The sequence below is a fragment of the Beta vulgaris genome, chromosome 1 (genome assembly GCF_026745355.1).
Source record: "Beta vulgaris subsp. vulgaris cultivar EL10 chromosome 1, EL10.2, whole genome shotgun sequence".
NCBI lineage: Eukaryota > Viridiplantae > Streptophyta > Magnoliopsida > Caryophyllales > Amaranthaceae > Beta > Beta vulgaris.
The window spans coordinates 59,051,944-59,171,274 of record NC_079202.1 but is presented as its reverse complement, the minus strand read 5'-3'; the positions used below and the strand labels follow the sequence as shown (position 1 = coordinate 59,171,274).

Genomic DNA, 119,331 nt, shown 5'->3' with positions numbered 1-119,331 from the left:
ATTTGCAAAATATTATACCTTAGTAATAGGGATCTTCTTTACATCATTAATTGAGAATATTTATAGTACACGTGGGTGTACCATGCTCATGGTACAGGTACACCTAAGGCTGTTTTCTCCAAATGAACAAAATGAGTGAATGAGCAAATGAGCAAAATGAACAAATGAGCAAACATTTCTATTCATTTAAGAAAATAAGCAAACACTTTTATTACAGAAGGAGCAAAATGAGCAAATGAGTAAATGAGCACAATGCCCAAATGAGCAAATTTGGTGTCAAATGAGCACCTGAAGTTCTAATTTATTACAAAAATACCCCTGGGTGTACCATGCTCATGGTACACCCGGGTGTACCATGAGTGAACTCTCATTAATTAATCAAAGTAGACCCATGGTACACTCATGGTACACCCGGGTGTACCATGAGTGAACTCTCATTAATCAATCAAAGTAGAACTTATTAGCCTTTTTTTTTAAAGGAAGTAAAACTTATTCAGCAGCTGGTCTTATAATAGACAGCACACTTTTAATTTATAATTAGGCACGGCTCAAGTTTAATATTAAGAAGAACATGCCACATTTTTAAAAATATTGTGACTAGTTTAATCTATTTCGTAGCCAGTTTAATCTATTCAGTAATAATATTCTTTAACTCATTCAATGACTAGTTTAATCCATTTAGTGACTAGTTTAATTCATTCCGGAAGACTACCGAGTTATTTTTTGAAATTGTTCGTTGTAGTTCGGGAATCAAGAAAACAAAGAAAGGAAAAGAGAAGGAATGACTGGAATAGTGTTGGGATAGAGTAAAATGGAATGTGTTAGAAAAATTCAGTATTGAACTCCTCTAATTTTATGTTAAACTTAGATCGCGTATTCTAATAATTTGTGAAACTTATTAACCTTGAGCTTGACTAATATGAAATTTAATAGTTGAACTTTTTATCCCGATGGTCTAAACTTATTTTTCGTTGAACATGTGAGAATACAATGTGAAACTAAAGCTCCGTTTGGTAAGGCGTAAAACGTTTTCCTGGAAAACTATTTTCCTCTATTTTCAGTTTTACATTGTTTGTGTCAGACCATGATAATCTCCCTTGGGAGGCTCATTCTATTCATTAACAATATATATCAAGTACAAGCTAGGGTTTACAAGGGATATTTAAGGAAATAAATATACATAGAGAATATTTACATATTTACATTCTAACACACCCCCGCAGTTGGAGCGGGAGGAGGACGAACGCTCAAACTGGAGCGAAACTCATAAAATAAGGTCTTAGGAAGACCTTTGGTGAAGATATCGGCATACTGGTAGGCCGATGGAACATGAAGAACACGAATGTGACCAAGAGCAACCTTCTCGCGGACGAAGTGAATATCCATCTCGACATGTTTAGTGCGTTGATGCTGGACTGGATTATGGGACATGTAAACAGTACTAACATTGTCACGGTATACCACGGTGGCTTTGGCAAGTGGGCAGTGGAGCTCAAGGAGAAGGTTGCGGATCCAACATGACTCAGCAACAACATTTGCAACGCCGCGGTATTCGGCCTCAGCACTGGAGCGAGAGAGTGTAGCTTGCCGTTTCGAGGACCATGAAATCAAATTATCACCAAGAAAGATACAATACCCGGATCTGCATCAGTGTAAGAGATAAGCCCCGTAGCAGGAGTAGAAGAATAATGCATGCCAAGATCTAGAGTGCCCTTAAGGTATCGTAGGATACGTTTGAGGGCATGAAAATGTGGCTCACGGGGGTCATGCATAAATAAGCAAATCTGCTGGACGGCATAAGAGATATCAGGGCGAGTGAAGGTGAGGTACTGGAGAGCCCCGGCAAGCTGACGATATAGTGTGGGATCCTGCATAGGGGGGCCGCTGGAGGCGCTGAGTTTGGCCTTAGTGTCAACTGGTGTAGTACACGGGTTGCAGGAGGACATATTAGCTCGGGCAAGAATTTCCTCGGCATATTTCTTCTGAGATAAAAACATGTGCTGAGAGGTACGCTGAACCGAAATGCCAAGAACATAAGAGAGAGGGCCCAAGTCAGTCATAGCAAATTCGGACCGAAGTAGATCAATGATGCGGGTCCGTAAGGAGTCAGATGAAGTAGCCAAGACAATATCATCCACATATAATAAGAGGTAAGCCATGTCACGTCCACGGCGAAAAATAAAGAGTGACGGGTCACACTTGCTGCTGACAAAACCAATGGACAAGAGATAAGTGGCAAACCGTTGATACCATGCCCGGGGTGCCTGTTTCAGACCATATAAAGATTTTTGCAATAGACACACATGTTTGGGATGAGTAGAATCCTGAAAACCTGGAGGCTGAAACATGTAAACAGTTTCCTGCAAATGAGCATGTAAGAAAGCATTTTTCACATCAAGTTGGTGGATGGACCACCGGCGGGAAACAGCTAGGCTGAGAACAGTGCGGATAGTGTTAGGACGGACTACTGGGCTAAAAGTCTCATCACAATCAATGCCCAATTCCTGATTCTTACCATTAACAACCAAACGCGCCTTATAGCGCTCAAGAGAACCATCAGACCTGAATTTATGTTTAAACAACCACATGCAACGAATGACATTTGCCTCAGAAGGGCGCTCAACCAAAGTCCAAGTATTATTTTTAATTAGCGCATTATATTCATCACACATGGCGGCTTTCCAGTTAGGATCCTGCAGGGCTTGAAGATGGGAGCGGGGTATGGGGGAGAGGGATGTATGTGTTTGGACAGTGAAGAAACGGTGACCAAGGTAAGGGTTGGGCTTGTAAATGCCGTGTTGGCTGCGGGTGGTGGGTGGGCTAGGCGCGCGGGGAGGCTGACGGGGCGGGCTGTTTGTGGGAGACAGTGGGCGGTTTGTGGAAGGGGGGCTGATTGTGGGAGAGGGGCTGGGTCGCGGACTGGGCTGGTAGGCGGGGTAGACGCAGGAGTATGGTGGGGCGAGGCTGCGGGTGAGGGATGTGAGGGCTGGGCGGGGGAGGTGGAGGGGGAAGTAGAGGTACGGGGGGGCTGGGCAGGTTGCGGAAGAGAGATAGTGAGAGGGAGAGGTGGGCTGGGCTCGTCGTCAGTAGAGGATGAGGACGGGTTTTGAGGGAGAGAGGTGAGGGTGGCCCGTGAAGGAGAGGGCGAGGACGATTTTTGAGGGGGACGGAGGAAGTCATAATCCGTAGCAATAGGGGAGTGGAGTGATGAAAAAGGGAAGGAAGATTCGTCAAATGTAACATGACGAGAAATGATAATTTTCTTTGACGAGAGGTCAAGGCAACGATAGCCTCGATGATTGGGAGGATACCCAAGGAAGAGGCAAGGAGTAGACCGGGGGCTAAGTTTATGAGGCATGGTGGCACTTATGTTAGGATAGCACAAGCAGCCGAAAGTGCGAAGATGAGTATAGGAGGGGGAGCGATTATAGAGGCGGTGAACAAGAGTGAGGAAATTGAGTATTTTTGTGGGACGGATATTAAGTAGGTAAGTAGCCATGTGAAGGGCCTCTACCCAAAAGGAGGTAGGGAGAGAGGCATGGAAAAGTAACGAACGAGCAACGTCATTGGTAGTACGTATCATGCGTTCGACTTTCCCGTTTTGGGAAGAAGTGTAGGGGCAAGAATGACGAAAAACGATGCCATGTTGAGCACAATAGGATTTGAAAATATTTTTAACATATTCAGTGCCATTATCACATTGGATCGTTTTTATGGTAGAGTTGAATTGATTTTTAATGTGAGCGAGAAATAGAAGAAAGGTGGAGAAGACTTGAGATTTTTATTTGAGGGGGAAAACCCAAAGATAGTGAGAATAGTCATCTAAGCAGAGCAGATAATAACGATAACCAGAAGGACTAGTAATAGGAGAAGTCCATAAATCAGTGTGAATAATAGAAAACGGTGCAAAAGTAGTATTATTAGATGGAGAAAACGGGAGACGATAATGTTTTCCTAATTGACAACCATGACAAATGGGGGAAGGGGAGTCCTTATTACATTGAATGCATTTTTGAACTCTAAGAAAATCTAAAACAGCAGTGCCGGGATGACCAAGCCGGTTGTGCCAAGTGGAAGAAGGAAGGACAGCAAAGGTAGATGGTGGTGAAGCTTTTGTGGTGGAAAGTGGATAGAGATCCCCAGAACTAGTACACCTCGTCAAGATGGTCCCCGTCCTCAAATCCTTCACAGAAAAACCAAAAGGGTCAAATTCGACAGAGACATTATTATCAGTAGTAAAACGACGGACATATATAAGGTTTTTGACAATGGCAGGGGAATATTGTATGTTGCTAAGGGTTAGGGGAGGATGAGGAGAGGGTAAGGTGGAGGTGCCGGTTCCTTTAACTGGAATTAATGTACCATCACCAACCATAATATGAGAATTACAAGTACGCCAATTAAAAATAGAGGAGAGAATACCTGGATCATTCATGAGATGGGTTGACGCGCCTGTGTCAAAGTACCAATTTTCATCAGGAACTTGAAGTGTCATGGCGTTGAACAACTGTGGCAGCTCAGTGGGAGTCGGGGCCTCGGCAGTGGAGGGGGCGATAAACGCCTGCTGAGGAGGCGGGGTCGGGGCAGGGTGCGGCGAACCAGGGGCAGAGCCGAGGAGTCCAGTACCGCGGCCTCGCTGGTGATACGGTGGGCGCGGGCCCAAGGTGGGGTATGGGCTGGGTGGAAAAGCCCAGTAGGGCTGCCAGTTAGCATAGGGTGCATAAGGGGGATACCCGTACCCGAAGTATGGAGCAGGAGGGTGAGCAGGCTGAGACAGGTGGCCACGCCCGCGGCCGTGAGTTCTGCCGCCACGCCCGCGGCCGGTTTTGCTGCCATGACGACCACCACGGTGGCCGGAAAAATGATGAGATGAAGTAGGGGGCTCGGAGGGAAGAGCAGGTTCAGCAGCAACGAGCACAGCACTCGAGGGAGACCCGGTTTTTTTAGAAGAGGTCCGGCGAGTTTCCTCTAACGCCACCATGGACCGAGCATGTTGGAACGAAGGTAAAGGCTGGGATTGCTGGATGAAGGTCGCGACGGTGTCATACTCCTCCGTAAGACCCGCCACGAGTTGTAAAACCAACCGTTCCTCAGAGACAGGATGGCCGAGACATGAAAGTTGGTCGGCGACGGATTTCAAGGACTGGCAGAAAGCAGTAGAAGAAGAAAAATCCTGCATTTTAATTGTCCCGAATTGATTTTCTAGATGAACAATTCGAGTACCTTTGTTATCTTGGAAAAGGTCACGTAATTTTGCCCAAGCCACCATAGCAGTAGCCTTTTCATCAAGAATAGCAAGAATGAGGTCCTCGTGAATGGTGCCATAGATCCAGGTAAGGACGATGGAGTCAAGTCGGCTCCATAAATCGTCAGTAACATCAGGAGGGCGGGTGATTGTGGAATCGATGTGATCCAAGACTTGATACACCCGGGCCGTGTTGCGAAAAAGAGTGGCCCAAGTATTATACTGGGGTTTTTCCATGGTGAGAGTGATAGGTATAGCCTTTTGGTAGGAGACATGGATGGCAGGATGATAGGTAGAAGAGGAGGAGGGGGTAGCAGCGTCCGTGCCGCCGTCGGTAGGCATGGAGGACGAGTGACAGAAAGGGGACGAGAGAGAGAGAGAAGGAAAAAAAAAAAATAGGGTGGCTAGGGTTAGGCTCTGATTACCATGTCAGACCATGATAATCTCCCTTGGGAAGCTCATTCTATTCATTAACAATATATATCAAGTACAAGCTAGGGTTTACAAGGGATATTTAAGGAAATAAATATACATAGAGAATATTTACATATTTACATTCTAACAGTTTGGTTGGCAAAAGAGTGTGAAACTATTTTTCCTTGGGGTAAAATTACTCTCCCAATGATGGAAAACCATTATCCTTTCAAAATGAAAGGAAAACTGCTTTCCTTATCTCTCTTGTATACTTTTCTCTCTACCTCCTTACTCTCCCGTTTATTTTCCTTGCATGAAACCAAACAACGGAAAACTAATTTTGGAATTGTGTTTTCCATTGTAAATTGTTTTCCATGAAAATTATTTACACTGAAAATATTTTACGCCCTACCAAACGCAGCCTAAGCTGCAAAAGTGATACAATCATAGCGAGTTATTTTGCATCATCTCATATTATTTAGCTTGATATCATGTAGGATTTTACTAGAATTATATCTATATATTTTTTCAATACATGATCAACCTTCATAATTTCATTAATGTATAGTAAAGATACTTATGGTAAAAAAATATGTGACAATATTTTGAAAGCTGCAAAAGTCATATGAAAAAATAAAAAGATAAATGGACCATGAGCTAAGGATTATGTCATGATTCATGGTAAAGTTAGAATGATATGATATAATGATATCAATGTTGATTATTGTTAGGATTCTAGATTGGACATATATTAAGTATAGGATTGTTATTTGAAATCTATAATGAAATACGATTTTGTTTTAGGTTGTGTAAATATATTCTATGGATGAATGAGGAGGGTGACGGAAATTGATACAAATTTAACAATTATGCATGTTTTTCCCTCCAAAAACTATATTAATATATATAAAAAATATAATACCCATAACCCATGTATATCATGGGCCATCCATCGATTCGATAATAAAGAAAAACTCATTAGAAGAAGAGGTCGTGAGGAAGACGTGCATCCCATGAATTAGTGCAGTTTTTGTGTACTCCATTGTGTGATAATAGACACAACATGATTCTTTGTATTACTCTTTAATTATAGTAAATAATGTTGACCTCAAGGATACAGTTATTTTATTATAGAAAAACGACTTTATTGTTTATTAGGAGTTGGAAGATACTAGGTAGAGGTGATCATGGGCCGGGCCGGGTTCAGACCGGGCTTTAAAAATTGCCCGTTAGTCGGCCGGATCGAATTTTGTATCCAAAGCCCGTTATTTCGGGCCAAAATGAGTGGGGTTTTCGGGTCTAAAAAATAGACTAAAAAGTCATTTTTGGCTTGCCCAAAACCCGACACAAAGCAAAAAAAGGGATCGGCCCGATCGTGGGCCAAAAAATTCTGCCCAAAACCCGCCCAAAATTCGGGCCGGGCTTAGTTGATCAGCTCTAAATTACAAAGGTTGGAGCTCGCCTAAATTTTCAATCAAAGGCAAATATGTAAGTGAGTATCAGACTCGACTATCTGGTAGCCTATCTAGGCAGTTCAACGCTTCATACACTAGCAATATGTCGTGGCACTTGTATTTGAGGGTCTCGACTGTCTAGAGTATAGGCACAGTATCAATCCTAACGACAAGTATTGCCATACACTGATACTACACATCCATGTTTTGCTGTTGGAATTTGAAGAAGCTAGCAAGATTGAAATGCACACTTTTTATTTATAATCTGCAAGACTGCAACTGTTGTATAGGAAAAATAGTCTATTTCTTAAGAAAACCAGAAATATGGATCACAATCCTTTCCAGTCTTACTAATACAATAGATATTTTTTGTTCCTCCTCTTGCAATCCAGTGACGGGAGAAAATCCCTTTCTCCGAAAAATAATGCATTCGGATCGAATGAGATGCATATGTTCTTGCCATCTCCTACATGCCTAAATTTTCTACTAGTAGCTTGAGCCTTTGTTAGCTTCAGTACTTGTCTCATGTCTGGCTTCAATATTGGCCATATGGAAAAACTATTCTCCACCACGAAATTCGCAAAATTCTGAACAAACTCTTGTAAAAATGATGCCCTGCTTCCATAACCTGCACAGCCTCTTCTTTAGTCTCTTTGTGGCCATCTTTCTGCATGCAAGCAATCCTTGATCAACAAAGGATGATTGACAAAGTGCTAAACTTGAGAAAATCAAATTGAAAAACAAAGGCGGAAATTTAAGTTCCGTGTAGAAAAAAGCTAAATGGAGAACATGTTCACTTGTGAACAATCGAGAGAATCGATATGGGGCCCACACCAGTGATTTACTAGATTGCCCCCCTCACATGTTCACTAGTGAAATTTTCTCCATTTACTACCACTCTTTTGTGAGAATTCCTTACATTAACTCTAAAATTTAGCCCAATCTTAATTTCGCCTTTGTATGTGGTATCCTCAAGCACCACATTATATGGAGTAGGATGTATTTCGATGTGTCCTCTATCATTCCCTTCTGCAATAATCCCACCAAGAAAAATCCTGCAGCATAGGAAAGAAACTGAAAACATAAGATTTTAACACACAAATGAACTTGATTGTTTAAGATTTGACATTACATAGCACGCCCAACAAATTCTGCATCTTCAAAAGATTCATGGTCCATTATACTGATTTCAAGATGGGTCAGATTCTTCAATTCAGAAGATGGGAGCTCAAACTCAAACTTCTGGTTCCAAAATGCTTTATGGTGATAGCCTGCAGTTTTCAGCCTTGAGTTACCACAAATCCACAATAATCAACAATGATCGAGTAATGGCTCGAATAATTTTAATAAGCACCTTTAGTAGTTTTGCTCCTCCTGACTTCGGTGCCACATTGTACCAGCACATAGTAGGCTGATTTACCTAAGAGCAGACAATCATCATATCACAACAATTAAACAAGTATCCAAATAAGATCACCATACTTCTCGAAAGTTGAAGATAACTTTTATTCAACCATAAAGATTCATAGTATAAATTTCATGCTTGTAACACCCCCCCTCCCCCCAAAAAAATAGAGAGAGAAGTCTAACCAAAGAAATTTTTTCGTCTGATGCCTTGCGCATTTACAACAAGTACTTCAAGAATACCACCAGTTTCCATTGTGACAAAAAATCTGGGCAGCAAAAGAGTTGGAGACTTTGCTAGAAAACATCTTAAGAAAATTTATGATCTTCATAACTTCAGAAGGAAACCTAAAGAAAGAGAATTAATTGAGCAATAAAACTCTAATTTAGTATCAATTTAGTCGAAACATAACAAACTTGATAATTAACATGTTATTTACTGAGGGTAATAAGTAACTTGATAAAGGATTGGAGATTTTTGCTAGAATATATCCTAAGAAAATTTATGATCTTCATAAATTCAGAAAGAAACCTAAAGAAAGAGAATTTATTGAGCAATAAAACTCTAATTTAGTAACAATTGAGTTGAAAGTTTGATACTTGAAACATAACAAACTTGATAATTAACATAATATTTACTAAGGGTTATAAGTAACATTAACAGTTATACTACTTATTATACTAGATGAAAAAACAAAGAGGAAAACATGATGCATGAAAACAATAATGAATTCTCCTCCTTTGCCACATCTTAAGAATGACAAGATTGCAGAACAAGGTAAAAAATTCTTTCCCTGTCAAAAAAGGTAAAATGGTCCTTTCAAAAGATAGAATTGTCAAAGATTTGTAATACTAGAAAGCACTTGCCAAAGCTTCACCATACAAAGGAACTTGTACAGAGTGATTTAAAGGTTCAGATTATAGTCAGCAATTCATGTTGCAAAGTAAACCTACTATTATGAGGAATGTAAGTATATGATCTTTCTCATCATTGCAGAATGCAGTCTTTTCCAGAACAGGCTGTATGCTTTTCAAAGGTCAAGGCTAAGATTTTTTATCGAAAATAACCTCGATATGGCTTTGGGGGTTTGTCATAGTAGTAAAGTAGAGTCTTAACAAACTATGATTCATGTAGAGTAAGGCCATGACATGGACAAAGGCGATTCAAACAACTTCTTGGCAAACCCTTGTATGCAATCCAAGATCAATTCCTATTTCCACAGCATCATCTTAGTCCCAAACTCCAATACACAAAAGGACATACAAATGAAGGGGGAGGGGATAAGGATGTCGGTCATCCTTCATACTTATCAACATTGCCAATACTGACCCACCAATCAGGGTCTTCATCCCAATAAGACGGGGTAGCGTAGCTACATAAGTCAAGTCTGTCTCCAATGGTCATCTACATAGATTCTCTGCCTCCAAAAACATCAAAATAAAGCATAATAACCATTTCGGGGCTATATGAAGACATCTTCAAATTAGTAGATGACAATTGTCATCAGTACGCATCATACTAACGTCAGCAAAAGCACAAGGCACAATCCAAAATGCATAGGCTATATGACTACATGAGCAATGGGCCAATTGTATAGAGAATACATACATCTTTAATTTCGTCAAGTACTGGAGGCTCAGCAGGATTTATATCTTTACAAACTGTGAGTCTGTCATCTTCTTTCTTGAAAGTACAAAACTAACAGCACTAATCAACAGGCAGAATAGTTGTTCAAGAGAGTTGCTAAGAAAAGGAAAGAAAATTTAATGTCTTCCATCAATCATGACCCAGAAAGAAAAGTATATATATTTTTTTTTTGACAATGGGTAAAACAATATTAAAGCTACGTGGAGGAGGTTTTCCCTATTCTTGCCTTCTTGGCTAGATTATGGGCTAATATAACTTCCTCTCTTTTGACTTTGATACAGGAAAAAAACTGAAAACTGTTAGCTGTTTGTTTTATTTCTAGGATGATAGAGGTAATGCTTTTGTCTATCATGTCTCCTTGCTGGAGTGCTCTGACGACTTCCAGGTTGTCTGTTTTTATGATAATGGAAAGAAAAGTATATTAATGCTTCTAGTTCCACAATATGAGTAAGTGGATTTACCTCCTCTGAAACACATCCAGTAGCATGTGAATGACATTCAGAAAGTGCTATATCCTGTCATTTTTGCGATTCCTTTCTCATCTATCAATTTTCTTACCTTCTCAACATCATTCCATCTACCTTCTTCTGCATACATGTTTGACAAAACTACATAATAGCTCGTATTTTTTGGATCTAACCTAATAAGTTGTTGAACAACAAGCTCTGCTACATCAATTGATCCATGAGTTGATTTACATCCAGCAAGAAGAGATCCCCAAATCCTCTTATCAGGTTCCACTTGCATATTGTAGACAAAATCAACAGCTTCTTCGACATTTCCTTGACGGCTAAGCAAGTCAACCATGCAAGCATAATGTGCAATCTTTGGCACAATTCCATACTTGTCTTGCATGCAATTGAACCAGTACCATCCTTCATCTTCTAACCCACAATGGCTGCAGGATGACAGGACTGATACAAAAACCACATCATTGGGCTTTACTCCAGAAGCCAACATGTTCAAGAAAATTTCTAAAGCCTCGTTTGCAAAACCATTTAATCCATACCCATTAATCATTGAACTCCAAATAATCAGATCTTTGATATGATGTTCATCGAATAGAGCTCTTCCTTGCTTTATTCTTCCAAACTTACAATATAAATCAATTAAAGCTGAAATTAAGAATGAGTTAGGCAAGTAACCAGCTTTAGTTACATACCCATGAATGCTTTCACCAAACTCTTGAGTGCCTGATGAAGAACAAGCTTGTAACAAACTGACAAATGTTATCTCATTAGGCTTCTCGCTTGTTAATTGCATATGCTTAAATGTATCTAGAGCCTCGCTGGTGTACCCACTTTGAGCATATGCAGATATCATTGCAGTCCAAGCAATAAGATCCTTTGGATGAAGCTGATCAAACAAAAGCTGAGATGGGTGCACTTCACCAAATTTTGCATACATTTGCAAAAGAGCTGTTCCAACAGAAACAGATTCTGCCAATCCAGATTTTAAACTATAGCAATGCAACCCGAGTCCAAATGCGAACTCTTCTGAATCTGATGTTGCCCCAATCACATCACAGAGAATGCCACAATCAATCTCAGAGCAAGACTGGTGCATTCCAGCAAAGATAACTAATGCTTTTCCTGGGTTTCCGGTCTCAATACATCCACGAATCATTGTCTTCCAAGTGACTACATCCTTCCTTGCAACTCGAGCAAAAACTCTAGCAGCATACATAAAACCCCCACATTTTGCATACATGTCTATGAGTGAATTTTGGATGTAAATAACATAATGAAACGACGTTTTTAGAGCAAACCCATGCACTTGTTTTCCCAAGGCCAGAGAATCAAGCTTAGCACAAGCTGGCAAAACATTCACAATGCTCACAAAATTAGGTACTATGCCTTCACATATCATGTTCCTGAACACCTCAATAGCCCCCATAAATTCACCACTTTTAACACATATTGAAACCATGGCACTCCACATAACCAAATCCTTCATGGGCATATCAGAGAAAAGCTTCCATGCAAAGGGTAAATGCATATTACCATAAACACCAATCAAAGCAGTCAAAACTCGAATTTCTGATCCAAATCCCATCTTAATCATTAATCCATGAACAACGAACGCGGGGGTTTTAAATCTTAATGCACTAATAGACCTTAAAACAGTTACTAATGTGACATGATTGGGTCTTTGTTCACTCAAAAGCATCAGTTTGAACTTAGCAATGGCATCTTTAGGGCGGTTTTGTTTCACTAAACCAGAAATTATTGAGGTCCAATACACCACTTCTTTGTATTCACCATAATTTTCAATTGGGTCTTTTAAAAAAGAATTCGTGTGGTATACTTTACTGCAGCAAAAGCTACATAGTGGAGTTTGGATGAAAATTCTTCTGTTGGTAATTTGGTCGAACAGGTTGTGTGCATTCCTAGAAATAAAACTGAAATACATGAGATGTCGCATTGCAGTAATTTGTAGATGATTGGGATTTAAAAGCAGGGAATTTGTGGAAAGATAGAGGATATGAAGGGAGACTGAGGAAGATTCATTTGAAGGGGAAAAAAGGCGGCAACTCTTAACTGCAAATTGTTGCACTTCGACCTATTTTTTACTTGAACAGATCCAAAACTGGTGAAGATTTAGTGCCATGGAATGGGTTGACTGACTAACCATGTAAATTTTGATACTTGAGGTTAGTACTGTCAGTTTGGTTGAAAATCGATGTTAACTTGCAAATTATTAATCAATTGAATTGATTCATAATTAAAAAGTTAATTCGAATTAGGATTTCCGTATTCTTCCCTTATTCTCGAGCACCTAACTTTTAAAAAAATGTGTTATAGGCAAATTTGTTAAAAAGAACCTTTTAAAAGTAATTTTTGCAAAAAAAAACCTTTTAAAACATTTTTTGCAGCAAAAAACCACAAATTCAATTTTTTTGCAAGATGAAACCTATTTGCATTTTGCGATGTGGTTTTTGAGATACATATAGATGGTGCAGTTAATAGAAATATGTTAAAGGAAGATAAAAAGGTCACCCCTATGCATCTCAAAAACCATATCGGAAAATGGAATAGGTTTCATCGTGCAAGAAAAATTAAATTTGTGATTTTTTTTTTGTACAATAAATGTTTTAAAATGTTTTTTTTTTCCACAAAATTGAACTTTTAAAAGTTTTTTTGGCAAAATTTCCTTTGTTATATCTGAGTTCCTCTGGTTTTTTTTTTTCATTGCAACATTTGCACTTTTATATAACTTTGACCAATTTTAACTTCGGTTATGTATTTGTAAAAAATATGCAAACGATATTTCGGTTATGTATTGGTAAAATATATGCAAACGATATTTCGATTATGTATTTGTAAAAATTATGCAGAGATATTAAAAAACTATATATTGAGACGTATAAAATAATATCTCATATGACTATGTATTATCCTTGTATATAGATCATCGTAGACAGTCAAAGTATGAAACTAACATAACGAAAAAAATCCAACTATGGTAAACCCAAAAGTACAATTTTTTTTAGGGTGATGTTATATGTGGCCCTTAGGGCTACATATAAGTATTAAATACATTTCTTTAAATGGAAACAGTTTAAGAATTAAAGACACAATTTCACATCAACTGAGGTAATAAATGCTTGATTCAATATTTTATATCCATTTTAAGCACCTTATACATAGCCCTAAGGAATATGTATATCATTTTCCAATTTTTTAACCTAAATATTCAATAACAATTATAAATAACATAAATAATAAAATAATAAAATTACCGGAAAAAATAGAATATAACTCATCTTTTTAAAATTTTGATTTCATAATTGTCGTAGTCATGATGTTATTTGAGCGAAACAATTAACCCGATAAGAAAAAGTAAGCATAGACCAAAATCTCTTACCTTCATTTTCAATCCTAAGTTTTGTAAAAATTAAATTGTTAGTACGACATACATATTTATTTTTTACATTAATAAATACTTTATACAAATTCGAATATTAGTATTAATATTAATATGTAGTCGCACGCATACGAGCTAGTTTTTACATAAACATAGACGGTTTATATTAATAATTTGTAATCATTTTTATTTATGATACAAAATATTACGTAAATGACAAGCACCAAAAGTAAAAGTAGCAAAACATTGAAAATGTCATTTGGCCTCAAATACATATTACTAAAGTCTTAACCATTAGACTAAGTATATATAGTATTATTATCATAAAGTATTATATTAATAAATAAAAATTTTTCTTACTCGGGCCTAATCCGGACCTAATAAATAGTTTTAATTTAATTCAACCACAAGAGTTTAGAGTTTTAGACGTTTCCTTGCTTTTGTTCAAGATGCGACATAAACGTTAGATAATTTAGATTGATAGCGAAATATGGAGGAAATCGATTTCTACCGCCATTTCTGCAAGGTAATCGTGATCGCACGAGTGCCTTTGAAAGTTGGGGTGAAAATGACGTCTATATTCTTTTTCTGTCTATTTTTTCTTATTAGATATTGATATTAATTTTATCGTAAATTCAAAATTTTAACTTTTTTAGTTGATGGTGAAAATCATGCACCTTTGTTTGTTACTGAATTTTAGGGCATTAATTTGTGGACTGTTTATGAATAATTGTAAACTTGATTACTGTTTGGTTCGTATGTTCTGCTTCAATTTGCAACCTTGATTGAACAAAAATTGTGTTTTGAAGTTGATGTTTATGGAGTAAAACACCCTTCTAAAGATGGAAAATTTAATAGTAGTTTTTTAGTTTCTAGATCATCACCTTGTAATTGTTTTTATAATATAGTTGGTGAATTATTTTAATCTGCTTGGTAAGCCAATTTGGCTGTTCTAGCATATTTGGTGGCCTTTACATTATTTATGTCCAATTGATTTGAGTGGATATTGGGTCATATGACTTTTTTTTAGATCGGTAAGGAGAAGTGCCATACGGGACAAGAACCTCTTGGAGATTAATCCGGCCTAGCTACACATAGGCAAGGTTCCTTGGGAGTGGAGGGAAGGATAAGGGAATCCCACCCCTAAAGTGTCTCTAGCGGGGTTTGATCCACGACCTCAAGGTTGTGAGATACAAACTTTACCACTAAACCTAGTATTATTTGGTTTAGAGGTGGTGACTTGGGCACTAGAATCGAATATGGTACAACCGTACATATCGTATAGTGAGTTTTGGCAATTTCCCAAATGCTCATATATTTTTGACCCAAGTCGAAATGTTCAATTTTCAGTTTCATTGTTGGAGTGTCGAGTAACTGACATGAGCAAAAATAAAAATGAAGAGTCCGTTTGATATAGCTTCTGAAGCATTAGGGTTTGGGTATATGATGTGCTCTGTTTGGGACAGACTGATAGGCAAGAAATGCAATTAGAATGACTGATGATGTTTCCATGCAATTTTTAAGTTGTTGAAAACATTCCCTTTAGCCGAACCATTCTGTTGGGATTGAGGCTTGAGCTTTAATGTTATTGATAATCTGCTAAAATGCTTACTCTGATGTGAATATGAAAATTTAACTTTATGACCTTGCTCTATGCTACTATTGTCAATTACAAATTTACAATGCCTTGGTAGTGCAAAATGCTGTCATTTTTTGCGACCACCAACACATCTTGCACCTGAATAAACGTTTTGTGTCTTTCAGGTTGCTGCAGTGAATAGTTCATGAGATGGGACTCGGAAGCCTAGACAACTACTTGATTGTGATGAAATGACAATATTGTAAGTTGTGACTCTGCTCTTAGCTTTATGACATAATTATGATTAGAGATTGGATATTCATACTTCTATAGTCATGGTAGATTAACTTTATTATCAGACTATGTACTTCTACAATCATAGATGTATGCAGCGACATATATTTTTGTGGATTAAGCAGTTCCTTTCACATGCTTAAGAATAACTTTAAATACGTTTATACATGATTCTGAAGTAAATGATTGTTGATATTAGGATGACAGAGCTTAGAGATGGCCCTATAAAAATAGGATGTGGTTTCCATACGACGCTACCTATTGGGAGTCTAGAGGACTGGATTATGTCTATTTGGTGAGGAAAAATACTCTTATTCTACAAAATGAAGTTCCCCTTCTTGGGTAATCAACGACTTCTCCTGCTTACAACCGGCATAATTTATGGCAAGTCATGAGAATCCCAAATTCCAATCGATTAATTATAAGTCACCACAGTATATTCATAGCTACAACAGTTAAGAGTTTTACCATGCTTCTTAATTTAGTAAGCTGCTATGAGTTTGTCTGAATATCAGTGAGGTGCTCTTAGTTTATTTTTAAAATTGAGAAGGATATACTGAGTGGGTTGAAGATTTGAATCAGATAATGAATTGATAAGGTCTATGACAGATTGTTTTTCAGTTATAAGATTTATCCAAAATCTATGACTAATCTAGGCAAGTACTACAGAATATTATAAACACGGAATCGTTTTCTTTTACACCAATGTGATACAAGTGAGAACGTTATTCTGTTCAGTGGGATTCGAGGAAGCTAAGTTAGATATTACTAACAATTTTATGTCTTTTTCCATGGCTTGACTCAGTTCTTATGTGCCGGCATTAGAAATATTCAATTAAAGAGAAGATAATGTCATAATGACCTTTGTAAGCTTTGAGACAACTGGACAAAGCTGTGTATGGGGATAGATTTGAAGATTAGATACGAGTTAGTTTTAAGATGTTGAACCTTTATAATTCACTTAATTTGAGCAGAGATTAAGATACAACATATGTATAAATGAAGGTGGACACTCATGTCCCTTTGTAAATCACCCGTCTCCACAATCTTAAAAGTCGCCTCATATCCTCTCAATATTCACCCATCTACATAAAGATCACTCTTCAGAGTTACCTCATATCCTCTCAATATTCTCCCGTCTTAGTTTTAAATTATGGCTTAGTTCATGATGACTTGTATTAAATGAACCTTTAGTATTATATTATATGACTGAGGATCTCCTAGGATTACTTTCCTACACATTTTATTACAATTTATTTCTGTCAAGCCATGCTGAGGTCATAATAGATACACATAGACTTTGGAAAAATCTGATATGATAGGATGAAATCTGATATGTCCACCAGGCATCAGGGGAGTTTGTATATATGGAAAATGAACTTATGAAGCCAAAATATAGATCATTGTGATTTAGAAAATATTAATGATGAATTAATTATAGATGGGATGATATAAATTGATAGAACATAGTCTTCTACTCCCTTCGTCCCTATCTGTATTCACCATTTCCTTTTAAGGGATCTTCCTCTATGTGTGCTCCTAACGAATTTGGCTACATGGTCTACCCATTTTACTATCTCATCTACTACATATTGTCCTACGACTGTACTTTTTCATCAACTCCATTGAACCAAATACTAAAACCCATGTAAACTCCTATGGGGTATACAAGTAAGGACATAGGGATTACTCTTTATCATTAGCCTTTTCCCGGTTTTACATTTTACCTTCACAATACGACAAAGCTGACATAGTGCTGCTATTCTGTTGCTTCACTAGCAAGTCGTACAATTTTTTTATTTTCTTATGACTATGTCCTATAACAAAGGAAACTTTTCTTTAACTATGGAGTCAAACATACAATAACATTTAAGTGACTAAATGAAAGTAAGTCGGAAGACTTTTTAAGGTTTTATTTTAATTGAAGTTGCTGCATAAGATGATATAATGACCTAGTCCTAATAGTCAATTTTCAATCATCCTATGGAGCTGCATAGAATACTAATCATCAAGAAGCTCATATGTGAATGGGAATTGATCACTGCTCATAAGCCGAAAAAGACTATAATATATACTATATATAGACATTCTTTCTGCCTTGTAATCTAACCTTCCAACTGTATCTCTGAAGAGAAGACATAATTAGTTGGCAGCCAAGCCTTTTGTCTTCAATTTCCCATAATAGAATGTCCCAATCCCAGAGTTCTTTAAAGCTTTCAATCTTGGACCTCTCCAAGACACCAAATCCATCTTCTTTGTCCTCTCTTTTGGAAGCCTGCAAAGAATGGGGATTCTTTCAGATTATAAATCATGGAATATCAGAAGAACTTTACAGCAACTTATGCTCGTTTTCGAGACAAATTTTCAGCCTTCCCTCTGATACAAAACTCAAGCTCGGTCCTACATCGTCTGTTAAGAGTTATACTCCTCGGTTTATAGCTTCTCCGTACTATGAGGGTCTTCGAGTTTTAGGACCAGATTTCTTTTCCTCTGCTGAATGCTCTGGGAAAATTCTTTTTAACCAGAAAAGTAATGAATTCAGGTAATCGTTTTCATATATAATATACAGCTCCATAGTTTCATTTTGTTTCCTTTATTTTTTCACATGTATATCATAAGTTTATTATGACAGTGAGGTGGTTCAAGAGTATGGAGTCATAATGACAAATTTATCCAGGAGGATTATAGAGGTTATATTGATGAGCTTGGGGGATGGATTTGAGAAGAAATTCTATGAAACGGAATTCAGGAAATGTTATGGCTATTTAAGGATTATAAATTACACCCAACCAGGACCAACTCAGGAAGAAGTTGAAGGACTCGGGAAGCACACTGATATGTGCTGTATGACGATCTTGTATCCTGACGATGTCAGCAGTCTTCAGGTAAGATCTAAGGAGGGAAAGTGGATGGATATAGAACCTGTCAAGGGTAGTATTGTGTTGAACATAGGTGACATGTTGGAAGCTTGGAGTAATGGAATCCTGAGGTCATCTGAGCATAGAGTCATGTTAAGGAAACCAAGAGATCGTCTTTCGATGGCTTTCTTTTGGACCTTTGAAGATGACAAGGTGATCTTTGCACCCAAAGAGTTGGTGGGGGGAGGACCTCAAAAGAAAAGAGTTTTCAAGCCATTTGTCTGCTCGGACTACGTCCGTTTCAGGGAGTTTGATGACAAAGAGAAGTATGACAAAGTGGGGAATTCTGTTAGAGATTTCGCAGGGATAGGAGCTGAAATGTAAATGATCATATGAACAAACCACAACCATTAAAACTTTTTTATAGTAAGATCAGAAAGAAGATGTTTCCTCGTCTAATGTATATTGTATAGTTAGTAGTACTACCGTTATATGTATCATGACTAATTGTTGGTATCTTTTGGATATTTGATATAGTGGATCCCATGTGACTTAGACTTGGGTGTTATGTCGGATATGGGTACGTATCGAACCAGACTCGGCTATTTAATGAAATCTTTCTGTGATTTTGGCCCAAAATGAAACGTCCAAGTGTCCATACCTATGTCGGAGTGTGAGGACGCTACATGGGTTGTTAAGATAATATGAAGAGTGCGAGTAACATAGGTGTGTTCTAACTGCGATCCATGATTGCTTGCAAATAATTATTCAACTACCTTTTGTTTTCTTTTTTGGTTCTTCTGTTGTAGAAGAGAAAGACAGATCACGACAAAGTAAGGTTTAGTTAATGGGCAACTTGGAAGTCTTTGACTTTGTTGCTTCTTTTAAAGGGAATACTTATGCCGTTATGCGTTGTAGTTCCTTTCACAATGAAATAAATATAAAAGTACTATTTGGTTTTTGTGCATGATTATTTTGTGCAAATGCTAATTGTTAATTCTGGTCTTACATATATGCTTACATCAACATGAAATGTTACAGCCCTGACTGCAACTCTGCAAGTCACACGAAGACATGAATTATAAAACCTGAGCAAGTTGTTCAAATTACAATGTTTGTCATTCTGCTACATGCTCACTTATGCATAAGTTACTCATTTTATTCTTTTTGGTCCATCCCATTTCATTTGCTCTTCATATCTCATACTGTAATTTTATCCTTTTTTTTTTTAATGGTAGGATTATGGCGCACCTGATCCACCCACCTTTTCTTTCTAATTTTTTTTACATTTTGTAAAAAACCGTTGACCTTGTCTGGTAAGTTTTTGTGAGTTGACTGTTAGCCGGTTTACTTGGCTGGTTTGACCTGGATGGTACTAAAGGGAGTTTGAGTCAGTGGTTAGCATTAGCTTATTAAAAGATGTTTGGTAAATACGTACTAGCTGTTAGCTATTTATATGTTAAATAAATAAACAACTTGAAAGAAAAAGGGACAGAGGGAGTATAAATGTTGCTTCTATTACATTATGGAAGCCCAGAAAAACAATTCACCTACTTGGAATGCTCTTTTGCAAAATTATGTTAAAATAAGTCCTCAAGTTATTTTTGACCAGAAGGTGTATATAAGGCTAGACAATTACTGTGGCTGTGACCCGTAATTTAAGGAGCATAATTTCAGAAACAGTTTGCCTTGTCTAAACTCCTCGCGGCAGAATTTATAATAGTATAGATATAGTGTGCACTGAAGTTGCTACCACACCAAAACATGTGATAATAAAGTAATAAACTATAAAACTTACCTGGCCGCAATTAGTTAGTTAATTTTTCCCCAGTTGCTTACTAGGCTTGGCTTGTAAGTACAAGCTATGTTTGTCTAGGGTTAATTAAGGGCTTCGTTGACTTAACATGCTCATGTATTTGAATCTTTATTGTTGCTTATAAGGTTAGTTTTTTTTTCCCCTCATCGTTCTACGCTCTCGTATGGATCGACATGGAATCTGTTATTCATAGAAATTGTTTATATGTATAAACAGTTAGATTAATACTATATGCTCGAAGCTAAGCTATGAAGTTCTAGATTAAACTATAGTTGTAGCATTAGTCAAAAGAAGCAATGGTTCCACTTTTAAATTCCTTAGACATATAGGATACAGCTGGGCTATGACTTATCTGAAAGATTTAAAACTATCCTCTATTCCTCCTTTCTCTTTCTTGAAGAGCATATAAGATTGTTGCTTGAGTAAACTTAAGGCCAATTAGAAGTTTCTTCCTCCTTGATTGGTTCCTTGTGCTGAAATCTTATAGTTATATACACCTAGTGTGTAGCATTTTTTTCAACAGTCAACAGACTAACCTTAATGCGCCAAATTGAAACGCAATAAAAATGTTAGAAATGTCGCCTTTGAGTAGTTTGTTCCTTTAGAATTTGAAATTGATTGGAACGACACAAGTCTGTCTCATCATTAGCCCATAATATATAACCAGGCTTATAATTTAGATGAGACATTAAGACAAAAGGTTAGACTTGTTTGATCTTTTTCGTTCACAACTTTTTCTATAGGGGAAGTCGACTGACCATCTTTTTTCGCAAAATCCAGGAAGAGGACAATGGCATTTGATTACTCCTTCCGTTCAAAAATAAGAGTCACATAAACTATTTTGGGACCTCTTATGAAAAATGTCACTTTCAAAAGGTATGTTATAATAAATTTCCTGAAATTCACATTCTTAAATTGAGTGACGGAGATTGGACAACTATGATAAAGGATTTATTGGTAAAATCATGTTAAATCCTTAATTTTATGAATGCGGAACAATGTGACTATAGGGATTAGTTCATAGTAAACTATGTATTTCGACTTTGCTGAAAACAGACAACATTATGTTCATGAATTTACTCATGATCAATTTTGCTCTAGTATGACTCAACTAGCTTACAATTTTGTACTGTATAAATTCTGTTTTTTCCTCTATTAAAAAGCTGTAGGCATTTTCTGCTTTTGTTAGAATGTTAGCTAATAGATATACAGCTCATTTGAGTTGTTTTGGGAGAGTCAACATAGCTGAGTTCATGAATCAATGCTTTGACCATTGATATTTTGTGACTTTTCTTAGGCTGGAAGTAGATTTTGAGTAAGAAGCATACATCATCTATATTTCAGCAAATTATATGAGTATATGATGCAAGGATCTTAAGATAGGTGAAAAGATACCATATTGATGAAAAACCTCTTTCAGGTAGGATTCTTCAGCAGATATAGGGACTTGTAAAAACTATTATCTTTAATAAATTGATGTCCTATTAAAATTTCTTGTTAATTGTTGCTATTCAAGTTTGAACAACATTCTACTCTTAAGTATGTAGAACTATATTATATAGAGGTGTAACAAGATATGTAGGTTCCACAGTATTTCTTTAGAGTGAGTTTGAACTTGAAAGTTTTACCCCAAGCCTGTCTGATAACTTGCTGTTTCATTAAGTTATTTTCAATTATTAAGCTGCTTCAGCTGATTTTTCGACAGTTTAACCTTAAAACCAGCTGCTTGTCTCCTTATGCTTCAATAACTTTAAGCCCTTGTTATATGCTGCCTTTTTCTCTTTTGTTTGGTTGCAATTTATTGCTAGGTGGACTATTGGAGTAATTTAAGCAACTTAAATTATTACTCCCTTTGTTCTTCTTAGCACCACCTAATTACTGTAGTATACAAGTGTCAGAAAGGGATAGATGTCCAAGTCTTGTGTAGTATACAAATTTCAAAAGGATAGTACAATTATATTGGTGTGAAATGGAGTTTTGAGATCGAGTGGCAGAACATGGATACATTCAAAGTTATCAAGTTTCATTTCAAAACATGCCGATAGTTCCTTTAAGGGCTTGTTTGATCATTCCCTCTGATGTAAATGCTGCTCTCTGAAACTGTAATCAAGGAAACAACTTCAGCATTCATGAAATCCCCAAACGTTTATCTAAAGTATGATATGCATGAATATGTCAGCATGTCACGTATTTATTTAGGTAATTGACACAAACCTTAGATTTGAGGAACACGGAGAGAGTACCATCAAGTGTTGATGACTGAATTGTGTGTGTATCCAAGTTAAGTTTGCTCAGTGTTTCCATAATATCAATCAACAGAAATTCTCTCCAAGGACAACTGAGTGTGATAAGAACCTCATGCTCTACTATGCTTACTTCCATATCTACATCTAATGGCTGCAGAATCTCCATTTGATTAGCCTTATGTAAATCTGGGTCTGTTTCATTGTTCTCAGAAGCCTTGCTCTTGTTATAGCTGTCAGATGTCTGTTCTAACATATTCAAGTTTTTTGCTACATTTGTTCTTTTCAAGTCTAGGCTACTTTCTAGCTCATCAACTCCAGCCAGATATTCTACTGTATGATCAGTTAGGATTATTGCTTCATCTGTCTGAAATATCATTCATAATGGATCAGTTTGTAAGTAAACATAATTCAAAAAAATTGAGAAGAATAATAATTCATGTTTGTTTGTCCATTTTTCTATTTTTGGCCAAAAACAGACCCTTTTTTTTTTGGCTATTTCCAATAGCTACCCGTAGTTGAAGTCTTATATTTAACCAACCACTCATTACGTTCCGCTAGGGATCTACCACAGTACCACCTTGTTTTCACTTTCCCATTAATAAAATGACGAGCAATGAGGGAATTAAACTTTTCTGAACTTATTTTTCCTTATATAAATGAAAATAAGGTGAGGGGAACAGATCCTAAGTATCCCTTGGCCACTTCCTGTTGTTTGTTGGCGATTCTATAAGATATAGATGCAAAAAGTGGTGAATTACCTCAGTGATTGAAGGAATCGTTGACTCATGAACTGTATACAGTTGATTCTCTCTTTTTTCATCCCATTCAGAGAGCGGTATATTGGCTGTGGCTTCCTGAGAAGCAAAATCCTGCATATATACATCATAAGCTTCTGAACTCAAAGGATAATCTTTGTTTCCATCATCCTTGACACTACTTGAGGTGCTGCTATAAGCATCCGTTAAAGGTGCTCTAAATAAAACCTTCTTTAGAACACTCTGTGATTCCTGCATTGTGCAATCATCAACTGTAAGTTCTTTCATCCATGGCACAAAGCTGGATGTGCAACCATAAACAGGTGCCTCTTCATGGTGGCACGAGTCATTTGAGCAATCATCTGGAGAATCTATGTTGAAATCTTCAAGAATGCTTAGGTATAAATTATTTTCAATTTCCTGATCAAACTTCATTTGTTCTGCAGAATGAGGAAGAGTTGACAAAGGTGATACATCCACCACCGTGCTCTCATTCTTATTGATATTAGCATCTCTACTGTCCTTGTCAGAATCTGCAGTGTGTGGAACAGATGACGCTTTTGGGGAGCAAACGGACTTTCTGAGTTCTGGTAAGGTAGTCTTGATCTGTTGAATGAGATTTATGTCCTCAATTACCTTGCATGAAAAGCAATAGTGAAGGAAAAGATTTCAGAAATTAGTGATGGTGGCTGTGTAGAATTTTTTAACTTGGATATTGTTAACAGTAGCTCCACAGAATCACTACAGAGTTTACCAGGTCTGTCATCCCTAGCTCCATCACACCTCCCAAGTGTGGAAAACATATTACTGTCTGCAAACAAATAAGAGAGTTATTTTTAGATTTTTAGTAATTCAAGCTATAGTGTCACGGCTGTTAAGACAAAAGCCAGCTAAGGCAAATGATACCTTATATGGAATGCTAAAAAAGTTAAAATAGAAGCATGTAGACAAAGTTAAAGTGTGCAACATATGGTTTTTGTCCATGACGTGTCTTGAATCATGTCTGACAGAATTTCATGTTTGTTGTTTCAACAACTTTTACGTGAAAATTTATATGTCCACAGTTCTCTGAGAAAGGCATGGATATCGATAGCTAATCACAGCATGATCTTAACTCTTAAGGTAGGGAATATTCCGCTGTTTTTCAACAAATATTTGTAACTTACTCAAAATTATGTGTAAATGTATAAGATATTGACACAGCGTCACATGAGGGGAAAAAAAATTATTTCAGGGGGCTGGGGGAATTGCCTCACGTAATGCTGTGTCAATATCTTTTACACGAGGCAATTGAGCAATGCTGCAAATGACTATTAAATCTGCATAAAAGGAAATCCGTTTTGTTTCCTGATCCTTGATAGTGATGGTGAAACCTGATAAGGTTACTGAGTAGTATATATGTCTCTGGTAAAGATTAAAGTTTGCTGATACAATTGATATTTTGAAAGAGATTACATGTTGAAAGAGATATTTTGAAAGAGATTGCTTAAATTTATGAATGCTGCATGTTGTTTGAACTATATCAGAAAAGTAAGGGTAGGAGATGGACATACATGAGGAGTTTCATCTTATTTTGTGGATCTAATTAGAATTTAAGTGTAATGTATTTGAGTGTCTGATATCACATTGGGTACTTCAAATTGAAATGATATTCCGGATAACATATACTATGAGTCTATGAGAACAGAAATTGAAACTCTAAAGATCTGTTTGGTATGAATGGCAGTTGTTCAGTATTTGGTTTTAAGATATTTGTAGAAGGCATATGATATAGAAGAACGTCCCAGTTTCTGTCCGTTATAAACTTTTAGTGTTTATATGCCAACACCACTATGCTACCACATACTGCTCCTATATGCCCGTATATGCAAAAACCAAAGTAGTATGTATACAAAGAAAGAAGAATATGCATTATGCAAGGACTAAGATAGTAGAGTTGAGGTGGTGGAGTAGTGGCATCACTTCCACCTTGTATCTCTGAGGTCAATTTCCATTATCCCCCTTAAGTGATCCCCCTTCTTCTTACCTTTCAAAAAAAAAAAAGACTAAAATAGTGTATGGAAATAATATGCTTTCCTAACATGATTTGTTTTATTTACACTATGCCACTGTTATTAATAAACCAGGCAAAACCCTATGGTGTAGATTCTATATAATTAGTTATACACTTACTAATCATGTTTGTTATAAATCTTGACAACATAATATTTTCTATTTTTCAGGAAAACTGAAATTCGAAAACAAAAAATGCTAAACAAGCCTGAATGTGATTGATCTATATAAGCTAGGAGAAAAGACCATACCTGAATAGATGCGCTCTTTAGGGAGCCAAATTCATTTTAGATGGACCAAAAATGGAGATGAGTGAAACAAGTTAGATTCCTTTAGTAGTTTGGTATAAAATTTATGCACATGAAATAGATTCTTAATGTCCCCTGATCCAACCTTTGCCAGCAAAGAGCGAGAAAACACTTTGCTATCAGCAGACTGAGCGTCATATAGCCAGATATGTTGCCCGGTCTCCAATGCTTGTCCCGGCAAACTGATCAACAGTTTATAGTTTTGAGTTGTGACTTTATATTTTATAATTGTGAACATAATAATAAATATACAATTTTGTAGGTAGGATATAACTGATACCTTTGACCAACTTTGAATTTGAAGGACATGCTAACCAAGTAATACCATTCTAGATCAGATAGATCTTCCAGAGATAGTGTAACTGAGAGTTTCTTGGTCCCTTGCTCGAATTCGCCTTCTAAAAGAGCCTCGTAAAGCTTTCTCAACTGCTCACTTCTCTCTGAACCTAGTTTTTCGGTGTCAACATCAGTAGTTTGAACGGCTCTTCTCGTCTTAATGTGTCCATTATAGTAGCCTTCACTCCATTCCAGTACCCTGCAAAGGAAAAATAAAATTTCTCATGCAGCAGTTGAGACAATCCTAGGCCATTAGGGTTGTGGAAGAGGTTAAAATGAACTTTAGTGTTACTAGATGATTACTACTATGTAGTTGTTTGGCGGAAGTAGAATACTTGGAGTTTGGTATACTTCAACTATGTTGCTCGGACTCTTCATTTTACCTCAAGTACCCGTGTCGGATCCTCGACACTCGAACATGGGTGGGACACTTGGACACTTTGTTTTGGGCTAAAAAATAGAAAAAATTCCAAAAAATAGCCGAGTCGGACACTTGGACACGTACCCGTGTCGGACATGGGTACCCGAGTCTGAGCAACATAGTACCTCAACATAGGAAGATCGCATTTGTCAACAACAGTTTTTTACACTTCGTAGAATGTGTAAACATCTTAAAATTGCAAATTTGAAGGAAATGTAATACGTTGAACACGAATAACCACTACATAAAAAAATTTATTTAAAATTCTGTACATGAATGAATGTACTTTTTGTATCCTTTGCTAGTGTATTAAGTCATGAGAAAATAGTGCTTGAAGATAAATACTTCCTCCATTTTCTTTCTAGATGCAATGTAAGAGGGATACCCAAATATTTTAGGAGACTTATGTGATAGAAAAGAGTTGAATAAGGTTAATCTATGACGAGAGGAGGAGAGAAGTCTGTATAGCAAAAAGGTATATTGTTGCAACTAATTTAAACCATCTAAATAAGAAAGTGTTTACAACTATATAAAATCTGGAGAAAGTATATATGTTACACTTCCAAACCTTAAAGATTAATCTAGTTCATTGTTGTTTTGATTAGTTTATTTAATGAAGAATCTGATCTTGTAAGAACTTGCTAGTTTCTGTTTTCCATTTCTACACTAATATTAGACGTTAAATGTACTCTTTGCGCATCTCATCTCACAAGCCAGATTCCCTTGCCTTTATTCTTTTACATTTTGGAGGGCAAGGGCGATTCTAAGAAAGGTTATATATGTGTACCCTTGTTCTGCAGTTGACAATGACCAGAAGACTCCATAGCTCCACCCGATGCTTCTAACTGCAAGAGCTAGCTGCTGCTTCATCGAATTCTCTGGTTGTATTTCTTCATCTTGGGTGGTCATCTTCTTTTATATTCCCCTTTATATTTAGCTATTTCCGAATATAAGTTTTAACTGCAAAATCCAAACTTTCATCACAGTATATGAAGGAATGAAAAAACTCGAGAAAGATTTCGAAAAAAGTAACATACAATAATCTATCTAGTTTATGTTTTTTTTTTTTATAGGGAAGAAACTTTCTTTTGTATGCGATATTATGTACAAGGAAAGAAGACGGAGAAAGTCGAGAGAAAGAAACCGTGTTGTTGGTGTACTTTCTGTTGTTAGGATGCTCATGAAGCTTACTATTTATAGTGAAAGAACCCGAAATCTTTCACCTTGTGCTTATTTGTGGCTTCTTATATACTCTCAATAGTCTCTTGAGACTGAAGAGATGCAATTTTCACACTGTGCTTGTGCTTTTGGCCTTTGCTCCTTTGCGTGATATTTGACTTCTACAAATGTAGTGGGAAAAGTTTTCTACTTGAAGAAACGGCAACAAGACTTCCGCCAAGAATCGGGAAATAGGTTCGATCTCGGTACCTGTTGAATAGAATGTACAACTGCTTGTCTGCTTATATATAGTGCACTCAAAAGCACATTGCAGGGACATTGGTACATGCATCTTCAAGAATAAGAAGAGAAATTGCCTACAAGTTCACAATGTTAGAAACAATCATTTCAAGGGTCAAAAATTTCAGTTATCAACGACGTCAACTTACCTTGAGATCAAATTTTCTTATTGAAAGTTTTAATGTACAGCAAGTTCATTGATGTAACTTGCAAGGTCATGCACACATTTCAACTTCAGTAAGAGGTCCATTAGTGAATGTAAAATGAGTTTCATAGTCAATAGTTTTGAACTCATAAATGAGTGGAGAATGAATTAATAATAGTATTAAAGGTGCATGGATGAGTTTCAGAAAAAATGTGTCTATTTTCAGTTATAATAGATACTTGTTTATGTAGCTCAATCAGTCATTGAAGTTAAGTAGTGGCGATATAAATAGGAGTAACTCTTTAAGCTTATGAAATCTTCTTCAATGGAACTACTCAAGTGAGGTTGTGCATGTAATCTCAATACTCTTCCTTATACGTGAATTGACTATGATCTGCGAGCTTTATTTCAAGTTTGATTTCATAAATCTTTAAACGAGTTTTACCTATCAAGTGATAAGAGTTTGTACATCTTAATACATAAATTCAAATGCGATCTTGTTATAACATCAATGGACAATATTAGGGGTATTAACTTTTTTAGGAGTGTATTCATCATATATTCAAGTGTATCATGTGCATGGTACACTTTAAGGCTAGTTTTGCTCATTTGCTTATTTAGAGCTTTACCTATTATTTCTTCCATCTCATAATATAGTGCTTGTTTCTTTTTTACACGATCTTCAAGATGTAACTTTGACCTTTAATATCTTCATTTCTGTATTAATGAAAAAATATAAAAATTTGATATTATGAAACTACACATCAAGACGAATCTAACAAGATCTCACATGAATATTTTTTTTATATATACCAATGAGAATATTCGGTCAAAGATTTTAAACTTTGACCCACCAAAAATGAAGTAGGCACTATATTATGGGGCGGAAGGAGTACTCCCTCCGTCCCAAATTAGTTGCTACATTTGTTTTTTCACAGTTTACGAGATGCAACTTCAAACACCAATATTCTGAATTACATATATGAAAAAATTATAAAAATTATATATTTGAAAAATACAAATTGGGACGAATCAAATAAGATCCAACATGACTATGTTTTTTCTTATGTATATGGAGTAAAAGATAGTCAAAGTTATGACGTGAATAGTGCCTACGGTCAAAATGTAGCAACTAATTTGGGACGGAGGGAGTATGTGATAATACTCGTTTGGAGGTTTCAAATGAGCAATGAGTAAAAAAAATAGTCTTAGGTGTACCATGAGCATGGTATACTCGGTTTAGAGGTGATCAACATGGGTTCGATTCGAAACTGTAGTCGGGTCCCGACCTGACCTAATTTTTTGGGCAAAAATCTGGACCACGGGTAACATAAAATATTAAAAACTAGACTAATTTTTGGTTCGGTTCGAAAACCCCCATGATCCGCCCCGAATTAGCAAATTTTGGTGCGAGAATTTCGATCCAGGACTTGGTTCGAAACGGGCCACTTTTTTTGGCCAAAGCCCGGCCCGGTGCATGATCACCTCTAAACTGGGTGTATGATAAAATTCCCCCTTTTTTTAGCTTATTAAGTGATTTCGTTCTCTCATTTCCCACAATGTAAAACAACTCACATTATCAGGATCATTTATGAGATCTCAGTATTTCTTATATCTATCTTTTTGCATATTGAAGTCAGCTTTTTTGTTTTTCAACTAAGATTAGGAGTTCAACTTGATTAAGTAAGATCAATAATTTATCTTTATAAGGATTATATTAATAACTTTAGGATCTCTAATTTGGTCAAAGGTTTACATCTCTATCACCATTCTACTTTGAGGCATCTTCAATAAGAAAGGGAAAACGTGAACTGTAATATGATGAACTAACTTTCTCATCATTGTTAGTGTCGTTGTGAGTATCACCTAGCAATATTGATGATGTTCCTTGGTATCTTGGATAATTTGTTATTATAGCTTCCAATCTTTGACTTTTAAGCACAAGAAAATAGTCAATTTATCTTCGGGTCATTTTCACACTAAAGGCTATAGAAATAAGTCATATTCACAAAGTTGTTAGGTGAAGTTGCATGCATGCAAAACCCTTCCAATTAAAGTAAGAGACTTTCTCTCATCAGTTTTTACATACAATGTTCACAACTTGTTTTCTAATGAGCTATGCATGATTTTATACCTAAATCAGTACATATATACGTCCGTAAGATAATAATCATATGCGCGATGAACATAAATGACTAGATTATAAACATAAAGACCAATACCAATGAACATATATCAACAGAGATGTACATGTGTTCATTTGGCTTGTTAGTCATGTACATTTGTCTTGTTAATGTTAGCCATGTACATTTCACATTTGTCTTGTTAGCTATGTACATATGCATACCATATTTTTATTACATACAAACGTGTCCATCATTTAAGCTTTGAATTTTATGACAAAGTTGTCTTTCATTCGTGGAAGAATTTATAATACATGGTCATCGACTTACCATAAGTAACTACCAATTGAAATTGTTGCAGATCCACTCAGAATCCTTTTGATGTTATGGGAACATCAACCCCTCTCATACAACATACGAAATGGATTTAGAGGAATCAAGTGGAAAGCGATTGTAAAGAAATTATTGTATGGTGATAATTATATTACTTAGTGTAAATTCACAATGTTCCAAGTTTTGGTGCACATGCATTCACAATTTCACATGAATCTCTCTTTTCGTATTTAGTCTCAAACTTATGTTATATATATTCTTTATGTTTTTCTAAAATAGTTATACTTTGAATTTTGTATATTCACATGCTTAACTTTGATCATCACATTCGTAATTTATACATCGGAATCATGTGTAATTTTGTCAAAATTCGTTTCATTATGTATTTTTCAAATTTCAACTCGGTGTAATTATGTATTTTCCAAATATCAACACCGTGCAATTATGTATTTTCCAAACATTAAAAACATATGTCCACGCATAAGGGAGATTTCGTAATAAGGAAAAAATATAGGGTATATAAACGAAAATGCATAGCTAGGGAAAATAGTATGTATATAATTATCTGAGTAAAGAACAAATTGATTCACTACAAGCTCATCAATAACAACTAAAAAGGTTATCGTTGAAATAGAGTCATTACACATAAGCTCAAAAGACTTTTTAAAAAGGATTTATAATCTAACCCTCCATTCATTTGTTGTTAGTTGTTCCATTTTAACTTATAATAAGTGTGTTGGTCTGAGCGTTACCTTTTTTCTTCTTCATAATTGATATATATTTATCCACTCTTTTAAAAATTAATTTTACAAAAATCTAACATTTAATTTACTTTATGTTTGCAATGAATATATAACATTATGGAGATTTATGAAACACTAAAAACAGTTGGTTGAGATGTTAAGGACAAACTTCTCTTTGCAAAAGGTTGCATGTTCAAATCTAGTGACAACAATATTTATTTTGTAAAATGAAATAACGATCTAGATGGTACATAAGATCATGTGGCCAAGGTACGTGATGCATATATAGTGAATAGTGTTACGTGGCACCATTCCTTTGAAGGAACGCCTTTTAATATATTAGCATAGATACTATTTACATATTTTACTTTGATAATTTTTTTTTACTAATATATAGTAGCAGTAGTATATATAATGACCATGAAATATGTTTAGTATCTGTTTTATCTCAATATGACCATTATGTTCTTAAAATAATATTAACTATTTCAACTATTATTGGAAGACAATATAAAGTATAGATAAATAAAAATGATTTAGAAGGTAAAGCAAGAAGGCGCATCTAGTGTAGTGGTATCATAGTACCCTCCCACGGTACTGACCGGGGTTCGATTCCCCGGATGCGCAAAGCCGTCTTAGCTCAGTGGTAGAGCGCGTGGCTTTTAACCACGTGGTCGTGGGTTCGATCCCCACAGACGGCGCTTTTTTTTTGTTACTTTTTTAATACTCAAAACACTTTTTCGATTTTCCAGAAATATCTAAATCAACGGTGTACATCAAGCCACGTGTCACTTTCATTGGATTGCTCAACACCCCGCCAAATTTCTTCACTGCCACTTTCTCTCTCCTCCACTCAGAACTGAGAAGAAGATGGCTACGATGTCGTTTCACACTACACTCCTACTGAGTAAAGTTGCACCGAGTTCACTCAGTTTGACTCGTCGGAGAACAATACTTTCTTGCACAGTTTCTTCTCAAAATGGTCCGATTCAACTCAGTAAAAGTTGTGGGTCACTGAGTTACAAGACTCGGAGATCGGCTATGGTTGAAGATAGAGGAGAGAGATTGGAAACTATTTCTGAGTCTGATGTTAAATATGATGATGTTGATGATGATTCTGTTGATTCTTTGGAAAATGAAGAGGTGATTTTTTTTTTTTTAATTTTTTTTCAATTTAATACTCTGAATTTGCATAATTGTATGATTTTAGTTTTGGTTTTGTAGTTAGATAAAGATGAAGCAGGTGCAACAATTTTGTTACTCAATTTTTCATTTTTATGTTATGTAGTAATGCCACCATTGATGTTTCAATGATGTTCTGTTTGTGAAGTGGAAAATTCTTCTGTTTTCATCTGTTATGTATTGATGAAATTTGAGGGTATGTTTTAGATTAGCATTTGACTTCGTATTCGAATTAAGGGTCCGTTTGGTTTGATGAATAACGTTTTCTATAGATAATGGTTTTTCATGGAAAATATTTTTTGGTGGAAAAAAAAAATTAATACTTGTATTAGTTTTATTATGTTTGGTGTGATGCAAAACTATTAAGCTAAGAAGGGGGAAATGGAGATGTTGGGAATGAGAGAGTGGAAGAAAATGGTTTTTCTTCGAATTTTGGAGGAATAATGATTACAAGGGGATGAAAAACTCGTTGCCACAATTCCACCTTGGTTTTTCTTTTTAAATCCCTTATCCAACCAAACAATACAAAATGGGGAAAATCGTTTTCCTCGAAAATATTTTCCTCCAAAACAAATGGAGCCTATCTTTATAATCTTAAAATTGGAGGAATTTTAATTAACTGATATGTAAGGTTGGGAAGCTGGTTTGAGATTATTTATGATTTTTGTCTTTCAAAACCTTCAATTAATTAATCAAAGAAACAATGATTGATGGGGTTCAATAGAAAGCGGTTTGTCGTTTTTTTTACTCAAGGATTTAGATGTGGGAGATGTCATAAGTTTTTGGTTTAAGGTTGAGTGTTGTGTCCCAGTTAAGTACTGGGTATCTGAATTTAGAAGGTTGATGTGATGAAGACTTCTAGACTTCTGGTAATATGATTTGGATAATGCAGTAAAATGACAATCATTTAGAACATACTGGTAGTCCAAAGAGCAAAGATTTTAGGTTTTTCTTTCTTTTCGCACCTTTTTTCGATGCGTGTGCTTCTGTGGTGGATAAGTGTTTGTGTGTGCAACCGATGTAAATAGAAACTTACATAGCAGAAAGGTGTTCTAAGCATTTTTAATTAATAGCAAAGCATTGGACTTGTCATGTTCTGAGAACTGAGAAGATATCAGTAGTAACTAGTAAGCACTAATACCATGCTATTCTTTTTGATGTTTATCATGTGACATTGTGTTGAATCTCAGATGCAGTTGCTTACCATCTTTGGATTCATTTTGTTGAAAGTCCAGTTATTTAATGTGTCGTTAGAGTGAAGTGATGGCATTAATAGCTTACCTACTTTCAGATCGTACAGACAATTCCCAAGCTGCCAGAACGGGATTTTGCTGGAACACCTTATGTCCCTGTTTATGTGATGTTGCCAGTAAGTTTGGCTTCTGTTGTTTTCTTTACTTTCTGCTTCTTCTCATTGCATTGTGCAAATTAATTTGCTATTGACCTTCAGCAATGGTTATTATTTTCACTGTTTTCCTCCTCCATCAAACTTTACAGTTAGCTCTCGTTAACATGAACTGTGAGCTGGTGGATCCGCATAACCTCATGAAGCAACTAAAAGTTTTGAAGTCAATAAATGTTGATGGTGTTATGGTTGATTGCTGGTGGGGCATAGTAGAGGCACTTGCACCACAGCAATATAATTGGACTGGTTACAGGAAACTATTTCAAGTCGTACGTGATGTTGGACTTAAGTTGCAGGTATTCTTTGTTCCCATGCTCTTGTCTTGGTATGTACTATGTAGGACATGTAGCTCGTAATTCAAGCTTCATGTCTGATTTCATGTTTTTGCTGCTCAAATTTTTGAAGGTTAGTGGGATTCTAATCGTTTGACATGGCTGGCTGGCTGGCTGGCTGAGCTATGTATGCCTTTAGAAATGTATCACGAGTAAGATTTATGTAACTAATGTAACTAACACTGTTGAGATCATATGTGAGCTTGATTTGGTGAGTTTGTGACCAAAAGGTAGCCATGTGAAGTGAATATGAATATATGATGGTCATTCATAGCTTTATTTCAAATGTGGAGATGCCTATCTCCAGGAAAGTAGAGTGACACATGAGAATTTTGGAGTTGGTTAACTCTTAGTTGCTAAGAGCCTACGACAGAACAGCTTGTTTGGGAGTTTGGTACTACTTCTTGGGTCAGTAATGGACTCAGGACACTTGCTGTACTGTCGTACGATACTAGTATGCAACCAGCCTCCTGAAATAATAAAAAGAGCACTTCTAGAAGACCCACATTGAGAAATGTTAGCCAATCAGTATAGATTTAATATTTTCCTAAAGGCACTTATTCAGATATTTTTCACCTTTAGTGAATATAACTTGCAAACTCTCAACTGTTTGTTCTGTCACAGGTTGTTATGTCTTTCCATGGATGTGGAGGTAATGTTGGGGATGATGTGAATATCCCACTCCCACATTGGATCACAGAAATCGGTCAAAGTAATCCAGATATATACTTCACGGATCGAGAAGGTAAACGCAACACTGAATGCCTCTCATGGGGAATAGACAAAGAACGTGTATTAAGAGGCCGTACTGCAGCTGAGGTATCCTATATTTTTGCAAGTTGCTTCTAACTCCTGTTTGTCGCTAAGCAGTACTAGTAACTAGTAAGTAATTGTAATATATGGGCGCTTAGAATTCCCTTCTTTATGGGTTCCGTTGGGTATAGGAAAAATAAATGGTAGCATGTCACGAGGTAGTTATCTATGTCACAGAAGAGTAATATTTAATGAAATTACCCAGGTTGTTGCTGTCAGTTACCTAGTCTAGTAGTCTACTGTCAACCTCCTAGTCTAATAGGTTTGTATATCATACTTCTGAAACTTATCCTGGTGACAAGACAGGTTTACTTTGACTATATGAGAAGCTTCCGTGTGGAATTTAATGAGTTCTTTGAGGGTGGAACCATCTCTGAGATTGAGGTTGGGCTAGGTGCATGCGGGGAGCTCCGTTATCCATCCTATCCCGCAAACCATGGTTGGAAGTATCCAGGCATTGGTGAGTTCCAGGTAAAAACAACAACTGCTCTTGGTAAAAGTTTCCTCATAGTTATCCATCCTGACATTGCTGGATGCTTTCAACTCCTTGCCAAAAAAACTGAAAAAGAAAGAATGTTGTGTTCTTGAATTAAGTATTTCTGACTGGTTATCTCCTTTCCTAATTGCCTCTTATAACACACTTCATGGTATATACATTACCTTTTTTGCAGTGCTATGACAAGTATCTAATGAAGAGTCTGCAGAAGGCAGCTGAAGTGAGGGGACATCTATCTTGGGCTAGAGCACCTGACAATGCAGGTTCTTATAATTCTTGGCCAGACAAGACAGATTTTTTCCGTGACGGTGGCGATTATGACAGCTATTATGGTAGATTCTTCCTGAATTGGTACTCAAAGGTTCTGATTGATCATGGAGATCGTGTACTTGCCCTGGCTAACCTAGCCTTTGAAGGGTTCAGCATTGCTGCAAAGGTGAGCAAGCAATTTTTCAGACCCAGATTTACAGAAGTTTGTGATTTTCAAGTGCGACCAATTCAAGGTTGCAAGTATGAGTTTCTATTTCAGTACTAAAGGCAAGCCTTCATTGGTTTGCAGCTGTCAGGCATTCATTGGTGGTACAAGACAGCCAGTCATGCTGCTGAGCTGACTGCTGGGTTTTACAATCCCTGCAATCGTGATGGCTATGCTCCAATTGCAGAAATGTTGAAGAAACATGAAGCTGCTCTGAACTTTACGTGTGTGGAATTACGCACCTTGAACCAACACGAGGAGTACCCGGAGGCCCTAGCAGACCCTGAGGGGTTGGTTTGGCAGGTAAGCTCCTCACTCCTGAACCCATTTTGTGCTAAAATCATATTGTGGATGGCTTTGCTTTTTATCCCTTTTTAAAAAAAAATCTGATGATTTCCTACTAGCTTTTCTTTTCTTTCACAATGAATTTTTTTTGTCTTTGGACATTTGTGAAGCTTTTCATCCCTAACATTCTGCTGTTTAATTTTAGGTCCTGAATGCTGCATGGGATGTTTGCATACCAGTTGCTAGTGAGAATGCTCTTTGTTGTTATGACAGAGAGGGTTATAACAAAATATTGGAAAATGCTAAACCTCGAAACGATCCTGACGGAAAGCATCTATCAGCTTTCACTTATCTCAGGCTCAATCCTGATTTAATGGAAGAATCCAACTTCATGGAGTTTGAAAGATTTGTCAAGAGAATGCATGGTACAATCACTAATTCCTCCATTTGCACTTTCATTGATTGATTCATGTTTACGCGTATTAACAAATAACGATTCGAGCTTGGGGTTGCTCAACTCACGGGTCATAACACTTGCAATCGAGCTCGAGTTGAGTTTCAATTCAAGCTTTTCCAAGCTAAGATTTTCACGTTTAACTCATCTCAAACTCCACTTAAGTCCGAACAACCCCCCCAAATTTATTGTTAATAACTGTTTTTTACTTTTTTAAAAGGTGTTCGTAACTATTTTTTGCTATTTCTTTTGAGATTTCTATCTGGGTGCAAATCTTTACTATTAAATTTGAGTGAAATTTCACTGTATATAAAATAAATCAGTCAAAACTTATTCGAATCAACTGTTCTCAGCTCATAACTTTTTTGAGCTCAGTTCAAACAGTTCACAAGCCAGCTAGGTCCATTAGGATCTATTTCATGTCCATATGCACTGACCTGAGTGATGTTGCTGTTTTCTTATGATGTAAAGATCAAACTATGATCTCCAACAAAAGGAGTCTAATGTTTCGAAATTGTTTCTCAGGCGAGTCAGTCCCAGATCTTGATTGCCTGGTAAATACATCGTTGCATGAAAGTCAGGAGCCGGATTTCGGACTTCCATCTGAAGCTACTACGCTGCAGGAGACTAAGAGCCTACTATGAAGAATAGAAAATCAACTCCAGGTTTCATACAGTTCCACTTGCTAATCCTATCCTAGGCCTCAGTTTTGAAGTATGAATTACACTACAAATTATAGGACTTGGTTAATGTGCCAAACTTGTAAATTGACATGTCATACAGACTACAGTCAATTTTGTATCATTATCTCATAGTCTTGAGGTGTATGTCAGTATGTGAAATGTGACAAATTTATATTCTTATACAAGATAACCCAATAAAGTCTCATTTCCTTATTCCAATTGGTTGTTCAATTTCAGTAAGAACCAAAGTGATCCAACAAAATTACATGAGATTGTATTACTATACACTTCAGTATTACTTTTGTAACACAGAAAAAAATCTTGGATCATGGATATATAGTTTTCAAAGTGTACTTATACCTAAAAGTTACTTGAAAAGCATCCGAGTATGTGAACTAGTAGTTCTATAGAGCGAAAACCACAACTTCAAGTCTCGTTCGATATATCTCCCAACTTCTATTTGTTGATTTAAAATTCACATGACATAGGTTTACTATAGAATGAAATAAAAATTAGTCATAATTACACACCGATGACGTTTATATTGAAAATCGATCACGAAAAACTGAAACTCATTCATTCAGTATCATTGTCAATTGTTTGTTTTGTTTTATAAATTCTAGAATCATATATAATAAAGTTTACTTACGAGTTTAAAATTCGTCATAGTTAAAGTAATCATGTTCTGTCTTTACCGCAAATTTAAAACCCGAAAAAAAATCGTTGATTTTGTTGTTGACATGGCACGTTTGATATGGTCCGTTGGTTGTATGGGGCACGGGTGTGGCCCTTCCCATGTGCGAAAGAAAAGCCACCCGTGATAATATTCCTCCTTAACACGCCTCACACTCTCACACGCGTGCAAACCCTTTCCTCCTTCACATGCTCGCACGTTTCACTCTACAACTACTTTTTTCTCTCTCATCTCGCCGGAATTTCGCCGGAATATTCCCAAAATTCCCAAATTATTCTCTCCGACGATTCTTCTTACATCGTTCATGTCATAAAACGACGTCGATTCACCGGTTTGTCCTTCTCTCTCTTCAATTTTCCCTTTTTCTGCTATTTTTTTTAGGGTTCTGAATTGAATTTGTGCTTATAGTATAATTGATTGTGAAATTCTATATGAATTTGGCGAGAAAATTACTTGCTGATATTTAATTATCCCCCCCCAAAAAAAAAAAAAAAAAAAATCAACCTTTGGTTCAAAATAATTAGCTGTATATATTAACATTTATGATTAAAGATTTTCAACTTTTTTTAACTGTTTAATTTTTAAACTGTGTATGGAGTTATAATGTGATAAATTATTGCAAAATTTTAACTTTTAACTATGATATACCTAGATTTTTCAGAAAAGATAATAAAATAGTAGTGGAGCTGAATTTAGCTTGACAAACTGATTGCTATCAGAACAAACTACTCTGGTGTTGATGGGAGGAAACTTGGATGTGGTGCATGAGTTTAACAGAGAGGAAGTACATTTCTTCGGATTCGCTAACAGGGGTGAAGCTACAAGGGGGCTGGCAGGTGCCTGTAGCTTCTTGAGATACAATTTATTAAATTGGCTATTATATATAAATACTCTAATTTGAGTAGTAGAGTGGGAATTGTAAAGGTAATTTTTTATTATAAATTTGTTAAAAATATTCTTGACCCCGTTAACTTTTGATTCCTGGCTTCTCCCGTGTTCGCTAATATTGGGCTAAATTGAGCTCGGCAAACTAATTAGGCTCCGTTCTTTTGGACCGAGAGAAACTGAACTGAAAGAAACTGAAATGCAGAGAGTAAGTGAACTGAAAATAAGTCCAAAAGAACAGGACGTTACTCTCAAAATATACTAGTTAATTTGAGGAAACTTTGATGTGGTACATTCCTTTGAATGTTCAGTATGGTTGGATGTCTTAAAACATCTATTAGGTTTGTTGACAAGACATAACGAATACTTCATTAATATGAACTGGTTATGTAATGTTTGTTGTCACTATTGTCACTCTGTTATATCTATTGTTAATTTGAGCTAAATCATTATTGAGTAATTTGGGTTCACTAAACATTGCAGTTACAAGTTTCTGTAAATTTTGGGTGGCATTATATACATAATAATCATAATAGTTATTTAAAGCTCAGCCCCAAGAAAATAAAAGGTCCCATTTTTTTGAATTTTGCGGCAACTCTTTGAAGTACGGGCTGCTCTGTTTGCTTCGTTGGTAACTTGCATAGAAGGCGGGACTTTCTCTTCTCGGAGCCTTGAGCGAGTGCAGTGCAAGAAGTTATAGCTCTGTATGTTTAATTTGTAGGTTGCATTGGAAAGTGGACCTTTTTCTATCAAGATCCTTGAGCCGGTGCTATTCAAACTCACATTGCAATGCTGGGTTTAAATAGAAATCGACATTTTATTAGCATGGCTGGCTGTTTCATGCAAGTATTCATTGAAAAGGAAACACTCTCTACTTACTTTTGTAGTATTTAGTTATTAAAAAATGAATGTGGCAACGAGTATGCATACTACTGGAACTAGCGAAGATGATGAAGAGGAAGAGATGGACATGGATGCAAAGGAAGAAGATGATGACGATGAAGGTAGAAACATGGCAGCTTCCATGATGGTCAATATGGTTGGAGGAATTTCTACGAGCAACAACAACAATCAATTTCAGTATCACACCGAAATTCAAGAACAGACAACCAGTCAGGGAGGAGCTGCTAGAAGGTCGAGGCCATTAGAGGAGAAGGAGAGAACAAAGCTACGGGAACGGCATAGGAGAGCCATCACTGCAAGGATTTTGGCTGGGCTTCGACGCCATGGAAAATACAATCTCAGGGTCAGAGCTGATATAAATGATGTAATTGCAGCTTTAGCAAGAGAAGCTGGCTGGGTCGTGCTTCCAGATGGTACTACATTTCCTTCAAGATCTCAGGTACCTGCTAGTTTTGTTATAAATTTACTTTTTGAAGATCTTTTTATACATGTTGTACATAGATGCATAGTTCTTAATATTGACTTGTTCTTAGTTTGTGCCTTTGTGGCAATTTAGCATATTTCATATGGATGTATTGTGCCTGACCTGTTGTGAGTCATAGGAGAGTAATGATCACTACACATTTGAGTTTCCGGATTTTAAGTAGTATACTAGTATCTGAATTGTTTTCACAAAGCACTGGCAAACAATGTATGAAGTTGGAGACTTCATTTGCAGGTTTTTAGAATTAGAATTACTTTGCTTAACGGATGGAGATAATTGAAAGCAGGAGAAAAGAAAGAAAGCTATGATATTTTTTTGATGAATGCAGTTTGGTGCCGAAAATCATTGCAACTTAGTTGTTGGTGTATTCTGCTCTTTTCTCTTCACCTAAACTTATCTGAATTTATCAGACATGATCAACCCTGATTTTAAGGTAAAGAGTACGCTCCCTGCAAGAGATGTGGGACAACCTCTACAAGGAAAATATGAGGAGAAGTGCTGAAGATGCTTCATACATATAGGTGAAGGCTTCCTAAGGATTTGAACCCTTGCGATTGTGATGAGATGTGTAAAATAAGAGTAATAGAGGAAGGAAGAGTAAAACTTGGATGAAAACTTGATGTCTCTAGAGCTATGGATTGCCGTCACCCAATTTGGCTGCTAGAGATATGTCTGCATAGCTGTTTCTTTGTGGGAAAAAGCTCAATCAAACTATTGTCTAATAATATACATTAACAGCAGATTTAAGCTTCTCTTTTTTCTAGGGATAAGTGATGTTATTAAGCTATAACCAAGCAATACCACTTAAAATAAGAAGCTTAACAGACATGAAGTTAAGGTTCTCTTTTTCAATTATTATTTTAAGATGGCTTGATATGATGCTTTCTTATTCGATTATACCAAGGTAGATTGGAGCTTCATAATCCAAATTGTATTATATTGTCTTTATAAATTTACTAGAGTATTCTGATTTGAAAAAAAAAATTGTCTGAAGCACATGATCTGATACTTCGACACTTTATTGATTTACATGGTTGGTGATCCCTTGTTTTTATAGCAATTGTGCAAACAGAGGAGCCATCACATAGGTGCAGTCTTGATTTGATGACTGTAGGCACACTTGCCCTTGAAATTTGAATAAGCAGCCTCCTTTAGGCTCTCTTTGTGCCAATGTTACTGAGTCATAGGTTACACTTGGCTTTCCTGTCCCAAAGGACATGGAATATGTGATTACTATGACCTTCTCTGGTCCTGTTAATGCCATGTTATAAAAGCTGAAGGGTCTGAAGAATCTAAAAGTGGTGCAACTTTTTGTTTGGCTTTCCTCATTTTATCCCTTTTACTTTGTCCTCCGCAAAGTTAAGTTAGTCTTCTCTGAAACATTCTATTTACACCTTTCTTTGTCGTCTTGCTGTTGTATGTTGTTAGATTAGGCCCTTCAATGTGCCTAAGATTATATAGCCTTAAAGGGAAAGTGACGATGATTATCGGACAAAACGTCTGGTTTTTTTAGGACTTGGCATGGTGTTGTCTTTCTTATAGGAATGAGATTTATACTTGTAGTTGTTACATGCACGTCTTAGGTGTCTTCCCGTAGTGATTATTCAGTAATGTTTCCAAATTATTCATGGATTGGCTGTATCTTTTTTTTCCGGTTAACTTTTGGCTGTGTAGCCTTTTTTTTAATTCATATTTATTGACCAAGTGCTCTCCTATATTTTCTTTCTTTCTTGTGTATATTAGAAAGAAATGATACTTTTTTCTAATTTTACTAGGGTTCAAGGCCTTCTGGTAATCCTTCAGTGCCAGCGGCCATGTCCTCTCCAGCTTCTTCGCAAATGGTGCCCCAACAGACTCAGTCTGCTACCTTCAAAGGCGTATGCCCTGGCTATCAAAACTCAGTGGAATATAATACATGTCAAATAAAAGGTGTTTTTGTGCCCACTGCATCCCCTTATGATGTATCTTCCAGTTCGCATTCCCATGCGTCCTCTACAGTAGGTAGTAGGGGAGAAGGAACAGATAATCATCCTCTTATTGGTAGCTCCGTGGATGCCATGGGTAACAAACAGGTGCATAATCCCATTCTTTTGAATTCCCCAATCCCCTTTTATTAAAAAGAAAAAAGAAAAGCATGATTCCATCCACTTTTTCATCCATACCTCTTTCTAATGCCTGGTTATGAGCAATTGCTTGCTTAATGGATAACAGAGGTCTCTTTCTGTCTCTTTTATGATGGTTTAACTAAATTGAGCATACTAAATACTGGTCACTTTAGATGTATATTATTATAATAATGTGGGTATATGAAGATAATATATTCAGCACTTCTTTGAGTATAGTTTGTGGTTTCAAGAAAGCAATTTGCTGTTTTACTTGGAAATTCATACAAAGCTAGCTGATATATTTGATCTACTAGGCACTAGCACAAGTTCTTATTGATTAACATGGCTGATCTACTTGGCACTAGATGTTTATTAGTTTATTCATTAACAATGCTGGCTAATATACTTGTTTATGTCAACTTTCTTGCTTTGTACTGCATATAATGATGATCCTCTTGTCCTCTGTATAAACAATAGGTCGTTGCACTCCCCTCAAGGCTTCATGAGCATGACTTTGCTGGCACTCCATATATTCCAGTTTATGTGATGCTACCAGTAAGTTAGTAGCCTTTCTTTTTGTTTCTTTTGAAACCAGGTTCCTGGTGGGTGGTATCTTCAAATTTGGCAAACTTTTGCCCTAGATTTTACTCAACTGTTGACTGGTGACCCTCAGGTTAATGAGCAAGCTCTAGTTTATGAGACTTTGAGTTCTCTTAGATGCTTATGTTCCTAAGTGGTGTCTTTGATAATTGGTTGCAGTTGGGAGTCATCAATATGAAATGTGAGCTTACTAACCCTGCTGGGCTGTTGAAGCAGCTGAGGATCTTGAAATCAATTAATGTAGACGGTGTTATGGTTGACTGTTGGTGGGGGATAGTGGAAGCTCATGCTCCGCAGGAGTATAATTGGATTGGTTACAAAAGACTCTTCCAAATTGTAAGAGATCTTAAACTTAAGTTGCAGGTAAGTTTAGGCTGATAGCCTAAAAGGTTGTGTACTTGCATATGTTTCTGTTTTACTGTTTTTCATTGATTCACTTGCATGTCTTGGGAATTTGAGACTTATATGCTAGAGAAATATTTAGTTACTGTTCTTCAATTTTTTTTTTTTTTTGTGTGTGTGTGTAAAACTTTATCATATGGAACGGACAAGTTGATAGGTTCATGCTCGAATCCTTGGACTGAATTGTGAGCATCTGTTCACTGCTAGACCATAGATGAGTCAAACAAATGGCTCTTCATGTTTTAAGAAGACACTCTGATTTGCAATGTTTTCATTCTTGTCAATATATGTCTGACTCGTAAACCATCCGTGACGTCTTGTGGGATATGTTGATGGTACACTTCGTTTTAACTCAAGTATCCATGTTAGATGCTTACACTTCAAGTGGCTATAGACATTTAAACACTTAAGTATATCAAATAGGGAAAAATCTCTACTTCCCTAATTTATACTTTTAAAATATAGAAAAATTACAATGTGTTTATGTTTCCATATTATAACTCTAGAACTCGTACCATATTCTAGCATCTTTAAATTAAGAATTTTCAAGTCATACTCTTGGATCCATAGATGGGTGTGACACTTGTATCCGACTCTGAGCATTATAGCTTCTAGGAATTTAGTTTGAACTTCAAATTTACTACTTTTTCCTTTCTCTCGAGTTCTACCCAATTTCTGTTCATTTGTTCTTTCAAGTTTTACCAACTGGTCTCACTTTCTTTTTGTTCTTTTTAAGATAAAGTTATTTTCCTTTTATGCCCTTCCTTAGCCAAGGGGGTACATTTTAAGTTTCAACCCATCAATTTGTTTACCTATTTCTTAGACAATTCACTCTTTCTCCTCCGAAAATTGGAAATGCGCCACATGGGTGGTCCCTCATTCATCTTATCCGTGGGTTTTGTACCTACAGTGATTTGGTGGAACTCAAGAGAATGGATGGAGTACTTTTAATCCTGCCTTTCTGGCATCCTGATCTATTTATTTTCCTAATTTCCTGTGTCTTATGAGAGGAGTTTGTAAATGGGGAGGTATACCTTTAGGCCTTCAGCCTAGAGTATAAGGTTTCTAGCCATCGAAGATATTTACTTCTGACATTTCCGTTTTTCTGAGACCTTACCCTTAAATTAAGATAAGCTGCTGTAGGAAAACCACTACCATGTTTCCGGGTAGGGTTGACCTAGACGACTGGCTGAATCATAGTGATCAGTGTCTAGGAATAGCTTTTGAGCTTGTGACAGAGCACACCTTCTGCTGTGACATGATGTTCTTGATGAATATGTTGATGGAGCTGATTATAAGCCCTGGATAGTGGTAGCACTGATAGAACTATGAAGGTGATTGGTGAAAAACTATATAGATATTGTCAAGTAGTTAACATGTTCTATCGAAGTCCAATAACATACAATTAACCAGAAACATGTTCTGCGCATGAATTATGAATAAATCTGTGAATAGTCAATGAAATTGGTTTCTGTAGATGCCTGCTGGCTAGCTATAATATGACGGCTATGACCTATTGAGATTGGAAATGTGTTTTGACTTGCACAGGTTATGATGTCATTTCATGAATGTGGAGGCAACTTTTGCGATGACGTCTGTATACCTTTGCCCCTCTGGGTGGCAGAGATCGGTCGTAGTAACCCTGATATATATTTCACAGACAAAGAGGGACGACGAAATCCTGAATGCCTTTCATGGGGAATCGATAAGGAGCGAGTGCTAAAAGGTCGAACTGCTTATGAGGTATAATATTTTGATTCAACTACCTGGGTTCTATTTCGTACGCTAGCTTACTTTTCTGACTTTCTCTGTTTGCAAGCTTGGGAACCTCTTAATGAGCTATCATGTTGATTTTCTGATATGATGCTTTTTATATCTCCCCTCTCTATGGACTCTTCAGTCTTCTCCACTCACAACCCCCCTCTGTGTGTCCTGTTTGCCAAAAGATAAAATTTAGAACTGGTTCACTATGTTATGCCACCTTCTTGACAAAATCCAAACAACTGTGTCGAATAATGTAGCCATAAAGACATGATGTAATATAGGTACAAGTCATACTTCATCTCTTAAAATGATTCAGGTATATTTTGATTTCATGCGAAGCTTCCGGATAGAGTTTGGTGAGTTCTTTGAAGATGGTATTATTTCCATGGTTGAAGTTGGACTTGGTCCATGTGGCGATTTGAGGTACCCTTCTTTCCCAGTTAAGCATGGTTGGAGATACCCCGGCCTCGGAGAATTTCAGGTTATTCTCAAATAACTCTTTTAATCTTCTAAATGTCTTGCTAAGTTTTGTTCTTAGGTGCATAATTATACTTATGCTTATATTTTCTGAGACAATATGTTTCATGGATTATTGTTTATTTTAAAAGTTCTTGTCAAACAACTTTTCAATCTTGTGGACTATCTTCCCAGTTTTGTTCTTGCGTGCATATTAATTCTTGTGTCTATTTGCTTGTGCATTCCATGTTTCATGGATTGTAGTCTTTTATCTTTACTGTAGGAGTTACAATTTATAAATTGCTAACTCAAAAAATTATAAGAATCATATTAAGGAGAAACTGATATGGGTTACAACCCAAGAATATACTTCTCTTGTATATATCTTTCAAATATAAAACTTCTTCCACTTATATCTCTCTTTTCTTTCTTTCTCTCTTATTTTTTCTTTTCTTCTACCTCCTTATTACAATGAAGTAATAATTCTACATATATATAACTTATGGTTTACTAAACAAATAAAGGATTAAACTAATTCTCATTTTAAACCATTATCTAATTTAAACAAAAGTTATTAAAAGTAAATTAGTTATAGTAATGCTAAATTAAAATTTGATTTTCAACGACTCCCTCAAACTTTAATTGTCATTCCAAGCATTTCCTTTAATATTCTGAAAGTATCATGACACAATGGCTTCGTAAAAATATTCGCAATTTGCTCTTTGGTATTACAATACTCGAGGACGATCATGCCTTGCTTTACTTGGTAACCTCGTATCTATATGCTTGCTTCTTCCATGTACAGGATTTTTAGCAAGTTTTATAGTTGACACGTTATCGACATATATTTTAATCGGTCCATCTTGAATATGATCAAGTTCCTGCAAGAGATTTCTTAACCATATTGCTTCACATATAGCAGATGAAGCTGCTATGTACTCTGCTTCACAACTTGACAATCCTACAACGGATTGTTTTTTAGAACACCACATAAAAGCAGTTGAACCTAAGATGACAAAGGTTGGAGAAGGGAAATTGATTGATCCAACTTTGTACAAGAGTTTAGTCGGAAGTCTAAGATATTTAACCATAATCAGACCGACATTATATATGGAGTTGGGCTTGTGAGCACATATATGGAGAACCCTAAAGAATCTCATTGGTAAACTGCGAAAAAAATAATGAGGTATATTAAAGGTACATTAGATTTTGGAATAATTTATCATTATGGAGATGAAGCAAAACTGTTCGGATATTCTGATAGTGATTGGTCTGGAGACCAAGATGAGAGGAGCAGCACAACAGGATATGCATTTTATTCAGGTTTAACTGCTTTTACGTGGTGTTCTAAAAAAACAATCCGTTGTAGCATTGTCTAGTTGTGAAGCAGAATACATAGCAGCTTCATCTGCTGTATGTGAAGCAATATGGTTAAGAAATCTCTTGCAGGAACTTGATCATATTCAAGATGGGCCGATTAAAATATATGTCGATAACGTATCAACTATAAAACTTGCTAAAAATCCGGTACAACATGGAAGAAGCAGGCATATAGATACGAGGTTTCATTTTATTCGAGACCAAGTAAAGCAAGCCATGATTGTTCTCGAGTATTGTAATACCAAAGAGCAAATTGTGGATATGTTTACGAAGCCATTGTCTTATGATACTTTCAGAAGATTAAGGGAAATGCTTGGAATGATAATTAAAGTTTGGGGGAGTGTGATGAAAATCAAGCTTTAATTTAGCATTACTGTAATTAGTTTACTTTTAATAACTTTTGTTTAAATTAGATAATGGTTTAAAATGAGAATTAGTTTAATCTTTTATTTGTTTAGTAAACCATAAGTTATATATATGTAGAATTATTATTTCATTATAATAATGAGGTAGAAAGAAAGGATAGGTATAAGTGGAAGAAGTTTTATATTTGAAAGATATATATATAATAGAAGTATATTATTGGGTTGTAGCCCATGTCAGTTTCTCCTTAATATAATTCTTATAATTATTTGAGATAGCAATTTATAAATTGTTACCTCCACCGTCCCAAAATACTCTTGACACTTATCAAGTCACGTAGTTTTATATGATAAGTTGTTTTGGTTATCAATTGTTATCTTACTGAAAAGTAGGTGTGATAGGAGTTAGTAAAAGTAGTATTATTTTAAGGAGAGAGAATGTGAGCCAAGGTTAGAGTTGATAGGTAATAAGAGTTGTATTATTTTATTTGGAGGAGAGAGAGTGTAGGCCAATACTTAAAAGATAGAATGATTAAAGTAATAGTGGGTCATATCCCAAAATAGAAGTGTAAAAAATATTCTGGAAAAGATAAACAAGCAAAGTGTAAAGAGTATTCTGGGACGGAGGGAGTAACTCCTACATTTGGTATCAGAGTTATTGCTTGCTGCTATATCGATATAATCCATTGCCAATACAACCCCTAGACATTGTGTATAGCATCATGTCTTGTGGATGCATACAATTTCATCGTTTTCTCCTGTTTGGCAGTGTTATGATCAGTATATGTTGAAAAGCTTACGGAAGGCTGCTGAAGCAAGAGGACATGCTTTTTGGGCTAAAGGGCCTAATAATGCAGGTTTCTACAACTCGCAGCCCCATGAGACTGGATTTTTTTGTGATGGAGGTGAATATGATGGCTATTATGGCAGGTTTTTTCTTAACTGGTATTCGCAAGTCTTAGTTGACCATGGTGACCGAATACTTTCTTTGGCCAAGTTAGTTTTTGAGGGAACCTGCATTGCTGCAAAGGTGGGTTGACCTTGCCAATTGCATCATTATCATCTGCATTTTCTGTAATTGTGGTCGGACCATTTGTGGGCCTCTTCAGTTTTTCTCTTGGTTTGAACCCCTCCCCACCCCCCTCCCCCTCTTCCCTCTCCACATCCTAAAAGCTATGGAGTTTATTACTACCCACCATGCATCTAATGAGGAGAAGAGGATTCTTGTCAAATAACTTTCCTATGCCTCTCATTTTGCTTAAGACTGTTACTGTGCTTACACGTTATGCCATAGGTGTTGCGCTTGAAAGAGCAACCTACCACTATGACTTCCCATTAAGTTTTTCTGGGTTTGTTTCCTTAGCCTACCACAATGTATTTGGACAATTCCTTCAATCAATTTGGTGATGGTGTGGGCTCATTGAATACAGACCTAGAATAAGATGGATAGGTGAAGGCTTGACAATACATTCTTCCCTACCCTTATAAAAAAGAAGCCTTTTATAACAATTGAGTTTGAGATCTTAATCATGGAGATACTGCTGTTTCCTAACCATCTCATACCATGCAAAGATTATTTTTCAAAATTATTAATCATTAATCTGTCTTTGCTGGTTGAGACGACGTGGTATGAGATTAATAATCGTCTTTGCTGGTTGTAGTTAGAGGGTTTGATTTCAGACGTTGATGATTAAGTTATGAAAAAGGGGGACAACAGATTTTGATGCAGAGTCAGGAAACATTTGCTTGAATAATGACTCTGATCTTAATTTAGAATGTCCCCTCCAGAACGTTTTGTTATATATACTGATGTTTGAACTCAAATTAATCTCTAAGCAGCTATCAGGAGTACATTGGTGGTATAAGACTGCTAGTCATGCAGCTGAAATAACGGCTGGGTTCTGCAACCCATGCAATCGTGATGGTTATGCTGTGGTGATGTCCATGTTAAAGAAGAATGGAGCTGCTTTGAACTTCACAACTGCAGAAGTGGGCATGTTGGATCAGCTTGAGGTTTCTCCTGAAGCACTAGCAGATCCTGAAGGACTGGCTTGGCAAGTAAGCACCAGATAGTATCATCTTTGCAGTGTTCTTTCCCGGACCAACAAATTCAAACATCTGTTTTCTGTAAAAAGAAGGCTTTCACTTGTATCCGCAAGACAAACTAAAGTTTTTTTCTTCTCTTTGGCAGGTGCTGAATGCTGCATGGGATGTTTGCATTCCAGTTGCCAGTGAAAACTCTGTTCCTTGCCATAGTAGAGAAGTATATAACAAAATACTTGAAAATGCAAAGCCCTTTAATGATCCCGATGGACGACACTTGCTATCATTTACATACCATAGGCTTAGTCTCCAACTCATGGAAAGACACAATCTTGTGGAATTTGAAAGATTTGTCAAGAAGATGCATGGTGAGAGTATGAGACTACTGTTTGCGTGCTTCTCTCTTTCTCTCCTGTCATTGATATCTCAACATGTTTAGGTGCTAATTTTAAGTTTTTTATAATGCATGGTCGTCAATATAGCCATTTCTATCTATTCGAAAATTACTATGTTCCGACGCATTTTCGTTTTGGAAAAACAAAAGAAATTGTGTGGTTGGCTTTCACAAAAAATAACCAAATGAAGCTTTATATGGAATATACTTCCTCTGTTTGTTCTGAATACTTGCAACACTACCTTTTTCCGGATGTTTGAAAGTAGGTGCAACATTACTTGTTTCACCCTTTTGTTTCTTTCTTTCTCTCTCCTTGCCACTTGCGCCCAACTAATTTATCTTCCACTTATAACATGGGTTTTCTGAATTCATGGGCATTCCTCCATGTTGCAGCTCTTAAATTACAGATATAATTTGTTATCATCTTCTTTAATCAATGCCAAAATCTAATATTGTGTAACATGAACTTGTTGCAGGAGAAGCAGTTCTTGACCCCCAGTCCCAGATGTAATTGAAGTTAATTATCCATTTCTTCTGCAGATGGCTGGCGAGCAAGTCCATGCAGTTTTGGTACAGTACAAATTGGATTAGGTTGATCCCCTTAGTGTATATGTCAATCAAGCTTCATGTACATGTTTTTTTCATTAGTGTAAAATCTGGTTGATAAGTTAGCTTATTAGGGATTTTGCTTTGCAGCTTGACAATTAGGAGTTCTACAAATTAATCATATATATTGGTTGGTGTCAAGGTGCTTATGTATATGTTAAAACCTGTTGCTTTTATAAACATAATTTCTTCTTCGTCAACTTATTTCTCCTGTGCAAGATGAAATCAGTAGAACCATCTTATACACTTTGAATTACTACAGCATGACCAACAATGATACTTGTGAGAACTGAACATGACCTCTGAGGAAACCTAAAAGGCTAAAACTGGTGAGACAACTTCATCAAGAATTAAAATTTTTGCTTATCCATTATTGCAATGATAACCTTTTTAACAAGTAAACATCAATGATATAACAGCTCAAGCTTCGGAGAACTGAAGTGTGTTTCTTTGAACTTTTCTCATTTTTTCTGAACTTTTCTCATTTTTTCTAAACTTTTCTCATTATTTCTCAACTTTTCCTATTTTTTTTTAACTTTTTTGAACTACTTCTTACTAATTTTCTGAACTTCGCAAAGTTTTGTTTTTCATTTCTGAACTTTTTGTATTATTTCTGAACTTTACATTTTTTCTGAAAATAAGCAAAAAGGTGAAGATCACATCCCAAAAATCTCAATCTCACTGATAAAACCTGATTGTTGCTTATTAGAACTGCGTTTACTAATCAAAATTGCTTTACAAAGTAGAGCCTAACATGTTGGCTTCATGACACTTAACGCGATAATGTGGATAAGTGAGATTACTAACAAAACAGGTGAAAGAATGATCCCTTTTTTAACTAATATAGGACAAAAATTTCTAATGTACAAGGTAATGGGCTATGTATCAAAGAATGTGAATAACCATTAGCAATACGCATAATGCAATTTATTGCTTTAGTACCATATGGCCAGTCTCATCAGTGTCAAAAAGTCGCCCAACAAAATCACCCCAGCTCTCCCTCCTCTTGGATGATGACAATGATCCGTCAACACTCGACACTTTCGATCCTTCAACACTCGACACTTTCGATCCTTCAACACTCGACACTTTCGATCCTTCCCCTGACTCGGGGTCATTGAAGGTTCCATACGGGGAAGGTGGCGGGTAAGAGTCTGGAACATCCAAGGCGACAGCCCGTTGAAGGGCTTGCCTATACTCTTGTGTATGTTCTCTTGCAAGTTTCTCTTGCCGTTCCATTCTTTGGTTTGGTGGAATTTCCATGACACGATCATTCTCCATCATCAACTATGATCATAAGAAACGAGATATGGTTACTGGTTAGCTATTCACATGAAAATGGAAGTTGTTAGCTTTTATGATGCCACTGATAATAAATAAAAAAAAAGGCACTCAAATATTCTGCTTGAGAAATTCAATTAGAGATGTTTGCAACTCATTTTGAGACATTAAAGAGAGTGTTTGGTTGGAAACAAGACATTTTCCTTTGGTTTGTAAAGGTGGAAATATAGATTTGAATTTTCCTCCTCTCCACTTTCTTTGTAAGGACAAAAAAAGGAAAGCTAAATTACAAGTGTTCCCCCTTGGAACATGTTTTTCTTGGAAATCATTTTCCATCGACTATGTTTTCCATCCAACCAAACACAAACCAAATCAATTCATACCAGGATTTCAGAAGTCAAACAGTTTGTCTTTCTTCAAAACTTAACCAACCACGCAAATATGTTAAGATTCCAAATCTAGTTGCAACATACAAGCATATTCAAAGCAAGTTAGTTTGTTTCATGTTGCACAATTCCAGGATATTCCTGCTTGTGATAATTCTGACAGCAAGCTAATTAAATAAAGAATTGAGGAACTTACATCAAGAGCGATTTGGGATTCTCTTTCAATCCAAATAATTCCATGGTCAGAAATAGTATTACAGGATAGGATGATATGCTCAAATCTTTCATCGACGGGAACTGCTGTTCTCACAACTGGAGGAAATCTTTGAAGTCTGCAACCCAAAAACAAAAGATTCCAGAAATCAGGTATACATGGAGCTTTTACTTCTTTTTTCCTTTTTTTCCGGGGTGGGAGGGGGTGAGGGCCTGAGGGGTGGGGAGGGGAAGCAAATATACGAGAGGATCAATATAATCATCTCACAACACAGTTGGTAAAGGGACACATCTCCATGTCTTTCACTGAACAGTCAGCCAAACAAATCAGCTTTTTACAGTGTCAGTGACTAGTTAAGGCAGTTCTGTTCTTCCCGTCGGCCGTCACTACTTACGTCGATCTACTTTTGAAGGCACCGTCATAACTTTCCATACAACCAACCATGAAAGTCCAGAAAAAATAGATCATATGCCCTATTTAAAAATTACATGTATGTATACCAGTTTACTGCATAAATGATGTTAGCAGCTGACGAAACAATATATCCCCCCAAACGGAAATATGACCACATTTCTGCAGAAGGGTGAAACTATAGGGGCATCTTTCAGGGTTGCCATCATACTAACTGTAAATATACTTACAAAAAGAAGCAAGTTGCAACAGTAGGGGAACTCTGTCAGGGGAGACATAAAGATTGCAAAAAAATCTCGTTAGATAATTGTCGTCACATTTTGGGCTTGGTGGGACTTGATTTCAGTTCTCTTTGAACAAGAGAACAAAGCTTTTGAACTTAGCTATTTCTACTTACTATAAGTTCAAGAAAACAAATCCTTAAGTTCCCTTGAATCACTTATGATAGATAATATTAGTAAATAAACCAAAAAACTTGCATATATTGCAGATTCTCTAATCTCTATCAACTTGCATAGTTGCATGATATAACTTAAAAGAATTTGATTTGAGGTTCGGGAGAACTAGATTCTCTAAAACATGGCCAAGAGATGTCCCCATTGCCCTTAAGCTTCTTTGAGATAAATATTCAGGATGTGCCCATATATTATGGACACTGAAGGAATTTCTGGTTTTCACATATCCTTCAAGAACAAATATCACACAGCCAAAGTTTGCAACCTTACCTACGTGAACTCAAGGACATGGGCTGTGACAATCCCCAAAACTGTTATGGGCATAGGCGTCCCCTTGATCCCTTTGTAAAGACAAAAAAAAATTAGATAAGCTTTGGTCAACTCAAGATCCTACTCTGATCTACCAGATCTTCCCATGATATCCATGAGTATCTTTAGAACCTACTCATAGCAAGTTTGGGAGCTGGAGCCATAAGACCAAAGAAAAAACAAGTGTTCTTGGCATATCATCCACTAACTAGTAACTACCATGGCCTGACTTACAAGATATGACCTCTTGTACCTGAGAATGTAGCTCCGATCTGTTCCAAAGATCGGGTGTAGCTATCTCACACACGTTATTTACTTCGGCAACCTAGCCTGTGAAGCCTATGTAAAAGAACAGTTCCTTGCCAATAGAATGATTCATAGCCTTTGATTTGGGGCTCTGAATGTCTCCCCTCACATTTTCCTTAAGCTGCCACAGAACTTACACTTTGTTTGGACAGGAGGAAATGGAGAGAAGAGAGAAAGGGAGGGGAACAAGTTCCCATTTTCAAGCATATTCATTAAACAAAAAAATGAATTTAGGCTTAATAAGTGATCAAGTAGAACATAGAAGCTAGAGTTTGGCTCAGTTATCCTTGAAGCCTGCTCTCCGTGTAATTAATCAGTCAAAATCTGTGTATCTGACATGTCAAACTACATTTTGAATATCTAAACATACATGCTCCCACATATTTGCCGTTATTTATCAGAAGTTTCTGCTGAATAAATTGTATTTCATGATTAGTTAAAGCTTATGAACAAGCTCAGCACATTTTGATTACAATTAAACAGGGAACGGAGAAAGTTAGAGCACTGCTAATGTTTGGATTGCTCCAACTTGCCTTTTAATTTAATGAACAAATAAGAAATTCCCAATGCTCAGCGCAACTTGATCCTTTTGCATCCCTACAAACTGTAGCCAGTCCATTTATATGGAGGATGGAGAATGATATTACAAATTTATTTACCCATTCATTCTGATTTTTTAGGACTAGTTAAGGTGCCTACACCTAATCATCTTGATTCGGAATCATTATCCATATTCTCATTTATCCTCCACCATTAAGCTAATTCAGATACTTCAGACCATAGCTCAGTACAGTTTGCAAGATTTGACACCACCCAGCTCAGCTAAGGCCTAGTAGAGTATAAGAAATGAGTAGATCGAATGAAACAGTAACCTCATCTCAACATACCTAAAGGGCTTTCTCTCTACAATGTGATATACACGACCTGGTGCATACAGCCTCCTTGGATCTGTAATCATCTTCTCCTCCATCATGCAAGTGTCTTTCAAGCACATAACGCACAATAAGCATGGCAAACTGTTAAAATACATGAGTTAGTTTGATTATCACATATTTATATGCTAAAGCCTATATTATTAGACAGTTAAATGTGGATAAAATGACTTGCATTTCCTACATAAGTTAAGCTTGCCATCATAGACCACCACATAAGATTGTAATATGTAATCTTCTGGAGAAAGAAAACTAAATTATCATGTTTGTATGAAGTACATCTCAGAGTGGAAACCTAGTATTCAAGGTAATTGTCCAGTTTATTGAAGTTTTTTGCACAAAAAGAGCTTTAATTTGAATGATGGAGTCAAAGATGCATAAGAACATTACCAAACCAGTGACTTGAACACATCTTCCAAATCAGCAGTAGTCCGGGGTAAGAAATCATCCTGTTTATGAGACGATCCTTTCATAAGAAGTGAATTGGTTTACTTAAGATACTTATTAGGTGAATAAAGATGGATTGTAAACCAAAATATAATATAATGGTCATACCTGAAGCACAACAGAATTGACAACATCTGCATATCGGACAGCCAAATTTAAGGACATACATCTCGGGGGAGCCATTGCATAGCATCTGATCCTCTTTCTCTCAACGTTCCCCAACAAATCCAGATTTTGCACAGCCACAAGTGTCAACAATGAGACTACTCCAGCGCCCAATGAATGACCAGCAAACGTCAATGTATAAGTAGGATTTTTCTCAAGCAAACCCCTCAAGACCTCATGCTCCATATTAAAAACCCACTGAGCAGCCTTTAAAAGGCCATTGTGAACATACCCACCATCAAATGGTGCCTTCCCTAGTTTATTATCGAACAGAATGGCACGATCACTCTCTCTCCCCATAGTTAGTCCCCTAACAACCAGCACTACATCGGCATTGTCATGATCGAGATATACTAAGTAAGGAGTCACCTGACCCCCGGTCTCTTCATAATCTTTTCGAAGCTCTACCCAATCAGGATTCATTTTATATCCACCCGGGGGTGCCCACATTGGATTTCTAAGATCATCCTCATATACTGCTAGAATATATCTACAAAGCCGAGATATAGGCTGAAATTCCTCAGCAGTGGCAACCCCCCAATTCTCACTTTCATGGCCTGCAGCATATATACACCTTTTCCACACCCACCTAGCACAAGCTAAACAGTATACACATTCAACTATAGGCAAGCAACATGCAAGTGACATCTGTTCAATGTTGCAAATACATTCTTCAATACTACTGATCAATTAGAACTTCAAACTCAGGTAAACTACAAGTGACATTTGCTCAATCAAATTGGAAGTTCTAATAGTGTTACATGAAAAGGGTATTCAAAATTCTGCTAGATTCTGCTAAATTCTGCTAAATTCAGCTGTTTATATGAATTACTATACAGAAATTGCAAACTAGTCTAAATTTCATCTGGGTTTTGGAACTTGAACAAATATACAAATTGAAATCCAAGAATACTGAATCAAAAGGCAAGGAAGAAACAAAAAGGAGATGTCTTTATAGAAGCAATTTTTTACCTGGAAATTTCCTAATGAATATATATGAGGAAAAATCAATACTTTCAAAAAAAGTCAAGCTTAAGATGAAACTTGTTGAAGATGAAGTTTGAAACAACCTCAGAATTACCCAGAAATTGGAAGACTAATGTTTGATTCTGGAAATTCAAAGGACAACAACAATATTCAAAGTTGCAAAGAATGAAAGGTAAGAAATTTGAAGGTGGGGAAATCTAGAAATGGGTATATATTTTAATTATATTTAGAAATGGGTAATTATTGGTCTTAGTTTATAGAGGTAAGTTGGTTTTTCTGGAACCCTGGAAAATTGAACAGTGTTGAATGTTAGCTGGAGGACTGGCCTACTGGTACTCTGGTACAACTTAATGAAACGAGGTTAGGCAAAAAAAAATATGAATATTCTTTCTTGAAGGGATGAAAAAATACTCTCTTCGTTTCATAATATAGTGTTCACTTTTCATTTTTCACGAGAATCAAAGGGAAGAGAATGAGTAGTAGGATTTTTCAAAAAGATAATTTAAGAAAGTGTTTATTTGGTACTTTTGTCTTGGAAGTTGGAACTAGCTTTTTATTTTTCTTTTAAAAAATCAAAAATCAATGAATGTTTCTTGGAATGGTGTAAAACACTAAGGGGGTGTTTGATATCATGTTTTTTCACAAAAAGAAACGGAATCAAATAACAAAATCCGTTTCTACTTGTTTGGTTAGTGTGTAAAGTAACAATTACTGTTACTTGAGGGAAACACATCCCCCAAGTTGTTTCCACTCAAAAACCCAAGGAAACAGATAACGTTTCACACCTCAAACAAGAGGAAAGGGAGTGGGTTATATTTGTTTCTATTCCATTAGGATACCAAACAACTAATAAGGGTAACACTTATTATTACCCTTTCCCCTCCTTATCAAAATCCTTTCCATTCCGTTTACGGTATTCATACCAAACACCCCCAAAATAGGGACACATATTTGGAAAGTTTGTGTAGAATTGAAAATAATTTAGTCCAAGCAAATTAATGAAAAGAAAAACAAGCACAATATTTTGGGACACCAGAAAAGGAATGTAAGCACTATAATGGGACACCAGAAAAGTAATGTGAGCACTATTATGGGACGGGCAGAGTATGAATTTAGGCCATGATGAAATTGGAAAGGAGGGAAAGGACAATTAATAAAGGGAAAAAAACAAATTACCTTTTACTAAACAACTATTTTTATATATCGTTCTACTCGTTCCCTCACTTCGCCTTCCCCTTCCCATTGGAGCCACCACCACCACCACCACTTTTTTTAGTAAGCTCGACATTATCGCCGACAATCCAAAATTTGAATTTCTTTCAAAAAAAAAAATGGTGAGGCGTCCACCGTGGACGTTCACCACAGACACACGCGTTCATGGTAGGCGCCTGACCGTACTTTTAAAAAAACGGAAGGAAAATAAATGCCCCAAAATATGGTGATGGTGATGGTTGTACAGTGGCGGCAACACCGGTAGTGGTGTGGCGGTGGTGGTGAAGAAGAAGGGAAAATATATGGAGGTATACATATAGAGTATAAAAATATTGCATTTAAGGAGTTAGTAAGAACTTTTAGGACATCAAATAGCTAAATCCTTGTCTTTTTCAGGACAAATCACGCTATTTATGTTCTTTTGAAAACCAAACGAATCCATAAAAGAAAAAACACAAAAAAATAACAAATCAAAATATAAAATAACAGATAAATACATTGTACAGAGTAATTTTCCTACTTAATGCTTTAAAAAAAACTTAATCACATTTTACATTATAGTTAAACTTATTAAAATAAATCACATTTTACATTGTAGTTAAACTTATTTACACTCCCCTCAAAAAAAAAAAAAAAAAAAACCTATTTACATCATATCATTCACATAGGATGGGATACTTGAGGTTAGTGAGTTTGCTCTGAGTAAGTGGTTAATTGCTACCTTAAAGCAAACTACTCGCTACATTGAGTAATGACTTTGTCATGTGTGTTTTCCCAATTTGAAGTAAGTTATTGATTAGTGGTCATTATGAAGGGACTAAATTGCGATTTAGAGACGGATACAGGGATAGTAAATAGCAAAATTAAATTTTCAAAAGACGAGTATGACATGGGTTTGGCAAAAGAAAATTAAAAAAATATAAAAAATTACATAAATTAATATTTAAACATTAATGCATATCTATACTTTAAAATCAAATAATATAAAATAAGAACAAATTGTTAATACTCCGCTTTAGAAAAGGAGGAGTATATGGTTGATCGTTCCCCTCGAACAATATGTAAAAGTAATTGAAATAGAGAGAGGTAAATTTGTTAAAAGGAAAATAAAAATAAATACTCCATCTTATTTTTATTAGTTTACCCACTAAATAATGTTAAAAACCCCAATTATTGCAATAGAAAAAGAACGGATGAAATACTTCTAAATGTTAAAAGAATATGACCACATGTTTGTGTATTTAACAACCAGGATGTGAGGCAACATATTCACGTAATGATTTGTAGTATTCAAACTCAACTTTCAATGCTTCTTTTCTCCTCCTCATCTTTCCTCTGTATGACTATATGACCTATAATTTGGCACAAGCCAAAAACCTAACAAATGAGATTTCAGTGCTTTCTATCTCCTAAGCCAACGTAGTTAAACACTGAATAAAAACACAAGTCCTAAATCTAAATTTCAAAAAAGTTTTTATAGTTGAATTTCCATTAAAAGACCTTGGGACGTCTCTAAGCTTTTGAATTCGTTCCCAAGACGTATTCATGTTATGGTCCAGACGTCCAGTCGTACCTAATTAAACTCTACATACAATTTCGAGACATATCCATCACGTACTTTTTTTTTTTTTTTTTGGTATGCAAAATGGTACCCAGGAGGAGTACTCATGCTTCATAGGAGCTCGCCACTTCAGGTAGCAATTTGCAAATTAATATCGTTATCCTAGCTTCTTAGGAAGTGATTTGTGCTCGACCAACAAAAAAACATAGCCTATTGATTGTGTTTTCGTAGATGGTATCATCAATCATGATAAATAAGCTAGATTGCAATGCATAATGGGATTATACTAAGTTTCTTTGGGGATTAATCAATAAAGACGTTCTACATGATAATTGATACAACATGGAGTATAAATTTGTGTTTGACTAAAAAAAGGGATATTGACTAGTTAAAATGTAGGTCTTTTTGGATTTGTAAAGACTAAGGAACTACAAAGTAAATTCCTCCACTATTGTATCTATGTATTGTACTTAAAAAATTGATATGCATATTATATACTCCCCTATATAATTAGAATAAGATCGAGCAGCATGTAATAGCATAGTGGTGTTGACATCACCTCTAATCTCAAAAATCTCGAGATCGAATCTTGTTACATGTAAGGAGAGATCTCCAATCCCTTCTTGTTTGGGACTTCATCTTTTATTTTTAAATATAAATAATTTCTATAATATGATACTTCATAGTATGTCAAATTATTACTGAGAAACCTATAACTCTATGTGGTTTTAGACAATTTTCTTTCTTACTTTTGTTCTTTTCTTTTTTTTTTGAAATTATGGAATTGTTAGTCATTTTGTTACGAGTATCATTATAAATTTTTGGCTTGTTAAACTTTTGTATCACGAATCTAGTGGAGTATTTAGGTGCGTTTGATTAAAGGGACAATTTTATCTAGCGTTTGTCTTGCAAGAGACCGAATACTTTAAAATTAAAATTAGACAATGGTAAGCCCAATACTAAAAAGAGAAGCCCAATGACAAGTAAGTTAATTTCTTCCGGTGACTAGTTTAATCCATTTAGTTATTAGGTCTACTCATTTCACAATTTGCTTAACTAGTAGTAAAATTCTGCTTCCTCTGTTCCATAATAAGTGACACACTTCTCTCTTTATGTGAGAGCTTTTTTAGAGAAGTGTTTCACTTATTAAACGGAAGAAGTATAAATTTCCTTATTTTCGTCATCATAAACAAAATAAAAATATATTCGCAATAGCCACTGGAAAGATCCCTGACATATAGTAATTGATAATTATGAATTAGTACTAATACTCCTACTAACTACTTATTAAAACCTCTCGAAAAAAGAGCTACTTATTAAAAAAGACTAGCACCATGCACCTTCCTTTAAAAAAAGACTAACATTAAATAAACACTATTTTAAAAGACTAATCATTATCCTTTGGAGTTTGGAGTTGTTCGATATAAGTATTAAACTATTAAGTACACCATCATCATTTGAAGTTTGGGCCCCCGTATTATTATTGGATCTCTCACCGATGCGTAACAATTTGACTTCGGCATTAGGTTATGTTTAATTTACCTTATTTTTGCTTATTTCAGATCTTATCAGATCAATGTATAACATTGTCACTAGTGAATATCCTGTTTAGTGAAAAAAAATTGACTCAATGACATGATAGTAATTGTATGATAATTTGAAAAATAAACCCTTAAAAGTGTGGGGATGAAATAATAGCTAAGCACTTAAATGTTAACTTTCTACAATAGCCTCTTGTTATTATCTTTAAAAAAAGTTAGGTGTCTACTTATGTAAAACTTAATGAATATGTTGGATTTGTAGTTAAACTTCCACTTTTTAAAAGAGAGTGTCACGTGACAGACACACTTTCTTAGTAACACCAATTAATATTTTAATATATATTAATCACGATCACGATAGTGAAATTAGATCGTTTTGTGATTAGGGCCTATTCTAGTATTCTCCCCATCTTATTTCCAAACCAGTTCAATTCAATTCAATTGAATTCAGTTCAGTTCAGTTCAACTCTGGACAATACTTTTACTCTTACCTATCACATTTCAGCTCAATTTAATTTAATTTAGTTCAATTATTTTATGTCAAAAAGAACACGCCCTGAAGTTGGAATATGAAAAATGGAAAAAAAGGTTTGGGTTCTCCAAACATAAATAGATACTTTTATAGTCTTTACTCTTTAGACGGCAAAAAGGGCCATTTTCAGATTTTCTTTCTTTCTGTTTGTTCTTATTTATGAAATGATTTTTTTGATGAAACGAAGAAATATTTTTGTCTGTTATTTTTATTGGATGCGACAGGTAGACAGTTAATTATAAATATGATGCACATATTTCAATATTAACCCCATGATTTTCATGCGCACAATATTATCTTGCAAAACATGGTAGTATGGTACCACCTATTAATTAATCTTCTTCGTCTTCCTGCTGCTGCATATAAATGTTGCATTAGTGTTATTTTCTTGATACAAAATTTTAAAAATTTCCCAGAATTTGTATCAGTGGCACATCTAGACGATGAACACTGAATATGGTAAGCAAAATTGTAACTTTTTTCAATCAAATTGTTGGGTTTATTATTAAAAAATATGGGAGTGATTTACTATTATTATTATTTTTTTTTTTTTTTTTTGATGCATTTATGTTGGGAATTATAGTGACAGAATTTTTAGGAGGAGTTCCACTGCTTCAACGATTACCCAGTTCATCTTTAAGGAAAATTGCTGAGGTTGTTAAAGTCAAACATTTTGGTATGAATTCCTTAAATTTATAAGCTGTACTTTGTTTTCTTTTTAGATTCAATTATTGGGTTTTAGAGTTTTGTTGCTTCTATCATAGCTGAATTGTTTTTTGTAAGGTGAGGAAATTGGTTCAGACTTTAATACTACAAAAATTTTCTTTTTCTTTAGTACTTCAGTTATTCTTTGATCTCTGAGAACTTTACTATATTGATACTACTATGTGATATAGTAATCAATGTACTTTTATTGGTTCAAACTTTAAGGAATATGCTAAGATTCTATGATAAACATGGAGTATTGCTATCTGACAGTTATTGGTCCTAGATGCGTATTTGGTAACAACTCCCATGAGGGGGTCGGGGTGTTACATACTTACATTACCATATCTAAGTATCTCTATTATGTATGGGAACTCTTCAGGACTTTGATATCCATCTTTTTTGACAAATATACCTCTAACTGTAAAAGAAAACTACAACACATACCACTCCATTAGTTTGAAAATAAAAAAGGGAAATCCCATCGAATAAATTGCAAAGCAATTGCCACTCATCCTTGGACTTTGCACCCATAGCGTGCATATAAATGGTAGTGTCAGGGCCGCCTTGAAAATTTTGGGGTCCCGGTTCTAACATGAAAAATGGGCCCCTAAATTTATAGAAAATAAAGATGGAAGGTTAGAGTTCTAAAGATAGAAAGTTGAAAATCTAAAGATAAAAATTAACAAATTTATTAAGGGTGGAAACAAGGGTGATTTCTTCAAATATGAAGTACAAATTTCAAAATAATATATTTTGGGCCTTTATAATTTTGGAGGCCCTGTGCTGTTGGGCTCCTTGCACACCCTCATCTACCCCTCTGGGTAGTGTTCACTAATGGCAATTTGACTCCTTGGGGGAGTAATTCCTTTTTTGTCTTCGTGCAAATTGCATTGATTACTTTATCAGGATTTGTGTGTGCTAGTGCCATGTGATTGACTTCATGTATTTACAAGGATGCTAATCGCTTTTATAGAAAGTATGTGCTTTGTTTTTGTTCAAGTGGAAGTATTTTTTTTTGTAACTGTCTTGACAAGTGAAGAGTATGTGATATGTATCTTTTTGTAGTTGTAAGCTTGTAATTGTAATTCAGACTTCCTGATGTAGACAGCGGAGAGTATGTTATTCGTAAGGGAGAAAGTGGAGATGGAGTGTATTTTGTTTGGGAAGGGGAGGTAAGTTTTCGTTTACTAAGGTTTATTTTGTATTACTACTTAATTATTTTGTGTTGTTTAATTTTGAGTTTCTATTACATACTATAGGCTGAAGTTTGTGGATATTCAGAGGAAGAAATTGGTCCAGAGTTTCTGCTAAAACGCTATGACTATTTTGGCAATGGTGGGTGTTGTCACTCCTATTTTCCTCTAGCAATATAGTTTTAGTTATAGAAACAAAGAGAGACGCTGATGATGGAAGAAACGCTTGAAAATGATGACTAGTTTGTTAATTGTAGCTTTGTTTCTGGTAATGGGCTACACCGTAGAAGACTAGAAGTAGCTGAACTCAGTTTTCCATTGACATTTGGTTTGACATTTTATAAAATTAATTAGCTAGTAAACATTGATTCCTTTAATGAGGTTCTGGTTGTGTTGATGGCTTTTCATTCTTAAATTTTACTTGTGAGCTATATTGAGGCTCCATTTCATTTTCTAGGTGCCCCAACATCTGAGCAACAGGCAGATGTGATTGCATCATCCAAGGTATCCCCTTTGTTCTACATAGTTCATAAAAAGCTTATAGTGTGCAATACTACGTCTACTTTCATGAAACTCTGTGACAACCTGCCAGCTCATTATTCGGTCATCAACTAGCTCCCCAGTAATCTAATGTTTTTACTGATAAGCAATAATAAACAACTAATAAGTCTCAAGCAATGAGTTGGAAGTCATCATACAAAGTCAAAATGCATTATAGTGAAGTTTGCAATTTGTCCTGTTAATTATCGGACAGGGCAATAAAGTGAATGTGTCCTTAGAATTTCTTTATAAATTTGACTGGCATTTTTGGGATGGTTAAGTATTTGATTCTGTGGTAAACTCAATGGTGGGGAGCTTAAGAATGCAATTCACCTTATGTATGGATATAAGTTGATCACTCAATTGTACTCATCCTATGACAGTTGACCTGCTTGGTGCTGCCTTCTGACCACTGTTATTTGCTGTTGCCAAAATCAATTTGGAACGCTGATGAAAGACAAGAGGCCTGTGCACCCGTAGAGAGCATATTGCACTTGGATCCCATTGAGGTGTGTCTATTTTGGCCTACCCAAAGTTTTCCTGCTTTGCGTTCTTTTTGGGTTACTGACATTTATTGATGCATTTGTCCTAGATTCAAAAGTCAAAAGTACCTTGTTTATTAAGTATATTACATGATACATGACCTCTGACTCCGGTGACATACTTTTGCCCTATATACTTCCTGTTTGTTATGAAAGAGATTACGAGCTCTGAAAATGGGGAGGTTTCAGTATAGCTATGGATTATGGATAGATTTATCATTTATGAGCTCTGAAAATTGGGAGGTTTCAGCATAGGCTATGGATTGTGGATAGATTTATGGCGTAATTATTGGTTCTTTCTTTGATGTAATCATGTGAAACAGGTACATCTTTTTTTTTATTGCGACTACTAAAAGTTTCCATTAGTGCTTGAAGCTATTTTAGAAAGCTTTCTTGAAAAAATGCAGCCAGTTAATACTTAGACCTTACACGCTGTAGTTTGTAGTTTTCACGAGTCAAGAGCTAAACAGATTGCGAATATGCCAGAGTCAAGTCTCTTGACTTGATAGGGTGCTATATTAAGTAATGCTTACACATGCATGATACTTCACTGTGATTCTTGGTCTCTGCATGCAAAGTATTCCTTTTCGGGCTAAGTATGCAATATCAGGAATTGATTTATTTTGAATCTCCAGATGCTGGTAACATCGAATGCTTTACAAACCTTGGAAAATTTGTACTCATACCTCTTACATTTAGAAAAAATTGTAGGTAGTGTACATATGTTCATTTGTTGAAATGAGTTTGGTTATGTGTGCTACAATAAATTTTTCTTTGTAAATTTTGTTGACCTCTGAATGAGGTGGAGTCTAAACCATAATATTTATCTACTCATAGGTAAACCTATTTCAAGGAATCACCTTGCCTGATGCTCCAAAATTTGGAAAGGTTTTTGGAGGACAATTTATGGGCCAGGTACGAGTTGCCTCTGGTTTTTATTCTTTTGCACACCATGCTTGATTTAATTTTGTCCATCTGCAATGATATGATTGCACTCTCATAAAGAGGTACGCACTTCAGGTGCATAAACTGTTTTGAGTAAACTTGTTGTGTTTAATGCTTTGGGTTAAGCTTGTGCATCTTAGTGAATTCTGCAAGCATATCTCATTCTTCTTATGTAGCTTGTCATATTATTTTACAGTGCTTATATATATAGTTGCTTACACCTTATCCCAACCCAAGTCTATGCTTAAGAAAAGGAACTCTAAGTCTTGGGAATTGATGCAATCTATGTGCAAGTGAAGAAGGGTTTGTTTGATAAGCTTGGTTTGTTTGTTCTTTTGATGCTTATGGGATTTGAGCTCCATCTTTGCCTTGCGTTTGATGGGGTTTTTCCTAGATCTACCTATGATGTACTGGTGGGTGGTGGAATGAGATGAGAGTGAAGGAGGCTGGATTTTTGAAGTGGGAAAAGTTGGCTACCTTGACAATCCAATGGTGCAAGTGAAAAGGAACTAGATGATAATATGATGAGCTTCTAGAGTCTAGACCAGTGCGGCACGAGCTAATAGATTAAGAATAAGGATCTTTTATTATTGCAACTCTTTTTTTTCTTTGCGGAGTTATTATTGCAACTCTATGACTAATGATTATAAAATAGATACTAATTCCAAAGGACTACTCTAAACACTATTCATTTTCATGGTAGATTTGGGAGAAGGGAAAAAACAATCAAAATACACTGATTGTGAGTGAGAAACTTTCCAAACACTTGATTTATACCCGTAGAGCAGAGTGAAGCGGAGCTTGTGAGAGGAGCAAAGGTGGAGGAGCCATGGAAAGGTGGGAGGGGTTGGAGCCAATAAGGCACATTTAGGTCGGGAGAAAGGACGGTTAGGTTCTTTTCTGAATCTCCTCATCTGCTTAGTGTTCTTCTATGCGCTAAATTGTCCTAATCTGTATAATTCTGTGGATCTTTCACCTGAAGATATAGAAGCTAGTTGCTTGGGTTTCTTATTCTAAACATTGTGTAGTGAGCGCATTAGTCTTTGTCATCCTCCGGTATATTTTCCCCCCATCTCCCCCCTCGACTGTTGGGTATCAACTCAATAGCTGTGACCTTAAATATTCTGTCTCTATCTTGAGTTTCTTTCTCAAAAATGGCTGAAGAATAGTAGAAAAATCTTTTGTTTGGGGTTGCTTTGTAAAATCATAATCTTGCTGCACCTACAATCTGATATTTTGCTTGTTGAAATGTAGGCACTGGCTGCAGCTTCAAAAACTGTTGATCGTCTAAAAATTGTCCATCATGTGCAGGCTTATTTCCTTCTTGTTGGAGACTATGATAGTAAGTACGTTGAACTTTTGGGTGACTAAGTGCAATCTCATCGTACACAATAAAATAGAGAAAAGATCTTCAGTAATCTGAAGTGTCCTTGCATATATGAAACTAGCTTTATAACGCGATGCGTGCGTAATTTAAAAACTTGTTATTTTATTATACACTCCATACGTACTAAGGTTATGATTACACTTAATTAAAATGTAAAAGATTAATAATTAGATGCATTTAGATATATTAATTCGCTAATGTAAAAAACTGACAAAGGTTGTGAGTGATTTTTAATATTAATTTTTTGTGAATGAATTTTGAACAAAAAGAACAGACATAATGAGTTGGTTTGACTGAATTAAAGAGTATCAAAGGTAGTGAGTGTATGTTTCAGACTTTTCAGATGGACGTATGTATACTAACTTCTCTTATAAAAAATGGTCAAGATATTTTGTCCATTTAATTTTTTGATTGATTGACGTATATACCATTTATAACTTGTATAGAATGGCAAGTTGAAATGAGAAAGAGTTCTTAAATTGTTTTCTTTTATATTTTTTCATTCCATTATATCATTAAGGTTAATTTAGTATTTTCAGAGGGGGGAATACCATCTTCCTCCCTCTTCACTTATATAATAGAGATTTAGTGTTTAAAATCATTACTTGAGTTTGGCTTTATCAAAACTATACATGGCAATCTATCACATTACTTACAATATTTCTTCCTTTATATATTATGTACTGTTACCAAGTAGTACTTGGTCTAGTGGTTTGGTTTGTATCTCACAACCTTGAGGTTGTGGGATCAAACCCCACTAAAGGCACTTTGAGGGTGGGGATTTCCCCCTACTCCCAAGGGGCTTTGCCTGCAAACCTGGGCCGGATTGACCTGAGCGAGGTTCCGGTCCGGTTAGGACGCCTTCTCCTTACCTTAAAAAAAAATATATATATATGTACTGCTTGTTCAATGTATTGTGTCAATAGAAGAAATGCCTTTAAATTTTTGGAGGATCATGCCGTCCAAAAAAAGACCACTTCTTGTTTTTTAAAGCCCGATGATGGTGCTGACTGGACCTAGGAAAACCAATCATAATGGGGATTTTATATAGTTATGGTTAGTTTCAGTCAATTATGGTGCTCTTGGACTTGGTCTAAAGTCGATTATGATTTTGTAGTTGATATTTTTAACTGTCCATATCTTATTGTTGTTTTTACATATATGTAGTATTTTATAAGTCCGCCTCAAATAATTTAAAAGAAATTTTGTAAGTCCTATTATAACTTCTAGAAACTTTAATCTTTCCTTTTACACATTCTTTTCATGAAAATTCAATTCTCCTTCAAAATTTGCAGTTCCAATTATATATCAAGTTCACCGCCTCCGTGATGGGAAAAGCTTTTCCACTAGAAGAGTTGATGCGATACAAAAAGGAACTGTTGTTTTTACATTGCTTGCGTCATTTCAAGTAATTACTCTATCATGTTATCACTGTAACATATGGATTATAGAGCAATTAATTAGCAAAAATTTGTTGCTGTCATAGTTCTGAAGATTTTTCACGTAATATAAGTAAGATAACTTCGTTCGCTGTCACTGCCATGAGGTACACATATGTTACAAGATTAGTTTATAAAGGTGCTTTTACGCGCGCGAAGACACACACACATCATATTGTCGTCACTTAAATTTATCTCATTAATCTTGTGAGTTTTCTATTGTAATTGTTCATGCGGTTATTACTTAAGATTTCAGGAAATTTGTTTTGACATTTATGTAGGTGAATCATCTTTCCTGATTGTCCTTTTTAACAGACACCAAATGTATTCTCTTGTTTAATGCATTCGCTAGGCCTAGATTGCTGGTCTTGTAAGATATATTTCTATTATCATCACTTCCTTGTGACTCTCATTAGTTTAATTGTCTGTATATCCTTTTCTTTCCTTTTCCTTTCCTTTCTGTGGGGATGGGAGATGGGGAACAGTGACGTAATGAAATCCAGCAATCTATTATATTGATATTACAGCTGACCTAGTGATTGCCAAATAGTGTTTAATCATATTGAACTTGCCGTTTCATTTTGATGTTTTGACATTATGTTTTGAATTTTGAACTGGTTGGCCCAATTGTCTGATATTACTTGACTGATTGGCCTGATGCCTGTTAGCTTAGGCTTGTAATGTTCGTAGACTTCATGCTGAGGTTTATATAATTCTGTAGGAAGAAGATCATGGGTTTGAGCACCAGGAATCAGTTATGCCCTCGGTGCCAGCTCCAGAAATGGTATTGGATTTACTATTTCTTTGATATAGCAGAATTCTAGGGTGTTTCTTAACTGATTTTAGTTCCCAATATTTTAGCTACTATCACTGGAAGAGGTTCGTGAACAACGTATCATCGATCCTCGATTTCCCAGGTTTATACATACTGAATTAATTACCCAGTTCAATAAATTACTATATATGCCAGTGCATAATGCATTTGTAGATTTCCTCTCGTCTCCGTGCCTGCCCTCCCGCGAGAGCAGTCACTAATTCTTTTATGTTTACAGTAATGTGGAAGTGACCTGGCATGCATTTTTATTTTTTGTTAAAAAGAAGTGGGAGGGGGTGGGTGAGGAATGGAATGACCTTTGCTTGCTCGATGTCAGATGATGTCTTCAGGCAGTAAACTGCTCTTTCATTCAGTCATTCGTCAAGGAAGGGAATGGAAGATCTAGTCTTGTTATACTTTAATATAGACGGTTAGTGTAGATATTTTCTCTCCAGATTGAGAATATTGCACGACATTTATGATACTATATGTATCCCATGGGTCGTGATGAGCAAGATAAGCAACTAACTGACGTGACTCATAATGTTCTGCATATCCCAGGTGGAATGGTAGTAGTTAGGTGGGTCAGTGCAATGGCAATGACAAACAACATATATAAACATTTATAGCTACAACAATTATAGTAAATATGAGGTGATTAAGAGTGATGAGATATTTATGTCTCTTGATGTAGTTTGGATGTGAACTGAACATTGTGTGAGAGACATTGATTGGTAGAAAGCTTGCTAGTTGATTGTGCATTAAGTTTCCACCTTAGTTCCTTTGATTTGGCCGATCTTTGTTCTTTAAGATCAATGCCCTTGTCAGCAGCGGACACTGGCAGAGAGGTAAAGGAGGAACATTGAGAAGGCTATTAGAAGAATTATATTGAGAGATTTTTCTGCTCTATATTTGAGAATGGGGATGTTGTAAGTTCACACTTTTTCCAATTGATTGTTTTCAACATGTTAAAACAAAGAGCAGGGATATTGTAACCTCTCAATTGTAAAAGTTCTATTTAGTAAATTATTCATTTGTGAACATAGTTTACATTCATTTGGTGAATAACAATTTTGCTTATAATATATCTGTTTATGTTGCGACAGGACCTACCGCAACAAAGTGGCCACGGCAAAGTTGGATCCTTTGCCCATGGAGTTACGATTTTGCGATCCAAATACTTCCACTAGCCAGACGAAAAGCCCTGCAAAGTTATATTCTTTTCCTTGTAAGATTGTTACATTAATAAATGTTATTGTGAAATCTAAATATTGCTGACTTCTATCAATGTCTTGTTCATGTGCTGCAGACTACGGTATTGGTTAAGAGCCAAAGGGAATTTATCAGACGACCAAGCTTTGCATAGGTAAGTAGTTTTTAGGTCTGGGCTATGCCTTTAGTAAGGAAAATTTTTATTTATTAATATTTTACTTCAAAATGGTAACATCAATTTTCACGTGGCCTAGTGTTTCAAGACTTTTAGTATATAAGCTTGAAGTCATGGGATTAAATTTTGTTCAATACAGTTTCTACTATTTTTTTAATTGTATGTGGATTACATGGAGTAAAACATTCCAATGGAGAGTGCCACGTGGCACCTTTCCTTATCTAGGAAAGCCTTTTTAGTATAAATAATTGTTCAGGCATGGTAATGTATAATTGTGTAGTCTAGGTTCTTCTTAGACGTGTCTACTTGAAAATTTAGTAGGTAATAATTTTCTGACCAGTGATTTTTGTTGGGGGTTCGTTTTCGGAGTTGCTCAAATCAAATGCATTTCTGTTCCCTTGCCCTCGTGTGAGGCTTTAATGAATGTAAGGTCTAGACTTGTTTCACGTTGTCCACAATGATTGGAAGGCTGATGAAGGATACAAATTAAAGTCATTCTCTGGTAGAGAAATGCGAAGATGCTAGTGACTAGGATTTTAGGAATATGCCACAAGCTTTTTTCTGGGTGTGGTAGTAGTGAAAACTGAATTTGGTTATTATTTATGGCTCTTTCAAGACTTTGGATTTACAGCTCGTTCTGTAGCCACTAATATATAGCCTTAACAGTGATGAACTTAAAGAATTTTTTTGCTGATGTGATTATATCTAAGTTGTCAGAGTTGTGTCTAGGAGACAGGGAAAATACAAAAAAACAAACGAACATCCTGTGAGACTGAGAGATATAGTACAATTACCTTCTTTCTCAGGGGAACTTGTCCTAGTGTCTTATAATATTTAGTTGTGTACAGTTTGCTTCTCATGCTGATTAATTATTGTTCTGCAGATGTGTTGTGGCATTTGCTTCAGATCTGTTGTTAATTGAAGTAAGCTCCAATCCTCACCGTAAGAGTGGCCGGAAGATCAGTATTTTTAGCTTGAATCATACGTGAGTAGCTGCTTCTTCTAGAAAATAAAAGCTTTGCCTCTAAATTTCTTTCTGTTTACTCTTCCTAGATGTAATCCTTTTTCGGGTACACTTTCATCTGGCTTTAGTTGATTGAAGTCATTTCTCTGTCAGGATTTGGTTTCATAGGCCTGTAAAAGCTGACGATTGGTTATTATTTGTGGTAAGCCCTGTTCAATAGACTCTTCTGCTGTCTAAACTTTGCTTAGACTTCCATGTTATATTAACGCACGTCATCATACAGATGGAGAGTCCATCAGCTCATTCTCGACGTGGCCTGGTTGCAGGTCGTATGTACAATAGGAGTGGAGAGGTAATGTCAACTCCATATCAAAGATCAAGCATTAGTGGTTTTTCTTCTAATTGCTTCTTGTTTGTGACAACTCTGTTATATAATGTGACTGTTTCTTGTCAGCTTATTGTATCACTTGTTCAAGAAGGTTTACTTAGGGAGGTCAGAAGACCAGGTACGCTGATCAGAGCAAAATACTGAAATTCAGAGCCAGAGATCTTGTTATACGTCCTTGCCTGCAACCTTATCTTGTGTACTATAAGAATGTAAAGGACAGAAGGACACAACCATTGGATTATTATTGCTATTTTTGGTGTTTCAGATTGCACTCTCTTCTCCAATTTTCTGTATCTACCATTGGTTTGTATAATAACACAATAATGTGTCATTGTACAAAGATATATGTCACTTGGAACCAAGATGACTTCAATGATGTCCATTGTCTAACATAACTTATCACATTTGTATAATATACCAAGTCGCCAGAGGCCCACAACTAGTTTAGAGCTAGGAGCAACTCCAGCGGACCATTTGAGGTCCCAGCTTGCAAATATGAAAAAATTAGAGCATGTTGTCGCTTGGGGAAGCCAAGTAGCTCCACAAAGCTACTTGTTTTGTTCTACTTTTTGCAGGCCCCACTTTTCACTTTCCACTTTTCATTGGGACCTACAAAAAACGAATTTGAAAATTTGATGTGATACACAAAGCTACATGTGATTGTAGTTTATCATTGTAGTTGCTCTAACAATTTGCACTTGTAGGTCAAAGAATTCCCTTTCAAGAAGGCCGAGATTTTTTAAAAGATGCTTTTAGATTATGTGATTCATATGTAACTAACTAATCTAAATATGATTACTAGAAAATTTTATGAATTAATTTTATTATGAAAGATTTGGACAACTTGGCGACTAATATAGTAAAAATGAAGTATGTAAAATTTTGAGAGAGGAAAGCTTATTTTCAAAACTATCACTTATGCTTATGAGATACTTTGATGAGGATGCTATTTCTAACTCATTTAATTTAATGGGTGGAAGTAGAAACGTTGTTCATCCATTTAACTAAAATCTATTTTAAATCGACCTGTTGATTCTACTGAAGTTAATCTACAAAACAATGTCAAAAAAAAGAAAAGTTAATCTACAAAAAGATTATAATTCAATTAAACCATACATGATCATTCGAAATAAAATTGACCTCTTGAAAAGAAAATTAAAGACCATGATTTACACATTAGATAAAGCATTACATGAACATTAATCTCTTTTTATATACTTCTTCGGTTTCTTTTTAGATGTGACACTTTCACTTTTGCCGCATGTCAATGCAAAACTTTGAGTACCTATATCCCTAATTTTGTATTTGTAAAAATTATAAAAGATATACATTAAAAAAAATGCATACTTACTAAAACGAAATTAACAAAATCCAATGTGATTATATTTTCACGTATATACAGGAATTGGGGTTGGCTCAAGTGGTGAATTTTTCCATCTTTTCTAGCAAAGTCTAGGATTTGATTTAGGGGAGAGGGGGTTGGGAGGTGTCTGACTTATAATTGACCTTTAGGTGGGGGCCCTATGCGAGACCGCCTAGAATAATTCTTCTTACCAATTTTTTAAAAAAATACTCCCTTCGTCCCAAAATATAATTTCTATTTTCCTTTTTTCACGGTAATTTTATGCAAGTAGAATCTAAGAGGGATAGTAAAGATTTTTTGTTTATTTAAATAAATGTTGTATGGAAAAAGATGATTTTAGGAGAGAGAATGAAAAATAATTGGTGAAAGAACATTAATGGTAACTTTTTGGTTCAATAAACAAAGGAAAAAACAAAATTCAAGAAGCATATAAATGATAGGTCACAGTTTTTCTGGACAAATTACAGAAAAATGTAGAACTAAATATGGAAAGGAGAATTATATTTGGGGACACCCAAAAAGAAAATGTGAACTATATTTTAGGACAGAGGGAGTAATAAAAAAAGTAAAATATTTTTCAAGTATAAATCACACAAAATGATCGTAAGTAAAATTTATGAATGGTGTAAATTGTAAAATGTCAGGATGTCACCTCTATGAATACTGTACAGCCATACAGTTGAATTATTATAAAATATAGTACACGGATTTCATTATTAAATCCCATAATTTTCATGCGGACAATAATTCATCTTGCTCTTGGTACAACGTTTATTTTCTTGATTCAAAATTAAAATTTCCCAGAAAATTTCTATCAGTGGCAACGATGAACACTGAATCAGGTAAACAAGCTTGTAAATTTCATTAATTATATTGCTGGGTTTATTATTTAGAAAATATGGGAGTGATTTATTATTATCTTTGATGCATTTATGTTGGGAATTATAGTGACAGAATTTTTAGGAGAAGTTCCTCTGCTTCAACGATTACCCAGTTCATCTCTCAAGAAAATTGCTGAGTTTGTTAAAGTCAAGCATTTTGGTATGAATTCCTTGAATTTTATTTTCCTTTTCTTTTTAGATTTTTTAATTTTTGGGTATTAGAGTTTTGTGGCTATTGTCTATTGTCATTTATGTACTTCTTATAGGTCATACTCGTACCCAATATGATACGTATCTTGTATGGGTATGCGTACCCATTCCTTAATTTTACAATCCCGCAGTTTTCCGTCCCATACCTGAATCCGAACATGTACCCATATCCGTCTATGTGCAACCTAAATTATCATATCTTAATTGTTTCAATGTTGTAAGGTGAGGAAATTGAATGGCTGGTTGTTGAACTTGGATTTTAGTTGTGGATGGATGTGATGGGATCATGCTTGGTTCAGACTTCAGTACTGTAGAATTTCTGAAATGTTCTTTTTCTTCAGTACTAAAGAATTTTTGAATTTTTCTTTTTCTTCAGTACTTGAATTATTCTATGCTCTCTGACAACTTTACTAATTTTGTTATATTATGTCTTAAAATTATCAATGTACCTTTTATTGGTTTAAAATTTAGTGGAATATGCTAAGATTTCTACGATTAACGTGGAGTATTGCGATATGTGAGGCCAGTTATTGGTCCTAGGTGCGTATTTGGTAATAACTCCCATGAAGGGTCCGGGTGTTACATTACAATATCGTTGCAATAGGCAAGCTCTTAAGTATATCCACTAAAGACACTTTGAGTCTTTGGGGGAGTAAATCCTTATTTTTCTTCATGCAAACTGCACTTTCTTGATTACTTTATCACAATTCGCGTATGCTAGTGCTATGTTATTGTCCTTCATCATGTGTTTTACAAGGATGTTAATCATATTTATGGAAATTGTGTGCTTTGATTTTGTTCATCTGGAAGTATTTTTTTGTAACTGTCTTAACAAGTGGAGAGTATATTATTCGCATCCTTCTATAGTTGTCTGTAATTGTAATTCAAACTTCCTAATGTAGACAGTGGAGAGTATGTTATTCGTAGGGGAGAAAGTGGAGATGGCGTGTATTTTATTTGGGAAGGGGAGGTAAATTTTCGTTTACTAAGGTTTGTATTACTACTTCTTGATAATTTTGTGCTGTGTAATTTTATATATCTGTTACAACTATAGGCTGAAGTTTGTGGACATTCAGATGAAGAAGTTGGTTCAGAGTTCCTGCTAAAACGCTATGACTATTTTGGCAATGGTAGGTGTTGTCAATCCTTTTTTTCTCTAGTAATATAGTTTTAGTTGTAAACGAAAAAGAGATGCTGATGATGGAAGTAAACCATGGAAATGAGGAATAATTTGTTAATTGTAGCTTTGTTTCTGGGAATTAGGGTATATTGTACCGTAGAAGTAGCTGAAGTGCTGAACCCAATTCTCTATTGACATTTAGCTTGACATTTTTTAAATTAAATGGCTTGTAAACATGGATTCCTTTTATGAAGATTTGGTTGTGTTGATGGCTTTTTCATTCTTAAATTATTGTTGTGAGCTATATTGAGGCTCTGTTTCATTTTCTAGGTGCCCCAACATCTGAGCAACCTGCAGATGTGATTGCATCATCCAAGGTATGCCCTTTATTCTAAATAGTTCATAAAAAAAGCTTATAGCGTGCTATACTATGTCTACTTTCATGAAGCTGTGTGACAAGCTGTCAGCTAATTTTTGTTCATCAACTAGCTCCATAGTAGTCTAATGTTTTTATTGAATAAGCAATAATAAACAACTAATAAGTCTCAAGCATTGGGTTGGAAGTCATCTTACAAAGTCAAAATGAATTATAGTAAAGTTTGCAAGGTTCCCTATCAATTATCGGACCGGGAAATAAAGTGATAGTCTCCTTAAAATTTCTGTACAAATTTGACTGATATTTTTTGCATTTTTAATTATTATTTCTGTGGTGAACTGAATGGTGGGGAGATTAAGAATGCGATTCACCCTATGTATGGATACGAAGTTGGTCAATGTTCACTCAATTGTGCTCATCCTACATTATTCATGACAGTTGACCTGCTTAGTGCTGCCCTCTGACCACTGTGATTTGCTGTTTCCAAAATCAATTTGGAATGCTGATGAAAGACAAGAGGCCTGTGCACCTGTAGAGAGCATATTATATTTGGATCCCATTGAGGTGTGTCTATTTGGGCCTACCAAAAGTTTTTCTGCTTTGTGTTCATTTTGGGTTACTGCAAATTTGTTGATGCATTTGTCCTTTTAGATTCAAAAGTACCTTGTTAATTAAGTATATTACATGATATGTAACCTCTTACTCCATTGACGTACTTTTTTCCTATTATAAAACCTGTTTGTTATAAAAGAGATTATGAGATTTGAAAATAAGAGGTTTCAGTGTAGGCTATGGATAGATTTATGGCGTAATTATTGGGTCTTCATGTGTTTTTTATTGCGACTTTTAAGTTACATTAATGCTTGAATTTATTGTAAGATGTTTTTTTTTTAACATTGCAGCCAGTTAATACTTAGACCTTACATGCTGCAATTTGTAGTTTTCACTAGTCAGGAGCTAAATAGATTGTGAATAGGCCACAGAGACAAGTCTCTTGACTTGATAGTGTGCTCTATGAAGTAATGCTTACACGTGCATGATACATCACTGTGATTACTGGTATCTGCGTCACGACATGCAAAGTAATCCTTTTCGGGTGAAGTATACAGTATCAGCAATAATTTATTTTGAATCTCCAGATGCTGGTAACGCCGAAAGCTTTACAAACCTTTGGACAATTTGTACTCATACATCTTACATCTAGAAAAATTTGTGGTTACTGTACATATGTTCATTTGTTGAAATTGAGTCTGCTTATGTGATCTATGATAAATTTTCTTTGTAAATTTTGTTGAACTCTGCGCGAATTGGAGTCTAACCATAATATGTATCTACTCATAGGTAAACCTATTTCAAGGGATCACCTTGCCCGATGCGCCAAAATTTGGAAAGGTTTTTGGAGGACAATTTATGGGCCAGGTATGAGTTCCTCTGATTTTTTCTCTTTCGCACCCCATGGTTTTTTAAATTTCGTCCATCTGCAATGATGTGCACTCCCATCAATAGGTACACAGACTTTAGTATTTCAGGGGCATGAACTTTTTTGAGTAAACCTTTTGTGTTTAATGCCTTGGATAGGTCTTAAAGTTAAGGTAGTGTACTTGAATTCTGCAAGCATTAACTACTCCCTTAGGCTACTCCTCGCCATCATTTTCCACTTTCTCTCATTCTTCTTATATAGGTTGTCATATTTTTTTTACATTAATAAAAATATATAGGTGCTTACGCCATACCCCAACCCCCCTAAGTCTATGCTTAAGAAAAGGAACTCTAGTCTTGTGAATTGATGATCTTGCTGTTATTTGTTCCTTTGATGCTGTTTTTATGGAATTTGGCTCCATCTTTGTCGTGCTTGATGGGTTTTTCCTAGATGTACCTAGGATATACTATTGGCTGGTAGCATGAGAGTGAAGGATGCTTGATTGTTGAAGTGGGAAAAGTTGGCCCCCTTTTCAATGCAGTGGTGCAAGTGAAAAGGAACGGATGATAATATGATATTAGCTTCTAGACCCGTGTAGTGCATGGGCTCATAGATTAAGAATAAATATCTTTTGGTATTGTAACTCTAGTACTAATGATTATAAATTCAATATTAATTACCAAAACTCCAAAAGACTCCTGTAACACTAATCATTTTCTATAGAGTTTTGTGAGAAGGGAAAAGACATCAAAAAACCACGATTGTGATTTGTGAGTGAGGAGAAATATTTTCAAACACTTGTTTTTATACCCTTAGAGCGGAATGAAGCGGAGTGTGGGACATTGATACCGGGAACGTGGTACGTTCCACGTTCCAGAGGACGCGTCCCGCAACGTGGTACGTGGTACGTGATACGTGGTCTAAGAGTCCATGTGGTTTACTCTAGAGTCTGCGTTCCGCGTGCCCGTTTCCGTACCACGTTCCGGAACATTTTGTGTTCCATGTAACAATGGTTTGGGAGAGGAGCAGGGTTGGAGGAGTCATGGAATGGTGGGAGGCATTGGTGCCAATAAGGTGCTTTTAGGTCGGGAGCAAGGACAGTTAGGTTATTTTGTCTGCTAATATGCTTAGTGTCTTGTATGCGCTGAATTGTCCTTTTGTGTATAATTCTGTGGATCTTTTACCTAATAATATAGAAGTTACATGCTTGGATTTCATTATTTTGAACACTGTGCGGTGAGCACATTAGTCCTTGTCATCCTCCTGTACATTTTGCCCCCATCTCCCCCTCGCTTGTTGGGTGTGAACTAAAAAGCTGTGACCTTAAATATCATGTCTCTATATTGAGTTCCTTTCATAAAAATGGCTGAAGAAGAGTAGAATATCTGTCGTTCAAGGTTGCTTTGTAAAATCATAATCTTCCTGCACCTACAGTCTGATATTTTGCTTGTTGAAATGTAGGCACTGGCTGCAGCTTCAAAAACTGTTGATTGTCTAAAAATTGTCCATCATATGCAGGCTTATTTCCTTCTTGTTGGAGACTATGATAGTGAGTATGTTGAACTTTTGGTTGACTTCAAGTGCAATCTCATCATACCCAAGAAAATAGAGAAAATAACTTCTGTAATCTTAACTGTCCTTGCATATATGAAATTTGATGTGATTAAAATCATTACTTGTGTTTGGTTTAACAAGCGATTTTGAAAATTAGATCAGAATTATACATGGATTTTTATCACATACAAACGACATTTCTTTTATATATTCTGTCCTATTTGTTTAATGTATTATATCAATAGAAAAGAGGCCGTTAAATTTGTGGAGGATCAACCAGTCCAAAAAAAACCGCTTCTTGTATTTGGTGACTGAGTGGACCTAGGAAAACCAATCATGATGGATTTTATATAGTCTTGGTTAGTTTCAGTTAATTACGGTGCTTTTAGACTCGTTCTAAATTATTTTGAATTTGTGATTGATGTTTTTAACTGTCCATTTTTCCTGTTCCTTTAACATATGTATAGCATTTTATAAGTCCACCTCAAAATAAAACAAAAAAACAAACATGTGGAAGTCCTGTTATACCTTCTTGAAATTTCAATCTTTCCTTTTACACATCCTTTTCATGAAATTTATTTTCTCCTTCAACATCTGCAGTTCCAATCATATATCAAGTTCACCGCCTCCGTGATGGGAAAAGCTTCTCCACCAGAAGAGTTGACGCGATACAAAAAGGAACTGTTGTTTTCACATTGCTTGCGTCATTTCAAGTAGTTTACCTTTTCTTATTACTCTATCATGGTATCACTGTAGCATATGGATTATAGAGCAACTTATTAGCATAATTTGTTGCTGTCATGGTTCTGAAGTTTTTTTTACCTCACATAAGTGAGATAAATGTCTTTGCTGTCACTCCCATGAGGTACACATATGTTGCAAGATTAATTTATGAAGGCGCTTTTACGCGCACAAGCGCACACCAAATGTATTCTCTTGTTTTACGCATTCGCTAAATGGCTGGTCCTATAAGATATATTTCTATTGTCTTCACTTGAGTCTTCCTTGCGACTCTCATTAGTTTAATTGTCTATAATCTATATATTTCTTTCAAACGTCGTATTATGTGCTTTTCTTTCCTCCTCCTTTCCTTTATGCGGGGATGGGAGATAGGGAAGGGTGATGTGATGAAACCCACTATTGATTGCCATTGAATAGTGTTAATCATATTGAACTTGCTGTTTCGTTTATATGTTTTGACTTTTGAGAATCCACTGGCTGGCCAAATTGTGTGATATTACTTGGCTAATTGGCTAATGCTTGTAATGTTCTTAGACTTCATGCTGAGTTTTTTTTTAATTCTGTAGAAAGAAGACCATGGGTTTGAACACCAGGAATCAATTATGCCGTTGGTGCCAGCTCCATATACGGTATTGGATTTACGCTTTCTTTGATATAGCAGAATTCTAGGGTGTCTTAAGTCTTAACTGACTTTATTTCGCAACAATTTAGCTACTATCAATGGAGGAGCTGCGTGAACGACGCATTATCGATCCTCGACTTCCCAGGTTTATACATACTGAATGAATTACTGAGTTCAATAAATTAACATATATACCAGTGCATTTGTAGAGTCCCTCTTCTTGTCTCCATGCTCTGCCCTCCCTTGAGAGGCTGGCAGCAGTCACTACTACTTTTTATGGTTACAGACTTACAGTAATGTGGAATTGACCTCGTATTATTTTTTATTTTTGTTAAAAAGAGGGGGGGGGGGTGGAATGAACTTTGCTTGCTGGACTTCAGATGATGCCTTCAGGCAGTAAGTAGCTTTTTCATTCAGTCATTCGTCAAGGCCTCAAGGGAATGGAAGATCTAGTCAAGTTATACACTAATATAGATGGTTAGTAAAGATTTGCGCTCCAGATTGAGATATTGCATGACATTTATGATACTATTTGTGTCCCATGAGTATGATCAGCATGATAAGCAACTATCAGTATTGTGAGGCATGATGGGCTCTGTAGGTGCCAGGTGGAATGGTAATAGTTAGGTGGGCCAGTGCAACGGCAATGATAAACAAGAATGTAAACATTTATAACTACAACGATTATAGTGAATGTGAGATGATTAAGACTTAAGAGTGATGAGGTATTTATGTCTATTGATGTAGCTTGGATGTGATCTGAACTTTGTGTGAGAGACCTTGATTGTTAAAAAGCTTGCTAGTTGTTTGTACATTAAGCTTCCACCTTAGTTTCCTTTGATTTGGCCGATCTTTGTTATTTGAGATCCATGCCCTTAGAAAGCAGCAGAGACTGGGAGAGATATTAAAGGAGGAACATCAAGAAGGCTATTCGAAGAATTATATAAACAGATTCTTCTGCTTTATATTTAAAAATTGGAATGTTGTAACTTCACACTTTTCCAATTGATTGTTTTCAACATGTTAAAACAGAGAACAGGGATATTGTAACCTTCCAATTGTAAAAGATTCTATTTTAGTAAATTATCTGTTTGTGAACATCATTTACATTCATTTAGTGTACAGCATTTTTTGCTTATAGTATATCGGGTTTTGCGACAGGACCTACCGCAACAAAGTGGCCACGACAAAGTTTGATCCTTGGCCCATAGAGCTACGATTTTGTGATCCAAATACTTCCACTAACCAGACGAAAAGCCCTGCAGAGTTATATTCTTTTCCTTGTAAGATTGTTAAATACATGTAATTGTGATATTTAAATATTGCTGACTTGTATCAATGCCTTGTTCTTTTTGCTGCAGATTACGGTATTGGTTCAGAGCGAAAGGAAATTTATCGGAGGACCAGGCTTTGCATAGGTAATAAATGTTCTGGCAGGGTAACCTTTAGTCTAGGGTTTTTCTTAGACCTGTCTACGTGAAAATTTAGTAGGTGAGAATTTCAGACAAGTAGATTTTGTTGTAGGTCCATTTTCAGAGTTGCTCAAATCAAATGCATTTCCTTTTGTTCCTTTCCCTCCTGCGAAGCTTTAATAAATATGAGGTCTAGGCTTGTTTTGCATCGTCAACAATGATGGGAAGTCTGATGAAGGATACAGATTAAAGTCATTTTTCAGGTAGAGAAATGTAAAGAAACTAGTGAGTAGGATCTAAAAACTTACGCCATAAACTTTTTTTTTGGGGGGGGGGGGGGAAAGGGGGGGGGTGCGGTAGTATTCAAAACAGAATTTGATCATTTATGGTTCTTTCATGATTTTGGATTTACAACTCATTCGGTAGCCACTAATAGATAGCGTAATAGTCATGATTTTATAGATAGTTTTTGTTGATATGTGATGGAAGATATAAATTGTCAGAGTTGTGTCTAGGTTACAGAGAAAATACAAAAGACAAATGAACAATCCTTTGAGAGATAATGTACGATGACCTTCTTTCTTAGGGGAAAGTGCCCTTGTGGCCTATAATAATTAGTTGTGTACAATTGCTTCTCATGCTAATATTATTTCAAATTGTTCAATTATTGTCCTGCAGATGTGTTGTGGCATATGCTTCCGACCTGTTGTTCATTGAAGTAAGTTCCAACCCTCACCGTAAGAGGGGCCTGAAAATCAGTGTTTTAAGCTTGAATCATACGTGAGTAGCTGATGCTTCTAGAAAATAAAAGATTTACCTCTAAATTTGTTTCCCTTTACTGTTCCTAGATGTAACGCGTTCCTGGTTACACTTTCATCTCACTTTAGTTGATTGAAGTCGTTTCTCTTTGCCAGGATGTGGTTTCATAGGCCCGTAAAAGCTGACGATTGGTTGTTATTTGTGGTAAGCCCTGTTCAATACACTCTTCTGCAGTCTAAACTTTGCTTTGGTTACGATATTATATTAATGCACCTACTAATATAGATGGAGAGTCCATCCGCCCATTCTGGACGTGGCTTAGTTGCAGGTCGTATGTACAATAGGAGTGGAGAGGTATAATCTCAACTCCATATCTAATCTAAAACATTAGTGGTTTTTCTTCTGATTGCTTATTGTTTGTGACTAATTTGTTGTATAATATTGTATCTTGTCAGCTCATTGTATCACTGGTTCAAGAAGGTTTACTCAGGGAGGTCAGAAGACCAGGTACGCAGATCAGAGCAAAATACTGAAATTCGCAGCCAGAGATCTCGCTATACCGTATACGTCCTTGCCTGCAACATTATCTTGTTGTGAAGTATAAGAATGTAAAGAACAGAAGGTCACAACCATTGGATTATTATTGCTATTGCTATTTTTGGTGTTTCAAATCACACTCTCTTCTCCAATTTTCTGTATTCTTCATTGGTTTGTATAATAGCAAAATAATTGTGTCATTGTACAAAGATATATTTCAGCTGTAAGCCTGGAACCAAGATGACTTCAATGATGTCCATTGTCCAAAATAAGTTGTCACATTTTCTGTAATACTCCTACTACTTCATTAAGAGAAGAAAAGTAAACTTGCCGAAGCTAATTTTTAGAGCTACCAATTCGTACCCGTTTGGTCAAAAATTCCCCTTCGAGAAGACTCAGATTATTTTTTTAAAAAATGTTTTTAGAATATGTGATTCAAATATGATTAATTAACATAAATATTATTTGTTTCATCTAGATTTCCAATTAAAGGATGTATTGCATTAGACTCCGAGGAAACTAAAGGCCGGGAAAAGCGTAACAAAGCCCAACCGCGAATAGGGAATTCTAGGAGAACCCTAAAGAATTGTTGCAAGGAAAATTCTTATTTCCTTCCTAAGTTTGATTTTATTGGCAATTACGTGCTGGAATGAAGAGGAAAGCTGGTCTCAGTGCAGATCCCTCCCAAAGCTAGAGGAAAAAGCCTGCTTCAAGTACTTGTGTTGCCAGCAATAAGTCAGATATCGATAATGTATCACGTCCTAGTTTGCAACTAGATGTTAGTAGTGAGTCAGATGTCAGTAGTGTATCATGTTCTAGACTGGAATCGTTTGGTTTTGTAAGTCAATGTGCATCGAGTTCCAAAATAAACGAAGTCCAAAACCTAGTCCTAAAAAGGTAGGTAAACGGGCTCACTTGTAGTTTATTGTTGTTATTAATGCATGATCTTGCTGCCAAAAAAAAGAAAAAAAAAACATAAATATTATTACGAGAAAATTTTATGAACTAATTTTATTATGAGAGATTTGGACAACTTAACGACTAATATAGTGAAAAGGAAGTATATTAAATCTTGAGAGAGGGAAGCTTATTTTCATCCAAATTAGTAGATACATACATTCGTAGGAAGAGAATCATACTCACGATTAGGGTGTTCACCTGTCCAGAATCAGACTGGAACTCGTTGGACCGGTGGATCGGAATCTGGAATTTTTTGACTTGGATCGGACTGTATTATGTACAACAGTACAAAGAGACCAATACCGATGAACATGTACCAACTAAAGATATATATATGTTCATTTGACTTGTTATCCATGTACATTTGCCTTGTTATCTATGTAAAAAAATTTAAAAGGTAAGATGAAGTCCTTTGCAAGGAAGGGGAAATATTGGGGATCTCTCCTTACAAGGGGTGAGACTTGATATCAGGATCTGTGGTATCAAAGGTGATGCGAACACCACTAGGCTATTACCTACCGTTCAAAAATGTTATCTATATACATGTGCGCACAATACTTTATGTACTATCATGTGCACCATCTAAATTTTGACGACTACCACCTATGCATATGAGATATGTTAATGAGACAATACTATTCTTTCCAACTTAGTAGTTAAGTAGATGAATGTTAGTAGTTCGTTTTACTAAGATGTCCATTGGAGTAGATCAATTAAACCATACATAACCACTGGAAAATTGAAATGACCTCTTGAAAACAAATTTCAGAAGACCAGGTTTTACGCATAGATAAAGCATTACATGAAAGTTCATCTGTTATTTTGGATGGAAGTGGGACAGCCATACAATTGAATTAGTAGAAAAAATAAGGTGGCATTTAATAACCCAGTTTATTGGGTAAAAACCATAAGTTTCACGTTGACAATAATTCGTCTTGCAAATCTTGGTACAATGTTTATTTTCCTGATTCAAAATTAAAATTTCCCAGAAAATTTCTATCAATGGCAACGATGAACACTGAATCTGGTAAGCAAGCTCGTAACTTTTTAAAATTATATTGCTGGGCTTATTATTTAGAAAATATGGGAGTGATTTATTATTATTATTATTTTTGATGCATTTATCTTGGGAATTACAGTGACAGAATTTTTAGGAGGAGTTCCACTGCTTCAACGATTACCCACTTCATCTGTCAAGAAAATTGCTGAGCTTGTAAAAGTGAAGCATTTTGGTATGAATTCCTTGAATTTATTTTCCTTGTCTTCTTGTTAGATTTTTTTAGTTTTTGGGCATTAGAGTTTTGTGGCTATTGCCTATTATCATCTATGTAGGCAATGTAGCACGGGTACTTCTTGTAGGTCATACCCGTATCCGATAGGATACATATCTTGTATGAGTACGCGTACCCATTCCTAAAATTTTGAATCTAACCGTTTTCTGTACCCGTATCCATCTATGTGCAACCTAGATTATCATTGGTTAGTTGTTTCAATGTTGTAAGGTGAGGATATCGAATGGGTGGTTATTGAACTTGGATTTTAGTTGCGGATGGATGTGATGCAATCACGCTTGGTTCAGACTTCAGTACTAAAGAATTTTTGAAAATTTCTTTTTCTTCAGTACTTCAATTATTCTATGCTCTCTGACAACTTTACTAATTTTGTTCTATATGTCGTACAATTATCAATGTACTTTCTATTGGTTTAAAATTTAATGGAATATGCTAAGATTTCTACGATTAACGTGGAGTATTGCGATATGTGAGGCCAGTTATTGGTCCTAGATGCGAATTTGGTAACAACTCCCATGAAGGGTCGGGGTGTTACATTACAATATCGTTGCAAAAGACAAGCTCTTAAGTATATTCACTAATGACACTTTGACTCTTTGGGGAGTAAATCCTTATTTTTCTTCATGTAAACTGCAGTTTTTTTATGACTTTATCAGAATTCGCGTATACTAGTGCCATGTGATTGTCCTTCATCATGTATTTTACAAGGATGTTAATCCTATTTATGGAAAGTGTGTGCTTTGTTTTTGTTCATCTGGAAGTATTTTTTTTGTAACTGTCTTAACAAGTGAAGACTGAAGAGTATATTATTCGTATCCTTTTATAGTTGTAAACCTGTAATTGTAATTCAAACTTCCTAATATAGACAGTGGAGAGTATGTTATTCGTAGGGGAGAAAGTGGAGATGGCGTGTATTTTGTCTGGGAAGGGGAGGTAAATTCTCCTTTACTAAGGTTTATATTAGTACTTCTTAATAATTTTGTGTTGTTTAATTTTGTATTTCTGTTACAACTGTAGGCTGAAGTTTGTGGACATTCAGAGGAAGAAGTTGGTCCAGAGTTCTTGATAAAACGCTATGACTATTTTGGCAATCGTAGGTGTTGTCAATCCTATTTCCTCTAGCAATATAGTTTTAGTTGTAAACAAAAAGGAGATGCTAATGATGGAAGAAACCAGGGAATTGAGGAATAGTTTGTTAGTTGTAGCTTTGTTTATGGGAATGGGGCTACATTATGCTGTAGAAGTAGCTGAACCCAGTTCTTTATTGACAGTTAGTTTGACATTTTAAAAATCAATTGGCTAGATCTGGTTCTGTTGATGGCTTTTCATTCTTAAATTATACTTGTGAGCTATATTGAGGCTTTGTTCCATTTGTCTAGGTTCCCCAACATCTGAGCAACAGGCAGATGTGATTGCATCATCCAAGGTATACCCTTTGTTTTTGACAGTTCATAAAAAGCTTATACTGTGCAACATATGTCTACTTTCATGAAACTGTGTGACAAACTGCCATCTAATTATTTGGTCATCAACTCTTGCTCTAGTAGTCTAATGTTTTTATTCAATAAGCAACAATAAACAACTAATAAGTCTCAAGCATTGAGTTGGAAGTTATCGCATCACATTATCTGGATCCCAAGAAGCAGTCATATTTTTGTTTTTGTTTTTTCGATATTATTTCTTTATTTTTCATTTTACAAAGTCGAAGTGCATTATAGTGAAGTTTGCAAGTTCCTTATCAATTATCGGACAGGCCAGTAAAGTGAATGTCTCCTTAAATGTTCTTTACAAATTTGACTGATACTTATAGGATTTTGGTGGAGTGAATGGTGGGGAGATTAAGAATGTGATTCACATAATGTATAAATACTAAGTTGGTCAATGTTCACTGAATTGTGCTCATCCTACATTATTCATGACAGTTGACCTGCTTGCTGCTGCCCTGTGACCACTGTGATTTGCTGTTGCCAAATTCAATTTGGAATGCTGGCGAAAGACAACAGGCCTGTGCACCTGTTGAGAGCATATTACATTTGGATCCCATTGAGGTGTCTATTTGGGCCTACCAGAATTTTTTCTGCTTTGCGTTCTTTTTGGGTTACTGCACAGTTATTGATGCATTTTTGTCCTTTTATATACAAAAGTACCTTGTTTTTTAAGTACTTCTACATGATATATGACTTCTTACTCTGATGATGTACTTTTCCCCCTATTGTAAGTCTTGTTTGCTATAATAGAGATATGAGCTTTTAAAATGGGGAGGTTTATAGGTTATGGATAGATTTATGGCGTACTTGTTGGGTCTTTCTTTCATTTAATCATGTGTAACAGGTACATGTGTTTTTATTGCCACTGTTAAGTTTCCATTAGTGCTTGAAGCTATTTAAAAAAGTTTTCTTTGGAAAAATGCAGCCAATTGATACTCAGAACTTACATGCTGCAACCTGTAGTTTTCACTAGTCAAGAGCTAAACAGATTGCGGTAATGCTTACACCTGCATGATACATCACTTTGATTTCCGGTATCTGCATGCAGAAGTATTCCTATTCTGGTGAAGTATACAGTATCAGCAATTGATTTATTATAAATTTCCAGATGCTGGTAACACCGAAAGCTTACAAACCTTGGAAAATTTGTAGTTACTGTACATATGTTCATTCGTTGAAATGAGTCTGCTTATGTGATCTATGATAAATTTTCTTTGTAAATTTTGTTGAGCTCTGCAAAAGTGGAGTCTAACCATAATATGTATCTATTCATAGGTAAACCTATTTCAAGGGACCACCTTGCCTGATGCTCCAAGTTTAGAATTTGGAAAGGTTTTTGGAGGACAATTTATGGGCCAGGTATGAGTTGCCTCTGGTTTTTATTCTGTTGCACACCATGCTTGATTTACTTTCGCCCATCCGCGATGTCTGCAATGATGTGATTGCACTCCCACAAATAGGTACACAGACTTCAGGACTTTGTAGATGAACTGTTTTGAGTAAACTTTTTGTGTTTAATACTTTGGATAGGTCTTAATATTAAGCTTGTGTATCTCAGCAAATTCTGCAAGCATTAACGAGCTAATACATTAAGAATAAGTATCTTCTAATACTGTAACTCTATAACTAACGATTATAAATTCAGTACTAGTTACCAAAGGACTCGTGTAACACTAATCATTTTCTTATGGTAGTTTCCTGAGAAGGGAAAAAAAAAATCAAATAACGATGATTGTGAGTGAAAAACTTATTGAAAACTTGTTTGTATACCCTTAAAGCAGAGTGAAATAGAGTTTGGGAGAGGAGCAGAGGTGGAGGAGCCATGGGAGGGTGGGAGGGTTTGGAGCCAATAAGGCGCTTTTAGGTCGGGAGAGAGGACGGTTAGGTTCTTTTGTGAATCTCCTCATCTTTTTAGTGTCTTGTATGCGCTGAATTGTCCTTTTGTGTATAATTCTGTGGATCTTTCACTTGATATTATAGAAGCTACTTGCTTGTGTTTCATTAAATTAAACACTGCAGTGAGCACATTAGTGCTTGTCATCCTCCTGTATATCTCCCCTCATCTCCTCCTCGACTGTTGGGTGTGAACTAAAAAGCTGTGACCTTAAATATTATATCTCTATATTGAATTTCTTTCTCAAAAATGGCTGAAGAATAGTAGAAATATCTAGTTCAAGGTTGCTTTGTAAAATCATAATCTTGCTGCACCTACAATCTGATATTTTTCTTGTTGAAATGTAGGCATTGGCTGCAGCTACAAAAACTGTTGATTGTCTAAAAATTGTCCATCATTTGCAGGCTTATTTCCTTCTTGTTGGAGACTGTGATAGTGAGTACATGGAACTTTTGGGGTTTAAGTCCAATCTCATCGTACTTCAGAAAATAGAGAAAGATCTTTTCTGATCTGAACTGTCCTTGCATATATGAATTTTTGATGTGTCTAAAATCATTACTCGAGTTTTGTTTTGCAAGCAATATTAAAAAAATTAGATCAGAATTATACATGGCTTTCTATCACATATTTAACATATTTCTTTTATATATTTTTTCCTGTTTGTTTAATGTACGATATCAATAGAAAAAAAGCCCTTTAATTTGTGCAGGATCATCCGTCCAAAACAAACTGCTTCTTGTATCTTAATGCCCTTTAATTTGTGCAGGATCATCCGTCCAAAACATATTTCTTTTATATATTGATGTTTTTAACTGTCCATTATTTCCTGTTCCTTTTACCTATATATAGCATTTTATAAGTCCACCTTTAAAGAAAACATGTGTAAGTCCTGTAACTTCTTGAAATTTTGATCTTTCCTTTTACACATCCTTTTCATGAAAATTTATTTCTCCTTTACATCTGCAGTTCCAATTATATATCAAGTTCACCGCGTCCGTGATGGGAAAAGATTTTCCACCAGAAGAGTTGATGCAATACAAAAAGGAACTGTTGTTTTCACATTGCTTGCGTCATTTCAAGTAATTTACTTTTTCTTATGACTCTACCATGGTATCACTGTAACAACTAACAATGGATTATAGAGCAATTAATTAGCAATAACTTGTTGCTGTCATGGTTCTCAAGATCTTTCACCTCGTATAAGTAAGATAACTGCGTTTGCTTTCACTGCTATGAGGTACACATATGTTACAAGATTAATTTTATGAAGGCGCTTTTATGTGCGCACGCGCCTGCGCACACACACACACACACCAAATGGTCGTCACTTAAATCTCATAAGTCTTGTGAGTTTTCGTATCGTTATTGTTTATGCGGTTATTACTTGAGATTTCTGGAAATGGCTGACATTTACGTAGGTGCATCATCTTTCCTGATTGTCCTTTTTAATGGACACGTATTCTCTTGTTTTACGCATTGGCTAGATGGCTGGTCCATATAAGATATATATCTATTGTCTTCGCTTCATGAATCTTGTGATTCTCATTACTTTAATTGTATATATATGTCTTTCAGGCGTCGTATATGTCCTTTTCTTTCCTATGCCTTCCCTTTCTGTGGGGATAGGATGGGGAAGGGTGACATAATTAAACCCAGCAATCAGCTTCAATATTATATTGATATTACAGCTGACCTAGTGGTTGCCATTGATTAGGGTTAATCATATTGAACTTGCTGTTTTATTTTTATGTTTTGGCTTTTGAGAATCTACTGGTTGGCCAAATTGTCTGATATTACTTGACTGATTAGTCTGATACCTGTTAGCTAATGCTTGTAATGTTCTTAGACTTCATGCTGAGGTTTTCTTAATTCTGTAGAAAGAAGAACATGGGTTTGAGCACCAGGAATCAATTATGCCGTCGGTGCCAGCTCCAGAAACGGTATTGGATTTACACTTTCTTTGATATAGCAGAATTCTAGGGTGTCTTAACTGACTTTATTTCCCAACATTATATTTATAGCTACCAGCAATGGGAGAGCTGCGTGAACGACGCATTAGCGATCCTCGACTTCCCAGGTTTATACATACATACTGAATGAATTACCAAGTTCAATAAATTAATATATATGCCAATGCTGGATAGATTCCGTCTCGTTGTCTCCGTGCTCTGTCCTCCCATGCAATCAGTCATACATTCTTTGATGGTTACAGCAATGGGGAATTGAGCTCGTATCTAATTTTATTTTTTGTTAGTAAAAAGAAGGAAGAAGGGGAATGAGCTTTGCTTGCTGAACCTCAGATGATACTTTCAGGCAGTAAATTGCTCTTTCATTCAGTCATTCGTCGAGGAAGGGAATGGAAGATCTAGTCATGTTATACATTGTTATAGATTGTTAGTAGTGTAAACATTTGAGCTCCAGATTGAGAATATTGCACGACATTTATGATACTATCTGTATCCCATATTCCTATGAGTCTTGATGAGCAGGATAAACAACTACCAATATTGTGAGGCATAATGGGTCCTGCAGGTGTCAGGTGGAATGATAGTAGTTAGGTGGGTCAGTGCAATGGCAATGATGAATAAGAATGTAAACATTTATAACTACAACAATTACAGAAAATGTGAGGTGATTAAGAATTTAAGAGTGATGAGATATTTATGTCTATTGATCAATTGATGTAGCTTGGATGTGATCTGAATATTGTGTGAGAGACTGATCGTTAGAAAAGCTTGCTAGTTGTTTGTGCATTAAGCTTCCACCTTAGTTCCTTCGATTTGGCCGATCTTTTTTTTTTGAGATCCATTCCCTTGGCAGCAGCAGAGACTGGGAGAGAGAGGTAAAGGAGGAAAATCAAGAAGGCATTTGAAGAATTATATATAGAAATTCTTCTGCTCTATATTTTAAAATTGGGATGTTGTAAGTTCACACTTTTTCCAATTGATCGTTTTCAACATGTCAAAACAGAGAACAGCGTTGTAGATAATTCTATTTTAGTAAATTATCCGTTTGTGAACAATCGTTTACTTTCATTTGGTGAATAACATTTTTGCTTATAGTATCTCTGGTTTATGTTGCGACAGGACCTACCGCGAGAAAATGGTCACGGCAAAGTTGGATCCACCCATAGAGTTCCGATTTTGTGATCCAAATACTTCCACTAACCAGATGGAAAGCCCTGCAAAGTTCGATTCTTTTCCTTCTAAGATTGTTACATAAATAAATGTAATCGTGATATCTAAATAATGCTGACTTGTATCAACACCTTGTTCTTTTTATTGCAGATCACAGTACTGGTTCAGAGCGAAAGGAAGTCTATCAGAGGACCAGGCTTTGCATAGGTAATAAGTGTTCAGGCAGGGTAATACATAGTCTAGATGTGTCTACTTCAAAATTTAATAGGTAAAAATTTTCAGCCGATTGATTCTTCTTGTGGGTTTGTTTCCAGGGTTGCTCAAACCAAATGCATTTCCATTTGTTCCCTACTTCCCTTTCCCTCCTGCGAGGCTTTAATGAATGTGAGGTCTAGACTTGTTTGGCATTGTTCACAATGATGGGAAGGCTGATGAAGGATACCGATTAAACATTAAAGTCATTTTTCTGGTAAAGAAATGCGAAGAAGCTAGTGAGTAGGATTTTATGAACTAATGCCACAAGCTTTTTTTGTGAGGTGTGATAGTATTTAAAACAGAATTTGGTGATTATATATGGTTCTTTCACGACTTTGGATTTACAGCTCATTCGGTAGCCACTAATAAATAGCTTTATAGTGATGAACTTGTAGATAATTTTTGTTGGTATGTGATTAAAGATATAAGTTGTCGGAGTTGTGTCTAGGAGACGGAGAAAAGACAAAAAACGAATGAGCAATCCTTTAATAGATAAGAGGGAGTACTATTCTTCTCAGGGGATCTTGTCCTAGTGTCCTACAATATCTAGTTGTGTACAGTTGCTTCTTATGCTGATATTGCCTCAAACCGTTCAATTATTGTTCTGTAGATGTGTTGTGGCGTATGCTTCGGATCTGTTGTTTGTTGGAGTAAGCGGCAACCCTCAACGTAAGAGGGGCCTGGAGATCAGTATTTTCAGCTTGAATCATACGTGAGTAGCTGCTGTTTCTAGAAAATAAAAGCTTTACCTCTAAATCTGTTGCCCTTTACTGTTCCTAGATATAATCTGTTCCTGGTTACACTTTCACCTCACTTTAGTTGATTGAAGTTGTTTCTCTTCGTCAGGATGTGGTTTCATAGGCCCGTAAAAGGTGATGATTGGTTATTATTTGTGGTAAGCTGAGTTCTGTACACTCTTCTTTGGTCTAAATTTTGCTTAGGCTTCCATGTTAACTTAACGCACCTCCTAATATAGATAGAGAGTCCATCCGGCCATTCTGGACGTGGCTTAGTTGTTGGTCGTATGTTCAATAGGAGCGGAGAGGTAATCACAAACTCCATATCTACTATAAAACATTAGTGTTTTTTCTTCTAATTGCTTCTTGTTTGTGACCAATTTGTTATATAAATGGGTTGTTTCTTGTCAGCTTGTCGTATCAGTGGTTCAAGAAGGTTTACTTAGGGAGGTCCGAAGACCAGGTACGCAGATCAGAGCAAAATACTGAAATACACAGCCAGAGATCTTGCTATACATCCTTGTCTGCAACCTTATCTTGCTGTGCAATAGAAGTAGAGTGAGTCTATGTATTTCAGGTCTGCAACCTTATATTGCTGTGCAATAGAAGTAGAGTGAGTCTATGTATTTCAGGTCTGCAACCTTATCTTGCTGTGCAATAGAGGTAGAGTGAGTATGTATTTTAGATCATCTCCATTTTTCTGTAGATAGTATTACCACTTACTACTCCATTGGTTTGTATAATGACAAAATAATGTGTCATTGAAGTATTGTACAAGGATATATTCTAGTTGGAATCAAGATGACTTGTGATGTCCAAGATAAGTTGTCACATTTTGCTATAATGTACTTCCTCTGTTCCATATATTACTTGAAACATTTCAAGGCACGCTTATCAATGTGTAACTTTAATCATTAAGATATCTCTGCTTACTTATTCGTAAAAATTTAATATTTTGAACTAGATGTCAAGGTGAATCTGACAAGATTCCACCTAACTATATTTTTCCTTGTGTAGAATTTACAAGATACGATTAGAGGGAGTGTGTGAAAAGTGTAAAAGTCAAAATGTTTTAAGCATTTTGAAATGGAGGAAAGGATTTCTTTTTAAAATGCTTTTAGATTATGTGATTCACCTTATATGATGAATTAACCTACTTCCTCCGTTTTTTTTAGATGTTACACTTTCAAAAATCGTGGTTCTCTAGGCAAAAATTGGAGGAGTAATTAGGAGAGAATTAACATGGGGTTTAAGGGAAGGGAGGAGAGAGAAAAGAGACCCCAACTAGGGTTCCCCACCACCACCCCACCACCCATCTGAAACCCCACCCACCCACCCACCAGCAACCCTCACCTAAAATTCCAGATCTATCCTTTCTCTCACCTCTCACATCTCACCTTCGCCGGTCTTTCTCCCACCCTCACCTCTCACTTTGCTGGCTTTTCTCTCTCCCTCACCTCTCACTTCGCCGGCTTTTCTTTCTCACACTCACCTCTCACTTCGCCGGCCTTTCTCTCTCACCTCCTGACGGTCTTCTCTCACGACCATCCCAACCATGGCCAGAACTCTCACCTCCTGCCGCCTCTCTCTCACCTCCTGTGCGCCTTTCTCTGACCTTCTGTCGGCGCCTTTTCGTCGGCACCTTCGTCGCTGCTCTCCCTAGTTTTCGTCGGCACCTTTTCGTCTTCCCTCGAGTTTCGGCTCGTTTGGTCGTCGCTGCTCCCCCTAGTTTTCCGGTGGTCGTGTTTCGATCTGGGCGCTCGTCCTTGCAAGTTTCGTCCCTGCAAGTTTCGTCCTGGCCGGTGGTCGTGTTTCGGTAGGTGGGGGTGTGGGGAATAATTTTTGGTGGTGGGGGTTTAGGGTTTTCAGGTGGGTGGGGTGGGGTTTTGGGTGGGTAGCGATTTCGGGTGAGTGGGTAGCGATTTCGGGTGGGTGGTGGAGTGGTGGTGGGAATTCGTCGGGCTTCTGTGGTGGTGGGTAAGGAGGCTGCGAGGTGGGGGGAAAGGATGGGGCAGCTGAGGTGGTGTGGGAGGGGTGGTGGAAGAGAAGGGAGGGGGTTTAATTAATTTTGGATTAATATATAATAAGGTTAAATTAAGTTAGTTTAATTTTGATTAATTCTTATAAGTAAGGGTAAGTGAATAATTTTAAAGCATAAAACTTTCCAATTTAGGAAATAAAAAAAAGTGTAACATCTATTTAGAAACATGCAATTTAAGGAAAGTGTAACATCTAAAAAAAAACGGAGGAAGTATATAAATTATGAGAATATATTTTATGAATTAATTTATTATGAGAGATTGGTTGGACTACTTGATGAGTAATATAGTAAAGAGGAAGTATGTAAAATCTTGAGAGAAAAACATATTTTGAAGTCTACCACTTGTGTATATGAGATGCTTTCACAAGGTAATATATGATGTTTTCAAGGCGACTTGTGAATTTACAATATTTACTTATTTTTTCTTTGTAATAAATAGTGCAAAAGTATAACATCGTAACTTCTACACACTGTAGTAAGATGTGCATCATGCGCACAAATCAAATCACAAGTAGAATATAATATTAAAAAAATGCACACATCGGTGAAGAGGGACAAACAAAAAAAATATCTATTTTATACAAATGAACATGGTATTGTAATGAACATACAATGTTGTCGATTGAACATTTGAGAGTTAGGAATAAACCCTTCAAGTTCATCCACAATCAAAATGTTCATTTCTAAATCTTATAATTCAAATTTAAAATTTCAAAATTCTAACATTAATGTACGTGTACAGTTGTTGAACATTGTGAGTTATCAATGAACATTTAAAATGTTTGTTTTTTTAATTTAAAACATAAATGTACATTTACATATTGTTGAATGAACACGGGATGTTATTAATTCACATCATTTGTGAGTTCTCCGAACAATTAAAAGTTTATTCTAAAATTCAATGTGGTGTGGCTACAAGGTGGTTTCAGGATTGTCAGTTCCGTCACTGCTTTCGTGAAGCTAACTAGGCTGCTGACTTCATGGCTAGGAAGGTGCATGACCACTCCTCCTTACTGTATTGGTTCCTCCCGTACTGTTTGGATTTTTCCCTCATCATCTGAAAGGATGTTTTAGGCTGGCCCCAGATTAGGGGGTTAGCCTAAGTTTGTTCTCTTTATCAAAAAAAAAAAAAAAAAAAAAAAAAAAAAACTAAATGTTAATGTATGTTCTACTTATTGTTGGATGAACCTGTATAGTTATTAGTGAATATTTGTGCGTTATCAATGAACAATCTTAAGTGTTTATTTCTAAAATTCAAACATAACCTCAAACTTTATATTTGAATGAAAATGCTGAAAGATCTTAAAAAAAAAAAAAAAAAAATAATTAGGTATGATTATTGAAAATTAAAAATTTGCTTCTAATTTGACTTAGTGTTCATAATATTTAATGTTCCTTTGTGTGTCTAATTAAGACGGTTTAGTTCGTGTTATTATTCAATGGTCTCAAACTGTACCGTACAAAACTTTATTAAAACTCTAAAGGATTCAAACACATCCGAGATGCACATACACACAAGTCACAACACACCCTTCTGAGTTCCAACCGTGGTTCTGTCCTAAGAAATAAAAAATTGAGGATTTAGGAGTATCTTTCAAGAAATGTTATCTTTTGTCCCAAAATAAAATTCCATTTTCTATTAGATTAGATGGTTTTTCTCACGATCAATTGAAGGACCCTTTGTTTCCAATAGAGAATTTTCCCAGCGGTTAGTAAGACAGAAATTTCCTTCTCCTTTAATCTGCTTTATTCGATTGTTTGATTTCTACCCTTTTATCCTAATTTCTCTGCACTTTCAGTAATTTTAGGGTTTTCTGGTTTGTTGTGCTTTCAATTTTTTAATATGTTTCTTAATGGCTTAGAACTGGAAAATGTTCCGATCACATAGAATTGAATCTTTGATGCCGCATGAGTTAATTTTCAATTGCAATTTTGAAATGTTCCGAATTAGGGTTTCATTCTTAATTCTCTTTTTTACAAGGTGAACCATGTTATAAGAATAGGCATTTTTCTAAATGGGTGTGAATGTTTATCTACGAATATTGATATCATAAGGTAAATTATGTGTTTGAATTATTGTTCATTATAAATCCTAGATCTCTGCATTTAGTTTTCATTGATTGATTTTTGGATTTTCTAATTTTTTTGTTATTAATAAAAATTAAGTCTTGTCTAGAAGGATTAGTACATGCCAACAAGATCATGGATACATCTGCAAGCAGTATTAGCCCAAACGATGAACTCGAATCGAGTCATTTGCCATTGATAAATGGACTTCCGGATCACATTGCTTTATTTTGCTTGGCAAGGGTTCCTAGAAAGTACCATACGGTTCTCAAGTGTGTTTCAAGGAGCTGGAGAGACTTGGTGTGCAGTGAAGAGTGGCGAGAGTATCGCCAAAAGAACAATCTGAGTGAATCTTGGATATATGCATTGTGCAGAGACAAGGGTACTGATCAAGTGAGCTGTTATGTGCTGGATCCTAGCTTCTCTAGGCAAAAATGGAAGTCCATTCCTGGTCTTCCTTCTCGTTGTCTGAAGAGAAAAGGAATGGCATTCGAAGCAATTGCCGAGAAGTTATACATTTTAGGGGGTTGTAGCTGGTCCGAGGATGCTACTGATGAAGTTTATTGCTATAATGTTGCCATGAATACTTGGAGTGAAGCAGCTTCCATGTCAAGTGCAAGGTACACGTTAATTCTTTTGGCCGTTCGTCTTGCTTATTGGACATATCTGTTTGTAATTGAGGATTATATTAGGTGATCTATGTCGTCTATGAGACTATGATGCTCATGCTTTTGAGTGTCACTCAAGTTTTTACGTTAGATAATTGCAGTGCAAAAACGGAACTCAAAATTATGACTCTTGATGCTTCACACTGGCCCAGAAGGCTAAAAATTAATATCTGATCGCATGCCCATGTAGTAATTCCGGAACTTGTAATGGTGTTGCTGTTTCCTCAGGTTAAGAATTTTCCACGTCAAACTGAAACCTGTAACTTAGTTTGAGCGTTAGTTTGTCATTATCAATATATCTGTTAGAGACTGTTTTTTCTGTTGTATGCTGATCAAGAATTATAGCTTTGCTTTCTAATATGGTGTTAATGGATGGTTTCTTGCTGATTTTGCTGCTGTGTTACTAATGGAGAAATCTGAATGAATAAACTTGCCTCATTGTACATGGCTGGAATCATCTTAGACTTTTTTAATAACATGCGCAGTGATCTCAATGGTCTTTCTATTTTATATGCCTGCTTTCAACTTTGGCTTGCTTCCCAAATCCCGCCTTTGCAGCTAAACGTGAATGTTCTTGCATAACTTTCCTTGCTGTAGGCTCACATGCTTGCTGATTTACATACACAGAAGAACACATAAGAACTTAGGCTTTGTTTGATTGGACGGAAATTCGTTTTCCAAGGAAAGATACAATTTCAAATGTGTTTTCCTTTATTTGGTTCCTTACTAGACTAGTTAGAGCTGAGTGAAAAATGAAAATAGATGGGAGAGAGAGGATAGATGCGAGAAGAGAGATGGGAATGGAAGAGTTAGGGAGGAAATTGTGTCATTCCTTTAGAAATGAAAATGCTTTCCGTCTTCTGGAGAACTATTTTCCATCCTTGGGAAAACTATTCTCCACCCATTACAAATCCATCCAAGGAAAATAGAAAATCCACTTGTCCAAGAATATGTTGATCTCCCAACCAAAGACTCTTACTTTGTAGTTGATCTTTTCAGGTGCTATTTTGGATGTGAATCCATGGACGGCAAGATCTATGCCATAGGTGGATATGGTTTAGGGACGAGTGATCCGCATTCTTGGGACACCTATAATTCTAGCACAAACTCGTGGGAATCGCGTTCAGACCCAAACATCATCCTTGACATAGAGGATTCGATGGTGATGGATGGGAAAATCTATATAAGATCTCGCACTTCAACCATACCACCTCATGTGTATATGGCTGTCTATAATCCATTGAGCAACAAATGGAAACAAATAGATGCTGATTTGGCTTCAGGTTGGCGTGGCCCTATAGTTGCTGTGGATGATACCCTTTATGTACTGGACCAGAGTTTGGGAACCAAGTTGATGACGTGGAACAAGAACTCTAGGGAATGGGGTCTGACATGTAGGCTCTCACCTCTTCTTCCAAGACCACCTTGCCAGATGGTGGCTATTGGAAGGAAAATTTTCATAATTGGCAAAGGGCTTAGCACAGTTGTCTTGGATATTGACAATGTTGGTAACGCGGATGGAATGATAGCAAGTACCTCTATACCCGTCTTTTCGTCGGATGATGATGTAATAAGCTGTAAATGTGTGTCAATTTGAATTATGTGTACTTCTTTACTATGAATTATGAAGTGTGTATATTTTTAGATGGCTGCTGAGGAGCAACTGATTTCATATTTGTAATGGCAAACGAGATCAAGCTTTTCTTTCTATGTAAAAGTGTGTCACGTATAAAAAAACATGTAGGCAAAAATGTGCTCAATTATACTTCTTCTGTATTACATAAAAGGCAACATTTTTATTTTTGGTCTCTCTTTCTATCTCTCCCTCATAACATAGGCTCCTTGAAAAGTGTGTTTTCCTCATGTTGCATTAAAGTGGAGGACGTATGTATACTCAAATGGAGAATGTTTTAGTTTGCATTTCCTTTTATTTTCTTAAATAGATGTGAAGAGTTGCTTTTGTTGGATCTAATGTACCAAATTAGCAAAAAGAATTGGTGCTTCATATAAAGTGTTATACGATGAATTAGATTATATATAGTAGTACTTTTCATCCAAAAAACGGTATAATATCCTAGCTAGTTTAAGTATGCACATTTATATATTACAATATTTTTTAACCTGCATAGCTAAATCGCAAACAATTTGTCAACAAATATGCCAAACGATGACGGAAATAAGCTCGCACAAGTAGAATTATATAAACGCCTTCCAACTTTTGTGTACGGTGTATGTTAACAAACAATTTGCCTTTTACCAAGTGAGATGCGTTAACTAATGAATAAGTTGTCAATAAAAGAGTTTCCCTAAAGTATTAGCACCGTAATAGAGATCCAAAGAACAGGACCAACTGATTATATTAGCAATCAAGCTTAATTAACTAATTTTAAAAAACTCCTTTGTGTTGAACTAATTTTACAAGTCATGTGGAGGAATAAGCAAACTCTTTTTTTTTCAAGATGAGGAGAAATAAGCACATTATAAACATTTAAACTGCATCATGTGCTATCTGCTGAACAAATTCTTGAGAATATGGAGACTGACCTGCAAAAGCAAAGTTTCATACTTAGCTACTACATAAAAATATTGAAAGAGAAAAGGCAATTAACTATAAGAAAAACAGTCTTGGAGATTGCTGATCAAGAATTAAGCAAGATTAGGATGAAAGTTTGCAGGGAAGAGAAGTACCTAATTCAGAAACACTCTCTTGATGCAGCAGACTGCTCTCTACTGCAGATCATTCAGCTGATTCATTTCCTCATTGGCAATGAACATACTGGTAAAAGCAAGGAAGTGACAACGAAAGATAGAAAACACGTGACAAAATAATTCTTTTACTCACCACTCAAAATTTACAGGAGATAATGTGAATCAAATTAATTGGACTACCTTCTGACTCAAATTACATAGTGGAGATACAATTTTCATGTTATACAGCTCCTGTCAGTGAAGTCCTACTGCCTAGTGTCATAAAATCAGTGTACAAAAATTTTGCTACCGTCAACAATCCTTGTTAACATACATCATGTATAACCTATATCAGCTCTTTTTTCTTTTGAATGCAGGATGAATAGTTTCATTGGAAGAAACAAGTTTGTCGATTTTAGAGATGCACTCATTCATCCTTTTTAAAACCTTGGGAATGGCAGAGATGTTACTAGAAATCTTATCTCTAAGCAATTGAACTTCATCAGGGGTTTTTTCACCATCATCAACTTCTAACTCTGTGCTGGAATTAGGAAGGCTAGATCCTGCGCCTGTATAACATATAGAAAGAAGGTTGACACTCAATATGATGAATGCAAATGCGAGCCATGGGGCCCTATAAAGCTACTACCACGGACCAGACTGGTATATGCAAGAAGAAAATAAACCAAACATAAGGAAGGCACTTGTTTTCCTTTTCTACTAATCGCGCTTTCCCCTTGGGCGGTGAAGCACGTGCATGTCCGTCACCAGGATTTAAAGATAATGCTTATGGAATAACAATAGACGCAGAAACCAGCAGAAGTTACCAATTATCACAAGCTCACTACTATCATTATTAATACTTTCTTAACCTAATTCATCGTACACAAAATGATTGTTTCAACTGCTTTCACATGCCTCATATAGCTAGCACAAAGGTGCAGCACATCAACTTCAGAAAGCTACATATATTTACAAGAATATAAGCAATAACATTACTCCTATTAACAGAATCTTGAGATTGAGCATCTAAGGAGTTAGCTTATTCAATATCATTTAAATTGGACTTCAAGGTTCCAACTCTATCATTTTTGTTGCTGACTCATTCTCACGACCTACTCACAAACGTATGCCTAAGAAAAAAAACCCTATAGACTGCAAAGCCTGGACAACACTTGCTAAAAACAACAGAAAAAAATCTATAACGTGCGGCAAGGAAGCAGTCTTGACCAGTTTAACTTTCATTAGGTCAAAGGCCGGGAACCAATAAATGAAAACAAAAGAGAAAAGAAGCATGCACCAAGGTGACAGCCTTAGATTCACTTCTGTATAGGAACACAACATGCAATTGTGCAGAAAAACAAAGAAGTCCATAACTATAAGTCCACCCGGAGACAGTGAAAAGAGAGTACATATCTCTATTACTAGAAGCTAGATTAAGATGGCGAAAAATAGCATAAATCACTGAGCCAAATAAGCTGTTATATGAGCCTATCTCATATATGGGAACTAAAAGAGAGAGGAACAATAACTAGAGTAACTACTAGTCCGAGAAAGCGCATCTCATACTTTTGATAATAACTGCCAGTCTACGGAGCAGCACCAAGAACTACTAGTCTACCGAGGCCTTCTAGACTACTTTCTCTCCAATGTGGTTCTTTTCCAACTAACAAAAGTGATTCTTGATCATAACAATACCAGTTAAGTGAGTTCACTACCCTCCCCCCCCCTCCCCCCCCCCTCCCCCCCCCAAAAGTTATTGCACGCTTACACTTCACAGATTAAGAACATTACATGATTGTAAGAGCAATCAAAACAATCCCTAAACGATTTTCAATAAGCTATACAATCATATGAACACATTCCCCTCTCCAATTTCCTCGCCTTTCCCCTCGCTTTAAACAAAGGTATGAAACCACATTGGCAACACTCATGACTTCAGCTATCTTCATGATAGCTGAAAAACTTCATCAACAACACAGCTACCGCAAAAAGGCAAAAGGTTTCCTTGATATGAATCAGATAATCCAAATTATTAGTTGCAGAAAAGCTACATCATTCCTCTTATCAAAAAGTTACAAAACCTAGCCAGATATCTCATAACAACCTCAAAGTTACTTCTATCACATGAATTCTCTACATTTTAATTATATAAATTCAAAAATCCAAAACAAGCTTCCACCAATGCTTCAATTTCTTCGATTCCAAACCTAAAAAACTTATACTCTACTATCATATAAACATCAAATAACTCATTTTCACTAATCACACACCTAAAAAAGATATAATTCCCGAATTCATTCAATTCTACCACAAAAAATTCAAAAACAAAAAAACTACATTGTTCTTTCATAGAAATGTGAAAGAAAGTGACCTGATTGCGGACCACTGAAAGCGTTGTCGAGGAGAGAGAAATCCGGACGCTGAGAAGAAAGAATGGAGGAGAGAGAAGATTTGAGTTGATTAGGCAAAGTAGATCTGTATTCTTCGACTTTCTTCACCATTTCTTTAACTTCTTCTTCAAGCTTCTTCTCTGTTTCTTCATCTTCTTCGTTGTCGGAGGAGGAGGGTGAAACGACGTCGGAGTGAGTTGACTCACCGATTCTGAGCTGGTTCTCCTCCATTGTTGAATCGGAGGTTTTCTCTCTCTTCTGTTACTGTGTTTTCTGTTTGACGTTTTTAGGGATTTCAAATTTTGCCAATTTTGATTTGAAAGTTTTTGCCTTTTTGGTTAAAGCTAAGCGCGTGTTTTTTTGCTCGAAATAAATTTGATTTTGATTAACTTATTACTAGTATATTTGTGGTACTTTTAAAGTAATTTGGTAAAATGTTATTTAAAAAGCAAATAAGTCTGGGTGGTGTAGTCGGTTATCACGCTAGTCTCACACACTAGAGGTCCCCGGTTCGAACCCGGGCTCAGACATTTTTATGATTATTTTTTTGGGGAAATCTACTCCAAGTTCAAATAATAGTGAAGGTGGCTTCGTCTTTGAGTCAACTAGCAATTCATACACGCGATGTGTGCTTTAATTATTGGTTTTTCTATATAGTGCTCATATGTTTTACAAAGTTTAATGGTGTACTTGACGTTTTTAAAATTTTCATGTTTTACATTGAGATTTCTTAACGGTATACGACCTTAATACATGATATCATATTGTAGACTTTGGGTTTGATTTTTTCATAATGTATCGTAATTTTTGGCTTTCTTATCCTATGGGCCTAGAGTAGGATTTTTTTATTCTTGTTAATTGATTGATGTTTGGGATATGATATGATAAATTGAAGACTAAGTGAGGATTGGAGTAGGATTTTCTAGCAAGGGTATTTTGTGTGACGTTTATAAAGTATAGGAATACAATGTGGTGAGTTCAAAAAAATCGGATACAATACAACGTAGAATTTCGAAAAACACAGGGGTAATACGCATAAAAACCCTTAGTTATTTTGTTATTGCATTGGATTAGTTTTTTGTTATTTTGTAAGGTAATTATAATTTTTATTGCATCCAAGTAAAAGTCTTTTATGAGAATATTTATAGTATACCTGGGTGTACCATGCTCATGGTACGCCCAAGACTAATTTCTCCAAATGAGCAAAATGAGCAAAAGAGCAAAATGAACAAATGAGCAAACATTTCTACTCATTTAAGAAAATGAGCAAACACTTTTATTACAAAATGAGCAAAATGAACAAATGAGTAAATGAACAAAATGCCCATATGAGCAAATTTGGTGTCAAATGAGCACCTGAAGTTTTAATATATTACGAAAATACTCCTAGGTGTACCATGTTCATGGTGGGTGTACAACTCGTCTTTTATCTGCCTATTGTTGGTTTAGGAGTTTTAACAAAAGTTGAATGAACCCGATGCACAATAACATACTACGTATTAGCCTATTAGGTATTGTACGAATAAGCTTTTATCTAAATTAATACATTTTTATCTGTTTTAAAAGATTGGGAACCAAATTTTTGTATAATAATTAATATATCAGTTTTTTGATATAACTAGTTTTCGTCTATTATAGTTAATTTTCTCTAATATAGTCAATATTTGTGTGATATAATCAGTTCAAATTCACAATAAATTAATGTAAATCGATCCACCCAAAACTTAATGGTGCATTTGTATTCATCTCTCTAATCATTATCTCACTCTTTCTTTGGAACTTATTTAGACTTTACCCCAAAAACAGTAGGAGGAAAAAGAAAAGAGTTCCTTTGGATGCAAAAAATTGAATTAAATTTTCATCTGCTGTGTTTAACTTTTTTATTTGCTGCACCCCCGGCATGCCTCTTGCTGTTTTTGTTATTATATTTCAATCTCTTCAAGACTTTTGCTCAAACTGATTTATGCTTCTTTTCATAGCTGATCAAATATAACAAGCTCTTTTAGCCAATTGTTATTCACATACTTGTCAATTGTCCAAACAAATATGAATCTTCTAACTCTTTCTAACCCAAATTTTATCTTTAACCCATCTATTCTTCCACCTCACCCCACCAAATCACATGTTCCAGTTCTTAAATCTGTTTCTGGGTCTTGTAATCCGCCCCAATGTGTGTCTCATTCACACAAAAACTTGGTTAATTCAAGATTCAATCTTGGGTTTTTGAATGTGGGAAAAAGGGTATCTGAGGCATGTTTTGGTTTCAAAAATAGTGGTGATTTGGTGAAGATTAGTTGTGGAGGTGTAGAGAGTGAAGATGGAGAAGATGCATTTTATATGAGGAAAGCTGTGGAATTGGCAAAACAAGCAATTGGGTGTACTAGTCCTAATCCAATGGTTGGATGTGTTATTGTTAAAAATGGTCAGATTGTTGGTCAAGGATTTCATCCCAAGGCAGGGCAGCCTCATGCTGAGGTACTTAAGTGGTAATTAGTATTTATTATTGGATTAATGAAGTGCTAATTTTTTGATAAATTTCATGTTTTTTCTGATATTCATATATGTAATGTAACTAAAAGAAAGTAGAGATAATAGTGTTATGCATAGTTTGTGGTATGATTTATAACTAGAATCTGGTGAAAAATAATGCCTTTACGGCCCGTTTGGTACTTGGTCATAAATGGTGGCAATGGGAATGAATTTGTGTGTAAATTTGTGAAAAATATCATTGTCCATTCCCATGGTAATGCTAATTTATCCTAAAGTGTCCACTTTCCTTCTTGAATTTTCATTCCCATCCAATACCACCTTGTAGGTGGTAATGAGTGGTAATGGAAATTGCTTCCCCTTGGAGACAAAAACACAAGTTTAAGAGTGAAATTGCTTGCCCATGGAAGAAAAATGCCTCCCCATGGAGATTTTAAGGGTGCTTCCCTAATGAAATTACACTTAAAATTCATTCTCATTACCGCAATTTATTAACGACTACCAAATGGGCCATAAGTGCTCATATAAAAGGCACTTGTTAAAATGCTTGTCTTGATGGTCAAACCTTGGTTAGAGATTATAGGGGTTAAAGTTGTGTTAATGTGGAGTATATATATTTTATTGGTTTTAGTTTGTGAGTAGTTATTGCTGATGTAAAGGTGAACATTTGAAGGTCTTTGCTTTGAGGGATGCTGGAGAACAGGCTGAAAATGCAACTGCCTACGTGACTTTGGAACCTTGCAATCATTATGGAAAAACTCCTCCTTGTTCTGAGGCTTTGATAAAAGCCAAATTGAAGAAAGTTGTGGTTGGCATGGTGGATCCTAACCCCATTGTTTCTTCACGGGGGATTAATAGACTTCGAGAAGCTGGCATTGAAGTAGTTGTTGGAGTTGAGGAAGATTTGTGCAATAAGCTGAATGAAGCGTTCATTCACAAAATGCTCTCTGGGAAGCCTTTTGTGACTCTCAGGTAAAGCTAATTGCTTCTTTTAGAGAAGATATTGTGCTTGATTACTTGTAAAAAGGTTCTGATTCTTGTTTTGACGAGAGGTGGTAATTTGCACTCAAGAAATTATGTACATGCATATGTGAGCTTATTCTTTCGTGTGTAGGTAAAATTAATAGGTATGACAGGTTATGCAATATGTGTGTTGGCACCTTGGCGGTGAAAGGGCGTAGAGGATATATGCCAGCTTTATTTTGTGCCTCTCTTTATGTTTTCTTGCGTTTATGTTTGCTACTGATGAACTTGCAGATATTCTGTCTCTATAAATGGTGTGATTTTAGATCAATTGGGGGAAAACGTGACGGAGTCTGGAGGATATTACTCGCGATTGCTACAAGAATATGATGCGGTGATACACACAACCGCCAGGACGACCCAAGAGTTGTCATTCCTTGCATCACAAGAACCTAATGCTCGCCAACCTCAACACATTTTAATAGCTAAGAATCATGATTCCGTTGAGCAGAATCTGAATCTACCTCTGGAAGCCAACTGTAAAGCAATTATATTTGCTGACAAAGAAGTAACTCTAGGACCCGAAATTACTCAGAATGGCATTGAAAGAGTGGTTATGGATGAAATAAGTTTGGAGGCTATTCTGGAGTATTGTAGTAGACAAGGAATGTGCAATGTATTGGTAGATTTGAGAGGCAAACTTGGTGATTTGGAAGAGATTTTGGGAGGAGAGGCCCTGATGAATTCATTGCAGAAGGTGGTAGCAGAGGTACTGCCTATATGGGCAGGGAATGAAGCCATCCTTTCTTCCTCAACGATGATGAGTCTTACCGAAAGTAAAAGGTTGAAGAACTTATCAACACGGATCACTCATGGCAGTGTCTTGCTCGAGGGATATTTTTGACCTGTATGTATTCTTGAAAGATGATATTTTGAAAAATATCGATCTACTCAATTGCAGCATGCTCCTTGCCGTCTTTGGCATCTGACAGTGCATAAAGATGATAAGCTCAAGCAGATGTTATGTGTGAAGACTTGGTGAGAGTATAATTTTCTCTGCAGTGTATTAATGTAGTTACTGCTAAAAGTTCCAATTTTCTCATGCAAGTTTTTGGAGGGAAAGACCAAGCGGCCAGATAGATTTTCTCATGCAATTGACTGATAGGATTTTGTGACAGTAATAAGAGTATGTATACAGAACTCAGAAAAATAAAATTACTATACTCACGTACTTTTTCAAAGTCAAAATTCATCAACTTGTCAGATATATCAGATCTGTTTCAATATGTTGTTTTCAATAATCGGCCTTTTATAATTTTTTATTATTACATAATTAAAGATATTAATGGTGGAAATTGGTGAAGTTTGTTTGAGATGGAGAGACAGGGATTAATTCACAAAAAGAGGCAGCATAAATACAATAACTGTTACTATATATTTACAAATGTCTACATATTAATACTTCATGTACACGGATGTATACACACAGGATCTCTATAGGTCGTTCACAACTTTACACAGAGTATTCTCCTCTGAAGTCATTCCGGCTTTTACAAACACTTTCAATTGATAGTTTCAGAAGAGAAAAAAACATTTTTCTGTATCTTCTGGGTGCTTGGAAGTTGCATTATACTTTTAGTCGAAAGAGCTATAATATACTATAAGCTGTAGTTAATCAAGTTTCACCAAGTCTTATCCCCACTTGAGGCAGGCCAACCATTCGGCGTGTGTTCCCTGTGGTGGGTCTTCCGTTTAGCAGTGATGTGCATTTGAATTGTCTTCTGGATTGCAATATTATCCTGAATGTCGTTACAAACCACCTTGCACAGCTCATCCAGTGCAAGCATAGGGAAGGGCTCTTCTATAAGCACACCCACCTGCACAAATCCAGAACAGAGATGGTATCATGAGAAGTATGCATAGATATAGTCAGGGAAATGATACCAGCAGTGAAACAATGCATATAAACTCAGACAATGCGAGACAATTGATTTTAGGACTCTACATTCCGAACATTTATGTCCTGTTAGGTATGCTGTAGTGAATGGTGGTAAATGTTTGAATTTTAGTGTACTTTGTAAGAAAATCCACATGCCAACGTCAGTGGTGATGATGTAACTCCAACCCGAAACATGTTCTTTTTATTCATGAATTTCCATTGCTACACAATAGTCAATACTACCTTCCAAAGAGGTAAAGGATAGTTTTTCTTTTTTTTGTGGGGGGGGGGGGGGGGGAACTTCCCGTACGAAATATATATCTCGTTACCATTAGTGCCTTTTTATACTACCTACTAACGGATCATTGAAATAAGGAAGAGAAGGTGCAATATAACATAATCAAGTTCACATCAGAGAGATAGGGAATACCTCTTCTATGCAGAACAAAGATGCTGCACTAATGAAAGTGGCAGGAACCACGATCCAGTGGCAATCATCCCATAGTATGACAGGTAATGTGAGATGCCAGAGAACAAGAAACCTTGAGGTCAGCCGGGTGTATGATAGAGGAATGGGTGTACCTACTATTTGTTCACAAATACCAATTCCTTCATGAAAACAGGATAGCTTCGAATCCTGCATCATTGTAACTGCTTATTTAAGGACTTGAATTTCAACACCACAAAGTTGTGTGGATTAGAAACCCACGACAACATCCCAAGCACACGGCATATGAACATGTTTCATCATAGTTCTAGAAAGTAAACCATAATTCCAAAATTTTACCAATATGTTCCTCTTCTGCTCCTCTACATTTAACAGCTGAAGGCTCTCAGATATAAACTGAATGATGCATTGCGGTCGGTGCTTTGAACTGAGCACTACTGCCAGATCATCTGCATCAAGTAAACTTTGGAGGTCTCGCCTAATATCGGAGTCATAAAGCAAATGGCACTGCAGACGTCCACAAGTTCATAGTAAGCCACATAAACCATACAGCATGGACTATGGAGTATCAACAAAAGAGATCTTTCTAAAGTTTTCAAGTACGTCTCCCTACTTTTAGCAGCATCTACCATAGTAACATCCATTCTTATATAATTAACAGTACAAAAATGGGTATGGAATGCAATTCACTAATCTAATTTCATACAATTTACCCCAATATATATATACCACTGTCCACTAACAAATTCACCAATGGATTGTAGTTCGCCGGAGACTTAGCAAATTAAGTAACATATGTGGAATATAAGTTGATCATCTAAATGTTCATTAGCAAAATAGCAATATGTGCAATTGTGCATTTCAGCATCAACAACTGGAAACATTGCTCTAAGATATCAAATTCTCTTAATCTCACTCAGACATTGATTTGCATTGGTGCAAAACACAGGTTAATCTCCATAACATAACACCAAATCATCACAAAAATCCTCATTCATCCAACAAAAAATATCTGCCACTATATGATCAGAAAACACAAAGCATCAAGAACAAATGAAGCAATAAATGATCATTACCATTTACCACAAAGAAAAGTAAACAAACCTTAAGAGCAATAGGAAAAGACATAATGTACTGCAAAAGACTCCTCTTGATAACCTCATCATTGAAATCATCCACACAAGCAATGACCTCCCTAGCAATATCACTAGTCCTAGCAATCACCTTAGTCCAAGCTTTCCTCCCTTCCTCGTACCTCGAGTAAGACGCCTCGGTTCGAAACACCAGCAGAAGGGCCAAGGCCGGTGCCGTAAGCTGATAAGGCAAGGAAGAGGCCCTCAACACAGGGAAAAACCCTGGCAACAAATTCATGGTCACTGCTGTATTGTACACAGATATGAAAACAGCCACTGAAGTGAAGAAAACCACAGGAGGGAGGAGAGAGACAATCACCCTTGAAGATAGTGAAGATAATAGATGTCTTACATGCCTAAGTGAGCTTCTATGTTCTGCCCAATTTTTTTGGTTATACAAAAGTCTCTTTTTTCTCATACCCTTTTCCTGAACCTCATCAGCCCAATCAGGTAAACTTTTTAAAATTGAGATTAAATTTAGGGTTTTTCTGGGGTTTTGGGGATCTGGGTGGTGTAAAGATTGGATTTTTAGAGGTAATTTCTTGGTGGGTTTTGAAGGAATTGATGAAGGAAACAGTTTATGGGTGATTTTGGGGGTGAATTTGGAAGAAAGGGGTGGTTTTGAAGGAGGGTTTATAGTTGGGGATGAAGAATTAGACATTTGAGGAAATTAGGGTTTAGAGATTGAAGGTAATTGAAGATGGTTAGGTGGGAGGAGAGATATTTTGGGTAGAGGAAAATGGAGTTTAAAGGTGGTGTTTACAGAATTACAGTGATGAACTGAAGAGTGAGAAGATAGTAGCAGAAATGGGTAGTTAGAAACCGTTGTTTGTGAATCATATTTTAACACGTAAAGTTTAACCTTATATACTATAGGAGTATATTCTTGTTTTGGGTAAACAAAAAGTGGACAATTCTTAGCTTCCCACCTCAAGAACACAAGTGTCAAAAACTGACCCGACCCGATTGGAAATATCTGAATCCAAGTGAAATCGACTTAGTTCAATTTGGAAAAAGCGAGACTTAAGTTTGTATTCAATCTAACCTAAATTCAACTTCAAATCGGTTTTGACTCAATAATTAAGAATCTGAGCCTCTTTACTGGCTACAAACCAGTTAGATTCGATGTCTAAGATTCAACTTATCTATATTTGACTATATTCAACTAGAATTTGGTTTTGATTCGATAACAAACTAGACCACTTGTAGTTGACCCAAATTGTTTTCGTCTAAATTGTCACCAAAATGACTCGTAGTTAGATCGACTAGATAAATATCTAATCTTAATTAATCCGACCTAAAAAAACGCAAATATATGTAACGTAATTTCAAATAATATATCAATATGCTTTCAGTCATGTCAAGGCATCTTGAGTCCTCGGAAAGGTTATAGAGGAAAAAACATCTTCAGGCTCCAAAATAGCCACATTAAAAGCTTAATACACATGTTTGGACGATTTTATGGCTCGGGCAATAGATCCCATGGTGTGCATCTAGGGAAGTAAAGAGACCACTTATAATAAAATCCATCCCCAGTAAGGGACATGGGATGGCCTTTGAAACTATGATGAGTTCAAAAGGAAAAATGCAAAATAAGTTGTACTATGGAAGACATTATAAGCAATGTAGAGGGTTCTTCCCACCACCGGATAGTTATTCTAAGACATTTTGAAATCCTCAAGAAGGTTTTGGAGAAAAAATAACTAGTCCATATAGTTCAGAAATCTCTAAATAAGCCAAATTTGAAGGTTATAATACACAATTTCAAACATTTTTGGGACTTTGACAACAGGTTTGATAAGATGCATACTAGGGTCACAGAAAACCTTTGAATTAAAATTCATGTCAAAGAACGGATATATGCTAACTTTTGAAACTTTTTTTGGGTTGAATGGAAATTATACAAAAAAAAAATTGTAGATGCATTTTAAGACGATATAGAGGACCTTGACCACCCCAAAATCATCCCAAAGCATCTCAAGCGCATCTAAGAGGTCCTAGATAAAAATGAATGTCAGCACTAAAAAAAAGTCTCAAATATATCCCAAAATAGCCAAATTCGAAAGTTATTCACGCTTTTGAACATTCCTGGGCATGGGTTACATAACCCAAGGGATACATTATCTGGTCGTAAAAGGCCATTTGAAAGTATCTTAGGGTTATAGGGTGGTATGGAGAGGCATCTAAAAGAAATTCTAGTTGGATTATAGCTATGTTCAATTTGATATAAAATAAGCTATAAAGAGTAATTTAAGTCAATATAGATGCACTCAACCACTCAAAAAACCCATGGTATATTGGAACCCTTGTGGGGTTCTTTGATGGAACATATTGTTGGGTCAAAGGAGTCTTAAATGCACCACTTTTAAAGGAGAGTTTTGATTTTGGTACCCTAAATTTTCACAAATTCCATACTCGCATTATAGCATACGATTCGCGCTTCACTGATCTAATCTCCTAAACCCTCAAAAAAAAAAATTACACTCTTTTTGCCAACCAAGGGAAAATAGTTTTCCCTTCATTTTGAAAGGAAAATAGTTTTCCATCATTGGGAGAGTAATTTTACCCCAAGGGAAAATGATTTTACACTCTTTTGCCAACCAAACAATGTAAAACTGAAAATAGAGGAAAACAGTTTTCCGGAAAAACGTTTTACACCCTACCAAACGGAGCCTTAAAGGAGAGTTTTGATCTTGATGCCCTAAATTTTCACAAATTCCATATTAGCATTATAGCATACGATTCTCGCTTCACTTTAGTGATCTAGTCTCTTGAACCTTCAAAAATAAATTACACTTTTTTTTTTTTGGTGAGCATCGGTAGCATTAATTTAAGTAGTCACGGCAAAGAGCCTCTTACAATCCATATTTAATATGTCCTTACAATAATCTAGGGGCGGGTTAATAAGCTATTACATTGAGATTAGCTTCTTCATTCCTACAACCATGAGCTAGAGCATCCGCAACTTTGTTATCCTTTCTTCTAGATAATTACACAATACACATCCTACATCCACAAGGAAATAACTAGGGGATTTTTTTTTGTTAAAACACGAGCACAATTTTACTGCATATTCTAAACATTTATAGTTCAAAGGATGTCTTAGAGAAAAAAATATAAAATCTTGATAGTTTGGAATAACTCAGCTGAAAGAATCTAATATTCCACATGACAATGCCCTTTTGTATATAATGGTGAAAATTCGAAGTTAAAATTTGACGACGTTATTGAGACATTCAAACCATGAAAAACCAAAGTAATATAGCCTGGATCATGAACTCTAACTGACTGATAATAAGATAACACAAAGTCCAAATGCATACATGAAACTATGAAAGACTAGCAAGAGTTATTAACAAGTCTTCTAATTCTTGAGCAGGTTTCTTTTGCTTCTAATTTCTATCAGTTGATAATGACAGGAGTTTCTCTAACCTCTATATCGTAATTAATCGTAAGCAGGAAACATGAGCGCCATCCTAACACGGTAAAATTTGTACAGACTACATATTTCACTTGGCATTGCTTGAGCCTCTTTTTCCAGCATCGATTTCATCCTGTCCCTTTTTTGTTCCAAATATGAACTCCTTTGCTGAACGTTCTGCTGATTTTATTTTGTTCTTGATCTGCCACCAGCAGAATTACCCAATTTCATAAGAAAAAAGGATTCATAAAATTTTGAGTGCAAAATCAATGAGCTTAATCAACATAAGACTACCGAGGTGAAGGTTTATATACACTCAAAAGAAGTGACTAGCAGCCTATGTTGCACCGGAATGCGTACAGATATGGGTTGGAAGACAATACAGACACGAGAAAATGCAATCCGAAAAAAAATACAAACCGCAAAGATGTAATAACTGTTATACACACTCTACTACCAAATTTCTATCAGATCACTAACTTTTATAAAGATAAAACATTGTTCATGACTTTCTTTTCTCTTCTTTTTTAAATGGTTAAAGGATGTCTCGAGTTTTGAGTATTTAATCCCACAAGTGTCCTAGGATATGTCATTCGGAGTATCCGACAGGTGATCATATTGGACGTGTCTGAAGTGCGTCAGTGCCAACTACGTGTCGGACACAGGACAAGCCACCCACATGAAGTGTTCGTGAACCTAGCTAGAAGCAGCAGCATGCAAGGGAAAACGTAAATCACAGCCTCAAGGTGATGACGAAACAAATACAAGACTCTTGAGGATCCTTATGCATTGCAGCATTCATAAGGAAGTACAAGTGGAGAAAAGGGTTACAACAAAAAAGTTAAGTTACAAAGTTAATATCCCATTCCCCACCTAACTACAACAGTTCTTCCCAAGAGTTTCCTATAGCACTGAATCACTGATGTATCAGGGGATGTGCTATTTTGTCTTAATGTCTTCCTGTGCAAAAAAGTACCTATATAGTCGTTTACTTTACAATTTACATATCTCAGTCATGACCCAACATAATTTTTTTTTGAGAAAGTAGCTAAAATGAAAGGCAAACACAAATCAAAGCAGCAAAAAAATGTTCATTTTCATCAATGGTCTTAGTTAAGGTCTTTATGGTTTTTTTCCCCTTCTGTGAGGGTTGGGTCGAAGTCTATCGAGAGCTTGTCTGAATATGGCTGACTTTACAAGGTAAAGTGGCACAAATCATGATAAAACTGAACTAATCTACAAAAGAGAGAAAAATGATGGTATCATTGTTCCTACAAAAATCTTGTATGCTACATTAATGAATTTTATTGTTCCTCTATAATTCAGCACATTCAGTTCTGTCATCAAATTAGCATGCAGCTAGGAGACATTGAGTCCCGCATGTTTACTCTCTTCACAAAAGTAAAGAGTATTCTCCTTTTTTACAAAAAATAGCATGTCTATAGGATGCAACTATACCTTGATTATTTCGGAGAAAGTGAGCCGGGGAGTATCAAATTGAACCATTATACAAATGATTCTCATGCTTAAAATAGCCAGCATCCTAATTGGCAAAATTAAATTACTAAATATTTCCTGCTAAAATGTATCCTAATTTTGGCCATCCACATAAACAACCATGACGAATATGATAAACTTAGTTGGCGACACTCACAGGACAAAGTTTGCTCAGGTGTAAACATAATTAGATAGAGTGAATCCCTCCTAGGTCTTCACTTTGTATTCACAGCAAGAAAATGAAAGATAGATAATAGCCTAGGGGCACATCATCAAAAGTTTCACGGCTGATCAAGTTTGGTCGAGTCTAATCAGGTGTAAACATAACTAGGTAAGGTGCAATTAAGGCCGCTGAGGTTCAATTAGGTCTAATAAGTTGAGTTCAGATAAGTTCACGAGAACCAAACACGCCCAATATCAGGTTGCTAAAATGCAACATAGATAACAAATTATATTACTCAACCAAGACAAGAGTACCCACTCCAAAACCTCAAACATTTACATCAGTATGGCACTTGACATTTTTAATTAGCCAGATAACTCCAGAAAATGGCCAAATTCTGCAGTCCAATCCACAACTGTAAAGTCTGTAACACTGTAAATTGATTCTCAAGCATAATATTAAAAGCCCACAACAGAAAATGATAGAATCCTTCATAAATAAATAAAGTTAAAGCTCTAATCTTTAATACCAAAAACAAAAACCCAGAAAAATCAACACAATATCCAGTAAATTCACCCAAAACATGATAGTAAACAAATAATAACAGATAAAATTATATATGAAGATCAGAAATTTACATCTGGGTATTTGCAATTATATGTCCTCTTTCTTAATAATAACAGAAAATTTGCAGAGAATGGAGAAAATTTATAGAATTATTTTGATTTAAGGAAGGAAAAGAAAGGGCTTACAGGATCAAGGACATTGGGTTGAGGACCATAATCAGCGGTTAATAGAAAATAAGCAGCAACAACAGTTCCAATCATAGTTGTGCGTCTTATTAGTTTGTCTGTGTTGGGATTCATCTTCTCTTTTCTTCTTCTCCAATTTTTGTTTGCTCAGTTCATTCGTTGCAGACACAATAATAGAACATTGTGGAAGTTATCGAGCTTCCATATTCAAGTATTATATTATATGTAAAGGAGAAATTTTGATTTTATGATTTTATGAATTTAATAACTACTTCGGGTCCTAACTCCTACAAACGGGAAGCCTTCTTCTAAAAATATGTATATATGGGTCACGAAGGCGGTGCAACGGAGATGTCCGTATGTAGGAGGACATTTGATACTTTTTCTTCGAGATGTATTTATTAGGGTCATTTGGTTCAAGATATGCAACAGAAAAGGAGAGGTAACGGTAATAAAAATGGTTATAGTTATTGGGTGTTTGGTTCACGACTTCACGCCATGAAATGAAAAGGGCATGATACCCATTACCGCCAACTAATTGATTTTGTTACTTGGGAGGGGAGGTAACAAATTGGGAGAGTTCGTTAATCGTTACCAACTTACTGGTTACCACCAAGTAATGAAACGGATTAGTGAGGAGTTGAACCAAACACGAAGAAAGAGAATCAGTAGTTAATTTCATTTCGTGGAGCCTAAAAATGAACCAAACAGGCTCTAAAAAGTATCTTGAATTTTCGATAAAATGTTGGTTTTAAAAAATCATCTAGTTACCTGAAGGTCCATTTATGATCTACAATCAACTTATATTTGGTAACCAAGGATGTCTTGGCCTAGTGGTTAAAATTAAGGTGCAGTGAACGATAGGTCACAGGTTTGAATCCTCCTCCCCTTTTTTGTACGGCCTTCCAGGCTCATATGGATAAAAAAAATCAACTTAGGCAAAAAAAAGAAAAATAGCATTCTCTTCATGTCAAAAGAATAAGTTACTAGTTCAAGTAAGCTCAAATTAGTTATAATAAGTTTTAATAAAATCTAACACCTTATTCAGTAAGTTCCAATAAATTCAAATAAGTTTCAACAATAATACTACTATTCTGTATAGATTTATTTTATTTTGCAAAGTAAGACCAATTCCATGAAATTAAAGTCAATTCACTACCAGATGAGCATAAGCTAAACTGAATAATTTTGTTTCAAATTTATCTAGAATATACATCTCTATTTTATATGTGAACTCCTAACATTTTGATGTCCACCCTTAATTGCCTAAATAACCCTAACTATCAACAAGTATTATAAAACCAATACAAATCTCTATTATATATCGCAGCACATAGAGATACCAAAAAATAAAATAAAAAAAAAAGAAAAAAACAAAGAAGACTAACTACCTACTTTAATTAAACAACAAATTTAAATCACAGTATCTCTATGACTTTATCTTTGTCACGAAAATATTTGGGTGACTCTGAGGATAGGCAACCCTCATGAGAGATAGAGAAAAACTAATATTTAATTCAATATTTTGGAGAGATAAAATATCCCTGCCACTATTGCAATTATTATGCTTTCTCTCTATCTATCATGAGAGTTGTCAACTCTTAGACCTGTTCTGTTCAACTTATTTTAACTTATTTAAGATTTATAAAATATTCTGTTTAATTTATCTTCACTTATTTCAGAGGAAGGTAAGATAAAATAAGTTTAAATAAGATAAAATAAAATAAGACAAAATAAGTTGAATCAAACGGCCCCTTAGGGTAACTCTGTCATTCTCCATCTTTGTCATATAAGACTAACTTGAATACTTCGGCGTTCACCTTCTTTTACCAATATATCCCTAACTTAAGAACTAATAACAATTTTATTAATTAGTAGACATTTTTTTTCAAAAAAAAACTGAATACGTTAAAGAGATAGTGGACGGTTTGTAAAGATATTCAACAACTACATTAACTCATTTTCACCAAATTTTCAAAAAAAAAAAAAAAAAAAAACTGCAAACAACCAATTGTCTTTTTCTCCCCTTTCATAAACGAGAAATGATAAACTTCTAACTGCTAGATTGATAAGAGGTTTTTAGTGTGTCGTTAAGGCACTAAAAACCGCTTTCCAAACAATATTTATAAGTCCTAACAAGCAATTACTAAGAGAATAGTAAGGGCAAGTCAAGGGTCGATCCACAGGGAAAATGGGATTGATTAAAGTCTATCAAGCAGACTACCTAATTGAAAGGTATTTTGGGGTTTGAAAGATGTTTGGTAACAATTAAGACTAACTATCAACTAGAACAAGCAAATCTCAAGAGTTTAAATATCAAATAAAAGACACTAGAGTTAAGGTTACTAGTATGAATAAGAACGGATGATGATTGTTAATGCGATTGCGAAGCAACAGAACGATTATGCAAGGTTTAGTTTCCCTCTAAATTACTGAGTCCTCTCTCGAATGGTCCTCAAGAGTAATCATTCAATCAATCAACTAAATCCTCTCTCGAATGGTCTTTAGTTAATTGATTAAGCGATTCGATAAGTTTGGAAAACCCCTAATGAAGGATCCCCTTAATTTCCATCCAATATTTTGGATAGAAATTAAGTTGATTCTTGGGGATGATAAAAGAGTTCAAAATCCGGTTTAAGAACGTATTGAAATCAAAATACAAAGTATAGATGTGATCAATATCTATCCTAAGGTCTCAAAACACCAAGATCAATGCATAATTTTCTCTAAATAATCACAATCACATCAACATCATATTTAAACCCTAATTCATACTTTCACCCTAACCCTAGATTATGAAACTACTCACTAATCATGGAATTAAAGCAATTAAACAATGAATCTATGACTAATCTAAAGTTAAACATGATTAAGAAATTATTAAACTAATAGAAATCGCAATTATTAAACTAAGAGGATGAAGATCTTAAATATATGAGAACATAAACAAACACAAAGAGAATGAAATAAAAACTAAAACTTTGAATTGAATAAAAAAAGTACCTAGAATGTAAATCGAATCACAAACCTTGATCTCTAATCTCAATTACCAATGAAAACTCAAGTGTTTTCTCTCTAATACAAAACCCTAAAAAGTTGTGTGAAAAAATAGAATAAAGCGTCACTCCCCACTGAAAAAGGAAAAAGGCTTTAATGATCGAAACTTTTTTCTTTCCGGAACGCATGGTGCGGGCGCACCATAAGTAGGTGCGGGCGCACCATGCTCAGGTGCGGACGCACGAATGTGAAGGTGCGGGAGCACCTAAGCTTCTGCCTCAGCTTGAATTCATCCGTCAAAATGTGCGGGCGCACATAGAGTTGGTGCGGGCGCACCAGACGCAGGTGCGGGCGCACCAGACGCAGGTGCGGGCGCACCTTGTACTTGGTGCGGGCGCACCAATGTCGTCTGTTTTGTGCTGCAATGTTGGTTGATGGTGCGGCGCACCATAGCGTGTGCGGCGCACCAGACGCACCTCAGGCTAACTCTCAGCCTCTAGCTTGTTCCTCGTGCCATGCCTCGCATTTCTCGGCCCCAAAAAGGGTCATACCTGCAATAGAAACACGAGCAAACATGGTGAAAGCAAATGTGCTAGAAATTCGATCAAAATAGATCGAAAGTCTAGCAAAATGTCACTATGACCAAGTATGATCAAGTGAGTGAAATAGAAGGGAAAAGTGAGGAGAAAGAAGGAAGAAAAGGAGGAAAAGGGAGCTAAAACAAGCCAAAAGAAGGTCATAAAGTGCGTTAGAAACGCACTTAGCATAGATGTTTGCCAAACATCTAACATTCATGTGGCAACATATAAGTGGTACACATGTCATTATATTCTTTATTCAAACAAATTACTTTTTCCAATTTTTTAAACTTGTATATCTCAAAAAATATATTTTAGAAAAAAAAAAAAATATACCAATATTCATATATTTTTATTCTCTACAAATAGACATCCATCTTGATATAATTTCATCATATTTTTATTTTACTCTTCTCTATCTCTTATTTAGATATGTAAAAAAAAAAAATACGAACACTATCTGTTTATACACAAACACTATTGTGAGTTGCATAAACACTAGTTATAGTTACACGAACACTAGTTCTAGTAACATGAACACTGTATATTAGCATCAGAATCTTCTGAGTGTCCAATTAAAAAAATATGAAC

The 119,331-nt window shown here is 35.9% G+C and overlaps 15 protein-coding genes and 3 non-coding genes across 40 annotated transcripts; 11 read left to right on the top strand and 7 right to left on the bottom strand.

Moving 5' to 3' along the window:
- Positions 1-7,648: 7,648 nt before the first annotated feature.
- LOC104887463 (elicitor-responsive protein 3) lies at positions 7,649-8,773 on the bottom strand. Its single transcript, XM_010672095.3, has 5 exons — positions 8,704-8,773; positions 8,468-8,533; positions 8,246-8,384; positions 8,033-8,168; positions 7,649-7,780 (listed from the first exon to the last, which is right to left on the bottom strand). Exons 1-5 carry the CDS (start codon positions 8,771-8,773, stop codon positions 7,649-7,651), a joined length of 543 nt encoding a protein of 180 aa, XP_010670397.2.
- Positions 8,730-12,815, bottom strand: LOC104887470 (pentatricopeptide repeat-containing protein DOT4, chloroplastic). Of its 3 annotated transcripts, none has more exons than XM_010672103.4 (2): positions 10,627-12,815; positions 8,730-8,865 (listed from the first exon to the last, which is right to left on the bottom strand). In XM_010672103.4, the coding sequence occupies exon 1, from the start codon at positions 12,587-12,589 to the stop codon at positions 10,664-10,666; it is 1,926 nt and encodes a 641-aa protein (XP_010670405.2). In that variant the 5' UTR covers positions 12,590-12,815; the 3' UTR covers positions 8,730-8,865; positions 10,627-10,663. The 3 variants fall into 3 exon arrangements, 2 of the variants coding, with proteins under 2 accessions (XP_010670405.2, XP_048494369.1); XR_008969691.1 differs by having other exon boundaries at positions 8,815-8,865; positions 10,127-12,815; XM_048638412.2 differs by lacking the exon at positions 8,730-8,865 and adding an exon at positions 10,127-10,225.
- A 1,633-nt stretch (positions 12,816-14,448) lies between these two features.
- On the top strand, positions 14,449-28,435 carry LOC104887477 (gibberellin 20-oxidase-like protein). Of its 8 annotated transcripts, none has more exons than XR_008969683.1 (5): positions 14,449-14,558; positions 15,797-15,873; positions 24,027-24,170; positions 24,645-24,702; positions 27,498-28,435. XR_008969683.1 is itself a non-coding variant. In XM_057395347.1 (3 exons), exons 2-3 carry the CDS (start codon positions 15,863-15,865, stop codon positions 19,145-19,147), a joined length of 621 nt encoding a protein of 206 aa, XP_057251330.1. In that variant the 5' UTR covers positions 14,449-14,558; positions 15,797-15,862; the 3' UTR covers positions 19,148-21,351. The 8 variants fall into 8 exon arrangements, 2 of the variants coding, with proteins under 2 accessions (XP_057251330.1, XP_057251328.1); XR_008969686.1 differs by having other exon boundaries at positions 24,027-24,175; XR_008969687.1 differs by lacking the exon at positions 24,645-24,702 and adding an exon at positions 23,655-23,792.
- Positions 22,608-27,606, bottom strand: LOC104890435 (transcription factor EGL1). Its single transcript, XM_048648169.1, has 7 exons — positions 27,485-27,606; positions 26,221-26,475; positions 26,026-26,122; positions 24,335-24,391; positions 23,584-24,216; positions 22,794-23,189; positions 22,608-22,679 (listed from the first exon to the last, which is right to left on the bottom strand). The coding sequence occupies exons 1-7, from the start codon at positions 27,604-27,606 to the stop codon at positions 22,608-22,610; spliced, it is 1,632 nt and encodes a 543-aa protein (XP_048504126.1).
- Positions 28,436-32,055: 3,620 nt separating the features above from the next.
- On the top strand, positions 32,056-32,126 carry TRNAG-CCC (transfer RNA glycine (anticodon CCC)). Its single transcript has one exon. It is a non-coding gene; the product is annotated as a tRNA-Gly (tRNA).
- Positions 32,127-32,128: 2 nt separating this feature from the next.
- On the top strand, positions 32,129-32,200 carry TRNAK-UUU (transfer RNA lysine (anticodon UUU)). Its single transcript has one exon. It is a non-coding gene; the product is annotated as a tRNA-Lys (tRNA).
- A 101-nt stretch (positions 32,201-32,301) lies between these two features.
- Positions 32,302-37,843, top strand: LOC104887489 (beta-amylase 2, chloroplastic). Its single transcript, XM_010672121.4, has 9 exons — positions 32,302-32,642; positions 33,973-34,050; positions 34,179-34,382; positions 35,043-35,237; positions 35,538-35,702; positions 35,903-36,163; positions 36,287-36,505; positions 36,693-36,912; positions 37,467-37,843. The coding sequence occupies exons 1-9, from the start codon at positions 32,370-32,372 to the stop codon at positions 37,583-37,585; spliced, it is 1,734 nt and encodes a 577-aa protein (XP_010670423.2). The 5' UTR covers positions 32,302-32,369; the 3' UTR covers positions 37,586-37,843.
- Positions 37,844-38,423: 580 nt separating this feature from the next.
- Positions 38,424-50,902, top strand: LOC104887495 (beta-amylase 7). Of its 3 annotated transcripts, none has more exons than XM_010672134.4 (11): positions 38,431-38,649; positions 39,925-40,545; positions 42,366-42,662; positions 43,173-43,250; positions 43,455-43,658; positions 45,246-45,440; positions 45,778-45,942; positions 48,429-48,689; positions 49,499-49,717; positions 49,851-50,070; positions 50,573-50,902. In XM_010672134.4, exons 2-11 carry the CDS (start codon positions 40,108-40,110, stop codon positions 50,605-50,607), a joined length of 2,112 nt encoding a protein of 703 aa, XP_010670436.2. In that variant the 5' UTR covers positions 38,431-38,649; positions 39,925-40,107; the 3' UTR covers positions 50,608-50,902. The 3 variants fall into 3 exon arrangements, with proteins under 3 accessions (XP_010670445.2, XP_010670436.2, XP_048494389.1); XM_048638432.2 differs by lacking the exon at positions 38,431-38,649 and adding an exon at positions 41,648-41,700 and having other exon boundaries at positions 40,411-40,545; XM_010672143.4 differs by lacking the exon at positions 48,429-48,689 and having other exon boundaries at positions 38,424-38,649.
- A 478-nt stretch (positions 50,903-51,380) lies between these two features.
- LOC104887505 (hypothetical protein) lies at positions 51,381-56,907 on the bottom strand. 2 transcript variants are annotated; one of them, XM_010672164.4, is made up of 5 exons: positions 55,552-56,907; positions 55,387-55,462; positions 54,952-55,045; positions 52,566-52,701; positions 51,381-51,989 (listed from the first exon to the last, which is right to left on the bottom strand). In XM_010672164.4, the coding sequence occupies exons 1-5, from the start codon at positions 56,254-56,256 to the stop codon at positions 51,630-51,632; spliced, it is 1,371 nt and encodes a 456-aa protein (XP_010670466.2). In that variant the 5' UTR covers positions 56,257-56,907; the 3' UTR covers positions 51,381-51,629. The 2 variants fall into 2 exon arrangements, with proteins under 2 accessions (XP_010670466.2, XP_010670458.2); XM_010672156.4 differs by having other exon boundaries at positions 54,952-55,080; positions 55,387-55,445; positions 55,552-56,903.
- A 4,650-nt stretch (positions 56,908-61,557) lies between these two features.
- On the top strand, positions 61,558-72,124 carry LOC104887543 (acyl-CoA hydrolase 2-like). 3 transcript variants are annotated; one of them, XM_057395324.1, is made up of 18 exons: positions 61,558-61,900; positions 62,025-62,117; positions 63,254-63,321; positions 63,409-63,484; positions 63,800-63,846; positions 64,266-64,391; positions 65,060-65,131; positions 65,262-65,339; positions 66,624-66,711; positions 68,052-68,164; positions 68,917-68,979; positions 69,057-69,112; positions 70,116-70,220; positions 70,319-70,375; positions 71,280-71,381; positions 71,514-71,562; positions 71,644-71,712; positions 71,815-72,124. In XM_057395324.1, exons 1-18 carry the CDS (start codon positions 61,885-61,887, stop codon positions 71,890-71,892), a joined length of 1,356 nt encoding a protein of 451 aa, XP_057251307.1. In that variant the 5' UTR covers positions 61,558-61,884; the 3' UTR covers positions 71,893-72,124. The 3 variants fall into 3 exon arrangements, 2 of the variants coding, with proteins under 2 accessions (XP_057251307.1, XP_048494400.1); XR_008969675.1 differs by lacking the exon at positions 71,815-72,124 and having other exon boundaries at positions 71,489-71,562; positions 71,644-71,710; XM_048638443.2 differs by lacking the exon at positions 65,060-65,131.
- Positions 72,125-73,761: 1,637 nt separating this feature from the next.
- On the top strand, positions 73,762-83,095 carry LOC104887531 (acyl-CoA hydrolase 2). Of its 4 annotated transcripts, none has more exons than XR_008969678.1 (17): positions 73,764-73,953; positions 74,060-74,152; positions 75,105-75,172; positions 75,257-75,332; positions 75,653-75,699; positions 76,137-76,262; positions 77,040-77,117; positions 78,580-78,667; positions 79,273-79,385; positions 79,980-80,042; positions 80,125-80,180; positions 81,197-81,301; positions 81,397-81,453; positions 81,951-82,011; positions 82,126-82,227; positions 82,362-82,410; positions 82,492-82,560. XR_008969678.1 is itself a non-coding variant. In XM_010672186.4 (17 exons), the coding sequence occupies exons 1-17, from the start codon at positions 73,938-73,940 to the stop codon at positions 82,737-82,739; spliced, it is 1,284 nt and encodes a 427-aa protein (XP_010670488.2). In that variant the 5' UTR covers positions 73,774-73,937; the 3' UTR covers positions 82,740-83,095. The 4 variants fall into 4 exon arrangements, 1 of the variants encoding a protein (XP_010670488.2); XM_010672186.4 differs by lacking the exon at positions 81,951-82,011 and adding an exon at positions 82,662-83,095 and having other exon boundaries at positions 73,774-73,953; XR_008969680.1 differs by lacking the exon at positions 82,492-82,560 and having other exon boundaries at positions 73,762-73,953; positions 81,197-81,318; positions 82,362-82,397.
- Positions 83,096-84,454: 1,359 nt separating this feature from the next.
- On the top strand, positions 84,455-93,329 carry LOC104887520 (acyl-CoA hydrolase 2). Of its 3 annotated transcripts, XM_010672176.4 has the most exons (17): positions 84,477-84,730; positions 84,843-84,935; positions 85,861-85,928; positions 86,013-86,088; positions 86,375-86,421; positions 86,918-87,043; positions 87,758-87,841; positions 88,724-88,811; positions 89,343-89,455; positions 90,254-90,316; positions 90,398-90,453; positions 91,463-91,564; positions 91,664-91,720; positions 92,379-92,480; positions 92,615-92,663; positions 92,745-92,813; positions 92,917-93,329. In XM_010672176.4, the coding sequence occupies exons 1-17, from the start codon at positions 84,706-84,708 to the stop codon at positions 92,992-92,994; spliced, it is 1,296 nt and encodes a 431-aa protein (XP_010670478.2). In that variant the 5' UTR covers positions 84,477-84,705; the 3' UTR covers positions 92,995-93,329. The 3 variants fall into 3 exon arrangements, with proteins under 3 accessions (XP_019103722.2, XP_048494414.1, XP_010670478.2); XM_019248177.3 differs by lacking the exons at positions 92,615-92,663; positions 92,745-92,813; positions 92,917-93,329 and adding an exon at positions 91,828-91,982 and having other exon boundaries at positions 84,455-84,730; XM_048638457.2 differs by lacking the exons at positions 85,861-85,928; positions 86,013-86,088 and having other exon boundaries at positions 84,473-84,730.
- Positions 93,330-96,095: 2,766 nt separating this feature from the next.
- Positions 96,096-99,096, top strand: LOC104887553 (F-box/kelch-repeat protein SKIP4). Of its 4 annotated transcripts, XM_048638475.2 has the most exons (4): positions 96,102-96,254; positions 96,528-96,601; positions 96,713-97,233; positions 98,281-99,096. In XM_048638475.2, exons 3-4 carry the CDS (start codon positions 96,749-96,751, stop codon positions 98,876-98,878), a joined length of 1,083 nt encoding a protein of 360 aa, XP_048494432.1. In that variant the 5' UTR covers positions 96,102-96,254; positions 96,528-96,601; positions 96,713-96,748; the 3' UTR covers positions 98,879-99,096. The 4 variants fall into 4 exon arrangements, with proteins under 4 accessions (XP_010670508.2, XP_010670520.2, XP_048494432.1 ...); XM_010672206.4 differs by lacking the exon at positions 96,528-96,601 and having other exon boundaries at positions 96,096-96,254; XM_010672218.4 differs by lacking the exon at positions 96,528-96,601 and having other exon boundaries at positions 96,098-96,254; positions 96,723-97,233.
- Positions 99,097-100,099: 1,003 nt separating this feature from the next.
- LOC104887580 (hypothetical protein) lies at positions 100,100-102,697 on the bottom strand. The gene is made up of 2 exons (XM_010672244.4): positions 102,344-102,697; positions 100,100-100,538 (listed from the first exon to the last, which is right to left on the bottom strand). Exons 1-2 carry the CDS (start codon positions 102,591-102,593, stop codon positions 100,321-100,323), a joined length of 468 nt encoding a protein of 155 aa, XP_010670546.2. The 5' UTR covers positions 102,594-102,697; the 3' UTR covers positions 100,100-100,320.
- Positions 102,698-102,818: 121 nt separating this feature from the next.
- TRNAV-CAC (transfer RNA valine (anticodon CAC)) lies at positions 102,819-102,892 on the top strand. Its single transcript has one exon. It is a non-coding gene; the product is annotated as a tRNA-Val (tRNA).
- A 1,273-nt stretch (positions 102,893-104,165) lies between these two features.
- LOC104887590 (riboflavin biosynthesis protein PYRD, chloroplastic) lies at positions 104,166-107,079 on the top strand. The gene is made up of 3 exons (XM_010672256.4): positions 104,166-104,837; positions 105,523-105,821; positions 106,107-107,079. Exons 1-3 carry the CDS (start codon positions 104,409-104,411, stop codon positions 106,714-106,716), a joined length of 1,338 nt encoding a protein of 445 aa, XP_010670558.2. The 5' UTR covers positions 104,166-104,408; the 3' UTR covers positions 106,717-107,079.
- Positions 107,080-107,224: 145 nt separating this feature from the next.
- On the bottom strand, positions 107,225-110,182 carry LOC104887599 (voltage-dependent chloride channel 1, chloroplastic). The gene is made up of 4 exons (XM_010672268.4): positions 109,304-110,182; positions 108,539-108,706; positions 108,182-108,388; positions 107,225-107,689 (listed from the first exon to the last, which is right to left on the bottom strand). Exons 1-4 carry the CDS (start codon positions 109,991-109,993, stop codon positions 107,495-107,497), a joined length of 1,260 nt encoding a protein of 419 aa, XP_010670570.2. The 5' UTR covers positions 109,994-110,182; the 3' UTR covers positions 107,225-107,494.
- Positions 110,183-112,606: 2,424 nt separating this feature from the next.
- LOC104887605 (hypothetical protein) lies at positions 112,607-115,407 on the bottom strand. Its single transcript, XM_010672280.4, has 2 exons — positions 115,166-115,407; positions 112,607-112,955 (listed from the first exon to the last, which is right to left on the bottom strand). The coding sequence occupies exons 1-2, from the start codon at positions 115,277-115,279 to the stop codon at positions 112,842-112,844; spliced, it is 228 nt and encodes a 75-aa protein (XP_010670582.1). The 5' UTR covers positions 115,280-115,407; the 3' UTR covers positions 112,607-112,841.
- Between the last annotated feature and the right edge of the window lie 3,924 nt (positions 115,408-119,331).

What these genes read in the sequence shown, in the direction of transcription:
- LOC104887590 (XM_010672256.4), top strand. Translation starts at nt 104,409, where the DNA reads ATGAATCTTCTAACTCTTTCTAACCCAAATTTTATCTTTAACCCATCT. An exon ending in CAGGGCAGCCTCATGCTGAG is followed by an intron (nt 104,838 to 105,522) that starts GTACTTAAGTGG and finishes GAACATTTGAAG; the next exon opens with GTCTTTGCTTTGAGGGATGC. An exon ending in AAGCCTTTTGTGACTCTCAG is followed by an intron (nt 105,822 to 106,106) that starts GTAAAGCTAATT and finishes ATGAACTTGCAG; the next exon opens with ATATTCTGTCTCTATAAATG.
- LOC104887605 (XM_010672280.4), bottom strand. Translation starts at nt 115,279, where the DNA reads ATGAATCCCAACACAGACAAACTAATAAGACGCACAACTATGATTGGA. An exon ending in AACCCAATGTCCTTGATCCT is followed by an intron (nt 112,956 to 115,165) that starts GTAAGCCCTTTC and finishes TGCTGGTGGCAG; the next exon opens with ATCAAGAACAAAATAAAATC.
- LOC104887489 (XM_010672121.4), top strand. Translation starts at nt 32,370, where the DNA reads ATGGCTACGATGTCGTTTCACACTACACTCCTACTGAGTAAAGTTGCA. An exon ending in ATTCTTTGGAAAATGAAGAG is followed by an intron (nt 32,643 to 33,972) that starts GTGATTTTTTTT and finishes ACCTACTTTCAG; the next exon opens with ATCGTACAGACAATTCCCAA. An exon ending in GGTTCAGCATTGCTGCAAAG is followed by an intron (nt 36,164 to 36,286) that starts GTGAGCAAGCAA and finishes ATTGGTTTGCAG; the next exon opens with CTGTCAGGCATTCATTGGTG.
- LOC104887531 (XM_010672186.4), top strand. An exon ending in TCTTGTTGGAGACTATGATA is followed by an intron (nt 78,668 to 79,272) that starts GTGAGTATGTTG and finishes CAACATCTGCAG; the next exon opens with TTCCAATCATATATCAAGTT. An exon ending in ATCGATCCTCGACTTCCCAG is followed by an intron (nt 80,181 to 81,196) that starts GTTTATACATAC and finishes GTTTTGCGACAG; the next exon opens with GACCTACCGCAACAAAGTGG.
- LOC104887477 (XM_057395345.1), top strand. Translation starts at nt 18,092, where the DNA reads ATGTCCCAATCCCAGAGTTCTTTAAAGCTTTCAATCTTGGACCTCTCC. An exon ending in CAGAAAAGTAATGAATTCAG is followed by an intron (nt 18,448 to 18,537) that starts GTAATCGTTTTC and finishes TTATTATGACAG; the next exon opens with TGAGGTGGTTCAAGAGTATG.
- LOC104887495 (XM_010672134.4), top strand. Translation starts at nt 40,108, where the DNA reads ATGAATGTGGCAACGAGTATGCATACTACTGGAACTAGCGAAGATGAT. An exon ending in ATGCCATGGGTAACAAACAG is followed by an intron (nt 42,663 to 43,172) that starts GTGCATAATCCC and finishes TATAAACAATAG; the next exon opens with GTCGTTGCACTCCCCTCAAG. An exon ending in CTGAAGGACTGGCTTGGCAA is followed by an intron (nt 49,718 to 49,850) that starts GTAAGCACCAGA and finishes TCTCTTTGGCAG; the next exon opens with GTGCTGAATGCTGCATGGGA.
- LOC104887553 (XM_010672206.4), top strand. Translation starts at nt 96,749, where the DNA reads ATGGATACATCTGCAAGCAGTATTAGCCCAAACGATGAACTCGAATCG. An exon ending in GCTTCCATGTCAAGTGCAAG is followed by an intron (nt 97,234 to 98,280) that starts GTACACGTTAAT and finishes TGATCTTTTCAG; the next exon opens with GTGCTATTTTGGATGTGAAT.
- LOC104887470 (XM_010672103.4), bottom strand. Translation starts at nt 12,589, where the DNA reads ATGCGACATCTCATGTATTTCAGTTTTATTTCTAGGAATGCACACAAC.
- LOC104887463 (XM_010672095.3), bottom strand. Translation starts at nt 8,773, where the DNA reads ATGGAAACTGGTGGTATTCTTGAAGTACTTGTTGTAAATGCGCAAGGC. An exon ending in CAGACGAAAAAATTTCTTTG is followed by an intron (nt 8,534 to 8,703) that starts GTTAGACTTCTC and finishes GTCTGCTCTTAG; the next exon opens with GTAAATCAGCCTACTATGTG. An exon ending in GGCTAAATTTTAGAGTTAAT is followed by an intron (nt 7,781 to 8,032) that starts GTAAGGAATTCT and finishes GCTTGCATGCAG; the next exon opens with AAAGATGGCCACAAAGAGAC.
- LOC104887580 (XM_010672244.4), bottom strand. Translation starts at nt 102,593, where the DNA reads ATGGAGGAGAACCAGCTCAGAATCGGTGAGTCAACTCACTCCGACGTC. An exon ending in TTTCAGTGGTCCGCAATCAG is followed by an intron (nt 100,539 to 102,343) that starts GTCACTTTCTTT and finishes TATGTTATACAG; the next exon opens with GCGCAGGATCTAGCCTTCCT.
- LOC104890435 (XM_048648169.1), bottom strand. Translation starts at nt 27,606, where the DNA reads ATGACCACCCAAGATGAAGAAATACAACCAGAGAATTCGATGAAGCAG. An exon ending in AGCTAGGGATGACAGACCTG is followed by an intron (nt 24,217 to 24,334) that starts GTAAACTCTGTA and finishes TTTTCATGCAAG; the next exon opens with GTAATTGAGGACATAAATCT. An exon ending in CCGTGTTCCTCAAATCTAAG is followed by an intron (nt 22,680 to 22,793) that starts GTTTGTGTCAAT and finishes CCTTGATTACAG; the next exon opens with TTTCAGAGAGCAGCATTTAC.
- LOC104887599 (XM_010672268.4), bottom strand. Translation starts at nt 109,993, where the DNA reads ATGTCTAATTCTTCATCCCCAACTATAAACCCTCCTTCAAAACCACCC. An exon ending in CTTTTCCTATTGCTCTTAAG is followed by an intron (nt 108,707 to 109,303) that starts GTTTGTTTACTT and finishes GGACGTCTGCAG; the next exon opens with TGCCATTTGCTTTATGACTC. An exon ending in AGCAGAAGAGGAACATATTG is followed by an intron (nt 108,389 to 108,538) that starts GTAAAATTTTGG and finishes ACAATGATGCAG; the next exon opens with GATTCGAAGCTATCCTGTTT.
- LOC104887543 (XM_057395324.1), top strand. An exon ending in CTATGACTATTTTGGCAATG is followed by an intron (nt 63,485 to 63,799) that starts GTGGGTGTTGTC and finishes TTCATTTTCTAG; the next exon opens with GTGCCCCAACATCTGAGCAA. An exon ending in ACGATTGGTTATTATTTGTG is followed by an intron (nt 71,563 to 71,643) that starts GTAAGCCCTGTT and finishes GTCATCATACAG; the next exon opens with ATGGAGAGTCCATCAGCTCA.
- LOC104887505 (XM_010672156.4), bottom strand. Translation starts at nt 56,256, where the DNA reads ATGTCACTTGCATGTTGCTTGCCTATAGTTGAATGTGTATACTGTTTA. An exon ending in TCAATTCTGTTGTGCTTCAG is followed by an intron (nt 55,446 to 55,551) that starts GTATGACCATTA and finishes TCTCATAAACAG; the next exon opens with GATGATTTCTTACCCCGGAC. An exon ending in AATCCCAAATCGCTCTTGAT is followed by an intron (nt 51,990 to 52,565) that starts GTAAGTTCCTCA and finishes TTATGATCATAG; the next exon opens with TTGATGATGGAGAATGATCG.
- LOC104887520 (XM_010672176.4), top strand. Translation starts at nt 84,706, where the DNA reads ATGGCAACGATGAACACTGAATCTG. An exon ending in GAGGACCAGGCTTTGCATAG is followed by an intron (nt 91,721 to 92,378) that starts GTAATAAGTGTT and finishes ATTGTTCTGTAG; the next exon opens with ATGTGTTGTGGCGTATGCTT. An exon ending in TGTTCAATAGGAGCGGAGAG is followed by an intron (nt 92,814 to 92,916) that starts GTAATCACAAAC and finishes GTTTCTTGTCAG; the next exon opens with CTTGTCGTATCAGTGGTTCA.